Source organism: Emydura macquarii, unplaced genomic scaffold, assembly GCF_026122565.2.
Source record: "Emydura macquarii macquarii isolate MOO-44397 ecotype Brisbane River unplaced genomic scaffold, CSIRO-AGI_Emac_v2 contig_1790, whole genome shotgun sequence".
Taxonomy (NCBI): domain Eukaryota; kingdom Metazoa; phylum Chordata; order Testudines; family Chelidae; genus Emydura; species Emydura macquarii.
Window position 1 is genome coordinate 5,233,788 of NW_027131927.1, and position 134,958 is coordinate 5,368,745.

Genomic DNA, 134,958 nt, shown 5'->3' on the forward strand with positions numbered 1-134,958 from the left:
TGATCCGGCCTTCTGCACACGTACCAGCCAGCCCTCTGGTCCATGAGAAGGTGAGCCGACTCTTCCAGTAGCTGAACAGCAAGTGTGCAGTGCTCCCTGGAGGAAGGGAGGGAAATAACCTTCCTGACCCTACCAGCCAGGAGCAGATGCCCTGATGCCTGAGTGTTGATGATCCCTTGATGTTAACAGGCATGTGCTATTCCGGTCCTGACCTTACCCAGAGAAGGAAGGGTTTTTAAGGCTCTGAGCCCAGCTGCTGGGGGTATTGAGTCCTGATGGGTGGGGTTACTATGACCTGGCGCTGTACCTCTGCCAGGCATTGCAGGGGTTAATGTGACGCTGGGTTCTCTGCGCAGAGAACTAGCAGCCATGCCACCTTGCGCTGGGGGCTGCTGCTGGTTGAAGGAGGTGAGCAGTGCCAGGCTGGGTGAGACGCTGCATACGAGACCTCTAAAGGAAGCTGGGTGGTGCTCAATAGGGCCATCACTAAGGGGTGCTGGAAGTGGGGCAGACGCTCACTAAGGGAGCCTACAGTGCTGACCCCAGCGCCCCTGTGTGGCACTAGGAGGTGCTGTGCTGGTGGGGGTGGGAGTGTGATTCAGAAAGGGGCGCTGGCCCCTTGGAGTCACTGTTCGTTGGGCTGTCCTTAAATCCCTGCACCGCGCCTCACAATGTGATGCAGAATTGGAGTCCGGCTGTTAAACGGCCACGCCCCAGAGACAGCTGCATCGCAGCACAGGGCATGAGATCCCTGTATGAACAACTGCCAAACCACACCCCAGAGGCTGCTGCATCTCCGTGCAGGGTCAGAGGTCCCTGCATAAACAGAAACAGCTGCCACACCCTGCCCCACGGGTGGTTGCTCTGCGCGAAACAATCCGTGTATAAAAGCTTGGGCGATGGGAAGTGCTGGGAGCGACTAACCCTCCCCTCGAAAACCTTGACAGTGTTGAAACCAAACAAACAAGCCGCTCCCTGTTTTCCTGTCTTTACTGCCTGGGCGGAGAGAAGGAAAATCCACCTTAAAGGCACTTGGCCCAGCCAGTCCAAGGTCCTCCTTTTCCCAGGTTGATTGACCGTCCCACCAGTCACTCGAGATCCAATATGGGCTGCTAGGAAAAGTTGGCTCCAGAGTCCAGTTGCCCTGTGCACCCTGCTCCAGTGCGAGAGCCCGGAGAGGCCTGATGCTATGAGAGATGGGCTCCCAGAGCTCCCACCCATCAGCTATCCCCCAGCTGGAGGAGATCCTGCAGGAAACGGGCTGTAAGAGCTGCGCATGGAGGGAGGCAGGTGGGGGGCTGGCTTCTGTAGCCCGAAAGGTGTCAAGTTAAAGAGCAACAGTGGACAGGGGCTGGAGGTTGTGGCTGCATCGTGCCTTGGCGCTGCAGGGACTGTGCCGGGCTAGGCAGGGCAGGCTGGACACCTGCCTTCGGTGTTGTGGCCATCGGGCTGGGCTGGCTGTGTGCAGGGGAAGGGAAGGGCTTTGTGCATGCAGGGGCATGCATGGGAATTTAACGTTGACCGCCCTTTGTGCCCCCCGCCGCCCCAGCAGGAGCGTGCTCTCCCCGTCCTTCCCACCCCCCGGGACTAGAGAAGTTCTGTGTCTCTGACGATTACTGGAGGAGGCCGTGCACCTGTCTGCCAAGGGTTGGGAGTGTCAGGACTCCTGGGTTCTCTCCCCAGTTATAGGAGGACAGAGGGACTTGCTGGTTAGATGGGGGGGCTGGAAAGCAGGACTCTGCTTTTATCCCCAGCTCTGGAAGGGAAGTGAGGCCTGGTGGTTAGAGTGGGGTGGGACTGGGAGTCTGGAGTCATGGGTTCTGTCCCCAGCTCCAAGAGGGGTGTGGTTTAGTGATCACAACCTCTGTTGTGGAGTCAGGCAGGACTGCTGGCTTCCCTGCTTGGCTCTGGCATTGACTAGCTGTACAGCCCCACCGGGGGGAGAGGGGTTTCAGTTTCCCCATCAGACCTGGATTCTCGAGGGGTTGGGGGCGGGGGTTCATTTGCAAGGTGCTCTGATATGGGTTGGGTGGGAGGGGCTGGCGAAGGAGGCAGGGTCACTCCCCAAACTGCATGTGGATTTCCCTGCTGGCCCCGGGTGGGGAGAAGCCGGCCGAGTCTAGGCTCCGAGCTGAGCACTGAAGGGTTAATCGCAGCAGAGCAGAGGGAGCCCAGGGGACTTAGGCATCTTATTCACCACTTGGCTGAGCGCAGACCCCTCTGGCTCCCACCAGGAGAAGCTGTCTCTGCAGCAGGAGGCCCCTGATCCCAGCTCCACACCAGCCAGGGAGGCCCCCTTCCATGGGATGGTTCTCAGTGGGTCAGGGCCCACCCCAGGGGGCTCTGAGTGTGACACAGGATCCGGCTCCGGGTGCATTTCAGAGCCACTGGCAGGGCAGGGCAGGGCAGGGCCCTGTGGCTTAATGGGAGTGAAGCTTTGAACTGGTGTCCCAGCAAGGGGTTGCCAAGGCCCCTCCTCAGGAATCCTGGCCTGGCCCTTTGGGTCCCACTGGATGCGGCTGGGAATCTCCTCTAGGTCGTCGGTACGAATCCTGCTCCGGCTGGAAGGGAGCAAAAGCCGACCCAAGCTGGCCGCTGCTGGCAGCTCCACTTATGACATGAGCTGTGGAGTCTCAGCAGGATGGGCGCCAATGGCACAGCACAGCGGTTGGTGCTAATTGGCAACCTCCGCTGAAAGGCCAAGGATTGAATGGGGCATGGAGAGTGGGGGCCTGCAGGGTGCATTGGCAAGGGGGCACTGAGACACAATAACCCCGGGGCTGGGGTGCTGGAGTGGGAACCAGGACTCCTGGGTTCTGCCATCTGCTCTGGAAGGGGAGTCTAGTGCTTAGAGGCTGGGAGGCCGGACTCCTGGGTTCTTTTCCCAGCTCTGCCACTGACTTGCTGTCTGTGACCTTGGGAGAATCACTTCCCCCTCCTCGTGCTTCAGTTTCCCCATCTGTAAAATGACCCCGACCTTCCTTTGTAAAACCCTTTGAGGTCTCCAGATGAAACCCCCTGGGAAAGCACCAGTCCCCCTGCCCTGTACATGCAGGGGAACAGGTTTCAGTGGGATGCGTCTCCCATGCACTGACACCCCCGTAATGCTGCGATCCCTGAGCAGCCCAGGCCTCTGGCATGAAATGATGTGTTATTCCGATGGGTTTAATCGTCAGTATCCTAAAAATTCAGAGGCAGGGCGGCTCCACCCTGGCCTGCCTCGTCCCCTGCGACAGGACAAACTTCCTTCCTAGCTAACGCTCTCTTGTTCTCTCGTGCCCAGTTTCGCAGGCCACCGTGGTCCGCCTCTATGACCGGTTTCAGGCCCTGGACAAGGAGCAGAAGGGCTCCCTCAGGTAGGGGAAAGCAGCTTTTATCTACATGGGCCATTCTGGCTGCTTTGTTGTTAGCTGGTTATGGCAGCACTTAGGGTCGTCAGTACGTTAATAGGGTTTCATGCATGGGGGCAGGGCACTGGGATGCTACGGTGATGGTGAGGTGAAAGAACCTGTATAGGGCAGAACAGATCAGGCCCCTTACCCTGGGCGCTGCCTAAATACAGGGTCTGGTCTGGGGTTCCAGGTGGAGCGATTATCATGGGTATTACGGTGGTACCTAGCCAGGCGGAGAAGGGGACTGCAGCTGAGGTCAAGGCCCTGTTGCGTCAGGGGCTGCAGACACAGGGGTCAAGAAGCCCCTGTCCCAAGAAGACAGACGAAATGGTGGGAGGGGAAACTGAGGCACGGGGTGGGGCCCAAGATCAGAGCTTGGAATAGATCCCAGGTGTTCTGGCTCCTTTGCCACTGCCTGAGCTTCTGGCCCACGCTGCTTCTCCTCATTCTCCTCTTGCTGTCCACCCCCCACCCCTGCTTTCGCCCAGGCCAATGGCTCTGCTGGACTCTCTCCACTAACAGGGCCTTGCAGCCGTGATGGCAGCTGCCGGGGCAGGCCAGGTTCCAGTGTCATTCTGGAGTAACACCGGGGGCCTGGCTTTGGACTGGGCCGGGGGGTAACCGAGATCAGAATCAGGGCCCGCATCTCTACTCCCAGGGGGCCCATCCCCATTGCGTCAAGGCCCTAAGGGCTCCCAGCTGGGCTTGCTGGCCTGGGGCTGCCTGTCTGCTCTGGTGGCAGGAGCAGGGAGAAGGTTCCTGGGTCTGGCGGCTCTCAGACAGGAGAGGGACCCTTGGCACTGGTGCCTGGGTGCGGTCAGGCCACTGTGCCCAGCTGGCATCAGATTCAAGACAAACCCTGTAGGCTGCATCCAGCAGGGATCCTGGAGTACCCTGGACCATGCCCTGCTGCCACCTTTTCAAAGCCCAGCTGGAGTTAATTGAACACTGCTCTGACCCTGGTTTCCCTCCTCCGGAATGGCTGATATGCTCCACCCCAGAGGTGGCTGCATCTCAACACTGGACAAGGGATCCCTGTATAAACAGCTGCCATGCCTCACTCCAGAGATGGCTGCATCGCAACATAGAATAAGCTGCTATGCCCCCTCCCCCCCAGGGGTGGCTACAAAGGTGAGAGATCCCTATATAAACAGCTCCCACACCCCACCCCAGCAGTGGCTGCATCGCAGCACTGGACAAGGGATCACTGTATAAACAGTTGCCTATGCCCCACCCCAGAGGTGGCTGCCACCGGTCTTGGGACTGGAATGGGGCAGAGGCTCAGAACACATGAGTGAGGCCCCCTCGGGTTGACAGCAAAACCAGCTGGGCCATGCCATGACCTCTGCCCTGTCTCACTCCCTAAAGCAAACATGACCTGCAGGGGATCGGAGAGCTGGCGGTGAACCCCCTGGGGGACCGGATCATCAACGCCTTCTTCAAGGAGGGGTAAGTCTGCTCTGCAAGCATCACCCCCCCAGCCCTAATCAACCGGGGATGCAGGGGGCTTCTGATGGCCTGAGCTCCAGCCTGGCTCTGCAGCGTTGCAGGTGCAGGCTGCAGGGCATATCAGCCACTGCTGGGTGAGCGCCAGAGCTCATAGGCCACGCAGCATCGCAGGGGATGAGGACTGGATGGTGCAGGGTGCTGACCAACGTGGGCGGTGGCATACATGGACCTCCGTCACTTCCTGCTGTATGGTTCCCCATGTGCACAGCCCCTGTGTCCTTCCCCAGAGCTGGCTGCATCTCAGCGCCGGACAAGGGGGTCCCTGTATAAACAGCTGTGGCTCGTCTGGCAGCCTGCACTGTTGTATTGGTTATTAGTCAAGTCTCCCGTCTCCCTCCCCAGGGAAGAGCGCACCGATTTCCGATCCTTCATCCGGGTCCTGGCCCATTTCCGGCCCGTGGAGGAAGGAAAGCCCAAGGAGGCTAGTCACCTGGAGCCCATGAACAGCCGACTCAGCAAGCTGCAGTGTGAGTTGCGAGGCTGGTGGTGGGATGTACAGGGGGGTCTGGGGGGCCTAGGGGGCTGCTCCCCACGCCCCACAGCTGAGACAAGTCACTGGGGCCCCTTGGCGATGGGGATGAGGAGCTAGTTGCTGGGTTGTGGCATTATGGGGCCTGCATGCGAGGGGAAGGTACCACTGGCATGGGGTCAGAGGACATTTGGGGTGGGAGGGTTGTGGAGGGTGCTGGGCATGGAGGGGAACTGGGGGGGTACCCAGGGGCATGTGGAAGGGTGCTAGGGTGGGGGGACATGGGAGCATCTGTGGTGGTGAGGGGTGCAGAGGGAGGTTGAGGCTGATTGTGGGGAATGGGCTGTGGGGGGGGGGGGGTCATTTCCCTGATCTGATCCCAGCGCTGACACCAATCTGGGTTGCAAAGTTGCTTTTCAGCTGTACGACCAGGACAGGGATGGGAAGATCTCCCGGGCGGAGATGCTGCAGGTAATGAGCGTGTGTGTCTGAGCGTGCGAGGGGCCGGGGCGTGTGTGAGAGAGGGGGAGGGGTGGGGGTGAGCATGTGCACGAGAGCGAGCGTGCAAGGCGGCTGTGCAAGGCTGGCACTGCCCCCTCCTCCACCCAAGGGCCCCGAGAGACAGAATCCCCTCCCCTCCCTCAGTGGCAGCCCAAGGGATGGGTGGGCCAAGGGGCGGGGCATCACTGTCTTCTCCCCCCTCCGCCTTTCTTCCCAGGTGTTGCAGCTGATGGTCGGCATCGAGGTGACGGAGGAGCAGCTGGCGTGCATCGTGGAGCGCACCATCCAGGAGGCCGATCTGGACGGCGACGGCGCCATCTCCTTCGCGGAGTTCGCCACGGTTGGGGGGCTGTCAGGGGGGCGGGGTGTGGATCTGTGGGGTGATCATCTAGAAGGGTGCGGGGAGGCATAGTGAAAAGGTCTCTGGCGGGGGAAGGAGGATGTCTTATTAGGTGTATTATGGTAACGCCTGGGGGCCACGACTGAGTGGGGGCCCCCTTGTGCCAGGCGCTGCCCAAGATCAGGGTCCTGGTGCTGCCCACACACGGAGCGAGAGACGGTCCCTGCCCCCGGGAGCTCACAATCTAGAGAGACCAAGGAAGGACCATTGATCCCAATGTACAGGAAGGGAAAGTGAGGCACCGAGAGGCTAACTGATTGGCCCGGTAGCAGAGCTGAGACTTGAACCCCCATCTCTTGAGTCCCAGCCCAGGGCCTTAACCAGGAGACCAGACCCCAGGTGCCCCTGGCGGCTGTCTTGGCAGGGAGGTTGCAGCCCGGGGCTGTCCACGTTTCTGACCTCCTTGTCTCCCTGCAGTCTGTGGAGAGGCTGAACATCGAGCAGAAGATGAGCCTCCGGATGCTGAAATGACCCATCAGGATTGGAGAGTCCCCCCACAGCCATGCACCACTGGGGAGATCCACTCTGGGGGGGGAGGGGAAGGGCTGCGCCCAGTTGGGTTTCAGCTCCGCCCTCTCATCACCAAATGGATCCCACTAGGGAGGGGCTGCATCCAATCACACCTCAGCTCCGCCTTCCGGCCTCAGCATAGTTCCAGATGCAGAAGAGCTACATCCAATCAGATTTCATCTCTGCCTCCTTGTCTTGGGATGGATCCAGTCGGAGAGGGGCTGCATCCAATCAGATTTCATCGCTGCCCCCTTGCCTCAGGACCGATCCAGCCTGACCAGATTTCACCTCTGCCCCTTGTTTTGGGAGGATCCAGATGGAGAGGGGCTGTATCCAATCAGATTTCATTGCTGACAAAAAGCGAATGCTGCTGTGAGAGCAGCTTTCCAGATAACAAGTGCCTGCCCCCAGGAAAGCTAATGCCCCAGTGCTGCTCCTGATACCTGGGGATTCAGATTCTCCCAGATGGCAGGGGACAGTACAGTCTCTGGTAGAGTTATCACAGAGCAGAGACTTGTAACCTATCAACAGCTCCCCCTCACCCCCATTCCTGGGCTTTAAGACCCCTTTGCAGTCCTGCTATTCTGGGCCCTAGCCAGCTCCCAGTGTCCATTAGAGCAGCCCCAGGGATGCTCTAACTCACCCTCTACCCCCTCTCGGCCCAGAGAATAGCCACAGCGCAGTGCGCTCCAATCGATCCTCTAGGCCGGGACCTGGAAGCAGGGCTCTTATACCAGCTGCACAGCAGCCGGTTGGCGGGGACACCCACTGAGCAAGGTGGGGGAAGCATCTCGGGGGGGTGTCGCCATCCCAGAGGGCTCAGTGTGCCTGAGAACCGGCCTCAGCATCTCCTGCCATTGGGGCTGGATTCTCCCTTCGCTTGGATTCAACTCTGTTTGCAATAAAATAAAATAATTGTGAAAAATCTCATCCTTGGTTTCAAAATAATTGTATTTAGTTGTTCAGAGAATTTCCGTCTGGATTTAGGGCTGGGGAGAAGATGCCCACTTCGCTCCCCCCTTTGAGTCCCTGGGGTAGTGCGGCCAGCCAGATGGCTCCCCCAGCCAATCTGTCCTAGCTCTGGAGGGATCCCCCCATGTCCAGCAAAAAGTAGAGGGCCCAGGCCCCATAGTCTCATTTATTCCTTTGCTTCTTCACGGAGGGGTGGCTAAGGGGTTAAGGCACTTGACTATAATTGTGTGGGTTTGAGTTTCCCTCAGTCTCACACTGGAAGCTTCCTCCTCCGCCCCCCCGTTCACCCTGAAGCGAAAGGGTCCCGATCCAAAGACGGTCCGGCCTGAAACTGGCTGCCTGCTCTAGGTCTGGCTATGAAACTGAGGGGCAGACCATGGCGCAGGGGCATGTTAAGAGTTAACTCCCAGCTGGGTGGGGAGAGGGCAGTTCTGCTGCTGCCTCTTGTTTGTCAAGAATACCTGCCCTACTGAGCTGAGACCTGCCATACTCGTCACACCCATGGGGCCATAAAGCACTCATGGGGCACGGGGCTGGGGAAAGGGCTCATCCCACAGCAATGACGTTGATGTCTGATCAGAGTGGGCGGTGGCATGGGGGAAATTTTCCAGGGGTGGATTCTAGCCCAACGGTTCTCTGTTGAGAGCGGATTTCCCTGTGACTGCTTGCGCCCTGCTCCAGCTCTCTGCTGGCCAGCGTCCGTCTGTCTTAGTCGCAGCTGATCTCCCTACACTTCTCCCCACTGCACCCTATAAAATGTCCAGCAGTTATCTCATCACCTCTGCACCCTCCCCCCCTCGCCCAACTCAGTCAATAATAATCAGCCCTAGCAGATCTCAAGGTGCTTTACGAAAGGTGTCGTTACCATTATCCCCCTTTTATAGGTGGGGAAACTGAGGCATGGAGAAGGAGTGACTTGCCTGGAGCCCACTGGTAGAGCTGGGACTAGCACCTACAATTTGTGGTTCCTAGTGTAATGCTCTATCCAGTAGACCACAGTGGTTTAAAGAAAAAGCAGCTACCTTGGCCTCAAGTCTAATGCACCCCAGTGCCAGGTGTTTCCCCAGCATTGCCCTTCCTTTACCTGCCCAGGGGCCTGCAACACAGGCTCCGTGCTGCCAGGCCAGCCTGCCACCTGTGTTTGTGGCAAAGCGTCTTTGGAGGAGGGTGGGGGAGGGAATGGCATCATTGCCTGATTGCTTGGGCCGGAGACTCCAGCCTCACCAAGGAGATGGTGAAATTGGCCCCGCTTGGAACCTCCCTGTGATGTCTGGAAAAAACTTTCCCGGGGGTCAAGTGTATCCTTCTGCCCCTGGCTGTTTCCAGCTGTCCTCTCTTGTCTTACCCTTAGATTGGACGCTCAAAAAGGAACTGCCTTTTTGTCCTGAGTTGGTACAGTGCCTGGCACAATGGGGCCTGCTCCGTGGCTGGGGTGCCTGCGTGGTACTGTAATACACCTAATAGCAATACAAAGGTACAGCGCCAGGTACAACATGGGTCTGGGGTCTTGGGCCATGACTGGGGAGCCTAGGTGCTACCATAATGCATCTAATAGCAAACTGTACAGCACCTGGTACAAGAGGGTTCTGGGGTCCTGGTCCATGACTGGGTTGCCTAGGTGCTACCGTGATGCACCTAATAGCAAGAAAAATGTAGTCCCCTAATAAATAATAGCAGAGCCAGCGGGATCCAGTGTGGGAGGGTTCCAGGATCCTGGCAAGCAGAGTGATGGGGGGGGCGAGAGAAGATACATTTTATTCTATTGAATTGGTGCTTGTGAAAATCTTCTCTTCTTCAACCAGGAATTAAGTCAGGGGAGCCCTGAGGGCTGAGATATTGGGGTGTGGGGCCCTAGGTGATCACCATGGTCCCTTCCGATTTTAATAATCTCCTAATCTCAATCCGGCTGGTGCCTGCTCTGATCCGGTTGGCTGGCTCCTATCGCCCCCATGAGCCCCCCGCGCCTCATCCCAGTAGCGGGCTCCAGCTCCCAGTAAGACCCACTCCAGCCTCTGCAGAGTTAAAAAAACCATAGCCCCCCCGTCTCCTCCCAGATTGGGGTCAGGGCTCAGCCAATCAATCCCCTCCATCCCGTGGTGACGTCTAGCCTCGCCAGCCAGCCAATGGCGCGGCGCTGGGCTTTGCAGCTGGGGGCACCGGCTGGGGAACTTGGGGGGCATCGTTCTTTACACCTCTCCGGACGGGATCGGGGCGCAGCGCCGGAATCGGGGGGTTCCCCCCTTTTGGCCAGGGACTGGCGCTGCCCCTGCTCGGGGGGCGATCGTGATAAAAGGGGGGGACCCCCCCGGCATCCCCTCCCCCACACCCAGGTACCAGCTCATTTGTATTCAGCACTTCCCTGGCGACATGGGGGGTCGCTGAGGACCCCTCCCCCTCTGGGTTTGGGGTGGGGGGTGCTGCAGCCTGGGGGGGGGGGGGAGAGAGGAGAGGATGCTGCAGTCCGGGCCTGGGAGACACCATCTGAGACTGCGTCGAGCGGGTGCCTGGCCCGAGGTGCCTGGTTTTGGGGGGCATCGTGGAGTGGGGGAGGGCAAGGAGGAGGTCTCAGTGTGGGGGGCTGGGGTACAGGCAGCGGACGGGGACAGCACAGGGCGGGGGGCGCCTCCCTAGGCCTGCTGGGAGACTGCAGAGGTGGAATGGGGGGATCTGGTTGTAGCCCCTTGTGCCCCCCCAGAGATGCCCGAAGGCCCAACCTGGCTGCCCAGCCCCTCCCTCCCCCTTGGCTCTCCCATCCCAGGGGGCTGGCCCATGTGGGAAGGGGGTACACTACCCACCCCCCCATCTGGATTAAAGTGGGCAGTTCCTGCCATGAGCCGCTCCCTGTAACTCCCCTGGGCTGCAGCTTGGGAGATAACTAAGGGAATGGGGGGGGAGGGCTGGGAATCAGGACTCCTGGGTTCCATTACTGGCACTGGGAGGGGAATAGGATTGGGGGTGGGGAGACTTTGCAAGGAGTCAGGACTCCTGTGTTCTATTCCCAGCTCTGGGAAGGGAGTGTTGTCTAGTGGTTGGAGCAGGGGTGATAGGCTGGGAGTCAGGACTTCTGGGTTGTTCCCTGGAGGGAGGCTTTTATGGCCAAGACCTGGGACTGGGGTGTGTGTTCTGTTCCAGCTCAGGCACCCCTCGGTCCCTGTGTGACCTTGGGAAGTCCTTTCCCTTCTCTGCATTAGTTTCCCCATCAGTGACATCAGGGTGACAGCCTGAACCCAGAGCGGGTTGCCAGGGGTAATTCCCTGATGTCTGAAGATTCTGGGATAAACGGAGCCAGGGAAGCCCAATGCATTAAAGCAGGGTTGACAGGGGAGCTGGGAGTCAGGACTCCTGGCTTCTAGCCCCAGCTCTGCGAGGGGAGTAGGGTCTAGCAGATTAGAGCAGTGGGGCTGGGAGTCTGGGCTCATGGAATCTATTTCCAGCCCTGGAAGGGGAGCAGGGTCTAGTGGTTAGAGCAGGGGTGGAGCCTGAGAGGCAGGACTCCTAGGTTCCATTCCCAGCTCTGCCACCAATTTGCATGACCTTGGGCAAGTCACTTCCTCTCTCTGGACCTGTTTCCCCATGTGTAAAATGGGGATAATGCCGCCCCATTATCCCTTTTTGGGTGAGTGGCTGCAAACACCCCGCTCCATTAATCCCTCCTGTCGCTCTCCCACACCCCCTGTCACTGGCATTGCAGGATCCAGCAAGAACCTGGGGCTCCTCTGCCCCCCATCACTCTGACCAGGACCCCTGACGCTTTCACGCCGTCATGTCGACCATCAATCCAGAATAGTGAGTATGGGCTGCCAGAAGCAGAGATCACGTGGTTGGAAAGCGGCAGAGGGTGGGGCGTGGCGCATGGGGGGACACTGACTGATTAAGGGGGTTGAGCAATAGAAGTCAGATCCCTGATCGCTGGTTCTAATCCACCCTGGTCAGCTGTGAGCAAAAGGTGGCTGTTGTGTGCAATGAGCTGGGCGGATCTCAGCCTGGTTCCTAGGAGGCAGCTGTTCCCTTTGCACAAGCGACAACTGCAGCTGGCATGGGTTGCCTGCCCTGTGATTCTGGGCCTGGGGCACCAGGAGAGCCCCTGCAGGGGATGGACAAAGATACAAACCAGCCCTGTCCTGCAGCATCGGACTGTCCCCCTGCCCCAGTTCCCCTCCTTGCACCCCTGCAAGATCCTTGGATTCCTCTAGCTCTGAGGGCTGCCTGCCCATATGGTCCACCTCCATTTCCCTGGGTGCTTTAACCAGCCTTAGAAGGGGGTGGGGGTCCATAATGTGTTGGGGGGAGGGGCACGGGCAGTTTGTCCTCAGAGGAGATGCTGTATGCATGGGGGGGCATTAAGCAGATGTTGGGGGGGGGGGGGGGATAATATTGGAGGAGTGTGGAATGTGCCCAGATGTTGCGGGGAGAGGGGTTCATGTGCCCAGCTGTGCTTTTCAGTGTGCTTAGCACAGATCGCTAAGAGAAGGGAACAGGCCCCGTTGGGGGCAGGTGTACGTATGCATATGGGGGTTGGGCTCTGTATTCTCCTGGCAGACGTTCGAGGGGACGGGGGTGGTTGCTGGGGTCCTCAGCATTGCGGTGCCCCGCCAGCTGTGTGAGTGGGGTGATGTCGCCTCCTGTTGGCCACCCCCAGCCACTGCAAGCACCCACCTCTACCCTCTCCCCAACAGTGACTACTTGTTCAAACTCCTGCTGATCGGTGACTCCGGGGTCGGCAAATCCTGCCTTCTGCTGCGCTTCGCTGTGAGTATCAGAGAGCATTATTTATTAGGGGTATTACGGTAGTGCCTAATAGCTCAGGTCACAGCCCAGGCCCCCATTGTGCCAGGCGCAGTACATGTTTATTGCTATTAGATGCATTATGATAGCGCCTAGGTGCCCTGGTCACAGACCAGGCCCCCATTGTGCCAGGTGCTGTACATTATTATTAGGTCTATTATGGTAGGTCCTGGGGCCTGGACCTTGTGCTAAGCATTGTGCAAATGCCTATGGATACTAGGGGGTAAAGGGTCCCCCCCCCCCCCCCCAGACCCAACCTGGGCTAGACACACCTGACCCTAATGGCTCTTCCCCTCTGCATGCTTGAGTAGGGAGAGAAAGCCCAGGGCCCTGCAGAAGGAATTTCTCCCCTGAGCACATCAGGGAGTGGGAGCAAGAATGAGGGGTGAAAATAGAGTCTAGTGAGTTAGAGCCTGGGTGCGGGGGGCTGTGAATCAGGACTCCTGGGTTCTATTTCCACCTCTGGCTGTGGAGTGGGGTCTAGTGTGGAGTGGGGGCTGGGAGTCAGGACTCCTGGGTTCTCTTCTCAGCTCAGTCAGCCTCTTGCTGCGCAGTCTTGAGCGAGTCGCTGCATCGCTCCTTGCCTCAGTTTCCCCATCTGTGACGATAAAAATACTGTGTGGTCTGAACACAGGGGGTTGTTGGGGTCCCGGGCTTGTGCATCTGAATGGGGTAAAGTCACTGTCCTCTCTGGGATGGAATTGGAACTACTCATCTGTGTGTCCTAGCCCCTATGCTGCCGGTAGCTGATGGGGATTCTCCTTTAGCTCATGTGGCTAGGCTTTTGGAGCAAGGGGATTTTGTTACTGTGAAGTTCCCAGGGGCTGTAGGGTGGGCAGCACAGGGACACCATGGTGGCTGTGGGGGTGACGAGCAGGTGCTTGTGATCTGGTTGGGAGAGCACTCAGTCTGGGTTATGCTGCTGGGCTCCCCCTGCCCCATCACTCACTGTCCGTCCCCTCCTCCCCAGGATGACAACTACACAGACAGCTACATCAGCACCATTGGGGTGGACTTCAAGATCCGGACCGTCGAGCTGGAGGGGAAGACGATCAAACTGCAGATCGTGAGTGTGCGGAGCAGAGTCTGTGGCAGTCGGGGTGTCAGGACTCCTGGGTTCCCTTCCCAGCTGTGGGAGGGGAGTAGAGTCTGGTGGGTTGGAGCTGGGGGAGGGCTGTGAGTTGGACTCCTGGGTTTTATGGGCTTTTGGAAGGGCTGTGGGGTCTAGTGGCTAGAGATAGGAGCCTGCGTCCGAGGTTCAATACACTGAATGAACGCAGACCCAGCTGCAGAACTGAGAAGCTCCCCAGCTACCTCCCCTCCACTTCTCTCCCCCACCCCATGAGATTGGGGGGGTTGGATCCAGATTCGGCTGAGGCTGTGACTCACGTTCGATGGCACCTTGCTCTTGCCAGCCCGACCTCGTGACGCTCCCGCCCTCCGGACTGGCTAAAATCTCACGGGATTTCCCCTGTGTTCTCAGGAGATCTCGGCTGCCTCTGACCAGGGGACACAGACCCTTCCCCATTGTGGAGTCTGACCCAGACCTGGAGCTGGATTCGGATCAGGCCCCACCCCAAAGGGAGGGGGTGGATCTGATGTTCTTTTCTGACCCATCTCAACACTCTGAGGAGGAAGGTAGAAATGTTTGGGGTGTCCTGTGGGGAGGCACCTAGGAAGTATACATGGGAATAGCATGAGCGTGTCGGGAAAAAATCAGGACAGGCAAGGCAAAGAACGAGTTACAGCCGGCAAGGAAAGTTAGAGACGACAAGGAGCGATTCTTCAAACGTCAGACAAAAAAGAAAGATCAGGGACGGTGTGGGCCTGCCGCTCGACGGAGAAGGGGAGCTGAGAACGGAAGATTATCGGAAGCAGAGCAGCTCAGTGCCTACTTTACTTCAGTCTTCTCACAAAAAGAAACACGTGGTGATATTTGCAAACTCCTGGATGACAGGAGAGGTCCCCAAAGACGGGAGAAGGGCTAATGCAGCGCTCACCTTTAAAAAGGGGGGGAAAGGAGGAGCCGGGGAACTATAGACCAGTCAGCCTGACTTCGATACCTGGGACCTACCGGAGCAATGTATAAAACATTCACTTTGTGGATACCTGGAGGATGGAGGGATGATCGCTAGCAGCCAGCATGGATTTACCAAGAACTAATCACGCCGAACCAGCTTGATTTCCTTCTTTGACAGGGTAACTGGTTTGGTGGATGGGGGAATGCGGTAACATAACATAACATACCTGGACTTCAGCAAGGCTGTTGACATAAGTAAGCTAGAGAAATGCGGGCTTGGCAGAGCTACCTTTAAATGGACATATGGTTAAACAACCACAAACAAAGAGAAGCTATTAATGGAACAATGTCAGATTGGAGGGAGATCTCGAGTGGGGTTCCACAGGGATCTGTTCTGGGTCGGGTGCATTTAACATGTGTATTAATGACCTGGATGTAGGAATAGAGAGGATGCTGATCAAATTTGCAGATGACACGAAGCTGGGGGGTTGCCAACACTTTGGAGGATAGCGCTAAGATTCAGCGGGATCTTTACAAATTGCAGAACTGGGCTATAGAGAACAAAATGAAATTCAACAAAGACAACTGTACGGTGCTACACTCAGGGAAGAAAAACCAAATGCGCAGATACAGCATGGGGAATAACTGGCTTGGCAGCAGCGCTGCTGAAAAGGATCTGGGAGTTGTGGTGGATCGCAACCTCCACGTGAGCAGCGGGTTGGATTAGATGACTTCCCGAGGCCCCTGCCAACCCTGATCATCGAAGAGTCAGCTAGGAGATGCTGTTGCAAAAAAAGCGAATCCAATTTTAGGTTGCATTAACAGAGGCAGAGCACGCAAGTCGTGGGAGGTGATCGTACTGCTCTACTTGGTGCTGGCTAGGCCTCGGCTGGAGGATTGTGTCCGATTTTGGTCACCGCGGTATAGAAAGGATGTAGAGAAACTGGAAAGGATCCAGTGGCATGAGACAAAGATGCTCAAAGGGACGGAGCACGAGCCATGTGAGCAAAGGAACTGGGTATGTGTCGTTTAGAAAAGAGGAGATTAAGTGGGGGCATGATAGTGGCCTGCAAATACTTGAAAGGCTGCTGTAAAAAAGATGGAGAAAAGTTGTTCTCTCTTGCCCCGGGGCAGGACAAGAGGCAGTGGGTTCAAACTACAGCATGGCAGATTAGACTAAATCTCAGGAAAAACTAATGGCACACACTGCCTCAGGAGGCCATGGAAGCTCCTTCACTGGAGGTTTACAAAAGGAGGCTGGGTAGCCACCTATCTTGGGTGGTTTAGACACAACAACTCCTGCATCTTGGCTAGATTCCATTAGACTAGATGACCCTTGTGGTCTCTTCTAACCTCATGATTCTATGATCTCTTCCGCAGGGGTGCATGATGGGGATCTGAGGTCTGTTTGGGGGGCACAAGAGGGGGCGGGGACGATGGGGTGCATGGCAGGGCATCGAGGATTTGTGGGGGAGGGGATTGGCATCCAGGATACAAGGTAGGGACTCGGGGTATAGGGTAACGGGTCTGGGATCCTTCTTGGGGTGCAAGAGGAGCTAGGGTTTAGTGGGGGGCTGTGTGGGTCCGGGACAGGGGATCTGGGTTCTGTGGAGCCTGAGAGCTGGAATGCAAGCTGGCAGGGCTGGGGCCGTGGGGTTCAGAGTGGGGGGCTGTTTATGGGGCTGTGGGGTACAGGAGATCTAAGCTCAGTTTGTGAGGTGCAGGGTGGGTGTGATCACCTGTTAGAAGTTACATTTCACTAAACTTGAAACCAGCCTGTTGGAGCTGGTTCCCCATTTGCCCCGTCAGGAAGCAAACCGTGGGGCTCAGCCCAGGGGGAAGCCTCCATTTCCCCACCCCCCCAACCCCCAGGGCTCTGTTCAGACTCCCCGCAGCAGAGAGCCTGGCGGAAATGAAACTGACGGAGGTTCCAAACCAGCTGGTGCTGTCAGGCCGGGCAGCAGCAGGTCCCACTCTCGATTCCAAGTCCTGCACCCCAGCAGGTCAGCAGAGGACACTTAGCTCCCCCCCCCACTGGCTGCTGAAAAGCTCCCTCCGTATTAAATGCGCAGCTGGTGCTGACTCTCCAGACTCCTTGCTGATCCACCCCCCTGCCTGTCCCCCTTGCACAGGGCTCGAATCTCACACATGTGCCAGCCCCTCTGTGCCAAGAATGGCCCCCTGAAACTCCCCGTGCGCAGGGGCGCTGCATGGACCCTGATGGGGGTGGGGGGGACCCCTTCACACTGGCTGCCCCTGCCCCACCCAAGATGGGGCCCCTAACAAGCCAGGTGCTGCACAGTCCCCAGATGAGCTCAGGATGTCTCTGCCCCCCCAACTGTCATGCCAGGTGCAAGGTCGGGGGGGTTCCCCCATCGTACCGCGTGCTACACAGACGTGGAATCCCTGCCCCAAAGTCCTTCCAGCCGAAGGAGCCCAAGGAAGGATTGTTATCCCCCGCGGGCAGGGCTGAGGTGCGGGGACACACCTGGAGAGCTAGGGACAGCCCCAGGAATTGAACCCAGGGTCCTGACCCCGCCAGAGGGCACTGCTAAGAGTGATCGCTCCATCTGCGGGTGGCAGGGTCTGCTTGTTTTCACACCCAGCCAAGCGCTTTCAGGGATTTCTCTCCCTTCCCCCCCCAAGTTTAGCTTCCCCACAGCTGCGGCTGTCACAGCCTGGCAGGGACGTGGCTGAAAGCAGAAAGCTGCTGCTTTCCCTGCCTTGGTGGGTGCCAGTTAGTGGCTACAAGGAGCTGGGAGCCAGGATCCTATGTTCTCCACCCGGCACTGGGAGGGAAGTGGGGTCTAGTGGCTAGAGCAGGGGGCTGGAAGCAAGGAGTCGATTTCTGGTTCTGGGGAGGAATGTGGGCTAGAGCTGGGGGCTGGGAGTCAGGACTCCTGGGTTCTATGGTATGAGGGAGCAGAGGACTCAGTCTGGATTCCTGGGTTCTATCCCTGGTTCTTGGAGGGAGTGTGGTGAAAGGGGCTGGGAGCCAGGACTCCTGGGTTCCCTTTCTAGTTGTGGTTTACGTATCTTTCTTTCCCTGCCTTACAGTGGGACACAGCTGGCCAGGAGCGCTTCCGGACTATCACGTCCAGCTACTACAGAGGTGCCCATGGTATCATCATTGTGTATGATGTAACAGACCAGGTGAGTCTGCCCATGGAGCCCTTCCTAAGGGAGACCATTACACTGGGCGTGGACTTGCTGTAGCCCTTGGTTAAAAACAAAAGCAATAAGGTGGCTTATCAGCTTTCTTCATCCTGAAATATTTCACAACCTGTATATAGTCTTGGGGTGGGACGTGGCAGCTGTTCACACAGGGATCGCTCACCCAGCACTGAGATGCAGCCACCTCTGGAGTGGGATGTGGCAGCTGTTTATACGGGAATCATGTCACCCAGCACTGAGATGCGGCCACTTCTGGGGTGGGGGCAGGCAATTCTTTCTACAGGGATCATGTCACCTAGTGCAGAGATAAAGCTACTTCTGCATTGGGATATGGTGGCTGTTTCAACAGCTGTATGGAAACTCTATGCAGCATTTTAAGGTGGGAAGGGAAGACAAATCCAGTATCCCAATGAAAGGGTACAGGAAGGTTTAACAGTATCTGCATGGGGATTTGATTTTTAAACAAACAGCCCCTTCTTTGCCTGCTGTATACAGACCTGACTGCCTTCAGTTGCAGGATTTCTTCAAGGAAGCAGTGCTCTGCGTGCTGTTTAAAACAGCTGACACATTCCACCCTAGAAGCAGCTGCATATGTTTGGTGGGAGAGCTGAGCATTGCGTGCAAATGGCCTTTGCATTCTCTGAGCCCCTCGGTGCTAGCCAGGAGCTCTGTACAAATAACGACACAAACTTTTTAAAGTCGAGAGATAGAAATCAAGTCTCACTGGAAATGTAAGTGAGTCTTCTGGGCTGAATCTCAAGAGCTGTGTAGCCTGGAGTGTCTGTGTCTCTTTAAGAGTGTAGTTGCATCGAGACTGGCTAGCACAGCTGCTTGGGGTGGGGCTAGGGAGCCTTTCCCTCCTGGCTGTGGGTTCAAGTGCTGTTCGGGGGAGTAATGACTGACCCATGTTCTCAGTTAATGGCTGCTCTGGGGCATGCATATGTGATAGAAGCCGGTAGGTCTCAGTCTGGTTTTGATGGGAAGGTGTCCTGCATTTGAGACGCAAACTGCCATGTTCTCCCCCAGCCGTCCAAGGGTAATGGACTTCAGGGCCCCCCCACATGGGGGGGGAAAAAGGGTACACTTTACCGAGGCCCTGGGGGGCCTGGCCCAGTTTGCAAACCCCATTACAGGAGGGGACCTGTGTTAAAAGTTTAAACTGGGCCTGAAAAAATTATGCTTGGGCCCTGATGGACTTATAGACTTTAAGGACAGAAGGGACCATTATGATCATCTAGTCTGACCTCCTGCACAACGCAGGCCACAGAGCCTCCCCCACCCACTCCTGTAACAGACCCCTCACCTATGATTGAGTTACTGACATCCTCAAATCATGGCTTAAAGACTTCAAGGTGCAGAGAATCCACCAGCAAGTGACCCGTGCCCCATGCACAGAGGAAGGCGAAAATCCCCCAGAGCCTCTGCCAATCTGCCCTGGGGCAAAATTCCTTCCTGACCCCAGATATGGCGATCGGCTAAACCAGGGGTGGGGAACCTTTTCCCTGCCAAGGGCCATATTGATATTCCTACCTTCATTCACGGGCCATGTCGCCGATTCCGCCGCCGAATTCCCCCCATCCCAGATATCGGCGGCAGGATCAGAACCGCGCCGCCGCCGACTCCACCCCCTCGCCGCCGAAATGCCGCCGCCGTTTCCGCTTTTTCGGCGGCGCGGTTTTACAGTGTCCGCGGGGTGCCGTGGGCCAGTAACCGCCTCCGAGCTCCCGCCGCCGCCGAAAATGGGCAGATGGCGGCAGGGTTTCGGCGGCAGGGTTTCGGCGGCGCGCACTTCCCGCCCGCCCGCAGGCCGGATCAAATTCTTTCACGGGCCGGATCCGGCCCTTGGGCCGGAGGTTCCCCACCCCTGGGCTAAACCCTGAGCGTGTGGGCAAGACTCGCCAACCAGACACCCGGCAAGAATTTGACTCGAAGGGGACAGTCTGACCCTGGCTAGAGGAAGGCGGATGGGGCTGCCCCTGTCTCCGAGCCTCTCTCATCTCCCATCTCCCGCTCCCCCAGGACTCGTTCAGCAACATGCACCTTTGGCTGGAGGAGATCAGCCGCTACGCCAGCGAGAACGTCAACAAGCTCATTGTGGGTAACAAGAACGATCTGACCTGCAAGAAGGTGGTGGATTACACCACGGCCAAGGTCAGTACCTGGGGGAAGGGGGGGCAGGATAGCCGCACGCTTAAACCCCAGCCCACAAGCACCTGTAGTCTTGGGGGAGGTGGGAAGGGAGGGCTCCAGTGAATCCTGGAGTAAGGTGTGGTCACCTGGCAGGGCGAGGTGGGGACGGAAGAGCCCCATTCTTAGGGCTGTCGGGACGCAGCGGCTGAGCGGGGAACGGTCTTTGCCCTGGTCAGTTACACACAATCCCTGTGGGAACCAGTTTTACTCTCCGCTTTCCCTGCCCTAAAGGACGCAGGGGGGCAGTGTGGCCACTGGCCTGCACCCAGCACCAGGTCGCAGCCTGGGGGGGAGGAGGGATGACACACGACCAGCAGCCGCCTGGCGCTAACTATGGCCTTTTGCATGCCCCTGGGGCAGGAATACGCGGACTCGCTGGAGGTGCCCTTCCTGGAGACCAGCGCCAAGAACGCCACCAACGTGGAGCAGGCCTTTGTCACCATGGCGGCCGAGATCAAGAACCGGGTGGGCAGCGGCCCCACGCACAACGACCACCACAAGCCCAGCCTCCGCATCCAGAGCGCCCCCCTCCGGCAGGGCCGGGCCGACGCGGGGGAGGGTGGCGACGGGGGCGGGGGCTGTTGTTAGGGTGGGGCTTTTCCCCTCTCCCCACCTCCCCGGTGGGGAGCTGCTGTGTGTCCGGACGATGGCTGGGGGGCCAGGACTGCTGGCCGGGGGGGGCCCTTTTCAGCACCTTATTTATTTGCAATAGGCCCTTTCCAGCTCTCCCCATCCCTCTCCAATCGCGTGGGTGCACCCTCCCCCTTCGCTAGCCAAGAGTCACTCCGGCCTGGCTACTAATCTGGGCTCCTGGCTGGCTGAGCTGCTCCAGAATCCATCCTCTCCTCCCCCAGCCATTCCCACCCTGGATTACCCTTCCCGATCCCCACTGCATGGGCCGTGCCGCCAGCCCTGCTCCGCACCCTTCAGGGCTTTTGACCGGCACAAGCTGCTCCAAACCGAGCCAGCCCGGGAAGGAATCCCTGGATGCCGGAGGACGTGCGGTACCTTCCTGCGTGAAGGTGGCTTCCTGCGATCGGCAACGCAGACCAAGGAGCAACGAACTATCCTGTGATGGCCAGGATGAGCAGAAAACGCTGTTCCGTAGCCTGCATCCCCTCTGAACGCAGCCTCCTGGAAGCCTAGCGCTTCAATCGTCAAAGGGCCGCGTCTTGGACCCGGCCCTGGACTTCGTTTCTTCCTGGGGTTGGTGTGAAACAGAACGGTGGGTGTAAAAATGTTTTCCGTTTCACAGCTACAGTGTGGTTGGTCCCCAGACCTGAGAGGGCTGGGGGGTGCGGGAGGCAGGAATATCGCTTAGGGGGCCAGCTTCTGTGGGTGAAAGAAAGTCGACTTTTGAGCTGCACGGAGCTCTTCTGTGGCGGACCTGAAGCCGAGCTCTGCGTGGCTCGAAAGCTTCTCTCTTTCACCGACGGAAGGTGGTTCAATCAACGACATTCCCGCCTCCAATTTGGGCCTCTTCAAATGTCATGGCAGGCATATTCAGGGTGTCTAGAACGCTGCTTGCCAACAACCAGGCCTTCGTGGATTCTTGAATGTCTTGTGGCCCCCAAGGCTGAGTATTGCTGGAAGGGTGGCTTGAAAATTTCAAGCTTAGGTTGGAAGGTGACTCGATCCGGGTCTCGAAGGACTGACAGCAGGAGGTGATTTCCGACCTTGTTAATCCACAGGAAGATCCGTGGCTTGGAAGCTGGACACAGCTGGGAAATGGGGCGTGGGTTTTTAACACAGGTGGACCATTGGAACAGCTCTCAGACGGGCTGGATTCTCCAGCACTGTGTCTCTTCAGCAAGATTGGATGCCTCGTAGAGCCGAGCTAGCTCACCCACCAGGTAGGGGCTGAATGCAGGAATTCTGGTTTGTGATTCTCCGGCCTGGGTTACGCAGGAGGTCAGATGGGATGAGCAGAACGGGCCCTTCAGGACTTATGCAAACTGCGAGGTTTTTGACTAGAAAAACTGGGACCAGGTGAAGAGGGCCACATTTCAATCCCTGGCAGAATTCACCCCCTCCCCTTTGCAAAAATTACCCCTTTGCTCACAATGAATTTTTGAAAAGCTGCAGCCATCCCCTGTGCTTGTCTTTGGGGTTGAGAGTTTGGCAGGACCCCTCCCCGCTGCGCGCTGCTATGGAGGAACGAGCACCTTGGCGCATTAATTGGCTCAAGCGTGTTCGGGGCTGGCCGTCCTTTGTCCTGAAGTGTGGCAGATTTAAGGGGATGCGTGTTTGATGGGGGCAAGCGGTGGAAATGGGGTAATGGACTTGCTGGAAAAATTGCCCTCGGTATTTAATCTTACTGCCTTTGAAATAAAGTTAAGTCTGTAAACACCAGCTTGTCTGCCAGAACTTGATTGTCACCAGCCACTGCGGGCATTAGGTCGTGGGGACCAGGAAAGGCACATGCCATCAGGGCAGAGCACTTTATTCCTACTATTTAACACCTATGATTTTTAGGGCCTGCTGGTGCTCCAGGAATGAAAGGCTCCACCTACAGTTGATTCCTAGCGCTCAGCTAGAGCTTTGCCTCCGTCCAGCTCAAAGCACTTTGCAATGTTGGGGTCAGCAGCATTAGCTCCATTTCACAGAGGGGGAAACTGAGGCACAGAGTTGGGAAGTGACTCACCCAGGGTCCCCCAGCAAGCCCAGGCGTTGTGCTAGGAATAAGGCTCCGGTGTCCAGTGATCTAGTCTAGCCCCTGGGTCCTGCTCCTGCTTGCCTGCATCTCGTTGCCCAGCTAGCGGTCCCAGCCTGGCAGGAGCTGAAAGCAAAATGTTAACAAAGGCCCAGTACCGAGGGGCCAGGCTGTCTCCCAAACTCTGGATCTCAGATTGGCCGGCCGTGAACCGTTAATGTAGCTAGGGCACAGACGGGCTGGGGTCCTGTATTTAGCACGAAGTGTGGGCACTGCAGCTCAGTCCAGCCTTTGTCCAAAGCACCCGATGGGGTGAGGGCCCAAGATCCGCTGCATTAAAGCGGCCTGGCTGCATCTGCGTCAGAGGTTCGGACAGCACCAGTACTTGGGTCGCCTGCCAGGCGCCGGTGTCGCTGGTAATGGCGGCGCAACGGTGCACATGGGGAACGTGTTTTCTGCCTCTGGGGCCAGAGGGGTTGTGAAGAGAGCAGATCTGGTCCCTGGACATCAAGGGACTCAGCCCAGATGCCGCGGTGATGGGCGTCCATGCAACCCCCTTACCCCATGGGGATCGGGTTTGATGCAATGGGGTCAGACCAGGCACACCAAAGGGAGGGGCAGTGTGATGGGGTCAAACCGGGCACGCAGGGGTGGTGAGTGGCACAGTGGAGATCCAGGAGGGAAGTGGAGTCAGGAACAGGGCATAGAAGAAATACGTGGCGTGGCAGGGCCAGAGGAGGAGGCTTGGGCGAGGGCGGAGCGACGCGATGGAGTTGGATAGGGCACGTGGCCCAGGGAGCAGCGCAACGGGGCTGGACAGGGCTGCCCAGGACAGAGCCTCATGGGCCAAAGGTCTGCACCCAGGGGTCTCCGGTGGCTGCTCTGAGTCTACACCACACGAGAGAAAGTGCTGCCAATCCCCCCAGGGCCAGGGTGGTGGTCGTTTTAGGGAGCACCCAGAGCTCCCCCCACACCAGCCAGGACACCTGGGTTCTAGCCCCAGCCCTGGAAGGAGAGTGGGGTCTAGTGGTCAGAGGAGGGAGCTGCTGGGCGTCAGGACTCTTGGGGGTCTACTCCCAGCTTTGCCACTCCCTCCTTAGAGATGAAAGGTCTTTGATGCTCAGCATTATCAGCACAGGCTGGGATCTCCCCCTCCTCTGGCTTTTGGGAGCCGACTGCCAGTGCTGTCCTGCCCTTCGCACACACCTGGGTTCCCGCTCTCTATGCAGACTAGCTGGCTCTGGGAGCGCTGGCTGGGCAGCACCCTGAGTTTTCCCAGAGGCCTGACACACCTCCTCAGGAACTGGCCCGCCGAGGGGACACAGGGCGGCGTCAGCACAGAGCAGGGATCGGTGGAGGAGACAGACACCAGGGACAAGGGGTGTAGAGATATGCTTGTAGAAGATTGTGATTTAGAGATGCTCCCTAGCATGGGACAGTTGTGTGAATTGGGAGATGAGCCCTACATCAGATCTAACATGGCTATTCCCAGCTGCCCTCTTCCTGGGAGGCACACCCCTCTGTGTTATTAAAGTGCTATTCCTTACTCCTTTAATAAACACTCCAGATCATTACATGGTGTCAGGGATGGTGAATGAATTCCGAAACTACACAGATCTGGAGGAAAACTCCTGCGGTCACAACCAAAGCGCAGACAAAGGGGAGTCACAGCGCAGGATGCAGGCACAGACTAGCGCCTCCAACAAGTAAGTGAAAAGCAAAACACACCTAAGAATGGATTTTTTACCATCTCCTTCCAGCCTGCAAATGTCAGGTAATGTTGCAGAGAAGTGGGCAAAGTTTAAGCTGCGATTCCTGTTGTATTTATCTGCCTTTGGGGCATAGGACAAAGATGAAAACTTAAAATCATCTATTTTTGTACATGTTGCTGGGAAGGAAGCACTGGGTGTTTATAATAAGCTTGAATTTGAGGAAGGTGAAAGCAGAAGGTAAACATAATACTGATTAAATTTGAAGAATAGTGCATGCCAAAAAGGAACGTGACTTTTGAGAGGCATCGATTTTTTTACATGCATGCAAAAACCAGATGACACCATAGAGTGATATGTCACAGAATTAAGGCAAGTCAGTAAAACCTGCAACTTTGTGGCTTGACAATGTCTCTGATCACAGACAGACTCATTTGTGGCATTAGTGAGGACGTGTTAAGAGAGAGACTGCTCCAGCAGGGGGAGTTAACCTTGAACAAAGCTCTCCAAGTATGCTGGGCCGTAGAAACAGTAAAAACCCATGTAAAACAGCTGGATTCACCAGAAGGAGTCATCCATGCACTAAGGAAAGCTGAATATGGCCAGAGTGGCTCAAATCACAATGTGGAACCCACCCCTGCTAAAGGGACGACTGAGTCTAGATGGTCATGTGGCAAGTGTGGCTCACGGCATGGCCTCAAACAGTGTCCTGCCTATGGAAAACGTTGTCATAATTGTGGGAAACTTAATCGTTTTGAAAACTGCTGCAGTGCCCAAAGGCAAAAAAGTCAAGTGTGTTTAGTTACTGACAATGGGACTTTTTTATAGATGTGCAGGGATCAAGCAAACCTAATGAGAGGGACTAGATACCGCCTCTGACCGTGAAGGGAACAGGCATTCCACTGACACTGGACACAGGAACGCAGGTTAATATTCTATCTGCATGAGATTATGAGAGCCTGAAAATAAGACCTAAGCTGGGACCAACAAACGTAAAAGTAACTGGTTATTCTGGAACAAATATACCCGTGCAGGGGCAGTGCTTTGCTAGCGTTAACCATAAAAACACCATATACAGGCTCCCTTTTGTTGGTTCTGGACACTTTGTGATCAGTGAGACAGGGTACGCCCGATTTGCAGATCAATAAGGTTTAATGTGCAAGATACAAAGCCTAAAATTAACTACAATATATCATACTCACTAAGCCTAGAGAGCTAAGCAGTCACTCAGAAGGCTGTATTCAGGAACTGCTTTCTTCAGGGGCCCCGCCAGGGAGTCAGTGGATCCTCTGGCCCAACCGGCAGCACCTCCCACGGAATCAGGTGTTGATGGAGCACCCCCCCCCTTTGTCTAAGTGGTGACTACTTATACCCTTCCATAAACAGCCTTCACCTAATTATCTCTCTCATTATCATATGTGCTAATGACCTACACTGGGTTTCCATCCTTAAGTACATTCCATTCTCACCATAATAATTGGGGTCCTTAAAACAACATCTGGTGATAGGAGGGGCGGAGTAAAAGTATGCCCCTTGGCAATAAAACAGTGTACCCCCAGACGTTCAAGGATAACTTGTCCCCATCGCCGTTATCTATGTGCAGCTGCAAGCATCTAGTATCTGTATTTTGTCTTGTTATGTGCCGTGCTGTGCAGAAACTGAGACATCTATAAGGTTATTCAGTCTCTGCCAATGGGACGATGTCATGCTACGGGGGTCAGAATAGCCGAGCAAGCAACTGAAGCCACGCTAGGCCTGTAGGACGGTGGTCAAGCAACTCCAATTGTACTGAGCCTCCAACACCTTTTGTTGTCTTGCCCTGAGAGGTGACACCAATTTTGGGCCTGGCTGCGTGTGAGAAACTCTGTCTGGTAAAAAGGGTGCTCTCACGCCAAGATTATATTGCATCTGGCTATGAGGCACGCTTTAAGGAATAGCAGGACCTGTTCCAGGGACTGGGTTGCTTGCAGGGTGAGCGTACAGTCCAGATAAGCAAGCAGGTCCCTCCATTATTCAGCCGTATAGAAAGGTGCCATTTGCAGTCCGTGATAAACTCAAGGCTGGACATGCAAGGATGGAAGCACTGCACATAATACAAAAAATGGAGGCGCCGACGGCATGGGTGAGCTCCCTAGTCACCGTGGAAAAAGGTACTGGCCAGCTCCGCCTGTGCTTAGACCCCAGAGACCTCAACAAGGCTGTAACAAGAGAACATTGCAAACTACCAACCAGAGACAAGAGTATGGCTCAGTTTGCAAATGCTCAATAGTTCAGTAAATTGGATGCCTCCTCAGGGTCATGGCAGCTAAAATTAACAGAGGCAAGCTCAAAATGATGCACATTTAATACTCCATTCGGAAGATACAGATTTTTACCCTTTAATGATCACTTCTTTAAGGCGTCCCAATGGCTCATCTTTCTCTGTCTCCTCTCTTATTTGTTGCGGTCTCTTGTTAGCTGTGGGATTCGACCTCACAATCATATCTACGTAGGCTTGCACCTCTGTCTCTACTGTCTTCTCGGGCACCCTGGGCACCACTGCACTGGAAAGTGCATCTGTTGTGAACATAAATTTACCAGGCGTGTAGGTCACCGGCAAATTGTACGTTTGCAACTTTATCATCATTCTTTTAGCGGTTTGCTAAATAATGCAATCAGGGGCGGAGACACAGCGAGGGGGTGGAGCCCACTGCCACGATGCACCTAGGACTCTGGACTGGCTTCAACACACCCTGATGTTCACTCCACCCCCCAACTCACCCCGCAACCAGCCAGTGGGACCCCCCCCCCATGCCAGCTGGAAGGACCAAGAGCCCAGCCGTGGGTCAAGCAGCAGAACAGGGGCTGGGGGGACTAGGAGGGGACCTGGGGCTGGGATTAGAGTTGAGGGAGTTTAGGAAGTTCGAGCCAGGTGAGGGAAGCAGAGTTAGCATCAGGGGCAGGGGATTAGCGGAAGAGGCAGGATTAGAGATGGATCAATAGAATAGGGTGAGGGTTTTGGGTAAGGGTTAGGGTTTGGGTAAGGGTTAGAGTTGGGGTTAGGGTTTAGGGTGAGCGTGAGGGTTTAGGGTGAGGGCGAGGGTTAGGCTGAGGTTTAGGGTTAGGTTAAGGGCAAGGACAAGAGTTAGGGTGAGGGAAAGGGTGAGAGCGAGGGCGCGGGATAGGGTGAGAGCGAGGGTGAAGGCGAGGGCGAGGGATAGGGTTAGGCGGGGGTGAGGGTTGGGGGCGAGGGTGCGGGACAGGGAGAGAGTGAGGGTGAGGGAAAGGGTTAGGGTGGAGGCGAGGGTTGGGGCGAGGGCGAGGGTTGGGAGCGAGGATTTGGTTGAGGGCTAAGGCGAGGGCAAAGATTAGAGTAAGGGTGAAGGCGAGGGGAAAATTAGGGTGAGGGCGAAGCCGAGGGCGAGATTTAAGGTGAGGGCAAAGCCGAGAGCGAGACTTCAAGTGAGGGCGAAGGTGAGGGCGAGACTTCAAGTGAGTGTTCATATGCTCCTTTTGAACTCTGAATCAATAGAATAGGGTGAGGGTTTAAGGTTAGGGTTTGGGTTAGGGTTGGGTTTAGGGTGAGCTTGAGGGTTTAGGGTGAGGGCAAGGGCTAGGACTAGGGTGAGGGCGAGGGTTAGGGCGAGGTTTAGGTTAGGTCGAGGGCGAGGACAAGAGTTAGGGCGAGGGATAGGGTTAGGGTGAGGTTTAGGGTTAGGCCAAGGGCGAGGACAAGAGTTACTGTGAGGGCGAGGGATAGGGTTAGGGTGAGAATGAGGGTGAAGGTGAGGGCAAGGGATAGGGTTAGGGCGGGGGTGAGGCTTAGGGAGAGAGCGAGGGTTGGGGCGAGGATTCGGTTGAGGGCGAAGGTGAGGGCGAGAATTAGTTTGTGGGAGAGGGTGAGGTCGAGGATTCTGTTGAGGAAGAAGGTGAGAGCGAAGATTAGGGTGAGGGCGAAGGCGAGGGCGAAGAGTAGAGTAAGGGTGAAGGCGAGGGCAAGGATTCGGGTGAGGGCGAGGGTTAGGGTGAGGGGTTAGGGCTAGGATTAGGGTTTAGGGACAATGAATCGATGATTACTTGGAACTCTGAAGTATCATCTCCTATGTCCTAAGCACATCGGTAACTAGTTATATTAGCAGAAGATAATTGGCCATTTACAACCATTCACAGGTATTTACTACTTAAACTTCAAAGAGCACTACAAACAAAAGTATTCTTACATTCAAAGTTCCATCCAAATGTTCATATGCTTCTTTTGAACTCTTAATCAATAGATTAGGGTGAGGGTTTAGGGGTGGGTAAGGTTTAGGGTTGGGGTTAGGGTTTAGGGTGAGCGTGAGGGTTTAAGGTGAGGGCGAGGGCTAGGATTAGGGTGAGGGTTAGGGCGAGGTTTAGGGTTAGGTCAAGGGCGAGGACAAGAGTTAGGGTGAGGGAAAGGGTGAGGGTTAGGGCGAGGTTTAGGGTTAGGTCGAGGGCGAGGACAAGAGTTAGTGTGAGGGCGAGGGATAGGGTTAGGGTGAGGGTTAGGGCGAGGTTTGGGGCGAGGGCGAGGGTTGGGAGCGAGGATTTGGTTGAGGGCTAAGGCGAGGGCAAAGATTAGAGTAAGGGTGAAGGCGAGGGGAAGATTAGGGTGAGGGCGAAGACAAGGGCGAGATTTAAGGTGGGGGCAAAGCCGAGGGCGAGATTTCAAGTGAGGGCGAAGCCGAGGGTGAGATTTCAAGTGAGGGCGAAGGTGAGGACGAGTTTTCAAGTGAGTGTTCATAGGCTCCTTTTGAACTCTGAATCAATAGAATAGGGTGAGGGCTTAGGGTTAGGGTTTGGGTGAGGGTTAGGGTTGGGTTTAGGGTGAGCTTGAGGGTTTAGGGTGAGGGCAAGGGCTAGGACTATGGTGAGGGCGAGGGTTAGGGTGAGGGTGAGGGGTAGGGTGAGGTTTAGGGTTAGGTCGAGGGCGAGGACAAGAGTTAGGGTGAGGGAAAGGGTGAGGGATAGGGTGAGGGTTAGGGCGAGGTTTAGGGTTAGGTCGAGGGCGGGGGCGAGGAGTGGGGCGAGGGTGCGGGACAGGGTGAGCGCGAGGGTGAGGGAAAGGGTTAGGGTGGGGGCGAGGTTTGGGGCGAGGGCGAGGGCGAGGGTTGGGAGCGAGGATTTGGTTGAGGGCTAAGGCGAGGGCAAAGATTAGAATAAGGGTGAAGGCGAGGGGAAGATTAGGGTGAGGGCGAAGCCGAGGGCGAGATTTAAGGTGAGGGCGAAGCCGAGAGCGAGATTTCAAGTGAGGGTGAAGGTGAGGGCGAGATTTCAAGTGAGGGCGAAGCCGAGGGCGAGCTTTCAAGTGAGGGCGAAGGTGAGGGCGAGATTTCAAGTGAGGGCGAAGGTGAGGGTGAGTTTTCAAGTGAGGGTGAAGGTGAGGGCGAGTTTTCTAGTGAGTGTTCATATGCTCCTTTTGAACTCTGAATCAATAGAATAGGGTGAGGGCTTAGGGTTAGGGTTTGGGTGAGGGTTAGGGTTGGGTTTAGGGTGAGCTTGAGGGTTTAGGGTGAGGGCAAGGGCTAGGACTAGGGTGAGGGCGAGGGTTAGGGTGAGGGTGAGGGTTAGGGCGAGGTTTAGGGTTAGGTCGAGGGCGAGGACAAGAGTTAGGGTGAGGGAAAGGGTGAGGGATAGGGTGAGGGTTAGGGCGAGATTTAGGGTTAAGTCGAGGGCGAGGACAAGAGTTAGGGTGAGGGAAAGGGTGAGGGATAGGGTTAAGGCGAGGGCGCGGGATAGGGTGAGAGCGAGGGTGAAGGCGTGGGCGAGGGATAGGGTTAGGCGGGGGCGAGGAGTGGGGCGAGGGATAGGGTTAGGCGGGGGCGAGGAGTGGGGCGAGGGTGCGGGACAGGGTGAGAGCAAGGGTGAGGGAAAGGGTTAGGGCGGGGGCGAGGTTTGGGGCAAGGGCGAAGGCGAGGGTTGGGAGCGAGGATTTGGTTGAGGGCTAAGGCGAGGGCAAAGATTAGAGTAAGGGTGAAGGGAGGGGAAGATAAGGGTGAGGGCAAAGACGAGGACGAGATTTAAGGTGGGAGCTAAGCCGAGGGTGAGATTTCAAGTGAGGGCGAGGGCGAGATTTCAAGTGAGGGCGAAGGTGAGGGCGAGATTTCAAGTGAGGGCGAAGCCGAGGGCGAGATTTCAAGTGAGGGCGAAGGTGAGGGCGAGATTTCAAGTGAGGGCGAAGCCGAGGGCGAGATTTCAAGTGAGGGTGAAGGTGAGGGCGAGATTTCAAGTGAGGGCGAAGCCGAGGGCGAGATTTCAAGTGAGGGCGAAGGTGAGGACGAGATTTCAAGTGAGGGCGAAGCCGAGGGCGAGATTTCAAGTGAGGGCGAGGGCGAGATTTCAAGTGAGGGCGAGGGCGAGATTTCAAGTGAGGGCGAAGGTGAGGGCGAGATTTCAAGTGAGGGCGAAGGTGAGGGCGAGATTTCAAGTGAGGGCGAAGCCGAGGGCGAGATTTCAAGTGAGGGCGAAGGTGAGGACGAGATTTCAAGTGAGGGCGAAGCCGAGGGCGAGATTTCAAGTGAGGGTGAAGCCGAGGGCGAGATTTCAAGTGAGAGCGAATTTTCAAGTGAGTGTTCATATGCTCCTTTTGAACTCTGAATCAATAGAATAGGATGAGGGTTTAGGGTTAGGGTTTGGGTGAGGGTTAGGGTTGGGTTTAGGGTGAGCTTGAGGGTTTAGGGTGAGGGCAAGGGCTAGGACTAGGGTGAGGGCGAGGGTTAGGGTGAGGGTGAGGGTTAGGGCGAGGTTTAGGGTTAGGTCGAGGGCGAGGACAAGAGTTAGGGTGAGGGAAAGGGTGAGGGATAGGATGAGGGTTAGGGCGAGGTTTAGGGTTAGGTCGAGGGCGAGGACAAGAGTTAGGGTGAGGGAAAGGGTGAGGGATAGGGTTAAGGCGAGGGCGCGGGATAGGGTGAGAGCGAGGGTGAAAGCGAGGGCGAGGGATAAGGTTAGGCGGGGGCGAGGAGTGGGGCGAGGGTGCGGGACAGGGTGAGCGCGAGTGTGAGGGAAAGGGTTAGGGCGGGGGCGAGGTTTGGGGCGAGGGAGAGGGCGAGGGTTGGGAGCGAGGATTTGGTTGAGGGCTAAGGCGAGGGCAAAGATTAGAATAAGGGTGAAGGCGAGGGGAAGATTAGGGTGAGGGCGAAGACGAGGGCGAGATTTAAGGTGAGGGCGAAGCCGAGGGTGAGATTTCAAGTGAGGGCGAAGGTGAGGGCGAGATTTCAAGTGAGGGCGAAGCCGAGGGCGAGATTTCAAGTGAGGGAGAAGGTGAGGGCGAGATTTCAAGTGAGGGCGAAGGTGAGGGCGAGTTTTCAAGTGAGGGCGAAGGTGAGGGCGAGTTTTCTAGTGAGTGTTCATATGCTCCTTTTGAACTCTGAATCAATAGAATAGGGTAAGGGATAGGGTGAGGGTTAGGGTTAAGGCGAGGGCGCGGGATAGGGTGAGAGTGAGGGTGAAGGCAAGGGTGAGGGATAGGGTTAGGGGGGGGCGAGGAGTGGGGCGAGGGTGCGGGACAGGGTGAGAGCGAGGGTGAGGGAAAGGGTTAGGGCGAGGGCGAAGGTTGGGAGCGAGGATTTGGTTGAGGGCTAAGGCGAGGGCAAAGATTAGAGTAAGGGTGAAGGCGAGGGGAAGATTAGGGTGAGGGCGAAGACGAGGGCGAGATTTCAAGTGAGGGCGAAGGCAAGGGCGAGATTTCAAGTGAGGGCGAAGCCGAGGGCGAGCTTTCAAGTGAGGGCGAAGCCGAGGGCGAGATTTCAAGTGAGGGCGAAGCCGAGGGCGAGATTTCAAGTGAGGGCGAAGGTGAGGGCGAGATTTCAAGTGAGGGCGAAGCCGAGGGCGAGCTTTCAAGTGAGGGCGAAGCCGAGGGCGAGATTTCAAGTGAGGGCGAAGGTGAGGGCGAGATTTCAAGTGAGGGCGAAGGTGAGGGCGAGTTTTCAAGTGAGTGTTCATATGCTCCTTTTGAACTCTGAATCAATTGAATAGGGTGAGGGCTTAGGGTTAGGGTTTGGGTGAGGGTTAGGGTTGGGTTTAGGGTGAGCTTGAGGGTTTAGGGTGAGGGCAAGGGCTAGGACTAGGGTGAGGGCGAGTGTTAGGGTGAGGTTTAGGGTTAGGTCGAGGGCGAGGACAAGAGTTAGGGTGAGGGAAAGGGTGAGGGATAGGGTTAAGGCGAGGGCGCGGGATAGGGTGAGAGTGAGGGTGAAGGCGAGGGCGAGGGATAGGGTTAGGTGGGGGCGAGGAGTGGGGGCGAGGGTGCGGGACAGGGTGAGAGTGAGGGTGAGGGAAAGGGTTAGGGCGAGGGCGAAGGTTGGGAGCGAGGATTTGGTTGAGGGCTAAGGCGAGGGGAAGATTAGGGTGAGGGCGAAGACGAGGGCGAGATTTAAGGTGGGGGCGAAGCCGAGGGCGAGCTTTCAAGTGAGGGCAAAGCCGAGGGCGAGATTTCAAGTGAGGGCGAAGGTGAGGGCGAGATTTCAAGTGAGGGCTAAGCCGAGGGCGAGATTTCAAGTGAGGGCGAAGGCGAGGGCGAGATTTCAAGTGAGGGCGAAGGTGAGGGCGAGATTTCAAGTGAGGGCGAAGCCGAGGGCGAGATTTCAAGTGAGGGCGAAGGTGAGGGCGAGATTTCAAGTGAGGGCGAAGGGGAGGGCGAGATTTCAAGTGAGGACGGCCGAGGGCGAGATTTCAAGTGAGGGCGAAGCCGAGGGCGAGTTTTCAAGTGAGGGCGAAGGTGGGGGCGAGTTTTCAAGTGAGTGTTCATAGGCTCCTTTTGAACTCTGAATCAATAGAATAGGGTGAGGGCTTAGGGTTAGGGTTTGGGTGAGGGTTAGGGTTGGGTTTAGGGTGAGCTTGAGGGTTTAGGGTGAGGGCAAGGGCTAGGACTAGGGTGAGGGCGAGGGTTAGGGTGAGGGTGAGGGTTAGGGCGAGGTTTAGGGTTAGGTCGAGGGCGAGGACAAGAGTTAGGGTGAGGGAAAGGGTGAGGGATAGGGTTAAGGCGAGGGCGCGGGATAGGGTGAGAGTGAGGGTGAAGGCGAGGGCGAGGGATAGGGTTAGGTGGGGGCGAGGAGTGGGGCGAGGGTGCGGGACAGGGTGAGAGCGAGGGTGAGGGAAAGGGTTAGGGCGAGGGCGAAGGTTGGGAGCGAGGATTTGGTTGAGGGCTAAGGCGAGGGGAAGATTAGGGTGAGGGCGAAGACGAGGGCGAGATTTAAGGTGGGGGCGAAGCCGAGGGCGAGATTTCAAGTGAGGGCGAAGGCAAGGGCGAGATTTCAAGTGAGGGCGAAGCCGAGGGCTAGATTTCAAGTGAGGGCGAAGCCGAGGGCGAGATTTCAAATGAGGGCGAAGGTGAGGGCGAGATTTCAAGTGAGGGCGAAGCCGAGGGCGAGATTTCAAGTGAGGGCGAAGGTGAGGGCGAGTTTTCAAGTGAGGGCGAAGGTGAGAGCGAGTTTTCAAGTGAGTGTTCATATGCTCCTTTTGAACTCTGAATCAATAGAATAGGGTGAGGGCTTAGGGTTAGGGTGAGGGTTAGGGTTGGGTTTAGGGTGAGCTTGAGGGTTTAGGGTGAGGGCAAGGGCTAGGACTAGGGTGAGGGTTAGGGTTAGGGCGAGGTTTAGGGTTAGGTCGAGGGTGAGGACAAGAGTTAGGGTGAGGGAAAGGGTGAGAGTTAGGGCGAGGTTTAGGGTTAGGTCGAGGGCGAGGACAAGAGTTAGGGTGAGGGAAAGGGTGAGGGATAGGGTTAAGGCGAGGGCACGGGATAGGGTGAGAGTGAGGGTGAGGGAAAGGGTTAGGGCGAGGGCGAAGGTTGGGAGCGAGGATTTGGTTGAGGGCTAAGGCGAGGGCAAAGATTAGAGTAAGGGTGAAGGTGAGGGGAAGATTAGGGTGAGGGCGAAGACGAGGGTGAGATTTAAGGTGAGGGCGAAGCCGAGGGCGAGATTTCAAGTGAGGGCGAAGCCGAGGGCGAGATTTCAAGTGAGGGCGAAGGTGAGGGCGAGTTTTCAAGTGAGGGCGAAGGTGAGGGCGAGTTTTCAAGTGAGTGTTCATATGCTCCTTTTGAACTCTGAATCAATAGAATAGGGTGAGGGCTTAGGGTTAGGGTTTGGGTGAGGGTTAGGGTTGGGTTTAGGGTGAGCTTGAGGGTTTAGGGTGAGGGCAAGGGCTAGGACTAGGGTGAGGGTTAGGGTTAGGGCGAGGTTTAGGGTTAGGTCGAGGGCGAGGACAAGAGTTAGGGTGAGGGAAAGGGTGAGGGATAGGGTTAAGGCGAGGGCGCGGGATAGGGTGAGAGTGAGGGTGAGGGAAAGGGTTAGGGCGAGGGCGAAGGTTGGGAGCGAGGATTTGGTTGAGGGCTAAGGCGAGGGCAAAGATTAGTGTAAGGGTGAAGGTGAGGGGAAGATTAGGGTGAGGGCGAAGACGAGGGTGAGATTTAAGGTGGGGGCGAAGCCGAGGGCAAGATTTCAAGTGAGGGTGAGTTTTCAAGTGAGTGTTCATATGCTCCTTTTGAACTCTGAATCAATAGAATAGGGTGAGGGTTTAGGGTTAGGGTTGGGTTTAGGGTGAGCTTGAGGGTTTAGGGTGAGGGCAAGGGCTAGGACTAGGGTGAGGGCGAGAGTTAGGGCGAGGTTTAGGTTAGGTCGAGGGCGAGGACAAGTGTTACTGTGAGGGCGAGGGATAGGGTTAGGGTGAGGGTTAGGGTGAGGTTTAGGGTTTGGCCAAGGGCGAGGACAAGAGTTAGAGTGAGGGAAAGGGTGGGAGTGAGGGTGAAGGCGAGGGCAAGGGCTAGAGTTAGGGCGGGGGCAAGGGTTGGGGCGAGGGCGCGGGCTAGGGTGAGAGTGAGGGTAGGGTTAGGGTGGGGGCGAATGTTGGGGCGACGGTTTGGGCGAGGATTCGGTTGAGGGCGTAGGCGAGGGCGAAGATTAGGGTGAGGGCGAAGGCGAGGATTAGGGCGAGGGTGAGAGTTAGGGCAAGTGGTTAGGGCTAGGATTAGGGTTTAGGGACAATGAATAGATGATTACTTGGAACTCTGAAGTATCATCTCCTATGTCCTAAGCACATCAGTAACTAGTTATATTAGCAGAAGATAATTGGCCTTTACAACCATTCACAGGTATTTACTACTTAAACTTCAAAGAGCACTACAAACAAAAGTATTCTTACATTCAAAGTTCCAATTAGAAAAGGAGCGGGTGAGGTTAGCACCAGGGGAGGGGTAAAGGAAGACGGGGGGAAATTGGAGAAGGTGGGATTAGTGCTAGAAGCAGATTAGGGAAGGATGTGGGATTAGAGGAAGGTGCAGAGTTAGTGCCGGGGGCAGGGTAAAGGGATGAGGCAGGTTTAGCCCTGGGTCATGGAGGGGGTGAGGGCAATTACAGGAGGCAGGATTAGCACCAGAGGCAGATTAGGGGAGGAGCTGGGATTACATCTGGAGGGGAATTATTCATTTGGATTCGCTCAGTAACACTAGCCCAGCCCGCAGAGGGGGTGTCTGGTGGAGGAACATGAGTCGCCCATGGCGCTCCCGGGAACCTTTCTGGTTCCTTGCGTCTCCAAAGGCTGGCGGACGCAAGAAGCAGTGGGCAGGGTGGGGGGGAGGTCTAGAGAACAGGTGCTGGGAGAGACGTTTGGGGGGGGCCTAGAGCAGCGGTTGGGGTCTGCGGATGCCCGGGGGAGGCTGCAGACTGTGTCTAAGCTTTCCACCGGGGGCCGCATGGCTTTTCAAAGCAGTTTGGGGGTCCACAAATGAAAACAGATTGAAAGCCACAGATCTGGAGACCAGGGTGCTAGAGGCCAGCGTGGGTGTTTGGGGGGATCCAGAGGAGGGTGCTGGGGGCTAGATGCAGGGGGGTTGGGAGGTATTTAGGGGCTAGCGGAGGAGGTTGGGGGAACTGGAGGGGCTGGAAAGGGGCGCTCAGGTGAGTCCTGCGGCCTTTACCCTCTCGCGCTCCAGGCCACTCCACATGCTCCTCAGGGGCTGCCCCATGCCCAACCCCACCCTGGGAACCCCCCCCCCCCGACCAATTAGATAACAAGAAGGAAACTCCCCCCCCCACCGGTTTGGGGGGGCTACAGGGACCCAGAGATACCCCCCCGTGGGTGCAGTGGGGGGCAGTGACCCAGAGAAATCCTCAGGGATGCAGCAGGGAGGAGGGCTATAGAGACACATAGGATCTGGCGGCTCTTTGAACAGCCACTGCTGTGATGAGTTGGTGAGTCTCAGCCTTCCTGCTGTCACCCCCACATCCCAGGTACTCTGCTTGTCTGTGCCAGGGACAAAAATACCAGGCAGATGCCCTCTGGGAAGTGCCCTCCCTTCCCCGCCTCCACCGAGGGAATTTGTTCCCCTTTTAACCACTTTGGGTCCCAGGCACCTAGGTCCCATGTAGCCGGTCCTGTAGCAGGGGCCTTGCTAACAAAATAATCCCATGCACCAGACGCAGTTGATCCTTCTTGAGGACTTTATTCTGGTGATGGAGCCCCTGATTTCCAGCCTTCCCACATGGGCTCTCAGCTGCTGAGCCACGAGACCCTCTCACCCCCCACCAGTCAGGGGCAGGGGTCCCGTGGATTCTTCTGGTTCAGAGGGAAGTAGAAGACGCGTGTCTGGTTTCTGCAGGGCCGGTAGGGGGAGAAATCCTGGGTTCCCTCCTCCAAGCACCCGGCCGAGAAGTTGCTGAAGAGAGAGACCTTGAGCTGCACCAGGACCTGGCGAGCCTGCGGCACAACAAGAGGGAAGAAGGGCAGTGACTTGAGGAGCCAAAATAGCTTTGCCACGTGAAGACCTGCGGAACTCCCTGCTGCAGGAAGGCCAGCTCCTCTCATAGCTTCTGGAGAAGGCCCAGGGCCAGGGGAGCTCAGCTCAGCAAAAACACACGGTCCTACCTAGCCCCACATCCCTATTCTCTGTTAGCCCAAGCCCCTGCTCAGCCCCAGCACCCACAGTCCCCTGGTGCTCGTGCTCAACCCGTGTCCCATTCTCTGTTACCCAGAATCCCCTGGGGCCTGGCCCAATCCCAGCACCTCAGTCTCTGTTTTCCAGAATGCCCCAGGGGCCCCTGCTCATGCCCAGTGTCCCATTGTTTATTACCCAGAATCCTCGGTGACCCTTCCCCTGCCCCACAGCTGTTACCCACAGGCCCCAGGCAAGCCCGAGCGCAAGGCACCCACCTGGCGGTCTGTCACACACTGCAGCTCCTGCTCCTTCCCCATGACGGGCACCAGAGCCTCCCGGAGGGTGTTGAGCTGCAAAGACAGGGAGGGCCGGGTCAGTGAGCAGGTTACTGGAGTGGTGACAGCTGGGGATGAGGGAGGAATTCCCCCTCCACAAACCATCGACCGGAAAATGCCAGGGATGCCGAGGGGCCGGGATGAGCCGAGCCCCTCGCAACAGGGACGGGGCCTTAGGGAGCCAGTGGGGCAGGAACACAGCGGGGGGGGTACCTGGTAGCTGTGATTGCAGGACGGGATGATCCCGGCTCTCTGGAATGCTCTGTGTGAAAGGGAAATGAATTGGGGTCAGCCACAGGGTGTGGAGGGGGTAAAATCACCCCATGATATCAGCAGTGAAGGGCCACCAGAATGCCAGCCTCCGCTGTGAGCCCTGACCCCACCCCACAGAGCATCACCTGGAGAGAGAGAGAGCCCCACTTTCCCATAGGCAGAACCACCCCCGGACAGAGTCCCTACTCACCCCATAAAAACATCCCCCTGAGAGAGAGAGCGCTGAACTGTAGATCACCCCGTTATAGATCCCCCAAAAGAGACCCCAGTACTGTACATGGATCCCCAAGGGAGAGCTGGCCCCTTGTTACAGAGTGTGCCAACCACTGACTGTACAGCCCCCTAAAAGAGAGATCCCCTCACTACCGATCCCCCAACACAGAGATCCTCTCTATAGATCCCCCAACACTGAGAGATCCCCTCACTACTGATCCCCAAGACTGAGAGATCCCCCACAGAGAGATCCCCCCACTAGAGCTCTCCAACACACAGAGATCCCCCAACACTGAGATCCCCTAATTATAGATCCCCACGTGAGAGACCCCCCCAATAGAGTCCCACCTCCCCTATGAGGAGTCCCCGTCCCTCGCCCATAACCCAAAGCCAGTGGGATGGGGAGGGAGGTTGGAAGTGACCCCCGCAGGGGCTAGTCTCCCTTGCTTGCCCACCTTGCTGCCCAGTTCACCCTGTGCCCCTGGTGCCCGGCTCACCCGTCGATGTTGTACATAGTGCGAAGGGCGAGGGCCGCCCCGAAGTACTTGCTGGGGGAGCTCAAGGCCTCCGTGCACCCAGCGCAGGTCCCATGCTTCTGCCACTCTGCTCTCCTGCAGGGGGGAGGGGGGAAAAGGGAGGGGATTCCCCTGAGTCAGTTACCTCCCCACCCCCACCCCCACCCCCCCGCCCCAGCTCCGTGCTGGGAATCCAGGCTGCGGGGCAGGAGGATCTGCCTACCATTCACAAGGAAAACCGGGGTGGCAGGTCATCCCCCCCTGTGGCCTCCCCCTCTCCCCGCTTTCTCCCTGCATCTTGCCCCATTTCCCTCCTGGAGTCCCAGCTCCACTCCAGACACACATCTCCCAGCCTACCCCCGCACGTTGAAACCCTCCCTCACCCCATCACAGCCCTCGCCCCCTCCCCTCTGCTGTCCCAGCCCCGCCCCACCCCTCCCGTGGGCCTGAGAGCCCCCCACACACACACACTCCCCGCCCCGCTCACCAGAATGTGAAGCTGCTGGTGTTGAGGAAGGTGGGCCAGTGCCGGGCCAGCTGCTGGGGCAGTTCCTGGGGTAGGACAGAAGAGCAGGCAGGGCTGAGAGGCCCCTGCCCAGCCCCTACTAGACTCCACTCCCCCCAGAACTAAGGGTGGGACCCAGAAGTCTTGGCTCCCAACCCCATCCTGCTCTAACCACTAGACCCCACTCCCCTCCCAGAGCTGGGCTAGAACCTAGGAGTCCTGGCTGATGAGGACATACTGGACATGGGGCCGGCCAGATGTCACTCACCATCAGGTCAGAGGGGAAGAGGTGCCAGCAGCTGCAGCAGTTCATGATGTTGCTGGGCCTGGGATTAAGGGGCACAGAGTCAGAGAGGCAGGGGAACAACTGCTTTGACCCCCAGGCCTCTCCCCAGCCTTGAGGGGAGTCGCTCACCAGAGCCCATGGATGGTCCAGCTGTCAGCAGACTCCGGGATGATGCAGTCAAACCTCGGCCCTAGAGCCTGCAGCCAAAGGAATTGGGAAATGGTCAGGTCCCAGTTTAGCCCGCCACCCCCCACTGAGCAACTGCCGCCACAATCAGGACTCCTGGGCTCTGGGAACCAAGTGAGGTGCAGTGGTGAGAGTGGGGGGGCTGGGACTTTGGACTCCCAGAGTCTGTCCCTGGCAAGGGAGTGGTCTATAGTGGTTAGAGCAAGGGGACTGGGTTCTGTTCTCGATTGTCCCTGCCTGCCCTGGAAGAATCACACCCCTTACCCATGCCTCATTTTCCTCATCAGTAGCATGCTGAGAACAGCACCTATCCAGCCTGGGCGTGAGGTTTACCAGATGCTGTTATAAACCAAAAAATACCAGAGCCGAGGAGGGCCATGCTGCCCTGCCCTGGCGCACCGCCGGGGACTGTCACCCTCCCATCTGGCCTGCTACCCACACAGATTGTTCAGACCAATCCAACTGAAATAACAATATCCCATCAGGCAGCGAGAGGCGGTGGTGAAGGACTCGATGGTCACCCTCCTCCCAGCCAGGGATTGGACATGCCACAAAACAAGCCAAGGGATCAGAGCAATTGGCCCATCTAATCTAATATCCCCCCGCTTTACGCTAGATCAGCACAATGGGCCCATCTAACCCAGTATCCTGCCCCCCAGCCTCCCTGGTTCGGACCAGTGGGCCTGTCTAGCGCCATGTCCCATGCCCTAGATCAGACCACGGGCCCACCGTGCAAGCACCAACACCAGGTTTAGCTCCCTTGGGATGCTAGTGCCAGACTTTGCATGTGGCTGTTCCACTTGCTCCCTGTAGGTGGCGGCAGCAGCCAGGTCTGGGGGCTGGGGGAGCAGAGGTGCTGTGGGGCAGGAGGAGTCACAGGGGGGAAGGTTCAAGGGTGGGGCGGTGAGGACTCACCACGCAGAACGATCCTGGCCACATCTGGACAAACTTCATGCACTTCCAGCTGCAAAACCTAGAGAGGCAAGGAAGAGCTTTATAGAGACCACGTGGGGGGTGGGGAAGGGGGGATGAGAGGAGAAGGGGGAGTGGAAAGGAAGGATGGCCCAGTGGGTGGGGCTTGGGAGCTCTGAGTTCAATTCCCAGCTCACCACAGACTCCCTGGCCTTGGGCGAGTCACTTAGTTGATCTGTGCCTCAGTTTCCCCATCTGTACAAGGAGGATAATAGCCCAGCCCTGCCTGCCAGGGGGGCTGTGAGATGCTGCCGCGGTGGGGGCTCTACAAGGAGCTAAGACAGACAGAAGTGGAAAATATGGGGCTCGGTTCTGGGTTCCCCCTTTCTGCACTCGGGGCGGGGACAGGATGGGAGGTGGCTTTAAGCCCCCTTTGTGCCCCCATGTTCTTGCCCCTGCCAGAGCTGCCCTAACTCCCACTCTGTCCCCAATGGCCCCTAGAGAACAGGAACAGATCAGGGCCCTCCAGCCACGCCCCAATCTCCCCTGGTGGGCCCTGTGGGGCAGAGAATAGCCACGGCTCAGTGCGTGCCGGCCATGACCCCGATCCACCCCCTACCCTGAGATCAGGGCCCTTTCGCCAGCCAGGGGCTTCCAAGGGGCTGTCCCCAGCTCCTACCTCTGTTTCCTGAGCAGATTTGCTCTCCACATGGTCATCAAGGCAAAGCCGTGCCCCGCCCCCAGGAGGAGTGGGGAGAGACCCTAGCAATGTGCTTGCAGCGCAGGTGGGGTCTCGGCACCATAATCTAGGGGCCAATCCCCCCCAGAATCCCAGTATTAATCCCACTGGGGTGGGGATCCGGGTGCCTATAGTTCCTGCAGTCCCAGTGAGATCTCAGCTGGTCCCAAAGGACAGGAACGGGAGCCCTGGACCCCTCCCTGCCCCCCAGCGCTGCAGCCAGCGGGCACCAGTCCAAAGGATTATTCGCACTGGTGGCACTCACCGGAATCGCTCCTCGTGCTTCTCCCAGAGTATCTCTGCTCCGGCCAGCCACACCAGCCCCAGGATCGTCAGCACGGCCCCCCGCATCATCATCCTGCAAGGCAAGCGCAACCACTGACCCGGGGAACCACGGCTGCCCCTACACTACACAGGCCCATGGCCAGCCAAAGCCCACGGGACGGCACCCATCCTTGGTGGAAGTCACTGCCCGGGGGCGGATTCGGCCGTGCATCTCTGGGTCTGTGTGCAGGCCAGCTGCCACGCACAGCCAGTGCCATGGGCAGGTGCCCTGGGCTGGATCCGCCCCTCGGTTACATGCCCCGTGGGAGTTAGCGGGATGCACTAGGAGGAGGGTGCAGGGTGCTGTATCCTGGAGGGATCCGGGCACGGCAAACCTGGTTCATGAACGCCCTGCTCGGTCCGGTCTGGCCAGCGCTGGAAAGAAAGAGACGCTGGGCTGCCTGGCCGAGGGGTGGAGCCGGCTGCGGAGCCGAAAATGGAAAACCCTCGAGCTGGTTTCACTTCTTCATGCAGCAGAGCGTGGCCCTCGGGCACAGCTGCTGGGGGAGCCTGAGGCCCTCCCCTCAGCCGCGCTGATCAGGAGGTTCGATGGGAGGGTGCTGTGGACTACGTGCGGGGCAGGTTGGGGGGCTGCCCAAAGTGGGATCCGTGGCGAATGGTCCACTTACACCGTACTCAGCAAATGCAGAATAACCACAGCACAGGGTGCCCCCACCACGCCCCCACTCGCCCCCTGTGGGCCCTGTGGGGCAGGGAATAGCCACAGTGCAGTGTGCTCCAGCCACATCCCCGTCTACCCCCTCACCCTCCCGTGTTGTGGGACCAGGAGCTGGGTTCTTCTCCCAGCCCCACACCAGCCGGGGAGTGCCCTTGCATGGGGGCCTCTTGGGGGGGCTATTTCCTGCTCCTATGGGGCCTGAGCATCAGGCCTTTATCCTCCCTTATCTTGGGACCTTTCCTAACCCCCAAGAAGGCTGTGGGGGGAATCCACAGCCCAGAGAGGCGCCCGGGTCTCTTGGCGTCAGCTTGCAATGTCAGCGCAGCTGCTGCCCTCAGTTTGGCAGCGGGACAGGGGCCGGGAGCCAGCCCCTGCTAGGCCGTGTCCTTGTAAAGCAGGGACGGAGGGCGACGGGCGGGCAAAGGGGGGACGGCGAGAAGGAGACGGGTGACAGGAAGAGAGGAGAGCGCAGTCCAGGCCCGGGACGATGCCGGCCCTTCTGGTAACGAACGCCGAGCCCTCGCGCGGGGGCCTGCCTGGGTCGGCGGTGGGGTCACAGGGTCTCACGCGCCCTCAGGCCCCGTCACCTGCCCTTACTAACTGGAAAGAGGCACAAGATCCAGCCCGACCTCCCTGTCCCCACAACGCAAACACCATCTCAGAGCCAACTCCCGACCCAAACGCCGCCAGATCCAACCCCTTGTTGCAATGCAACCCCCCAAACCAGACCCCCCCAGATCCACCCCCCAATCTAAACACCCCCTGGATCCAGATCCCCTCCAGATCCACCCCCCAATCTAAACACCCCCTGGATACAGATCCCCTCCAGATCCACCCCCCAATCTAAACACCCCCCTGGATCCAGCCACCCCAGATCCAAGTACCCCCTCAAATCTAACACCCTCCCAGATCCAGTCACTGCCTCACAATTTAACCCACCCAGATCCAAACACACCTTCAGGTCCAACCCCTGGAACTAAACATTTTCCAGATTCAACCCTCTGCCCTCTTCAGGTGCAGCCTGTGTGAATTCACTCCCCTATACTTTGCCTCCTTCTCTAACCTTTGTTCCCCCCTCTTGCTTTTGGCCTTTGGGGTTTGGTTTGGTTTTTTAAACTCGTCAGTCTGGTGTCTTTAAATAGCTAGGCCCTGCCCCTCCTCTGCTGTGCGGCCATTTCACCCCAGTGCAAACACAGGGGTTTACTCCTGTTTTACACCCAGGGTAAGCAAGATCCCAACCACGCACAGCAAGACTTATTCTGTATCGGGTGTATTACGGCAGCACCTAAAAGCCTCAGCCATGGCCCTGGATCCCATGCCAGAGCTGTACATTTTTATTGCTATTAGGTGTATTACGGTAGTGCCTAGGCATCCCAGTCAGGGATCAGGCCCCCATTGTGCCAGGCGCTGTACAAACAAAGAGCATAGACAGCCCACGGCCCTTACAGTCCATGTATAAGACAAAGACAACAGATGGAGCCAGACAGGGGAAGCCATGGAAAGGCCCAGACTCCAGCTTTGGTCCATTTAGCAGTTTCACCCTACAGAAACCAGATCCTACTGGTTCTGGTTTTCTGATCCATCCCATAATGACTCAGGGAGACCCCCAAAAGAGGAGTCCCCTTCTGCCCCACGTTCCATGCATATACGCTCGCACACTGATTCCCACAAAACGGAAACAATTCTGGTGCCACCGGCTGGTTTGTTCACGCCCGGGAAGAGGCTGGGAGAAGGAACTACAAAAAGCCCCAAAACCGCAGAGCAATGGGAAAAAGTGGGCGAGAAATATGCCCAGCAAGGGACCTGCCTAGCATCTCGCTCCTGTGTCAATGTGTGCTTTGACAGTTAGATTAGGTAGACAGGCGGGTTGGTGTGGTAGATAGAAATAGATGGATGGGCAGACATGCAAGCAGATAAATAGAGGGGCTGCACGGGAGAGGAAGTGTGGCCTGGCCTATGGCTCAAGAGATCTGGGTCCAATTCCCAGCTCTGCTGCAAACTCCCTGTGTGACTTGGGGCGAGTCACCGATTCTCCCTAGGCCTCAGTTTCTCCATCTGTAAAATGGGATAATCATCCTGCCTTTGGCTGTTTAGACTGCGAGCACTTCAAGGCAAGAACTGCCTCTGACTCTGTGTCTGTGCAGCGCCTGGCACAGCGGGGCCCTGATTTCGGTCGGGGTCTGGGCAGCGCCTGGCACAGCGGGGTCCTGATCTCAGTCAAGGCATCTAGTTGCTATGTGTAGAAATAAGAATAATACTGCAGGAGGGTGGCTATAAATGTCCCCTGCCCGGAAGGATACTGAAGCTCTGGAGCCAGGGAACAGAGAAGCTCAGAGGTGAGTGGGGTAGTAGATTCGGGTGTTAAAATTGCCTGGTGTCCGGAAATCCTCCACAGTCCCTGGTGGGCTGCCTACAGGCATCTTTTCCAGGTGGATTAGATCAGCTGCTTTGGGGGCTACGCAGGAGAGTAGAAATAAGGGGGAATAAAGAGGGACAGACCCTAGAGGTGGGGTGGAGGGTGAGGAAGGGCAGAGAGGCCTGTGCATCGGCAGTTTCACTTTCCCAAGGTGACTTTAGATCCAGCCGTGTGGCAGGGGGATTCCTCTTCCCGCTCCCAGCAGTTTCCTTGACCTAGTGGCCAACAGCTCAGCGGCTTTAGACCCAGGCCGAGGCTGCCCTGGGAAAGCTGGACCCATCCCGGGCTCTGCCGCTCCGAAAGTCTCCCAGTAGCCCCTGAAGCACCCCAAGGGCTTGTAACAAACTGAGGGGTTATCGCTGGGCTTCCGGCAGATGCGCAAGTGCCCACGGCAGCCCAGCTTCTGCCGCGTGAGCCAGATCCTGGCCCCCGTTCCACAGCAGTGACCCTGGGTGCAGGGTGCGGTACGTTTCCGCTGGCTGTCTCTCTCGCTGTCCCAGCTTCAGAGCTCTGCACTGGCTAGCCCCAGTTTCACATGTGCTTTCACTACCCACGGGGGGAGGCTGCAAGCAGCTGCTGCTTTCACTCTGCCTGGTCAGGAAACAGAAGCTGCAGTGGACACAGGTGGGCAAAGCCCTGGTGGGGGAGGGGGTGCCATACGGTGGAAGGGTGAGGAGCTCCTGAGCCAGCCTCTGCTATACTACCCAGCCCTGCACCCTCTCTTTATCCGGCCCAACCATGCTAGACTGGCAGGTGGGACTGCCAGCCCCCCTGATCTAACCCACTAGACCCCTCCCGCCAGGGACAGAACCCAGGAGTCCTGACCCCCAGCCTGGGTTTGTGACACTGGGAACTGATTCTTGGGCCTTGTATTGGCATTTACACGGCCCTGCCAGGGTGCGGGAGGATCCCAATACACACATCTTGCCAGGGGGTGAATGATGGCCTTAGAGGCAAGGCCGGGAGGAATCCAGAACCCAGCAGGATAATTCTGATCTTGCCCCCGCCTGCTGTTAATCAGGAGTGACTCCACTGGTGTCAGGGCCGTAGCAGAACCAAGCCCACGGGGCCATCTCCTCCCTGGGACTGATGGGCAGTTCATACCCCAAACTCACCTTGGATTCGGAAGCAGCTTTGGGAACTGTGGCTGGGACCTGGGGAGGGGCAGGGAGCGGGACTGATGTCACTTAATTCTGTAGGTTCCTCATCACCTTTGTCCTCCCCATGGCCATGTCACAGACCTCCCGCTTGGGATCCCTCCGCTCCTTCGCCACCACCACCCGCCGCCAGTTGAGAAACCAAGTCCCCGAACATCAGAAGATCTTTCAGGTGAGACAGACCCCAGCTTGGCTCTTGGGGTTAAGAGACGAGGAGGAGGAGGAGGGAGGGGCCAAGGGACGGAGTAGGGGAGGGGAACTCCTGGGTTCTATTTGCTGCTCTGGGTGGGGAGTGGGGTCTAGTGGGTAGAGCAAGGGGCTGAGAGTCAGGACTCCTGGGCTTTATTCCTAGCTTTGCCATGGATGCAGGATATAGTCTTGTGGGGAGGAGGGTTCAAGTGCCTTCTGCTCTCTGTACCTCAGTTTCCCCACCCATTAAATGGGGATGGTAGCTACATGGGGGTGTTGGCAGAGTTAGTGAGTGGGGATCCTGGAATGAGTGAGGGGGGCGGAGAGGGAGAAACAGAACATTGCCCCCCATGCACATCGCCAGCTGCTTTCTGTGCTCCCCCTCAGAACCTGAGGTCGCTCTACAGCATCCCTGCCTCAGTTTCCCCACTTTTCAGGGCTCTCAATCAAGCTATCAGGACATACTCTTCTCTGGGTCATCAACTCCCCTCCTTGGGGCTAGATCTTTTACCATAACAACATCAGTGCCCCAAATCCAGCTCTTAAATCTCCAGCCCACCCATACTACTCATCTTTCCCACCGGGCCCTGCCAGGCCTGCCCAGTCCCTGCTACCAGCCCAGACTGGGCTGTCTCCCTGGGCATCCCCTTCTGGAGGGGTCCTGCTGCTCTTTAAAGGGAGATCAGCTCTCCTGCATCCAGCTGGCTCTGCTGATGACCCCAGTCCAGGAGTGGGGGCAGGGCTAATGGGGTGGGGCTGGCTGGGGCAGGGCCTCTGGCCTTTAAAGTGGCAGGCCACCCCATAACGCCCCCCCCCCCCCGACCCCAACCAGCTGCTACCCCCATGCTGCCATCTGTGCAGGCAGCCGTGGCCTGTTGAATCACTCCCCTTCTCTGCATAAAGGACACTCTGATGCTCTGAAGTGCAGGGACCATTGCAATTACCGGGGAGCTGCAAAGTGACCCCCCACCACCCCGTTTTCCTTCTCTTCCAAGGCGGATGATGGCCTGCCCGTGCATCTGAAACGGGGCGTTGTGGATACCTGGCTGTATCGATTCACTATGACTACCACTGCCTTTGGTAGGTGCTGCTTCCTGCTCCGGATGCCTGGGTTCTATCCCTGGCTCAGGGAGGGGTGTGGGGTCTAGTGGTTAGAGTGGGGGAGAGGGGCTGGGAGTCAGGACTCCTGGGTTCTATGCACAGCTCTGTCAGAGGAGTAATGTCCAGTGGTTAGAGCAGGGGTAGACGGGGGCTGGGAGTTAGAACTCCTGGGTTCTAGCTGTAGTGCAGGGAGGGGAGTGGGGTCTAGTGGTTAAAACAGGGTGCTAGGAATCAGGACTTGTGGGTTCAATTGTCAGCTGTTTAGTGGAGCAGCAGCAAAGTTCCCTTCCCCTCTCTCTCTCCCAGGCTAGGAGCAGGATTTAAATAAAACATACGCTTGTTAAATAGAAGCCCAGACCGGACTGTATGTTTCAGGCCAGACAGAGAAATGAAACTGATCAAAGCCTATTTGTTAATCCGGGTTGTCATAGTCCTTTTCTTGACCCTTCCCCTTCTGATTTGAGATCAGGCCCCTTGGGGACATGCAGAGCTATTCAGGGGGAAAGATTTGGCTGTGAAAATGTGTGTGTGTGTGTGTGGGGGGGGAGGTTGTAGCATTTCCTAATGGTTAGAGCAGGGGGCCTGGGAATCAGGATTCCTGGGTTTATTCCCAGCTCTGGGAGGAGAGTGGGGTTTGGTGGTTAGAGCAGGGGACTGGGAGCCAGGACTCCTGGGTTCTGAGTCAATCGGGGTGGGGGTCTGGTTTAGGGATGGAGCCTCTCTTTCTATTCTGAGAATTCCACCAGTCTTTTTCTTGCTGTTCCAGCCACCTGCTACTCTGTCTTCTCGCTGATCAAAGCTGCTTTCCCCCAGAAGAAAAAATGAGGTGGCAGCACGGATACCCCGAGAGTACCTGGTTCCCCTCTCCCCCTGCACCACAGGGGCCTGTTTTGGACTTGGAGCAGAGAGCCCTGTAGTTTGGGAAAATCCCAAAACTCAGAAATCAATTTAAAAAAAAATAAATAAATAAAAAAGCACAATTAAAAACTGTGTCAGAGTAAGGACCCCCCTTGGGGTGCAGGGCAGTTCAGTGGGATCCAGTACCATCTTTGCTTCTTTCCAAATACAAATAATAAAGGCACTGGAATGACGCTCAGCAGCTGTTGGGCTGGGCTGGGCTTGATCCAAGACTCAGCGATTCTGATTCCCAGCTCCTCTGACCCTGCACTGCCTTTGCTTCAGGAATAGCCTGTGGCAGAGGGTTCCACAGGTTAACGGGGAAGGCCAGCAGGAGGAACTGAAGCAAGGATGCCCTCATTCCCTGATTTAGCTAGCCTGTTTCCTTGATGAGTTACTGAAGCATTTGCTTTGGTAGATAAAATGTGGGCTAGTGGGTAAAGCACTGTACGCAGGCCCAGCCTTAGCCATAGGCAAAGCAGGCAGTTGCCTAGGGTGGCAAAACGTAAAGGGCAGCTGCTGGGCTGCAGCCGCCAGCGTCCCAGGAAGTGGTGAAACCAACAAGAATGACAGCCCCTGCACTGCTGCAAATACTCACATTTTTCCACTTTGGGGGGGGCACACGTTTTTATTTTGCCTAGGGCCACTGAATATGTAAAGCCTAGGGACAGAGGGATCTGGGTTTGATTCCTGGCTCTGCCACTGACCTGCTCAGTGACCTGGGGTGAGTCACGGCACCACTCTGTGACTCAGTTTCCCCATCTGTAAAATAGGGATAATGATACTGACTTCCTGTGTAAAGCCCTGTATTGGCGCTAGGAATGTTGTTACTTAAGGGCCGGATGGCAGTGAAACAAATAGGATGTCCAGGGGCCAGTTCAATGGGTCTCAGAGATCCAAGTGGTCAGTGGGGGTTGGGAGCCAGGACTCCTGGGTTCTATCTGCTGCCTGGTCCACAGTGCCAGTTAGAGCAGCCTCAGGGCAAACGGAGGAGAGTGACCCAAATGACGACAGGTTTAGAAAACCCGACCCAGGAGGAACAGCTTAAAAAAGGGGACTGGTTTAGTCTAGAGAAGAGAAGGCTGAGGGGGGACCTGAGAACAGTCATCGAATGTTATAAAGAGGATGGTGATCAACTGTTCTCTGCTGTAGGTAGGATGAGATGTGACAGGCTTAATCCGCAGCAAGAGAGATTTAAGGTAGATGTCAGGAACTCTAAGGCGAGCTCAGCAGGGAGGTTGTGGGCTCCCCGTCGCTGGAGGTTTTTAAGAGCAAGTCGGACAAACCCGTGGTCTAGGGCTCCCTGGTCCTGCCGCAGCACAGGGAGGATGGATTAGATGATGTCTGGAAGTCCCTTTCAGCCTGACACTCCTAAGATTCTATGGGGAGGTCACCCCGCTGGAGCCACATACCGGCCGGCGAACTGGACACATGTTTGATTTTATAGTAAAGAAAAAGGCGCTTTGTTTCTTCTTTTTATTATTATTATTATTATTATTATTATTGTTTTGAAAAATCACCTCGCTTACATCACAGATAAAAATAAAAAGGGCCACTCACACAGACGGGGGCATCAGTGTCACAGTGACAGACACATTTGAAAACCACACACACAGAGGGATAGAGCCCAGGGAGTCATCGGCACACACCCCACTCCAGCTCCCCAATCCAGCCATCCCATCAGTACCATTTCCCTTCATTTATTCAATGAAATGTTTGTTTCAGGAATATCCTGTGGTGGGGAGTTCCACAGGTTAACAGGAAAGGATGGAGGGGGAATTGAACCAGAGAAATCTCCAATGTCCCCCTTCTCTGATTTCTCTCTCCTATTATTCCTGTTTCTCTTCATTTAGTTAATAAAATGTGTGCTTTGGGAGTACCCAGAGGTGGGGAGTTCCACGGGTTAATGGGAAAGGATGGAGTGGAGAATTGAACCAGGGGAGTCTCTGGCCTGACTCCTCTCTGATTCAGCTGTCCTGTCAATCCTGTTTTGTGTCATTCCATTACTGAAGCATTTGTGTCCATTGATCCATGGGCTTTTTTCAGAACAGCATAGCCTACCGGCTAACACACTGGAGTAGGACTCAGGAGACCTGCGATCTGTTCCTAGCTCTGCCACTTGCCTGCTGGGTGACTTTGGGCAAGTCCCTTGCCGTCTCTGCGCCTCAGTTTCCCCATCTGTAAAATGGGGATAGTGATACTGACCCCCTTTGTAAAGTGCTTTAAGATCTAGGGATTATTAATAGTTTGTGGTGGGGAGTTCCACAGGTTAACATGCTTCATAAAATCAGAGGCTGCCTGGACCCCAAAGCTGGCTGAGATAATGCAGCAAGAAAATTTCTGCCTCTCTCTCCATCCCCTCCCCTGCCCCCCTTTCTCGCCAGATGGCAGCGTCCTGCCCAATCCTTCATCTGACTGCCCCTTCCCCCTGCACACATTATCTGCCCCTGGGCTTGGAAAACCTATCTCAGCCAGGAGGGGGCAGAGCGCTTCACAAGCAGAGAAAGGGCAGAAGCCTCAAGGGGTGGGGCACGGGTGGGGGGGGGAATGGGGCATGAGGACCCAATCACAAGTGGCAGCGTGGGGGTGATTAGGGTCCCATGGGAAGCAGGGCTGTGGCAGTTTAAAATAGAGCAAAATATCCACACGTCATGCTCCAAAAATTCCCCCACCCTGGGAGAAAGTGCAGATTCCTCCTTCTGAGTCACTGCATCAGGGCACAATGCATAGGGGTCTGCCTTCCCTTCAGCAGGAACGATCACCTGTGTGCCCCCGAGAGGATGTAAAGATACCTTCCCCCCACACCACATGGAGCAGCTGTGCCTGTAGCATAGCATAGCAAACCCCATCTGCACCCACGACCTTCAGCACCCAGGTATGGCCCTTGCCCACTTGAGCTACAGGAGGAGCTCCCTTAGCTAGTAGCAATAGTAAGGCTGTTATCTACTACTTGCAGAGGCAAGGCGTGCACCCTACACCCTGGACAGCGAAGACTCCACCTAACACACAGCGCTGGAGACTCCAGGGCAGGTTGGACAGCAGGGACGGATGGGCGGACAGCTGCAACTGGGAGCCGGGGTGGGAGCAATGAAGCGGGAGAGCACGCGGCGCAGAGGGGTGGCTCAGGCGTTTTTTAGAATCTTCTTGGCCCTGGTGTTCGCATCTTGGATGCGCTCTTCGGTCACGGTCACCTGCGGGGAGAGGAGGCGGCGATGGATCTCAGGCCATGTCCTCTGCCCTGCTCCAGGTAGAAGGGACGGAAGATCTCAGGGGACCATCGCCCCCTGCCAGAAGCTGCAAACCCACCCGTAGTAGCCTAAGCACCCTGCTCCTGAGTGGGGGCCGCCTGGGAGAATTGGGCCTGCTGGTGCAGATCTCTCCCTCGCTAGGCGTCACCAGGCCCAGGGGCTTTCGAACCCAGGACTCTCAGCAATAGCTCATCTTCCTCCCTGGGGTATTTCTAGATAGGAATCAGCTTCCCGCTCAGCCTGCATTTTGCCAGGCTCAGCTCCTTCTGTCTCCTCGCATGAGATCGGCTCACCTCGCCCCTTCTCCTAGCAGCCTTTCTCTGCACCTGTGACGGCTTGACTTCAAGGAGGGACTCGCTCCTTTAACCAGCAGCAGTAGCTGGGCTGTTACCCATGGAGCAGCCTCTAGAGAGGGATGTAGCGCCCGATTCACAAGCACGTGGCACTGAGTTAGCCTGCTCTGCTGGTAGCGGTGATCCAAGACCATCTGGGGCACAACCTCCCCAGGCAGGGGCCTTTCCACCCAAGGCCAGTTCTGAGCCAGCTAATCTCAGCCCATGGCCGAGCAGTGAAATGAGCTGGGGGGTTCTCAGCCTTGCTCTTTAGCGAGGCAAGTGCTGCAAGAACTGTCCCATCTCCAGCCCCTCAGGTCATCAAATGGGCCCTGAAACTCCTTTGTCACCCCTGCAGGCAACCAGGGTCATAGTCAAAGACAGTCTCTAGGGCACTCTCCGGCCTTGTCCATCGGGGAGGGGGCCACGCGGCTCTCACCTTATCCCTGATCTTGTCCACCTGCATGTTCTGGATGTCGATCTCATTGCCCACATCCAGCGCCATGCTCTTCAGATTGCCCAGGATGCTGCCCACCTGCACCAGGTTCTCCTCCATCTCGTCCTCCCGTGCGTCATTCGTTATTCTGGAACATGCCCCACCCCCAGTGATGAGCATCCTGCTGGGACCACCCTAAGCACGAATGGCACCAGCTTCTCTGCCGCCTGTGCTACTGGAGTAGCTCCCTCGGCACTGGGGCGGAAGCAGGCTGTTAGCCTCAGTGCAGCCTGCAGCCACTAGAGGGCGATGTTTAGCCAGCAGTTGCACATCCGTGTGCGTTATTAGACCTTGATCCCAGCTCCCACCACTCACCCTTCCACATTCATGCCCACCCCCGCCCCCCCCAGACCATCTTTCCTGAGCCCCCACATCTGGCAGCATAGTGCCCCCCCCCAGTGGGACATGGAGGCCAGCACCAACTGTGAGGGGAGAGCGCCCCCTACTGAACCCCCCATCGTGCTCCATAGCACAACACTGGGGTATTGGAGCCAGCACTACCTGCAAGCGGGGAGCGCCCCGCCCCGAGCCCCTGACACTTCAGAACCCCCCAGGGCTGTCTTAAGAGGCATGAACCTGAGGGGGGGTCAGATCTTGAAGTACCCCCTCCCCCCGCCCTTGGTTCAAATAATCTAAGGGGTTTGGGGTTTCCTCCCGCCAGGCAGAAGCCCCCCTTCCTGAACCACCCACCCCCATTCCCGTTGGGGTTTCAGCCCAGTGGCAAACCAGCCAACGGGCTCCCAGCCCCAGGGGACCTGGCTGGGTTCAGCCCCCTGTAGGTGCATGGTGGAGGGTCGTGCTCCCCCCCCCCCACCTGTGGACGTAGCCCCCGCTCATGATCATCTGCTCCCTTTCGTCTGCCACCCGGGAGGGCTGCGTGGAAATCACCCCGTCCTCGGTGTTGCCCCAGACCGCCTTGTAGGCCTCACTGGCCTTGATGTTCTTCAGCCTCAACAAAACAAGGGGGGGGGGGGAGAGCTGGTGAGACATAGGCCGGAGGTCTAAGCCCCCCCAGGGCACCCAGATCCCCCCTTCTCCTCTGCTGGGGTCTGATCCCACAGGGCTGCCCGCCCCCAACCCTGACTGGGGTCTGATCCCACAGGGCTGTCCCCCCTTCCCAAACCTGACTGGGCTCTGATCCCAAAGGGCTGGGCCCCCCCCACTGGGTTAACATCCCACCCTGCTCCCCCCAGAGGCATCTTCTTTTCCCTGGACTCCCCTCCCACCCTCTCCCCCACACATGGCCTGGGTCCTGCCCTGTCCTATGGGGGGGGCCTTGCCCCACGCCCCCCCAGGAGCCCAAGATGAAGAGGGGCGGGGAGGCAGCACTGTGGCATGGGGATGGGATGAGCAGGGTGGCCATGATGGGGGGCAGATCACAGAGGGGTCTCCGGTGGGGCTGGGGGGCCTACTTTGCACAGGGGCAGATGCAGAGGCCACAGCACTTGGCCATATCTGTCAGGTTCTTCTCCGCCTCCTTCATGTCCTGGTTGATCTGGTCCAGCCCCTCGTCGATCCGGTCCAGCTGTTCTGGACAGGGGCAGAGGGGGAGGGGTGGGTGAGTACCAGGGTCAGGGGGGCAAATGGGGGGTGGGGGCAGATGAAGCCATAGGACCGAGGGAGTCTGTGGGGCATTGGGGGGCAGATGAAACCATAGAGCTGAAGGAATCTGTGGGGCGTGGGGGGGGCAGATGAGGCTATAGGGCTAGAGGAGTCTGTGGGGGCAGCAGGGGGACAGATGAAGCTATTGAGCTGAGAGAGTCTATGGGGCATGGGGGACAGATGAGGCCATAAGTCTGGGGGAGTCTATGGGGCACGGGGGGGGGCAGATGAATCCATAGGGCTAAGGAAGTGTATGGGGCGTGGGGAGGGGAGATGAAGCCGTAGAGCTGAGGGAGTCTGTGGGGCGCGGGGGACAGATGAGGCCATAGGGCTGGGGGAGTCTATGGAGCATGGGGGGGCAGATGAGGCCATAGGGCTGGGGGAATCTATAGGGCACAGGGGAGGCAGATGAGGCCGTAGGGCTGAGGGAGTCTGTGGGGGGCGGAGAGGTGCTCTTGATGGGGGGCAGTCTCTAGGGTTGGCGTGGATCGAGTCTTCACCTGGGCCTGCCCCTACTTAGGAGGAGTCTCAGGATGCATGAACCTAGGGGTGGGGTGACGGGGGGTGAGGAGCGGGTTCAGGTCTTGAGATTCACCTCCCGGGTACAGATAACCTAAGGGGTTTGGGGTTCATGCCTCCCAGATGAGAATACCAAGGGGAATGGGGAGCCCCTGCCCCCCCACCGAGAATCCAGTGCTGTGAGCTTTCCCACAGCAGTGCCCTGGCCAGTTCCAGCTGGGATGCCAGTCCCCATGGCTGTGAGTTACTGGGGGGGGAAGGGGATATTGGGGCTGGCTCCCACTCTCCCACCCCCAGCCTCTCATGTGCTGAGCCAGCTCTGCTCCTTCCCAAGCGCTGACAACCCCCACACTCATGGGATTTGGGAGCCGCACAGCCAAGGGCTGGGGGTGGGAGCAGAGGGGTCTCAGGAGCCAGGTCCATCAAGGGCCCGGCCGGGATCCGGCAGAATTTGGGGTGTCCAGCCTTCAACTGGAGCTGGTGCTGATCCAGCCAGGTGGGTCTGTGACAGGAGTGATTTGATTGAGGGGGGTCTGGGAGTGCCACCCCCAGGCACACACTGGCTCCGTTCCCGCCCCCCACCTCTTCCTTTTTCTCACCTCCCTGCTCATCCAGCATCACCAAGATTCGGATCCCGGCATCTTTGCTCTGTGTGAGAGAGGCGGTAATGGGGGTGTTAGCAAACCCCGGCCCAGCTGCTGTCTGGCCTTGGAGGAAGCTCCGGGGCGGCAACGCCAACCTCAGAACAGTGTTCTGATGCCAGGGGCTGTGAGCTTCCCCACAGCAGTGTCCAGATAGAGACTCTGGTGCTGTGAGCTTCCCCACAAAAGTGCCCTTCTCATACCTGTCTGGGACCTCTAATCCTGTGAGCTTCCCCACAGCAGAGCCCTGACCAGTTCCAGCTGGGACTCCAGATTCCTAGCCCCATGGGACCGCTGCCTTTGCCATCAGATGCTGCACAGCTTTGTCTTAAAGGGGGTGCCAAGGGTCATCCCCCCGCCCAGGACCCTTGCTCAGCTCTTACCTCTTCCACCATCTGCCGCATCCGTCGGGTGCTCTCCAGAGACTGCAGGGGAGAATAGAGGTTGGGTGCTTGGTAAGCAGAGAGCACGCACCCCCACTGAGCAGCTCAATGCTACATACTCGCTGGGCAACCGAAGTGCAGCCACCTCTGGGGCGCAGCCCTTCAGACGGCCAAGCAAAACCACAGCAGGGCTCCTCTCAGGAAGCGCCTTCCCTGCATGAGTTCTTCTGAAAATGCCCCACAGGATGAAAATAGCTGGGGGAGAGCACGCGGGGTGGGGGGATGCCATGGAGGGGAGGCAGGCCAGCTGACCAGCCTTGGGGTTAGGATGTTGTGCTGGGACTCGGGAGAAGTGGGGTTGATTGCTGTCTCGGCCACCAGCTCCCCAGGAGATCCTGGGTGAGCGAGTTTGCCGCATTTTCCCCACCTGTAAAATATGGATGAAAATTCTTCCCTTGTCTGTTCAGACTGAAAGCTCGCTAGGCCCTTGTTCTGTGTCTGGGCAGTGCCTGGCGTGACGGGCCCTGATCTCAGTCACTGTCTGTCTGGGCTGCGCCCAGCGTGACGGGCCCTGATCTCGGTCCCTGTGTGTCTGGGCAGCGCCTGGCGCAACTGGCCCTGATCTCGGTCCCTGTGTCTGGGCAACGCCTGCCGCAACGGGGCTCTGGTTTCGGCGCGTGCAGCGTCCGGCACAACGGAGCCCAATCCTCACGGTGCGGCTGTTACTGTAATTATCTATCCACAAGGGCTTTGCACTGACAGACGCAGGGAGGCATCTGCTCTGCGATCACTGCATCTGTCCCTCCCAGGCCCCCTGAAATGAGCCTCCCTGCCAGCTTTTGTGTTGCCGTGGGGAAGCCCCAGAAATCTCTTGGCTCTACCCTGCCAGCCCACTCCCCTCTGCCTGCCCTGAGATGGGATGGATTCACCACCTGCTGCGCGGACCTCTTGTTCCGGCTGAAAGGGGAACCACCTTGCAGACACTGCTTCCCAACGGCCTTTCCGAGGCCGCCTCGCTCTCCGCTCCTTGGGATCAAGTTTCCCCGTGACCACCCACCCGATGCAGGCGCTGCCATTTCTCCAGCTGGTGTTTTCACCCGACCAGCAGGATACAGTCACCATCAGGGGCAGGGGCTGGGATTTCCTTCCCGTCCGCCTGGGCCTCGCTCTAGTCCCCGCAAGGGAGTTCCAATCGTGTTGTTCTCTCTGCTCCCCACCCTGGCCTGATCTTTCCCCTGTTCCCCTGGGTGGGAGCGTTTGCCAGTGGGTGGGGCAAGGGGGCTGCAAGTCAGGACTCCTGGGTTCTCTCCCCAGCTCTGGGAGGGGAGTGGGGGTTAGTGGTTAGAACAGGCAGGCTGGAGTCAAGACTCTGCCACTGACTTGTGTTGTGGCTTTGCCCAAGTCACTTCCTGTCTCGGTGCCTCAGTTTTCACAGTGGGGGTATTAGCACGCCTGCCCCAGCGTCTCTGTGCAGACTCACTCTCAGTGGCTGCCAGGGGCCCTGGAATGCTAGCGCCCGCTCCAGCACCCTCGTCCCCGCTCACCTCGTCTGTGATCTGATCCACGCAGCGCTGCATCTCCTGCGACTCAGACCCCGCTGTGCCGTTAGCTGCCATCCTGCCTGCTCCTTGGCGGAGGGCACGTGCCTTCAGGAACACGCAAGGGACGGGCTCTGCTTATGGCCTCTCCAGAATCACCTGCAGGGGGCGACAGAAAGCAGCAGCACTGGTGTTCAGAGCCCTGCAAGCGGCAGACGCAGACTGAGATTTCCAACCCAGCCTAGGGGCCTTAGACACGTCACTCATGGTGGAGGTGTCTAAATCTGTGGGTGCACATCTCTGCCAGGGTATCTAGCCTTGCCTTTACGAATTCTATTGATTGGAGAGTTCAGCACAGTGTCTACAGACAGAAGGGGCCAGCATTTATTTATGGGGGTGGTCCTGGATGGATGGAGCATGCTCAGAAGTGCTGGGGATTGAAAGGAGGGGGTCCATGGAGGGCTGGAGAGGGAGTGCTGGCTGGGAGGGCTGGACGGGGGGAGGGGTCCTGGACAGATGGAGAAAGATCAAGGACCTGAAAAAAAAATCCTTAAGAAGAGAGACTGAAATGACTGGGAGTGTTACCTTAGAGGGGCGTGAGTAAGGGGACGTGATCAACATCTATAACACTGTGCCAGGAGAGAGAAGGGAGACGCTGAAGGGACCCCGTCTCATCACTCAGGAACAGGCGATGGAACTGAAAGGGGGGTTTCAAACTCAACACCAGGCAATGCTTTTGCATACAGACTGTCAGCCTGCGGAACTCACTGCCACTTCACTGAATGCAACTAATATCGCCTCTCAGTGGCCTGCTGTTCCCTGCTCAGTGTGGCCACATACAGGTGGTTGAACCCGCGGCAGCCTTCATTAGACAAGCAGGGACTTTGAGCTCAGACAGGAGAGGCTCACACACTATGATCCAGAAGTCCCAGGTCCCATCCTCGCTGCCGACAGCCGACTCCAAGGCGCAGCAGCACAAGGGCACGAGTCACCAAGAGACTGGACTTTGCACTCCAGATTTCCTGGATCCCATCAGTCCTCGGAGCGTGTTTCACACTTCCCCTGTATTCGTCTTTCATGGTGCCTGATCTGATTTCTGATCCTATCTTTTTCATTCAGTTTCACCCTCTCCCCCATCTAACGCAGACCCCAATACTGCTAGGCCCAAACCCTCGAACCAACAACACTGAAATGGATCAGAAGCCCAGTCCCCTGCCCCCCTCATGGCTAGGTCTGAATCAGCTCCTCATGGAGCCCAGAAACTCAGCTGTTACTTCTCTCCTGCCAATGTAGGGAGAGAGATTTGCTAAGCATCCTCCCCACTCGTACGCCACAACATGCCCCCTTTGCTGGGGAGGGGGGAAACCAGTGATGGCCTATTCATAGCATCCCTCGCTGGGGATGTGGGGGGAGCTGAGCTTGCGCACCTCGCAGCTCACAACAAGAGAACAGCTGCAGTTATCTGCCCCTTAATAACAGCTCTTTGGCTCGCGCCAGCCTCCAGCCCAGGGAGAGGAGGTGGGGAGCAATGACAGGGGTTGTCAGCCTGGGTGCTGTGCCTCCAGACAGGGTTGCTAACTAGGCTCTGAGGCTGGGGCGCGTGAAGCAGAGGCAGCCCCTTTCTGCAAACCGTGGCGTGAGTGTACCAAGAGGGGGCGCTATTCCTTCCCAGACGGTACTGAGCCCAGTGTGGCACTAGGGGGCACTGTGCTGCAGGGAGCAGGGTGGGGGGCTCAGTAGGAGGCGCTCTCCCCTCACAGTCAGTGCCAGCCCCAGTGTGGCACTAGGGGGCGCTGTGATGCCGGTAGCGGGGTGGGGGAGCACAACAGGGACTCCTGGGTTCTGTTCCCCGCTTCAGCAGGGAGTTTAGTCGAATGGTTCGAGCGGGAGGGAATGAGCTGCAGGCCTCCTGGGGGTCAAGTCCCAGCTCTGGGAGGGGAGCGGTGCTTAGCAGTTAGAGCTGCGGGAAGGGGGCGGAAATGGACATGCGACAACTGCATTCTATTCCGGGCTCTGCCCCTGACTTGCTGTCTGACCTTCTGGCAAATCACAGCCTTGTGCCTCCGTTTCCCCATCTGTAAAACGGGGCTCGTATGGCCCTCCTCAGAGGAGGGGCAGGAGAGGCTGAAGTGCTGCAAGATCCTTAGAGTGAAGGGCTGAGAGTATCTGTCTTAGCATTTTATGCCGCTGCCCATCACCGTAGCATCTGGGCTCCTTCCACGTCACAGCAATAGCAACAGCATCGTCTCCAGCCCCGAAGGGAAGGGGGGAACTAGCAGCGCCACAGCCAGGCCTCAGCTTCCGGCTATGACTCAGCCACCTGATGCGCTGTTTGCTCTCCGGGGACATGAGTGGGAACACAAGCCAAGGGTCCCTCGACCGGCTGATTCATAGGAGGTCAGCGGGAAATAGTAATGAGCTCTGGTCTGCGTGCGGCAGGAACGGACGGTCCTGTAGCACAATTAACCCTTGATGACACCCCCCCCACCTCCTTCCCTTCTCTGGATTCCCCCGGATCAGCCCCCAGGACCCCGCTTAGCAGGCAGTGTGGGTTCTGGAAACAGACCTCCCTCGCTCCCCAGGATGCTTCAGGATCTAGCCCTCCATGGCAGCAGGTCCCTCAGCTGGGACCCTCCCCCCCACCTCGTCACTGGTGATGGGGCAGGACTGAGACCCCTCCCCCAAGCTGGCACCTATGTGTCTCTGGAGTTATAAATGGGGTCAACAGGGTCTGGGATCTCAGGTGTAAATTGATAGGGGACCCCAAAGGGGCATTTTTAGGGTGGTTTGTGGCTCAGTTTAGCTCCTGCCACAATTCAAGGAAGTGGCTTCAAATGACAGCCTAATGAGAGGCAGCTAACTTTATGCAAATGCTCTCCCAGCAGGGGGCGCTGTAGGGAGCAGGGCAGGGGCGCTGGCTGGTGAGTGGAGCTCCCGGCTACCCCAGTCCCTGCCTTTCCCAGCAGGAGGCGCTGTGGGGAGCGGGACATAGGCGCTGGCTGTGGGGGGAGCTTATAATTATAGATGAGCAAGTGAGGGGGCTTGGAATCAGTACTCCCAGGAATCCTGGGTTCCACTTCCAGCTCCCCCCTATATTCACTGGGTGACCTTGGGCAAGTCCCACCCTGCACCTCAGTTTCCCCATCTGTAACATGGGGAGTGTAGTACTGACCCAAATCCTGGGCGGCGTTGGTCTTCAGAGTGCTCAGAGCCCCTTGGATGAGCGGCTCCAGAGAAGTACACTGAGCCGCTGTGGTTTTAAATTCCCCTGAGCTGTAATTTCCGCTAAACACATGGTCAGTCGTGCCACAACTCGGTGACCATCATCCAGGGATCTCAGAACGTTTTAGAAAGGTTTCTGAATCTTCTGTGAGAGATCATTATCCCCTTTTTACAGGGAGGGAAACTGAGGCACAGAGGGGGGAGGTCACAGCCAGCCAGTGCCAGTGCCGGGAATAGAACCCAGGAGTCCTGCGTCTCAGTCCCCCCTGCTCTAACTCTCAGGATCCTCTCCCCTCCCAGAGCTGAGGATAAAACTCAGGAGTCCTGGGTCCCAGTCTCATGTTCTAACCAGTAGATCCCATCCCCACCCCCAGAGCTGGAGGTCCTGGCTCCTAGTTCTTCTGCCCTGCTCTAACCACTGGATCCCACTCCCCTCCCAGAGCTGGAGGCAGAACCCAGGAGTCATGACTCCCAGCCCCCACACCTTGCTCTAACCACTAGACTAGACCTTTCTTACTTAGATCTGCAAACTAAGGAAACCACCCTTGTAAACCCCAGAACTGAAATTGAGCTGTGTTGTGTGTCCCCCCGTGCTTTGGCCACACCGCACTGTGAGGCACCTAGGGTCCCCATATGATGTTAGGACCCAGGAGCAGGGCTCAGGACTCCTAGGGTCTAATACCAGCCTGGCCACTGATTCACTGCGTATCCTTGGGCAAGTTACTCCCTCTCTCTGGGTTTCATCTTCCAGCCCCACTGACTGGCTCCCAGCTAGCAACACAAATTCATTTCACACGTAGCCAGATGGAAAGCCGGCTCCTTTGTAGGTCGCCACATTTAACTAGAGCCAAGTGCCTCCCGCATGGTGCTGAGAGCCCCTCCTCCACTCCTGCTGAAACCAGTGAGGCAGAGTGGTGTGTGCTGGGCCCACAGCAGGATTGGGAGCTGGGGAAGTCGGAGTTCCCATCCCAGGCGGTCAGAGCCCCTCGGGAAATGGGATTGCCCTCCCTGCGGGAAATCCCGGCATTTGGTTGTGCCCCAAGAGCTGAACATTTGAAATGGTTCACGGAATAACAAATTCCCAACATGTCATTTCGGAAAGAACTGATAACATTGGAACATGATAGTACAAAATGGAAATATTACATAGATCTATATATTAATTATAATATAATTAATATAATAAATAATGGGATCAGCTCTTTGTTCTGTGTCTGTACAGCACCTGACATAGTGGGGTCCTTGTCCAATCTTGGGGTGTCTAGGTGCTACCATATACACCTAATAGCAATACAAATGTACAGCACCAAGCACAATGGGAGCCTAAGTGCTACCATAATACACATAATAGCAATTCAAATGTTCAGCGCCTGACACAAGGAGGCCTGGTCCATGACTGGGATGCCAAGGTGTTGGCATTTCAGCTAAATAGGATCTATGATCCCCAACGGTTGGGAAGGCTCCAGATGTGACACCTGGACACGTGGTACCTTACTGCAACTGGGCCCGAACCCCATGGTCCCTGGGCAACAGCTCTGCCCATCACCGCCCTGGTGGAGCCCCCCCACTGGTCAGAGCCATGCCAGGCTGGCCCCTCTTTGCTGGAAGACATCGATCTTCCACTGAGCGCAGCTTCTGTACCCACCCGGTCCACTCCCAAATCTAACACCTGCGGCCCTTGGAGGATTGGGCCAAAAGAAATCTGATGAGGTTCAACAAGGACAAGTGATGAGGTCCTGCACTTAGGACAGAAGAATCCCATGCACAGCTACAGACTGGGGACCGACGGGCTAGGCAGCAGTTCTGCAGAAAAGGACCTGGGAGTTACAGTGGACAAGAAGTTGGATATGAGTCAGCAGTGTGCCCTGGTTGCCAAGAAGGCTAATAGCATATTGGATTGCATTAGTAGGAGCAGTGCCAGCAGATCGAGGGAAGTGATTGTTCCCCTCTATTTGGCATTGGTGAGGCTGCATTTGGAGTATTGTGTCCAGTTTTGGGCCCCCCACTACAGGAAGGACGTGGACAAGTTGGAAAGAGTCCAGCGGAGGGCAACAAAAATGATTAGGGGCCTGGAGCACATGACTTATCAGGAGAAGTTGAGTGAACTGGGCTTGTTTAGTCCACAGAAGAGAAGAATGAGGGGGGATTGATAGCAGCCTTCAACTACCTGAAGGGGACTCCAGGGAGGATGGAGCTCGGCTGTTCTCAGTGGTGGCAGATGACAGAACACGGAGCAATGGTCTCACGTTGCAGTGGGGGAGGTCTAGGTTGGATATTAGAAAAAAGCTTTTCCCTAGGCAGGTGGTGAAGCACTGGGATGGATTACTTAGGGAGGTGGTGGAATCTCCATCCTTAGAGGTGTTTAAGGCTTGACAAAGCCCTGGCTGGGATGATTTAGCTGGGGTTGGTCCTGCTTTGAGCAGGGGGTTGGACTAGATACCTCCTGAGCTCCCTTCCAACCCTCATCTTCTATGATTCTAACCCGAGGAGGGGTGAGGAGAAGGGTCTGAAAAGGACCAGCCCAGAGGCAGGGAACATCCCAGGAATGATCCAGATGGGAGCGTGATGTTGGAAGGGGGAGGAGAGGTAAGTGCCCAGGGAAACGCCCCCTCTCCCCCACCCCTCCCCGCCAGCCAGAGACTGCCCCACCCCACAGACTCCCGCCCTGTCTGTCTGGAATCTGTGCTCCACATACTCACGCCACCTTCTTTCTCACTCCCTGGATCCCCGTCTTTAGGGACCCCCCTCTGTCCAGACCCCTTTCCCCACCCCCATCTCCAGACCCCCCAAAGCCTCCTCCAGACCCCTCCTTTAGCCCCCATCTCCCCTTTCTAGACACCCTAATTCTCTCCAGACCAGACCCTCCTTTCTCCATCCTCCTAGTCAGAGCGTCCTCCAAAGACCCTCCACCCCTGCCCAGATCCCCCCCCACTGCCCCATCCCCCGTCCCCTCTACAAACATCCCATCCCCAGGGCCGGAGGATCCCCAGCCCCACCCCCTGGCGCCCCAGAGGAGCGGCTCCCTCCCTCCCCTTTTACCTGTTGCTTGTTCAGTCCCAGGATCCCTGTTCTGCTTTTAGTCGCAACAGCTCAGAACCTCTGCTCCTCCGAAGGGGGGCGGGAGGGCGGGATTTTGGTCCCACCTCTGGGGGGCCCCCATTGGACAGTTGGCCTGATTGGCAGCACAGGGTGCTCGGCCATTGGCTGCCAACAAAAGGGGTCGGGACAGGGTGGGTTAAGAGCCCGAGGCTGGTACCCACCCACCCTGGGGATGCTGTTACCAGGGGCAACCTCCAGCCTCTGACGTTATCTGGGGAGCAGTGAGAATGGAGAGGGTGACTGGGCATGGTAACCTGGGCAACGTGCCCTGCAACTTGGCACAATAGCCTGGGCAACTTGGCAGAGTAAATTGGGCCACTTGGCTTGGTAGCCTGGGCAATGTGCCCCACAATTTGGCATGGTAACCTGGGCAACCGGACTATTTTAGTTACCCGAGTAACCTGGCATGGTAACCTGGCAACTCACCTGGCAGCTTGGTACTGTAACCTGGGCAATTTGGCATGGTAACCTGAACAACCTGGGCTCTTCAGTGACCTGGCATAGTAACATGGGCATCTTTGTAACTGGCCGGGTGGCAGTCTGGACAGGGCTCATGGGCTCACGTAGCAACCTGGCAGTGGCACAGCATCCAGACTCAGTCATGCCCGTTAAATCCCCCAGCCCTTGCCTTGAGGAGGAAAAGGGTCATGGTGTTCAGCTACCAGCTGGCCGACTGCAGCCCCCTGTGATTGAAATGGTCCTTGGCGGAGAGCTGCCTTACTGAGGAAAACCAGCAGGGGGCAGTGGATTCCACCAGGGATGGCCTCTCCCCAACAGCTGCCAGGCTTGGGTTCAAGTTACATGCTGGGCTGGATGGCAGAGGCTGTACGTTAGCTTTGCTCTCCGCCAGGATTCCACTCCAGCCATAGCATGCCAGGGCCTCAGGCTGGGCTATGTACACAGTGTGACGTAGTGAGCTGGGAGCCAGGACTCCTGGCTTCTTCTCCCAGCTCGGGGAGTAGGGTCTAGTGGTTAGTCAGGTGGGCTGGGAGTGGGTCTAGTGGTTAAAGCAGAACTCCTGGGTTCCATGCCCATCTCTCGGAAGGGCGTGTGGGGCCTAGTGATTAGAGCAGAGGGAACTGGGAGTCAGGACTTCTGGGTTCTGCTCCAAGCTCAGGAGTGGGGTCTAGTTGTTAGATCTCAGAGCCAGGGCTCCCTGGTGCTAGCAGCCCAGGGGCTTTTGGCCAGCATTTCGTGGGGTAAGGGGCTGCAGATGAGTCCACAGCAGAGAAGGCAACAGGCTGTGGATACAGTAATCGTAGCTCTCTCCTCCACCAAGCCTTCACTGTCTCGCGGGACTCCTGCTGAACTGCAAACAACCCTGCATGCACTGGGTGTGACCCCAGCAGCCCCACATGCCCCAGCCTGCCAGCTCAGCTGTGCCCAGAGCCCCCAAGAGACCGCCAAAACTGGTTCCTCTGCGCCTGGGTGTGCCCAGGTTACTCAGTTCAGAGATCATTGGGGAGTCTGTTTATGCCTTAAGCCCTGACCTTGCCACAACGGCACCTGCCCCAGAGAGGTGGTGCAGGAGGCGCTGGCAACAGCTCATGGGATCCTCGGTTCAGTTGCTATTGAAGAACAGTTTGAAGTGGGTCGTAGCTTCGCATATATTAGCACCATCATGCGATGTGCAATGCTCTGTGGGCACTAATTCATTCTCACCACTCCTCTGGGAGAGGAATGAGAGTAGGTGCTTTGTGGTAGCTGCCAGGCTGTGTCATAGACCAGGACCCCACTGTGCCAGGTGCTATACATTTGTATTGTTATTAGGTGCATTACGGTAGCACCTAGGCACCCTAGTCATGAACCAGGCCCCCTTTGTGCCAGGAGCTGTACAAACTCAGAACACGAAAGATGGACACTGCCCCAAAGAGCTGACAGCCTGAATAATAAAGAGGATCCCTGTTTTACGGATGGGGAAACTGAGGCACACAGCAAGTGAACAATCGTGTGTTGGAATAGCACCTCACAGCCCAGCACAACCCCTGGCCAAGATCGAGGCTCTACAAAGACCCCTAATGAGAGAGAGTCCCTGTCCCCAGCCTTTGTCAACAGACAGTGGGAGGGGAAACAGAGAGAGAAGTGATTTGAAGCAAGTCACCCAGCAGTGAAACAGCAGAACCAGAAACAGAATCCAAATCTCCTGGTCTTAGTCTGTTGCGCTAGCTGCTAGGCCACGCTGCCTCTGAGGAGAGCCACAGCCCTAACCCTTACTCATAGGGCTACACCGCCTTGTGATGTAGTATCTTCTCCACCATCTCCAGTGAAGAATTTTCCCAGGTGTTTTCCAGCTCTCCCTCGCAGGGAGTCACTCACCCACCACTGAAAATGCAGCCAGCTCTCGGGTGGAAGCTGCAGCCATTCTGCACCAGGAATTCCACACAGCATATCCCGTCCCCAGTTCAGGTGGCGATGCCCAGAAGAGTTTCGCCAATTGGAAGGGCAGAGCCAGGCAGTTGACACAGTGACACATAATTCAGATTGGAGCCCAAGTCAGATCTCACAGTTAACACCAACTTAAATCTGGCACAAGTCCTTTGATATCGAGATCTGGCTTTACCGATGTGGGGGAGAGATCAAAATTGGGCCCATTTCTCTTTTCCATTGACCTTTTGTGGCTAACCATCCAGCTTTTTGAGATGTAGAACCCAAGGACTCACCCCACCCCTGGGCATTAGAGAGGCTCTGGCACTTTCTCCAAGAATTAGATACCCGAGTTAAATCCCAATTTGGATAATTCTGCATCGCTAAAATTTTCCCCCTTGCTATTTAAACTGGATACAGCCTTTAATCCCCTTCAGGGGAAGGATGGCCCAGTGGTTAGGACACTAACCTGGGACTCAGGAAACATGGGTTAAATTCCCTGCTCCTCCGGAGTGAGCTTGGGCAAGTCACTGCAACTCTGTGCCTCAGTTTCCCCATCTGTACAATGGAGAGAGTAGCACTGCCTTACCTCGTGCGGATAAACACATTAAAGAACGTGAGGTGCTCAGATAACGGGGTCCACACAAGGACCACAATAAGGCTGGTTAAGCTGTTGTGTGCTGTTAAAAGCAGTTGCTGCATTCCACTCCAGAGGCTGCTGCATTTCCGGGACTTACACTGCCATGCTTCAGAGGGCGGGGGTGGGCAGACATGAGATATGAAAATAGTGACAGCTCCTAGACAGGGGGTTGGCAGAGAGCATATGATTAATTGGAACGCAGCACAGGGGCGGAGAAGAGACGCATCCAAGCTCTGGTGACATGTTATTATAGAACTTTATTATCATTTCTATTGAGCTTTAGAAAACACGGTAGGCGTCAGTGATACAGACAGCTGGTACGCTCCACGGCAAACCCCCAACAGCTCGGGCATCCCTCCTTCTATCTAAAACGCCAACGGGCAGCCCCTGATTTGCACCTGCACCTGCTAGGGAGCGGTCCTACCTGATGCCCTTGGGGCGGGGGACACTTGAAGCCCCTCAGATGCCTCTGGCTTGGGTGGTCTGTGAGGATCAAACCCAGCACGTCTGGTTCTAAAAAGCAGCAGCAGCAGCAGCCTTACAAATCGCTATACCTGGCCTAGGCACTAGAGGGAGACAGACACAGGTGGGCTACCATGCGTCAAAGCTTTTCCACCTACCGCCACGCCCATTCGGCTGATGCCCACCCACTAAAGGGCATCGAAACTGCATGCAGGGAAGAAACTGGCCTGGTTGACTCCCCTTCAGCTGGTGAAATTCCAGCCAGGGAGGGGGTCGGAATTGGAGCCGATCGGAAATTAAAATCTGCCAGGAGCGTAGGGGGCAAATAACGGCTCCACTGATTATTGCATTTGGCTTTGTTTCCGCACCCCCTCCGGCGCGGGGAGGTCCTTAGTGCACGAAGAGGGATAAATTAAGTGTGGACCACATGGGAGCGGGTAAAATTTCCTCTTTAAAAAGGGAGCAAACACACCTTAAAAACGGAAGCCATTTAACGCCCCATCCCCCACCCACTTTTGCACACACACCACCAGACCAGCCTCCCGCGGCTGGGCAACCCAGAGGAGAGCCTGCTAAGGTGGGGTACAGAGAGCAGGGGACAGCTGGTCTTCCAGGGGAGGACGTAGGGGGACTGGAATTCAAAAAGCAAAGAGAAGGGCGGGTTGCAGCTGGGGTGAAGAGGCCCAGGTCACAGCATGGAGCCCGGAGAGGCCAGGGCGGGCTCCGGCACGTCAGTCCAGGCTGGTGCACAGGCTCTTAGGAGTACATGGTGAGCTGCAGCCACTGTGGGGGAGAGGGGAAAAGGGGTCAGGAGGGAGATCTGGGGAGGGCAATACAAAATACAGAGCGTTCGGGTGTCAGACGGGCTCACAGAACCCAGCAGCTGGAGAGGATTTGCCGTTGTTCTTAAGGGCAGAGGGGGCATTCCCCATGGATCCCAGTGGGGTTGGGTGTGCAGGGCTGGGGAAGGGGCCACTCCATATGAACCCCAATGCCGTGAGCCGTGCATCTCACTCACCTCCTGGATGTTCACCCGGATCTGCCCGCTTCCGTCCTTATCCAGAGACTTGAAGGCACCTGTAGGAGAAGAGATCAGAGGGGAAACGCGGCCTCATGGTTAACACATTGGGCTGGGACTCAGGAGATCTCCATTATCTGGGAGTGACCTGGGGCAAGTCACTTAATCTATTTGAGCCCCAGTGGGCCCCCCCACAGAGGGAGATAATAATCCTGCCTCTCTCTCCCTTCCCCCTTGTCTACCTAGACTGTCAGCTGTCTGTGCAGCACCTGGCACAATGGGAGCTGCCCCAATCTCTATCCCCTGATCCTGGAGATGGAACCCAGGAGTCCCGGCTCCAGGCCCCCACCCCCTGCTTCAACCACTAGACCCCACTCCCCTCCCAGAGCTGGAGATAGAACCCAGGCATCCTGACGTCCATTCCTATGTTCTTACCACTAATAAACCACCCACTCCAAGGCAAGCACCCCCTACCAGACCAATGCCGGTGACCCACTCCCTTGAAGTAACACTCCACAGGTCAAGAATCATGGGGCTACAATGACCTGGTTAGGATTAACCCCTCGATTTCCGGCTGGAGCTCCCAGCCACTGCCAGAAATCCATTGTGCCAGACGCTAAGGTGGAGGGGTCAGGATGAAAGGGTGGCATCATCTTTTTTGGTATTATTATTTGCATTAGCATAATGGGCCAGGTGCTGTACATTTGTATTGCTATTAGGTGTATTACGGTAGCACAAGGCACCCGTCATGGGCCAGGCCCCCATTGTGCCAGGCGCTGTACAAACATGGAGCAAAAGCCAGATGGGCATGGCCCAGCTCACAGTAGAGGCAGGGGTGGGGGGTGAAGGGGAGAGGGGAGCAGAGGATGCCCCCCCCATCCCCAGGACCGACCCGCAGGCCACTTACGAAACATGGCGTCCAGGCGAACCAGGCAGCTGATGAAGTTGTCAAAGTCCATGTTGCCGTTCTCGTCCGAGTACCTGCGCACGATCATCTGGTACAGCTGCTCGTTCAGCCGGAAGCCTGGGGGAGGAAAACGGGGGGGACAGAAAGAGACGGTCACTCCCTGGTGACCTGAGACAGCCCTGAGCCCTCCTGGCCCCCCACCCGCAGCAGCTCCTTACCTGCTGCCTCGAAGGCGCCTGGCAGCTCGCTGCTCCCAATGGTGCCGGATCGGTCTGTGTCGTACTGTTTGTAGATACACTGGGGGGGGACAGGACGACACCTTGGTTATGGGATAGAGAGACCCCCCCACGAACACACAGCTGCAGACTGAGGTTGGGCGGGGAGGAGGACCACAGGCAGAGAGATGGCAGCTACTGGCGAGGGGGGAAGGGATAGAAGCTGAGCGATTCTGCCCCCCTTCACCCGGACGGCAGAGCGGGGGAGGGAAATCAGAAACCACCACCCCACAGCTCATGTGGCACATGGGGGGCAGGAGGGACACGAGAGAGACGACCCCACTAAAATGGCAGCCCCTCCCCAGAATGCTGGATGAGGGAGGGAGGGAGCAGGGGGGTAACGGGGGGAGACATCACAGGTAAAGCAGCCCCTTAACTCTGCCCCCACAAGGAGGGGCATCTTCGATCCCAGCTGCAGACCCCAAGACCCACAGTCACCCCCAACTATGTCTCCCAGCAGGCGGTGGAGCGGCGCTGGGAATTCTGGGTACCCAGAAGGCAACGCAACAGCAAGCCCCCCACCCCCCAATGTAGGGCTGAAACTGACACGTCAATTACAGCCGGGAAGGGTCCTTGGAATCAAATGTTCTGGTAAAGGCGCCTCTCAGACTGGGAGTCCCTGGGGCAGTGCTTCATTTGTGCCAGGGCTTGCCAGGGCTGAGTCCCGGCATCTCTGGGCTGGGCAGTCCCTAGCCCCGGCACCTCTGGGCTGGGCAGTCCCTAGCCCCGGCACCTCTGGGCTTGCTGCATCAGTTATGAAAGTAAAAAAATTGCTTGAGCCCCGGCCCCTCTTTCGTTACAACATAAGCCCTGCGAAAGGCCGCTCGTCCACCCTCCTGTCCCCACCCCGGGGTGGTTATGCAGGATCTCAACCACGAGTGACAGCTCCCCTGCCCCCCATCTCTCTACCTGCCACTTCTTGACGTTTCCCCACAAATACTTGAACTCATCGAAGCCCAGCTTCCCGGTCGCGTCGCTCTGAAACAATCGGTGTCAAGGAACAAAGCCGTCACCCAAAGCCACCTGGGGCCCTCCAAGCTGCAGGGAGGGGGTCTGGCAGCACAGGGGCCTTCAAAGTGGGTGGATGTGGCCCCGAGAATCTCCCCTCTGCAGAGGATCTCCCCAGCCGGCCTGGAGCTGGGTGTACGGGTCCCAGCACAGGAGGTGGATCGTGAGCGTGGACAGAGCGCGCTGCACTGTGACTGTTCTCTGCCCCCCAGGGCCCATAGGGGGCAGATCAGGGGTGTGGCCAGAGCACATTGAGCTGTGGCTATTCTCTGCCCTCTGGGGGCCGAAGTGTGAGTTAGGGCAGCCCTAAGACTGCACTAACTAACACCAGGGACTGGGCAGGGCCCAGGATACAGTGAGAGCAAAGGGAGCTTAATGCCCCGCCCTCCCATCCCTGCCTCTGCACCGGGGGGGAGGGGGACAAGGGAGCTGTGACTCAAGCCCTGGTATCCTTAAGGGCTCAGATGTCAGTGTGGGGAGAGGATACGTCCATGACGGCCACCATGCTACGACAGGTGTCAATCCCAAATCCATCCGTCTTCAGGTCGGGGTCTGGAAGGCAAGAGGGCAACGCTCAGGCAATTCCAGTGTGAATCCGGCAGGGCTGCAGGCCACAGAGCTGGGAGGAACTGCTCCTGCTCTGTGTGGCAAGGACACTGCTGCCTCCGGCGTGGAGTCCCACCTCAGCCATCGCAGGGCCGTGGAGGTACCAGCCAGTCAGCATCGTCCCCTTACACAGAGAGGGAATCCCTGGCCTGCCTTACACAAGGCAGGCGAGGTGATCACGAAAGCCCCTTCTGGCCTTAAAACTGATGAATCTATGAAACTACAGGGGGTTACCGAGGCCCCCGTAGCATCGGGACGAACAGTTACCAAGCGCCATGGGACGGCAGTGCTCTGGGAGGCACGATCCAGCCACTGTTTCGGAAATGAATTAACCGAGCCGGGATTAGATTTAAACAGAACGTGGGGCCCCACTTACGTCTGGTCACCACCTTGTTGAGAATGTTCATCAGCTCCGAGGCGCTCACTTCCATATCCTGCCACAAAGCACAGGGACACAGGGACGTCACACCGGGCTGGAGTAATTCTCGCCCCACCTATGGTGCAACTCAACACACCGGGAGCCACACCAGGCTGCTCTTGGATACCCGTTCCTCCCCCCATAACCCACTAGAATCCCATGCAGCAAAGGATTCTGGGCAGGGATCTCTGACTGGCAGAGGGGCTGCGGATTGGTTGGGGCTGTGGACGTGCTGCACCCCTCCGAATCAGGCCCGAGGTGTCTCAGGTTCGGAGCCCCCCCCCAAAATAGAAATCAGAGGGCCTCGGTGAAAATTTTGGCCCAGGGAGATGCCCTCAGGGCTGGGCCGGGGACCCTGCAGATGGATGCTAAGCCAGAGGATGGCAAAATACTTACATCTCCAGCCAGCTGCGTGAAGAGGCGCCGAAACTGACGGACTTCCTCGCTCTCGTTAGCTTCTACGTTGGAGAAGTGGCTGCGAGGCGGCTGGGAGGGACGGGGGGGAGGGCAGAAAGAAACGGACAGTTACAAAATATAAATAGCCTGGGTGGTTTAAACATATATATGTGTCTCCACTGACTCAAAGGGGTAAGCACTGGGACCCAAGAGCGATTTTAAATCACCAGATTTCTTAGCAAAAAATGAAACGTAACAATCTAAAACTGTGTTTCTCAGCCTTTTTGATACCAGGGACCGGCTTGCTGCCTTCCTAAGCTGTGTGTGAGCCGTGTCAGGGAGCTCTCAGGGACCGGCAGCAGTCCATAGACGGTCATTGAGAAATGCTGATCTAAGACACAGTCCAAGAGGAGGGAGCCTGGTGATACCTGGAAGGAGGGAATCCAGTTCTTGTTTGGATGGACAAGGAAAGCAGGAGACGTTCGCCTCAACGCCAGGAGGGCTTGGATATTTTATAACCAGGTTGGGAAGGGTCTTTAGCAGGAAGTCTTTCACCCAAGAGTTCCTCAAGCATTCGAGTTAAATAGGTCTGGACATTGACAACCCACAAAGGGCCACATACTCAGAGCGTGTAAATCAGTAAGGAGACAGGCTCCCTGCTGGTATAAATGGGTGTCATTCCATTGGTGTCACATCCTCAGCTGGAGTAAATGGGTGTTCCTCCATTGGAGTTAATGGGGCCAGATCCCCAGCTGGGGTAAACCATTGATTTCAAAGCAGCAGTTTACACCACCAGAGGAGGATCTGGCTCAAAGAGACAATCCGAATTAAGAAAAGCCACTTTTCCCTCCCTTTCCAATCGCTAAGGATTTTTTTGCAGGGCCTGATCCAGTTCTCCACTCATCCACAGCATGTCCAGGATAAACAGGGAAAAGAAGACCTGGATTTCTAACATACAAGGGCACAAGCTCCATTGACTTCTTTCTGCAAATCACTTTAAAAAACAAAATGCAGAACACTTAATCATGGCCCCGATCCTGGGCGGACGACTGCACTCATACGTAACCCACCAAAGCCAATGGGGCTCCGTGCCAGAGAACTCTGCCCCTCCTTCCACCTTGCTACAAACTCAGCTTGTCCAGGGCCCATGTTAATATCTGCCATGACTTGTTAGAAGCAGCACAGCCAGGGCTGTAATAGGAGAGCTGTAATCAGGACTTACTGGTGGCTCCGGGTTATACTGAGCTGCTGCTTCGCTGTGACACAGAGGGGGAAAGAAAGAGGAAATAATTATGAAGGGTCCTTTATAAACACACAAGTGCATCAGATAAAATGATTATATATCTGAATATCACAGCACCAGCCAACAGCAGGGTCCCTGATGGGCTGTAGACCCTGACTGAGATCAGGGCCCCACTGTGCCAGGTGCTGCACAGACCCCGACTGAGACAGCACCTGCCCCTAAGAGCTTCCAATCTGCATAGACAAGGGAAGGGTTATTATCCCAGTTTTACAGAGGGGGGAACTGAGGCCCAGAGCAATGCAGTGATTTGTCCAAGATCACACAGGCAGCACAGTGGCGGAGCCTGGAATTGAACCCAGATCCCCTGCGTCCCAATCCAGTTACCAAATATTTAATTTATTTTATATTTTGCAAGTGCTGCAGAAGAGAGATGGCTAAGGCAAAAATGTCCCGGAAGAGAAGATACAAGCTACTGTCAAGTGAAACAATGCATCAGAAAGATGTAACAGGAGCCATCTTTTTGTTCTGTGTCTGTACAGCACCTGGCACAATGGAATCTCCTAGACTCCCCCGTAATACATGTAAGAGCATCTTCCATCCCTAGATCTCAAAGCACCTTTAGAGCACTTTACAAAGGCAAGTCAGTTTCATATTCCCTGCTATACAAATGGGGAAACTGAGGCACAGAGCAACACTTACTCAGGCTTACACAGAGACAGCAGAATTTAGGGCTCCTATCTCCCAGTCCAGTGCCCTAGCCACTAGACCATGCTGCCTCCCATGCACTCACCACATGGCATATTGGTGGGGATACATTACAGAACCACTTTCCAATTCAGAGGTAGATCCCTGTAAAAACAGCAACTGTGTCCGACCCCCAGAAGTGGCTGCATTTCAGTGCTGGGTGAGGGATCCCTGTATGAACAACTGCCACACCCACCCTCAGAGGTGGCTGCATTTCAGCACTGGGTGAGAGATCCCTGAATATATGGTTTGCGCACCATTTGCAAAGCGCTTGGGGATCTTTTGCATGAAAAGCGCTGGGGAAATATCACTGATGACAGACGAGCCTAGAGTCAGGGGAAGAACCGAGGTGGGGACAGAGAAAACGGGGACTCTCCCCTGTGCTTGTCTGGGCACGGGGAGGGTGTTCCTGGGGCCTGTGCCTCTAGCTAGTTCCCCCTATGTGGACAAACCAGTCCGACGGAAAACCAAAGCAAGGTGGAGCTGCCCGGCCATTCCTAACCCCCAGCCCCTCCCCTGTCAATTGGGCAGGGCACTGCATTCAAAACAATACCTCCTAGCCAGGGGAGAGGTCATGGGATTCTGGAGTTCAAGCCAGACCAGTAAGGGGTTGGGTCACTGTTTGCCCTGTAACCCTGGGTACCTTCAATGCCCTGGCTTTGCCCAACCCGCAGGCTGAAATCAGAATCCTTCCGGCCCCAAATGCGCCCCCAAATCGTCCTACTGCGGGACCAGCCCCTCTCTGAGAAAGCGATCAGTACCCTGCCTCGGCAGAGGCTGTCAAAGCTTCCAGTCTGTCAGCTTTCCAAGCAGATGCTTGACTGAACTCACACCGCACTTGGGGATTTATGATGAAAGCCAAGCAAGTGTATTAACAAAAGAACAGGGCTCAAGTGATACCAAGAAACAGGGATAAAGGTAGAGACAATGGCAAGGAAATTAAAGGGGAAACAGGCATCTCAAAGACTCAGACTTGAACCAACAAGATACCATCTTTGTTCAAGATGTTTCTCTCGCCCACAGGCTCCTTCCCAGCCTTTCCTGGCCAGGCTCCATGACAGAGATCAAACCGCTCAGTTCCTTTGTCTCGGCCTGCCAGCAGCCCACCAGCCTGGCTGAACTCCAAAACACCATAGATTCCTCTCACGCCCCAGTGGCGAGGGATCCCAGAAGGGGATGAAGCCTAACTTCAGTACCAGGCAAACTGGTTGACATTATAGTAAAGAACAGAATTATCAGACAAATAGATGAACATGATGTGTTAAGGAAGAATCAACATGTAGAAAGAGAGAAATCATTCCTCACCAATCTACTAGAATTCTTGGACAAGCATGTGGACAAGGGTGATCCAGAGGTTATAGTGTACTTAGATGTTCAGAAAGCCTTTGACAAGGTCCCTCACCAAAGGCTCTTAAGCAAAGGAAGCTGCCATGGGATAAGAGGGAAGGTCCTCTCCTGGATCAATAACTGGTTAAAAGATAGGAAACAAAGGATAGGAATAAATGGTCAGTTTTCAGAATGGAGAGAGGTAAAGAGTGGTGTTCCCCAGGGATCTATACTGGGACAAGTACTGTTCAACATATTCATAAATGATCTGGAAAAAGGGGTAAACAACGAGGGGACAAAATTTGCAGATGATACAAAACTATTCAAGATAGTTAAGTCTAACACAGATTGCAAAGAGTTTCAAAAGGGATCTCACAAAACTGGGTGACTGGGCAACAAAATGGCAGATTAATTCAATGTTGTTAATTAATGCAAAGTAATGCACATTGAAAAACATCATCCCAACAATACATGTAAAATGACGGGTCTAAAAGAAAGAGACCCCACTCAAGAAAGAGACCTTGGAGTCATTGTGGATAGTTCTCTGAAAACATCCACTCAATGAACAGCAGCAATCAAAAAAGCTAGCAATGTTGGGAATCACTAGGAAAGCGATAGATAATAAGACAGAAAATATCGTATTGCCTCTTTAAAAATCCATGGTACACCCACATCTTGAATGCTGCGTGCAGATCTGGTTGCCCCATCTCAAAAAAGATATGTCAGAAATGGAAGAGGTACCAGAAAAGGCAACTAAAATGATTAGGGGTATGGAAAACCTTCCATATGAGGAGAATTAATAAGACTGGGACTTTTCAGTTTTGAGAAGAGATGATTAAGGGAGAATATGGTACAGGTCTATAAAATCTTGACTGATGTGGAGAAAATAAACAAGGATGTGTTATTTACTCCTTCTCATAACACAAGAACTAGGGGTCACCCAATGAAATTAATAGGCAGCAGGTTTAAAACGAACAAAAGGAAATATTTCTTCACCCAATGCACAGTCAACCTGAGGGACTCCTTGCTAGAGGATGTTGTGAAGGCCAAGACAATAAGGGAGTTCTAGAAAAAGAACTAGATAAGTTCATCAGCGGCTATTAGCCAGGATGGGCAGGGATGCAAAACCATGCTCTGAAGTGTCCCTAGTAGGGCCTCTGTTTGCCAGAAGCTGGGAATGGCCGATGGGAATAATCACGCGATGATTGCCTGTTCTGTTCATTCCCTCTGAAACACCTGGTGTTGGCCACTGTCGGAAGACAGGATACTGGGCTACATGGACCATTGGTCTGGCCCGGTCTGGCCGTTCTTATGTTCTTACGGCTGGGAAAAGCAGCCATCGTGATGGTCACAGACGCTGGTGTCAACCAGAGCTGCTGAGTCTCAGCCCTTCTGGATAAAGTCAGGCCCAAGGTCTAGTCCTCCACCTGCTGTCAGTTATGGGCTTCGAATCAGGCTCAAGGCAAACTGCAGCATGACCACGCACGCAACCAAGAAACGGGCCCCTATGCCAAACAACAATATCATCAGGAACGCAGCCAGACTCTTTAGGAGCTGGCTAGGGAGCCTTTCGCCTGCAGGTTCACCAGTTCGAATCTAGCCTGGCTGAAAACTGTTACACTCCGCACCCCCGATGGCTGCTTGGTGACTTCTGCATGTAATGAATTTGGGAGGTCTCAGTCCAGCTCCTAGCAAGATTTCCGGCACATAAGCCGCCACCCCACCTAGCCACTCAGCAGGGTCAGGGCAGGATACAGCAGACTGACCCAGCTGTTAGCCTGTTGGGTGACCATGGGCACATCACCCACTGGGCCTCAGTCTCCCCATCTGTAAAATGGGGATAATGATGTGTAAAAGGTTGTTATAAAGAGGAAAGTGATCGATCGTTCTCCATGTCCACTGAGGGGAGGACAAGAAGGAATTGAGTTAGCTGGCAGGAAGGGAGATTTTGGTGAGATATTAGGACAAACTTTCTAACTCCCAGGGGAGTTCAGCTCTGGAACAGGCTTCCCAGGGAGGTTGTGGGATCCCCATTGTTGGAGGTTGTTAAGAACAGGCTGGATGAACCGCTGTCAGGGCTGGTCTAAGTTTACTTGGCCCTGCCTCAGGGCGGGGGGGGATGGACTAAGTGATTTCTTTGGGACCCTTCCAGTCCAACATTTCAGTGATGCTGCCTCCCTAATACAGATGGAAAATGCTAGATCAGAGCTAAGCATTATCATGATGCAACCCTCCCAAACCGATCCAAGAAAAGAACTCAGGAGTCCAAGTGCCCGGTCCCCGGCTGCCCAGTCTCCAAGGAGGAAAAGAGGCACATTGAAAACTCTGGGCCTCAGTTCCCCCATCTAGAAACTGGGGAAAATGATTAAGGATACGATTTGGTCATGGATTCTGGGACTTTCCGGGGCAGGGCTGGAGTAGCTGTCAGCACCCAGGCTATCACCGAACAGCTGTTCAGCCCAGCCAAGTGGCTGGAGCAGTGGGCTGGAGGAGCTGCAAGTCCCAGCAGTTTTTTCCCCCCTCCCCAGGGTATTTTTAGTAAAAGGGACAGGCTGCAGCTTCCATGAGTTTTTGTTTATTGCCCACAACCTGTCCCTGACTTTTACTAAAAATACCCCTGACAGAATCTTCACCTTCATAATGATCCTTCCTTCTTCTGTCTTAGCTACTTAGATGGCAGAGGCCAGAGGTTGTCTCTTAAAGCATGTCTGGGTAGCACCAAGCCTGATGGATCCCCATCTCAGTCACTCTGTGTCTGGGCAGCACCCAGCACGATGGGGCCCTGATCTGTTACCGTGTGTCTGAGAAGTGCTTAGCCTGACAGGGCCCTGATCTCAGCTACCGCATGCCTGGGCAGAGCTTGGCCTGACGGGCCCTGATCTCGGTCACTGTGTGTCTGGGCAGTGCCCAGCGCGATGGGACCCTGATCTCAGTTGTGGTGCCAAGCACTAGCGCGATGCCAGTAAGAACAATGACAAGGATACGCACTAACCTGATGGCATTGATAACTCCCCCGAGGATGCCCATGGCTCCACCAGCACCTCCCCCACCTCCACTCCTTCCTCCTCCACCACCGCCACTCAGAAATCCTCCGATCACGTTCCCGATGTTCCCTCCGAAGCCACCTCCACCACCACCACCTCCTCCTCCTCCTCCTCCTCCTAGGAAGTTCTTGACGAGGAACATCTGGGCGGTTTTCGCAGGAGGGGATCTGTGAAAAAATGGGCTGGAAAGACAACAGACAACGGGCTGGTCAGTTTCACTCTCCCTCAATCCACTGATTGTTCTGCCTTGGTCCCCACGTGCTCCTCCCCCCCCCCCTTGAGGAGCAGATGTCACTCACAGGAAGGTTTTCAGCTCAGACCCCATTTCCCTTTGCACAGGGGTAACTGGCTGGCAGGCACTGGTGTGCCAAAGCACCCAGCTTCTCTGCCACGCAGGGTATTTGCTCAGTATACCTATTTGCTCAGTATACTCCTGGACAATTTCAGGGCCCAATCCTACAGGGAACTAAGCACCTCTAACTCCTCCTGGTCTCCTGAAGTGCCAGGGGCCCAGCACCTCGCAGGATCTGGATCGGTGTGTTGCCAAAACAGGGACTCAAACTGGAGAGTAACCGCTGGAATCTGGAGCTCTGGGAGGGGAGTGGGGTCTAGTGGTCAGAGCAAATGCGGGTGGGAGGAAGGGAGGGGACTGGGAGCCAGGACTCCTGGGTTCTATCCCCAGCTCTGAAAACACTTCAAAAGTCTCCAACTCTGAGAAAGCCTTTCCACTATCAGGATAACACAGACAATGCCTGCGACCCAGCCAACCCAGCGAACAGAAACACAACAAACAAGAACAAGGTGGAAATTAATAAAAATTAGCAAAACAAACCCCAAATCCCTACACCAGGCAGGATTTCTTCCCCCCAAAATGGAGACATGGCAGAGACTCTATGAAATCCACAAGGGACTTTGCTCGTGCTATTGATTTTCTGTGGAAGAAGCCCTGATACTCTGGTGATGGGCACCAATACAAATGCTGGAGTTCTGAGCTCTGGGAGAGGAGCTCAGTCAGCTCAGGGAGGGCTGATGGGGGGAGGAGGCAGGGTGGATACAAATCTTTCGAAGATTTAATGCCAGTGCTAAAGGAATAGCTGCGCTCAGATGCTGTAAATCAGGGAACACTGGGGCATTGTCTGCAGTGCCTTTATAAGTCCACAAAAAAACAAAAAAAAAGGCGATTTAGCTAAACTGGCCCCAACCCAGCTTCCGACAAAACACAGCAGCTGACTCGCCATGGGCAGTTAGGGGAGAGCAAGCTGGATTCTATCCTAGTTTAGGCAGGAGACGCAGGCTCCAGAATCGCTGTCCCCAGCAAGGACCTAGCTGATTCGCAGGCCCCATGGAGAGCAGGCAGCAAGGACTGTTTAACAACAAACCTGTTGTTAAACAACAAACCAATCCAATTTGACTGGGCCTCGCCAGGGGCTTTGCCAAGAGGGTTTTGGGCTCAGAAAGCACAACATCCCAGGGCCAATCTAGCTCACAGGACAAGTGGGGACAACAGTAAAAGCCGTATGGACTCAGCTACCCACATTTCTCTCCATTTCATGGGGGGAGGGAGGTGAAATGAATCAGGAATCCTGCCTCCCAGCTCTGCCCTGCTCTAACCACTACACTCTACTCCCTTCCCCAAGTTGGGAACAGAACCCAGGGGTCCTGGCGCCCAACTCTCCCCTGCTCTAACCACTAGACACCACTCCCCTGTGAAGAGAACCCAGGAGTCCTGGCTCCCAGTCTCCTGCTCTAATCACCAAACCCTACCGCCTGCCCTCCGCTTCTGAGATCCCTGAACAGAACCCAGGAGCCCCAAAGCCCCAATCTGTCCTCCACACCACACAGCCTCCCTCCCGGGGAGAAGCGAAACGGGCGCCCTGAAGCCGGACCTGCAGCAGCCAGGGCGAGGGCAGGAGAGTCAGGTGCGGGCAACACCTGGAGAAAGGAGTAGCAGATGCTAGATCTGCCAGAGGCATGTGGGCACCAGGCCAGACGCCTGGGGGATGGGGAAGAGAGAGAGACAATGGGGCGTTGGCTCCACTTGAGGCTAGGGTGGGAAGCCAAGCAGGGGGCGGGGAAGGGGAGCAACCCAACACGGGCCGACAAGAAGCCTAGTTAGGCCCAGTGCTGAGCAAACCACTCTCCAGTCAACACCCCATGTGCTGTGGGGTGGCGCTAACGGGGGAGCATGAACAAAGAGAAGAGATCCCCCACCACACATACAGCTCCACATAATTTTGCCTCCTATGGCTGGTCTGGTGGGGGAAGATCCCTGCTGGATTACATGGTCTCTCCCCCCACCACCCTTGCTATTTCCTCTCCAGTCCCTCCTCTAGGTGAGGGGGTGTCTCTCTGATTTTATACCAAAAACACCTGGCTTCTCCTCACACATTACCGGGAGTCGGCCTGGGGAAAGAGATCCCCACTGGGGGAGGAATCCAGTGTAATGGGGAAGGAAGAGATTCCCCGAGATCTCTGTGGGAGAGAGGAATCAGTGTAAACAGGGGGCGGATCCCCAGATGAGAAGAATCCAGTGTAAAGAGATGCTTGTGGAGAGAGGAATCCAGTGTAAAGGGGAAGGAAGAAATTCCCTGAAATCCTAGTAGATGGGAAGAAATACAGTGCAAAGAGGGAAGAGAAGGAAGGATCTCAGTACGAGGGGTGAGGGTGGGGGGTGACCCAGTGTAAAGAGGAGCAAGATGTCCCCATGGGGAGGAATCCAGTGGGGTGGGGAGAAAAGGGGAAGAGAGAATCTAGTCCTGAAAGGAGAGATCCTAGAAGAGCAACCCAAAGAGGGCGGAACTTGGAGGCACAAAGGGATGGCGTGGGAAGGGAGTTTGACTGCCATAGCAGAGGGGAGAATGGCACCAGCGTGGGAGTGGAGGGTAGATTTCAAGGGCTCTCCTCACAGTGGGGCAAGGGGATTACCAGGTTAGGGATTTAGAGATCTTGGGAGGGATGGAGGGAGGGACGCAGTGGGACACTCATCTCCAGGGAAGGGAGAAGGATTGTGTAGGGAAGGAATTTTAGCCCCATGGGCACCCAGTGTGTGATGATCTGAAATCTCCAGGGAAGAAAGATAAGCTGGGGGCGGGGGGATCAGAAAGAGATCCCTGGGGGGAAGGGCAGGGATCCAGTGCAGGCAATTCAAAAGGAAACCCTGGGGGGAGGGAAGGGATCCAGTGTGCACGGGGGATCCGGAGGAGATCTCTGTGGAGAAGGGAGGAGATCTAGTGCCTGAGGGGAATAGAAAGGGATCCCCATGGGGAAAGCAGGGGGATCCGGTGTGCTGGGGGATCAGGAGGGGATCCCTGCAGGGGAGAGAGGGAATCCAGTGTGCATGGGGGATCAGGAGGAGATCTCTGCAGGGAAGGGAGGAAATCTAGTGCCCGAGGGGAACAGAAGGGGATCCCTGTGGGGGAGGGAGGAGATCCGGTGTGCTGGGGGGATCAGAAGGGGATCCCCGTGGGGGAGGAAGGGGATTCAGTTTGCTGGGGGATCGGGAGGTGATCCCTGCAGGGGAAGGAAGGGGATCCGGTGTGCACGGGGGATCAGGAGATCTATGCAGGGAAGGGAGGACATCTAGTGCCCGAGGGGAACCGAAAGGGATCCCTGTGGGGAAAGCAGGGAATCCGGTGTGCTGGGGGATCGGGAGGGGATCCCCGCGGGGAAGGGAGCGGATCTGACGCACATGGTGGGGGAACCGGGGGAGATCCCGGGGGAGGAAGAGGGTCCGATGCACGAGCGGCCCAGAGCCCCAGGGATCTGTGGGAGCGGGGAGGGTTGCGGGGGCCGCCAGGGGAGGGATCCGATGGAGGCCGGGGGGGGGGGCCGGGGACCCGCCCCTACCTATGGGAGGCGATGGGGGGCTCCCAGTCCGGGCTCTTCCTGCAGCGGGCCTGTGTCAGCGGCCGGGCCGAGAGTCGGGACAGGTCACGGAACGGGACTGCGGGGCCCCTCCACCACGCCACGCCCGAGCGAGTCACTGCAGCGGGGCAGCCGAGCCGCCGCCGGGTCCTAGAGCCGCAGCAACAGGCACCGCCTGGCTGGCATCCACCAGGGCCCTAGTGCCACGCTCAGCAGTTAGAGGGAACCCAGGAGTCCTGACTCGCAGCCCTACCCCCAACCACTAGACTTCACCCAGAGCTGGGGAGGGAATCTGACCTGCTCTAACCACTAGACACCACTCCCCTCCCAGACCGGATAACTGCCCACGGACAGCTCTTCCCTTAGCTGCTGTCTGGCTAGGAGCTCGGAGCAAGCCAAAGACTTCCCCAGGAAGGGAACCCTTCTTAGCTGGCAGCCCAGGGGTGATGGTGCGGGTGGGACTCGGGACTTCTGGGTTCTAGTACCAGGCTTTAAAGGAACAGCGGGGCCTCATGGGATGGAGTTCTGGGGATCAGGACACCTGGGTTCTACTCCCAGCTCAGGAAGAGGGTGGGGTCTTGTGCTTAGAGCAGGATGGAGCTGGGAACCAAGGTTACTGGTGCCCAGTTCTCAGCTGGGGGCAGGGAGTGAGGTCTAATGGTTAGTTTATTACTTGGATTAGGGTAGCATTTAGGAACCCCAGTCATGGACAAGGTGCTCTAGAGTGGTGCACATGGGGACAGGACTTGGGCTCAGAATGCTGAAAGCTGATCCACATGCAAGCCAATGAGATTCGTTACGGGCATGCATGGTCGGCCCCCATGGATCAGCCTGCAGGATAGAGGCCTTTGGGAGCACGGGGTGAAGACCCATGAGCCATGGACATGGTCATTCATGGTCAGCGTTTATGTGCCTGGCTGCCTAGCACTGGGGCAGATTCTGATCCTGGAGTGACTCTGGATTGTCCCAGGTGTAAACACAATTGAGAATCCAGCCAGCACCCGGACTCACTCAACACATTGTGGATGCATGGAGCAGATTTAGCTGTACCGTGTTTCTTTAAGGGAGTTGGCTCTCCGCCCCTTGGGCCTTACTCCTCCTCCCCACAGTCCCCCCTCCCCCCTTTGCCCAGCCCCAGATGCTCATCTGCTGGCAGGACCAGCAACTCAACTATGAGGTGGAGTGAAAATTCATTGTGGTTTCCCCAGGAAGGAAGGTTCCTGCTCTGAATCAGCTGCCTGGAATGTAAGCCTGCAGGGTCCCAGTGCACCCCTTCCAGGAAGGGTGAGTCCAGCCTCTGAAAACAAACAAGTGGGATAGGCAAGGAGGAAAGTTGCTTAAAATGGGCTGAGTCCCAGATAGTGTAAATTGATATCACTTATCTACACCATCTGGAAAGTCTGTCCCCATTGCCTTCAATAAAGTTATGTTACTTTGCACCTCTGGGAATTTAGTCCATTGACTCCAGTAGACTGATGCCAGTTTACATCTGCCGGGGATCTGGTTTCAGATGACATGCAAATGACCTGTTCACTCCCGGACCTGGCTATCTGCAATCTTGCATCATATTCATCCTCGATACACAGGGAGGCTATCTCCATCACCCCATGCCCCACACAGTCATTGACACTATGCAAAGTGAGTGGGAAATGCGAGGGAGAGCAGAATGGTGCTAGGTCCAAGGTATTGAGAAACCAGGCCCTACTGAATTTATAGGAAGGGTGCCTTTCCTTTCCCCTGCCCATCTCCATTTGGTGATGTGGAGGGTGAGTCATCAACTGAATCACTGGCTTTCTAGGAGAAAAGCAACATTTTCAAAACCAGCTGGGGCATGAAGAGAAATGAGGCTAACACAGCCCATACTTCCTCAGTCATTCCCACAGTGAATCATGATTTAAAGCTAGTGAAAGGTGTTGGGGGGAGAAGTTGAATCCCAGAGCTGGGGCACCAGCAGGGCAAATTCCCCCTTAGACAGAGCTAGGCCCCGATCCTGCAATTGGATTCCTGCTGCATGTGAGCAAAGGGTCTTGATAATCCCCAGGGCTCAGTCCAGCCAGTGAAAGATAAAATAGTGGTTGCCTTTGATGCGCTTTTAGCAGCGAGAAAGATGCAGAATCTGCTGAGCTAACACAAGTTCCCTGTGTGTCAAAATAATGATGATACCTGGCTCTTAGACACCAGATCTCAAAGTGCTTTGCAAAGGAAGGCAGTAACATTATCCCCATTGTACAGCTGGGGAAACTGAGGCAGAGCCAGGAATGGAGCCCAGGTTGGCCGAGTCTTAGTGCCATGCTCTGTCTGCTAGGCCCAAGAGACAGAATTAGCGAAGGCTCAGGTACCTCCACCGTCAGATGCTGCTTCAGGGTGGTTAATACGGCACCATGCAGCTTGCAGGGGGAGAGGATTAGAAGGAGGTCTGGCGTGTTTCTATTTGGTGCAGGCAGCTTCATTTGCACTTTTCATGGCACAACAGGGCACAGGCTTCCCTCCAGGGTGCCCCCCCTGGCCTGGAGGCAGTGGCTCTAGGGATGAGTCTATTCACAACATGGGGGGGTGGCTCAGCAGGGGGCGCTGCGCCCGGCAGTCAGTACAGGCCCCAGTGCCCGAGGGCAACGCTAGGGGGCGCTGTGCTGCAGGGAGCAGGGGGACCAGCAGGGGAATCTCTCAAGGTGGTGCTCTGCGCCCTGGCCCTTGGGTTGGGAGGGGATCATTTTTCACCCTTCCTTGGAGCTGGTTCTCACCCTCCCAGCCTCTAGTATCACCAGAAAGGGGAGGGGGATGATTTTTTCGCCCCTCCCCGGGGTTGGCACTTCCTCCCCGATCCCTGCTCCGCGGGAGGTGTTTCGCCCCTCCCCGGGGTTGGCACTTTCCCCCTGGCCCCTGCCGGCGCGTCCTGCGAGTCACGTGGTGGCCGGGCCCGGAAGAGGATGGCGGCGGCCGCGCGGTGGGCCGGCGGGGGGACGCGGCTTCTCTCCCTCCTGCTGCTCCTGGCGCTCGGGTCCGGGGCGGCCGGCGGGGCGGGGTCCGAGCCGGGGCGCTGGAGCATTAGCGCCGACAACGTGAGTCGGGGGTTCGCGACAGGGGCGGGGCCTGTCGCGACAGAGACTCCTCCCCCCGCGTGACTGGCGGCTACGTCTCGGGGGGGATCGCCGCCGCCGCTCCCCCTCAGGCGGCCGGGGTGGTCCGATTCCTCTAGGCCCCTATGGACGGGGTGGGGACTTTGATCCCTATATCTAGGGGAGTACGTGGGACGGGGCACCCGGCTCCGGGCCCCTGTGGAATGGGGAGGGGCACCCTGCTCCGGGCCCCTATAGTGGGGATCCCGTGTGGGAGCGGTACCCCTTCAGGTCCTATAGAGGGGATGCCGCCTTATTCCGCCAAAGAATGGGGCAAGGAAGGGGTTTCCAATCTGGGTCCCTATAGAGGGGGAAACCCAGTTGTCTCCGTGGATGGGGGACCATGAGAGAGGGGCAGCCCATTCTAGGCCCTTATGGAAAGGGAGGAGGCAACTCCCTGTCTGCTCCCTATAGGAGGCTCTTTCCTTAGAGGGAGAAGTTACCCTTCTTGTGTGCCCCCCATACAGGGGAACAATGGGGCCACCCTATAAATGGAGGGGGCCCGTCCCTGCTTGTTCACTGTTGGAAGAGAAGGAGGTCACCTATGAGAAAGTAAGACCAGCCAGACTGGGTCAGACCAATGGTCCGTCTAGCCTAGTGTCCAAAGACAGGTGCTTCAAAGGGAATGAGAGGACAGGGCAAGTATTGCATGATCCATCCCGTCCTCCAGTCCCAGCTTCTGGCAGTCAGAGAGGCTAGGGACACGCAACTGCGTTCCTGGCCATCTTGGCTAATGATCAATGATGAACCCATCCTCCTTATCTAATTCCTTTTTGAACTCAGTTATACTTTTGACCTTCACAGCTTCCCTGGCAATGAGTTCCACAGGTTGACTGTGTGTTGTGTGAAGAAATACTTCCTTTTGTTTGTTTCCAACCTGCTGCCTATTCATTTCGTTGTGTGACCCCTGATCCTTGTGTTGTGTGAAGTGTTACCAGATTTGTGTGTCACCTTGGGGGGCGCCCTTTTAGTAGGGATACGTTCCTGGGGGAGGGGAGGATTTTCTGTAATTCTATCAATGTTCTTCGTGTGTCACTTGTGAGTCCACATGGAGCTCTGCTTCTCCCTTCTGCAAGACCTCTGCCAATGGAGCTACCCTGCAGGACCTAGGACCTATGTTTCCCAGGGCTGGATTCCTCCAGCCTCAGAATCAGATGCACACACACAGACTAACAGAGCATATCTGAGTGGACTGGGTCGATCAGCACTCCCAAGATGACCCCTTATATGTCCCTGGACTCAGCAGGCTAGATCGAACAACACTTTCAAGCTGTCACCCGCATGTGCCACAGGCACTGCACTGGAATAGAGTACGTCTGAGCAGGCTGGGTCAAACAGCATGTCCAGGCTGACACCCTCATATGCCCCGGACTCAGCAGGCTGTGTCGAGCAGCACTTTCAATCTGCCACCCTCACATGCCACAGGTTCAGCACATTCCTATTCCCACTTTCACGTTACAATTGTTCTTGGTAGAAACCTCCTTGATGGGCAAACCCCACAGGGATCTGGCTTAGGTAAGAGGAGCGTTGCTGCAGAACAAAATAGGGAAGCCGAGAACACGCAAGAGTAAATAGAGTCTGGTAACCAGCTTGATTATAAAACTTATTTTATTGCCAGGTATATAAAACTTATGATACTAGTACTAATAGCCATACAAGGAGAGACAAACAAACCAGTTACAATATTGCACGGTTTCAACTGGGGAAATCTAGTTCAAATTTGATTACAAAAGGCAGGTTTAGAAAGCTATACCTGGAGCGGGGGAGTGGGGGGAAGGGGGGAGGAGTGGGGTCTCACCACTCAACGCAGCTTGAACCGGTCGAAGGTTCCCGGGAGACAGGCTGTTCAGCTTAGGGTCCAGAGTGCTTGAGACAGGCAGAGCCCCCAACACGATCAGTCAGGAAACGGTGAAGTCCCAGTGGAGCTGATGCAGCATTTGGATCCAGGCATCAGAACAGAATTTGAACTTGGGTAGGGGTTTTTGTAGGGAAGAAACAATGGTTCAAGGGAGAACACTAGGTTTTATGGGTAAACAATGACTCAAGGGAGTATACCAGTATTGTTTTGTTTAGGGTGGATAATAACAATAGGAACTGATCATTCCTGGCTATGGCCAGTGTTCTTTCGAGGGAGCGCACACTGCATTTGGAGGTATTTGTAGGTAAGTAAAGGATTCATTAGTAGAATTGGTCTGATAACTGCTGAGCTGGGAGTGTGCAGATGTGGATCCATTAACATCAGTAGCAGAGATCCCCCATCATGCTCCCCTGCTTCTCTGGTCCCAGAATTCAGTGCGGTCCCTGCCTTGGAATCTCTGTTCTCCATTGTGTGTCCTAAAGGAGATGCCGCCTTGTCCCATCTTTGATGCAAATGAGGCTAGGGGAGTTGCCTTAATCCTGTCACCCTTGTCCAGAGGGGTTTAGGTGTGTCTCCCACTGCCTTTTCATTGTTTTTTGTAAGCCTTTCTTCTGATCAGTTCAGGTTCAAGCAGAGACTGGGGGGCGGGGAGTCCTTCTTGAGTCAGACAGGCTGGGTACTGCGCTCTGGTTCCCCAAGAACACAGACCTGCAGGTAATAGAAGGGGCGAATAACTCTTCCTTATTCACTTTCTCCACACCAGTCATGATTTATCGACCTCTATCTTAGTCATCTCTTTTCAAAGCTGAACAGTCCCAATTTTTTTAATCTTTCCTCGTATGGAAGCTGTTCCATACCCCTAATTATTTTTGTTGCCCTTTTTTGCACCTTTTCCAATTTTAATATCTTTTTTGAGATGGGATGACCAGAGCAGCATGCAGCTTTCAAAGTGTGGGCATGCCATGGATTTGTAAAGAGGCATTATGATATTTTCCATCTTATTAACTTTCCCTTTCCTGATGGTTCCTAACATTGTTAGCTTTTTTGACTGCTATTGCACATTGCACAGATTTTTTCAGAGAACTAGCCACAATGACTCCAAGGTCTCTTTCTTGAGTGAGGTCTCTTTCTTTTAGACCCATCATTTTATATGTATCGTTGGGATGATGTTTTCCAATGTGCATTATTTTGCATTAACAACATTGAATTTCATCTGCCATTTTGTTGCCCAGTTACCCAGTTTTCTGAGATCCTTTTTGTAACTCTTTGCAGTCAGTGTTGACTTAACTATCTTGAGTAGTTTTGTATCATCTGCAAATTTTTCCCCTCACTGTTTACCCCTTTTCCCAAATCATTTATGAATATGTTGAACAGCACTGGTCCCAGTACAGACCCCTGGGGGATACCACTCTACCTCTCTCTCCATTCTGAAAACTGACAGTTTATTCCTGCTCTTTGTTTCCTATATTTTAACCAGTTACTGATACAGGGGAGGACCTTCCCTCTTATCCCGTGACTGCCTACTCTGCCTAAGAGCCTTTGGTGAGAGACATTGTCAAAGGCTTTCTGAAAATCCAAATACAATATATCCACTGTATCACCCTTGTTCATGTGCTTGTTGACCCACGCAAAGAATTCTAATAGATTGGTGAGGCATGATTTCCCTTTACAAAAGCTCTTCCCTAATGTTGCATGTTCATCTGTATATCTGATAATTCTGTTCTTTATTCTAGTTTCAACCAATTTGCCTGGTACTGAAGTTAGGCTCAACGACCTATAATTGCCAGAATCACCTCGGGAGCCTTTTTTGAAAATCAACGTGACATTAATTCCTCTCTAGTCACCTCATGCAGAGGCTGATTTAAGTAATAGGTTATGTTCCACAGTTAGTATTTTTGCAGTTTCATAGTTGAGTTCCTTCAAAACTCTTGGGTGGATACCATCTGGTCCTGGTGACTTATTCCTATTTAATTTATCATTTTGTTCCAAAACCACCCCTGCTGATGCCTCAATCTGGGAAAGTTCCTCAGATTTGTCACCTAGAAAGAATGGTTCAGGTGTGGGAATCTCCCTCACATTCTCTGCAGTGAAGACCAATGCACAGAATTCATTTAGGTTTTCTGTAACAGCTTTGTCTTCCTTGAGTGCTCCTTTAGCATCTCAACCGTCCAGTGGCCACACTGTTGTGTGACAGGCTTCCTGCTTCTGATATACTTACAAAAACTTACAGCAAGATTTTTTTTTTATCTTTTGCAAGTTGCTCTTCAAATTCATTTTTGGCCTGCCTAATTATACCTTCCTTGCCAGAAATAATGTTCCTCTTCCTGGCTTTTTTTTTTAATTTGGGGTGTAAATATAGTTTGAGCCTCTTTAGGGGTGTTTTTAAATAGTTTCCGTGCAGTTTGCAGGTGTTTCACTCTTGTGACTGTTCCTTTTAATTTCTGTGTAACTAACTTTTCTCATTTTTGTGTATATCCCCTTTCTGAAGTTAAATGATACTTTAACTGGGTTTCTTTGGTCTCCCCCACCCCAAGGATGTTAAATTTAACTACATTATAGACACTATTAGTGGTCACTATTACTATGCAGCTCTTGGACCAGATCCTGTGGTCCACTTAGGACTGAATCAAGAATGGCCTCTTCCCTTGTGAGTTCTAGGACTGGCTGCTCCAAGAAGCAGTCGTTAATGGTGTCTAGAAATTTTATCTTTGCGTCCTGCCCTATAGTGATGTACCTATTCAGTATGGGGATAATTGAAATCCCCTGTTACTAGGTTTTCAGTTTTTGCAGTCTCTCTTATTTCCTGGAGCATTTCACAGTCACTGTCACCATCCTGGTCAGGTGGTCGGTAGGATATTCCTACTGCTGTACTCTTATTATTCAAGCATAGAATTTCTATCCACAGAGACACTATGGAGGAATCTATTTATACTATTTATATAAAATCCATATTCTATAGGGGAGGGAAGGTGTCCTATAGAGGAGGTGTTCACCCACAATGTATTCTCCCCCCCCTCCCCCCCCGCCTTAGTGAGGAGTCAGTAATGTTGATGCTGTGCTAAGGCTTCTGATGTTGGCAATGGTGGGAAATTTCCTTAGTGTGGCCTTGGTCCTTGGATTGGAGCGTGTGTACTGAGAGTTTGTGAGTGTGTAAGCAGTCTGCTTTGCAAATCCCTCCCTGGTATGCTGCAGCTTAGTGTCTTGAGACGTCACAATTCCACTGGTTGTCCTAGGTTGCCGTGAAGTCTCCCACGTCAGGTGAGAGTTATTATTGAGCAAGAGTCCCTGGCCTGAAGAACATTCAATCTAAATAGACAAGAGAGGGGGAGAGGGTGGATTTTGGTCCCTAAATTGCCATTTGAGATCTGAGGCCCAGAGAATGACTTCTGTAAGTAAACATACGGCAGAATTGGGAATTGAACACAGACCTCCTGGACTCAGTCTAATACCCCAATCCATCTGGGTTCCTGCTATAAAATACACACAGGAAACAATCTTTCCTTCTTTGTATAACATAAAGAATCCCAGTTTTTTTTCCCTTTTGTCTCCTTTAAGACCCTGAGAGCTGGGAAATCTGGGTTGTATTCCTGACCCTGCTATTGACAAGTTGCTCTCCACCTTAATTTCCCCATCTGTAAAATGGGGAAAGGGATGAAAAAAGATTTTCCTTCCAATGTTGGTTGTGATGCTTAAATCACTGACACCTGTAAGTGGCTTTGAATTCCTTGGATGGAAAAGGGTAGGAAATAACTGAGTTAATATCCTTCATTCAAAATATTCCTCACATCTATCTCTCTGGAGTGACCTGACTGAAATGGCAAATTCGCCAGCTATTTCCTCTGTAGAGCTGCTGAATGTCCCTTACAAAGAGGGCCGTGGATTTGTGTTGACGGGTGAACATCAATATTGTTCTGAATAATCGAAGAACTGAATAAAATCTACCTCAGTCAATATTTACCTTGAGAACTTAATGTTCATCTGGGCATGAGATCAATACTTGCTTGTTGCCCTACGATCAGTAAGTTAATTAATAAGATCTCCTGAGTGGATCAGTGCACAGCCAAAAACCCTAAAAGTCTGGTACTGTTTCTAGGTACCAGGGACAGTGGGGTTTCGGGATTCAGTATAATGATACGATCAATGGGGACGTCTCTCTACACACAACAGCGTCATCTGCGCTTCTCCTGTTATGATGGGAACTTCAGAAATAAAGACTTAGATGAGGCAATGTGTGTGCAGTGGTTAGAGCAGGGTGCCCATGTCCTGTTCCCAGCCCTGGATGGGCGGGTGCTTTGGGGGTTGGCCATCAGGACTCCTGGGGATCTAGTCCTACGGGGGAATAGACCCTATTTAGAATAGCGGGGCTGAGAGCTGGAGCATCTCGGTTCTAGTCCTATAGTGGGGGTGGGACTGGGAACTAGCTATTAGAGCAGGGAGGCTGGGAGTTGGGTCCACCTGAGGTCTATTCACAAAGCAGGGTGGGTGTTGAGCACTCAGCGACAGGACTCCTGGGTCCCCTTCCTAGTTCTGTGTCCGAGAGAGCTCGTAGTTGCTCAAGCAGAGGCATTGGGAGTCAGGACTCCTGGGTTCTCATTGTGATTCTTCCCCTGTGTCTTGGTGTAACACATAGTCTTGTTTGCCTGTCTGTGGATTTGAGCACATCTGCCGCGGAGGTGGGTTGAGGCTCAATTTTCATTCATAAAGTACTTTGAGGTCTTCTGATGACCGTAGCTGAGCATGCTCATGCTTGTCATAACCACATTCCCGCTGTTAAAAACTGTGAGCCTGGTGCTGGTTTGACAGCCCTGATCAACTTCCCTACAAGGGAAACTTCTGCCAGCCCTGCCCTGGAGAGGCCCTCTGTGGGGAGTGAGCCAGGAATTTGGCCTGTGTGGTCATTTGTTCTCCCACCAATAGTACCTAGAGCGTGGCAGGTTTTATTGCTTCTGTTGGCTGAGCTCATTGCATGCACCAAGGGTTCCTTGTTTCCCTTCATCACCCCTGGGGCATCCCTAGGTGCCATCCTCCCACCATCTCTCTATTTTACGGACTCCCCCATGCCCACCCGTCTCCTGTCGCCCCCATGACAGTGTCCTGCGTTCTCCTTCCCCATGTCAGAGGTTCTGTGTACAACCTCAAACAGTCTAATCCCATTTATTTTTACTCACTAGCAGCAGGCTGGATTTGAACTCATGACCTCAGTCCTTGAATCCTCCTGTCTCCCCTCTGCTCAGGGGCTGCTATTACTCTTGCCTTTTATTAGAGGCTCCAGCCAAGACCCCTGTAGTGCTACGTGCTGTACAAACCGCTAGTAAGAGAGTTTAATCTAAATAGACAAGACAGAGGATGGGAAGGGAAACAGATGCAGAAGTGCTGGGAATGGGATCGAGGTCTCTTGAGTACCTGGCCAGTGCTCTAACCACTTCCCTTTCTTGTTGGCTTTTCTGATGACAAGCCAGGGGAATACAACTGCTGCTTCTTAACCCTTCTGCCCTTCCCCAGAAGCAGCTGTGCAAAGCTTTGCACTCCAGGCTATTTCCAAAGCAGTTTGCCCAGAGTGGCTCATTTACAATGAATCACTAATGGACATTTCCAGAATCACTTGCATCAGTTTATTTAGGGGAGGAAAAAAAAAAACCTTCCCCATCTGTTTTCTTAAATTTCTTTCTTCACACAACACACAGTCAACCTGTGGAACTCCTTGCCGGAGGATGTTGTGAAGGCCAAGACTGTAACAGGATTCAAAAAAGAACTAGATAAATTCATGGATGATAGGTCCATCAATGGCTATTAGCCGGATGAGCAGGGATGCAAAACCATGCTCTGAAGTGTCCCTAGTAGGGCCTCTGTTTGCCAGAAGCTGGGAATGGACGACAGGGGCTGGATCATGCAATGATTGCCTGTTCTGTTCATTCCCTCTGATGCAGCTGGTATTGGCCACTGTTTGAAGACAGGATACTGGGCTAGATGGACCATTGGTCTGAGCCAGTCTGGCCGTTCTTATGTTCTTACTTTGTGACTGAAACAATCTTTCCCCCTCCTGCCTTTTCAGAACCGCACCAAGAAGCTGTTTGTGTTCTCCAAGACTATGTTCAATGGATCCTTGATCACTCTCCAGGGTGAGTCACTTTAATGGGGCATCTCTAAACAGTATGATACATTCGGGCCAAAATGTGGAGACCTGGATGGCTAAAGCTGGGCTCCTAAAGCCATATTGGGACTGGATTTTCAAATTCCAAACAGTGTTTGTAAGATGTTTTGGCCATTTTCTAAACATTTTTCCAATGTTTTGCACAAACCTTCATCTAAATTGATATAGTTTCTTGAAAACCATTGGTATTTTTCAATGGGAAACTATTTCGAAGAAGATCTTCCAACCAACTGTGATAAGTGTGTACCTAAGTCTTTTCACATTCAGCCCTTAATTAGGAGCCTAAATAGTTTTAGGCACCCAGGTTTGAAAGCTTAGATCACAGCTTTCCTGAAAGGGAAATACTGAATCTAGAGAACTAGAGATGTCCAATAAGTGGAAGGAACTGTGCTTTATGTAACTCATTGAGTTGGGGCAGCTAAAAATACCACAGTATTTAAAAACACCCTTCAGATCATATCAAAAGACTGGTTTTTTAATATGTTATTTAAGCAGTTACTATGTAAGCGAAAGAAATATATTACATTTAAAACAAACCTAATGTTAAGTGAAGATCAGCACTGGCAGTTACATGTTTCTTAGTGATGTGCTCAAACTATATATATAATCCTGTTCAAAGGATCTAGTGAAAGTATTCCAAAGCATCACAAAACGCATCTTTTTTTTTTTTACTTAAAAACACAACAAAAAACCAATCTCGATTGCAAAAGAATATGAAACATAGGCCCTGAGTTAGCAAGATGCCTATGTAACTGCTTAGCTTTGAGCATGGAAACCGTCCGATTGAAGCTGGTGAGACAAAGGGGTGCAAAATTTGCATATCGGGTCCTCCCAACATCACGAGATTGACTGGCAAGTCATGAGATTTCAAAAAAATAATTAACAAAATCACACCTCACATTTTTATTTTCTAGTGTTAGACCCTTGGTGGGGTGGCGGGTCACGTTTTCCAACTTGTCTTGAGTCTTACTTAGTCACGTGAATCCAGTAGCTGAGGCTTTAAGCACCAGATAGCAGAGTTGGCAACCCTTATGCTACAGACCTTCACGTTAAGCATGTGCTCAAGTACTTCACTGAATCGGGGCTGTAACAGCGACATGGGGGTTTATGTTCTCGATAAACCAAATGCAGCTTTGTTTTGCTTCGTACGTGTTCGTTGGAGAGGAAGCGGGAGAAACCCAAAGGAAAACTGACCAATCTGGCTTGGCCATTGAAACTGAGCAAAGGGCCTGCGCCTGCAGTCCCTGGACCTGCGGTTGTGTATGTGGGCAGTCCCAAAGACACCGTGTGGCTGAGTGCGTAGAGCTCTGGACTTAGACTTGGGAGGTCTGGCCTGGCTCAGCCACTGGCACTGGGTGACCAGATCAAGTCCTGTCCCTTCTGTGCCTCAGTTCCCCTCCCCCCACCCCACCGCCCTTTGCGAAATAATTTGAGATCTACTGATGGGGAGAGCTGGGTATTATTTATTATCCTCCCCCATGGTGCTTGTCTGGATGTTCAGTGTTCCCCAGTGCCTAGACCCCACTGCTGTGGGATCCTAAAAACCCTTCCAAGTTTAGCATCCATCCAATCCTGTCCAGTCCCCCGCTCCCTGCCCCAGTCAGACCATCACATGCTCTGGCAGTGGGGGAAGTTTTGTCTCCATCCTTCTCCTGCCAATGTTGCTGGTGTCCCAGCTTTTCCTGCTGAGGATGCAAGCAGCCTGCGTGCCCCTTGTCGGTTGTGATTCGCTTGCCAGAATCTCGGGTGCCCATTGGCTGGGCGCTGACGGTGCCTCTGCTTTGCAGTGCTGCCCAACATATGCTTCCCAGGGGTGACCCTGAATGTGACCTGGTACCTGCGGAGCTCCCGGTGTCATAACGAAGTCTACATAGACGTAAGCTCCTCCCTGTCCCTTGTGGTCTGGGCCCTGGTTGTGGGGAGGGGCTGGGAGCAGGAGAGGCCTGGGAAAGGTGATAAGTGGGGACAACTGGATGGGGGAGGGATTCTGAGCAGGTTGGTTGTAGGGAGAGCTCTGACATAGAGAGCCCCAGAGGGAGCGTGGTCTAGTGGTTAGAGCAGGGGGGCTGAGAGTCAGAATGCTGGGCTTCTATTCCCAGCTCTAGGAGGGGACCGGGAGTCTTAGGGGTGAGTGCGTAGGACTGTGGGTCAGGATTCCTGGCTTCTATTCCCAGCTGTACCACTGACTCCCTATAAACCTGGGCAAGTTCTTTTCCCTCTCTGTGCCTCAGTTTCTCCCTCTGTGAAATGAGGATGATGCTCACCTTGCTAGGGGACAGTGGGAGCTGGTGTTGTGAGGCATCACTAAGTAAATCGCTTTGGAGCCGTTGGATGGATGATGCCCTGGTACAAAATGTTGTTAAAATCCTTTAGCGTCCGAGAGGAGGGTAGGGATGTGGTACTGGCGTCAGCTCTGAAGCATTTTAGGACTTGTCTCCACGGGGGAAATTCACGATTGCCCATCTGGGAAAGTTAAACCAGATTAAGGCCCTGTGTGGACACTCATTTGGAATAAGTGGCCTTAATTCAGTTGTGCTGAATTGACTTCCAAAGCAAATTCAGCTCAACCGAATTAAGGCCGCTTTTAATTCCAAATGAGTGTTTACATTGAGTTAATCTGGTTTAACTAACCTGGTTTAAATTCACATCGTTTAGTTAATTCACAGTAATGTTCCCTAGTGTCCCCATGTAGACTAAGCCTTGGGGGGACAGAATTGGGGAATGGGGGGGAGAGTGTTGGTCTCTTTCCTCCCCATCTGCTGGGGATATGACCCCTCATTGACATACAATGGCATGGCTATCCCTGGGGTGGGGGGTGATCAGGAAGGAGTCTGCCCCCCACTTCAGATGTTGGCAGGAGCATACTGAGCAGATGATGGGCTGTTGGGATCAGCCCTGGGATCGGTCCTAGTCTCTCCCTGCTCCCCGCCCCTGCAGGAGAAGAAAGCAGAGACATACTTGACAGATTACAGGACCGAGTTGGAGCCGAAGAGCTTCGGCCAGTACATCCTGCACTCGTATAAACCCTTCTACTGCAGTAAAGTGCCAGTCCCCCTCGAGGTGAGTTTCCTCTGTGGTAGGGGGCTAGGAAACCTAGGAAGGGGGGGGGACTAGCACATTGGAAGGGGCTGGGGGAGGGCTAGGCAGAGAATGGAGCTCAGACTGATACATTTCAACAGAGCTCAGTGGGGGGGGGGTCTTATGGCCAGGGGATTCTAGGGAGCCAGGTGGGGGGGTCTTGGAGCCTCTGGGGGTGTCCTGGTGGGGGCCAGTGCAGGGGCGGCCTGTGGCCCAGGGAGTTCTAATGCGGCTGCTAGAAAGAGGAGGGGGCCATGGTAGCCAGGGGCTCTTTGGCACTGGGAGGGAGGCTGGGGAAGTGGTCCCTCTTGTCTGTGGGGTTCCCCGGGGCACCACCTTGCTTTGCACCAGCTGCTCTTGGTGACTCTTCTCTCCCTCCTCCTTTAGCTGAATGTGGAGGCTTTTGAGCATCCCACCCGGCTGGATCACATCCCGGACGTGCAGGTGGGTAACCCCGGGTGTATGGCTCCCCTTTCCCCCCGCAGCCCTGGCTTCAGGCCAGTCACTGAGGCCAGCTGCGGGAGAGGTGCTTCCACTGGGGGGACACGGGCGCTGTCTGGGCCTCCTGCGTGGTGTTGCCTGGTCCTCTGATGTGGGGTGTGTAGGGGATGTCCCCTCCTTCCCTGGCCCTTGGGGTAAGAGCTCTGATCACTCCCCTCTCCTGGCTTGAACCTTTGCTCTGATCTAGGGGCTTGCTGCGCCCTCCTGACTTTGGGTTTGAGCAGTAGGTAACGCCCTGAGCGTGGCCATGTTGTCCGTAATTCGCTCTGTCCTGCAGCTGCGCCGCTGGGATCCTGACAGGTCTCGCAAGCCAAACAAAGCCAGCCCAGGCTGGGGAGCCCAGGTGCTTCAGGAACTGGTGTTTGATTCCTTATTGGGTGGTGACCCCAGAGCAGCCCTCGGGGGTGGTGTGCTGCAGGAAGCAGGATGCGTGACTTGGTGGGGGCGCTCTCCCTTCACAGGCAGTGCTCGCGCTTGGGGGTGCTTTGGTTGGGGGAGCTCAGTAGATGACCCTCTCCCTTCTGAATCAGGGCTGACCCCATGCCCCAGCACAGCACGGTGTCCCTGGGACAATCGTTCCGGTAAGAGACCTTGGCCCCTTGTGCTGATTGTAAATCCAGTCACATTCTCCCCAAGACTCAGTTTGCTAGCTCTGGTACCTGTTACTGGGAATTCCCTTTTGCCCCCCTATGCTTTCCCCACTGGGATTTCAACTGGGCGATTCTTCCTTCCTCGCTGTCTTGAATGCATGAGCTGATGTTCTTTCTGGTTTGCAACGGAATAATATTTTGTTGCTCGTGTTACAAGCAGGACGTGATGTAGGGAGAAAAATCCCTTTGTCCGCTACCTATAATTGTATAATATATACACCAGCCATTCGGTCTGTGTATTTTATTTGCAAGAAGCTGCTTTGAAACAAAGCCTGAACAGTGGCGAGAAGTATGGTTCTGATTTTACTCTCTTAAATGCATCCAGTCAAGTAAAAAGTCAGCAGGGGTTTGTACTTAGAACCAGTTGGAAAATTTCCATCCAAACAATTCTCTATTGGAAAATGCCATTTTGATTAAATTGGAATTTTTTTTTTTGCAGAATCGTATCAGATTCAACAATTCATATCAGGAGGAAAAAATTAGGGTATTGACATTTTCTAGATTTTTCGGTTTCAAAACAAAAGATTAAAACTTTTTAGTTTAGAAAAGTACTTTATTGTATGTATAAAAGGGTTTTAGTCTAAACATTTTGAGTTTATTGAAACAAAATGTTTTGATTGACCCAAAATATTTTTTTTCCAGAATTTTGTTTTTAAAAAAAAATGCCAAATTTTGGCTTTTCGTCCCGATTTGGGATGAATTATTTTTCACGGGACAGACCATCTGTGTTCCAACCAGTGCTCTCTGTGTCTTTTCTTTTTTTTTTTATGAGGGATGAAAGGGCTTGAAGCATATCTTTGAATTAAATAATAATTGTGTGTGTGTTTACCCTAAAAATAGTAGTTACGCCTTAGCTATGCTGGATGTCTCCTTGGAAGACCCAGAGATTTGGACTGAGAACTCTCCTGGCATCTTTAACAAAGAGTTGCTTTCCCAGTTGTTCACTCTGTGTTTGAGTTTAAATGTGTGACCAGCAACAACATTTGAAACGATCTGAATAAACCCATTTTCTTTCTCAGTCAAGTGTTGCAAACCCCTGTCGATCTCCAGTTGTCCAGTCTCTCCCACGAGAAAAACTGGGTTAGAGAAGACCTGGATTTCTAATATAGAAGAAATTTCTGCGGCAGAATAAAAGCACTTTTGGTAGCCTTTATCCATCAGAAAGATGCCGTGAAAGGAGTGCAATGCGCCCCCCCCCCATTTTTTTTTTTATCCATGGAATCTTCTAAAATCCTCCTCCCCTGCCAGAAACACACTCTTGCCTCTCAATTTCTGCGCTCTCTGCAGCAGCAGACCAGGGTCCAGCGGCGCCAGACTGTGGATGCGCAACCTGAGAATGCTGCCAAAGATGGCACGGGGAAGCAGAAGTCATCTGCTGTTGATTTGGCCAGTGCGCCTGGCAAGAGTCCAGAAGGGGCAGGGAAGCCGAACAAGACCCAGAGAGAGAAACTGGGCCCGGGAAAGCCAGATGGAGCCAACAAAGCAAAGGTTGGTGATCACGACAGATGACTTGTTTGCTGTCATGGTTAGGGTTGCTTTCAAGGAGCTGCTTATGTTTGTAGGATTGGATGCATCCAGGGTCAGATAGCCCTCTGATCCCAGCGCTCTTCTGTGCCCCTGCCCTGCAGCCTGGCAAATGCTGCCCTTCTTCAGTATGCTATGCTGCTGCCACCTGGGTAGCATCAGCACTGCTAGTCCTCGGCCAATCCAAAGTTATATGTACAATCTCCGGTCTCCCCCCACCCAGCCCCCCACTCCCTAGGTTTTGTCTCAAACATAGAAATCAACAGTTAGAGAGTAATCCACAGCTTGCGTTTTCTCCCCAGGCTGCAACTAGGGCTCCTCCCTCAGTGCTGCTCAACCCACACCCTAGGTCCTCCTTCCCCCTCTTGCTGTTGCTGGGTGGGTTAACGAGTGCCCCATCTTAGGGAGTGAGAACCCCTGATTGCTTCTGCTGCTCTGCCCCCTCCCCCCTCTGGTGTTGGGGTCGGATGAGGGTGGAAGGATTGCCACGTGGGGCAGAGTGCCTCCTGTGGGTAACCGAGCTGGTCTGTTCTCAGCAGTACGCCATTGCCGAGACCTGGGAGGATGGGCCCTATATGTTCATCCTGAAGATTGAGGAGCAGAACAAGGACCCGAAAGTTGTCCCGAACTTGGAGCTCACAAGTAAGTGCAGCCCAAGCCAGTTTGCTGCAGCATCCCCACTCCGCTTCCGCTGCCTGGGTTCGAATCATGGGGAGCAGGAGTCAGACTTGGTAGCCCTTGAACGGGACAGCTGTGGCAGCGGGAGAGATGGGGGGGGAGGGGTGACTGTCCAAGGGGGAACTGTCCTGGGGAACAAAGCTGGGAGGGGGAGCTGCCCCAGGGAGAGTGGGTGTGGGGGGAGGGTGTGACTGTCCCAGGGACAGTGTGGGGGACCACGAAGGGAAAGGGAAGGGGTGACTTTCCTTGGGACTATGGTGGGGGAGGGTGGCTGTCCGAGGTGAGCAGGGAGGGGGAGCTGCCCCAGGGCGAATAGAGTTGGGCATGGGTAGGAGGGGTGACTGTCTAGGGTCTGTGGGGGCCAGGGGGAAGAGACATGGGGAAAGGGTGTGTGGGAGGGTGGATGGTGTGTGGGGCAGTCTTGGGAAGTGTGGGGGAGAGCTGTCCCAGAGATGGGGGGGAGGAAATGGGGTGGCTGTCCCAAGGGATTTGGTGTTTCAGTGGGAGGCTGTCCCAGGCAGAGCAGCGGGCTGCCCACTGAGCAGGGAGAGGGGTTAGGGGGAATGGGACGGATCCCTGTGGAAGGAGGGGGGCAGAAAATGGGGGGGCAGCTGGTCAAGAGAGAGTAGAAGGAGGTGCACCCAGAGCGGGAGACGAGGGACAGAGGGATGGTGAATGGGGCAGGAGAACAGGTGTTGGGGTGGGGGCGGGCAGGCTCCTTGCCTCTAGCTGCTTCCCAGTGCCCAGCCACGTGTCTCCCTCCCCAGTTGACGTCCGGATGAAGCACCCTCTCTACCAGTACGTCTCGGCCTCCGAGTGGCCTCTCATGGTGGTGAGTGAGCAGGAGCGACTCCTGGCCCGGGGCCAAGGCACAGGGGTGGACACGGTTCGGGGAGCACAGCCGGGGAGTCTCCACAGTTGGGCTACCAGACCCCGAGCGCTGGGGACCCTCTTGGGTTCGGGGTGCAACATGGGAACATTAAGGGGAGATCACAGCCACTCTGGCTGGTCCTCCTGCAGGAGCTTTCCTGGGGCATCTCTTAGCCTCAGGCCAAGGGCTGCTGCGGTGTCTCGCCCCTGGCCATTTCATGGCCTCCTGGTGGGCCTTGCTGTGCATTGTGGGTAACCACCCGACTCTCCCCGACTGAGGACCTTCCCCTGCAGCTGTAGCACCACCTGCTGGGATCCTGGCTGGTCTTGCAAGCTAAGCAGGGTTTCACCAGGTTGGTCCCAGGATGGGAGACGGCGGGGAGGGTCCCAGTGCTGGGTAGCCAGGAGTGCCCTCTTTGGGTCACTTCTGAGCCCAGCATGGTGCTGGGTGCTGCAGAGCGGGGTGGGGTGCTCAGGAGGGGGCTCTCTCCTGTCAGACTCTGTACCAACCCCTATGCCCCATTATGGCACATGGGGGCGCTGTCCTGCAAGGTGGGGGCATTCTCCCATTGCGGGCTCCAGTGCAGCACTAGGGGGCGCTGTCCCCTCAGCATCCAGGCTGATCTCAAGGCTGCAGGGCCGCGTTGGGGGGGGCCCAATAGGGCAGCCGGGAGCAGGGTGGGGGGACTCAGCTCGGGGCATTCTTCACCCATGAGGCCCGGAGCTCTGTGACCAGGCCCGTCCCGGGGCCGCTCAGCTCCGCCCTGCTCCCACCCCGCAGTTCTACATGGTGATGTGCGTGGTCTACGTGTTCTATGGGGTGTTGTGGCTGGTGCTGCTGGCCTGCTACTGGCGGGACATCCTGCGCATCCAGTTCTGGATCGGGGCGGTCATCCTGCTGGGCATGCTGGAGAAGGCCGTCTTCTACGCCGAGTTCCAGAGCATCCAGAGCCAGGGGGTGTCGGGTGAGTCCCCCTGGCCTTGGGCGATCAGCCTGGTCCAGGCTCAGCAGCGTGCACCCTCGGTACGGGGGAGGGGTGACGCAGTAAGGGGCGGAGCATGGGGTTCAGTAGGGGGCACTCGCCCCTCACATTCAGCCCTGGCTCCAGTGCCCCAACGTGGCACCAGGGGGGCGCTGTGCTGCAGGGTGGGTGGGGAGCTCCGGAGGGGGCGCTCGCCCCCCACAGTCAGGCGTAACATGCACCAGCCTGGTTTCAGGGGCGCAGGGTGGGGGGTTCAGTAGGGGACGCCCTCCCTTGTCAGTGCTGACCCCAGGCCTTTGGGCTGCCCCCCGGTTTGCGTGGAGACCACCAGGAGAACCCTGCCGCTGTATAGTCGTTACACTGCACTTTATTTGGTGCTGCCTTGTCCCACTGGGCGTCAATTGCTGGGAAACTCTGCTCCTCTTTAGCTGCTGCTCTTGATCTCCCCTCCTCATATCTCCTCTCTTCTCCCCTCTGCATTCCTTCCCTGCAGAGGCTCCCAGTTCACGCCTCCCCAGGTCCCCTTTCCTGGCCCCCTCCAGCACTCCGCAGTGTAATAAATAGCTAATGATGACACTGAAGAGTCGTCATCAGGCCGTAGCACTGCTCCTGCACTGAGGGGGCCAGGGCTGGTTTTTCCCTCTGACGCTGTTGCCAGATGCCACGAGATCAGTTGCGCTCGGTTCCCGTTTGGAAGCTTCCTTGGCTTCTTGTAACAGAAGCTGAGACGCGGCGCAATCCGCGAGGGTCGTGCCAGCCGTGCGTACAGTCTGTGTGCTGGACCCAAGCTGGGCCCCAGACCTACCCCAGCTCCTCGCAAGGAACAAGCCCCAGTCACCAGCAGGGGGTGGCATGGGACCAGTGTAAGAGAGAACGGGTCTGAAATGGCAGCTGGCTCTGGCTTCCGATCCTGTATCGGATGATCCCCTTTCTTCCCAGTTTGCAGTAGCTAAATTGGTAGGCGGGAAGGTGCGGCTGTGCCAGGCGGGGCTAGACGGGTGGGGGTCTATGCCTGGCAGGGAGGGGTGGGGGAGATGGTTTGTGCCTGGGATGCTGCGCCCCGACCTCCCCGTTCCCCGCCCCGTGGTGATGCTTCATCTCTTTTCTCTCCCGTTCCAGTCCAAGGGGCCGTGATCTTCGCCGAAGTTCTGTGCGCCGTGAAGCGCATGTTGGCTCGAGTGCTGGTCATCATTGCCAGCCTGGGGTACGGCATCGTCAAGTGAGTACTTGAGGCTGGGGGGGCCCAGGGAGATGGGGTGAGGGGCGGTACCGGTGGAAGAGACATAGGAATGGTCTGTGGTGGATCACCCCATGTATCCTGGGTAATGCTGCTTAAATTCCTTCCTGACCCCCACCAATGACCAGCTTAGGCCCTGAAACCTGAGAGCACATCACATCTAACTTGACTGCTAGTGTTTGATAGAAGGGGGTGATCTCTGGCTGGTTGGGGCCGGGGGGTGCGTCTGTGCCCCTTCTTGTCCCCCTGCAATGACCAGCCCATGCCATGAAGCCTAAGAACTCCTCTTCCCCTCCCGGACCCGCAGAAAGAGTAGCGGGTAACGGATTGGTTTGTGGGGCATGCCATGGGAGGGCTGTGTCGGAGAGAAGCGGAAGTGGCTCCATGCGTTACCGTCAGGGGCTGCGGTCGGCACAGACTCTGACCAAGGCCTGCCCCTTGCCCCCAAGGGGCTGATGGTTGGCGATGGGTCAGACTACGTGTGGGGAGGAATGGGTGACTGTTCCAGGCGTTGGGGGGCTGTGTGAGGCTGCAGGGGGGACATCTCAAGGAAGAGGCCGGCCTCTCCTGTCTCCCCCGCCCCACCCGCCCCGTGTGTGGCCCTGACCCTGCTCTCTGTGCTTCTCCACAGGCCGCGGCTGGGCGCCCTGCTGAACCGGGTGGTGGGCGTGGGGCTGATGTACCTGCTCTTCTCCATCATTGAGGGCGTCCTGCGGGTGAAATCGGTAAGTGAGAACTGGGCGGGGCGCACCAGCCACGGGCAGCCTGGAGTCCCGGGCCCAGGGACAGCGAGGGGGGTGCTTAGTTGGAGCCATCGGCTGCCTCGCACAGGGTGGGGGATGGTGCATCTGAACACGGCTATGGTGGCAGCTGATTCTTGGGGTGCCAGGAGCCGGGGGGCTGTAGCAAAGGGGCAGGGGGCATCCTTGGGGCACTACCCTGCTGGGGACAGCGAGTTGCCCACCGGCTCTCTTCGCTGGGCAGGCGTCTCTCCCGGCAGCCCCGCAGGTCCGGCTCCCAGCGGGGTTCACCCCCGCGCTGGGGGCGTCAAGCAAGGAAGCGTGTGGGCAGAGGCTGGCTGGTGGGATTGCAGCCGGGGGGTGGGCGGGGGCAAGGCTAAAATGGGAATTGTCTGGGGAGGGGGCAGGGCTTAGCTGGGGGATTCTGGGGGAAGGGGGTTGGCTGGCTCTGCTCCATGGTCCCTCAGCGTCTGGCTCTTCCGTCCCCCCGCCAGGAGCAGGGCAGCACGGCCACCCTGGTGTGTGAGATGGTGCTGGCCTTTGTCGATTCCTGCATCGTCTGGTGGATATCCTTTACCCTCCACCCCTGGGGCCTTCCTCCGGCCCCACCCCGCAGCAGGCCGCTTGGGGGCGGGGGGCAGCCTGGGGACAGGGGTGACCTCAGTCTGAGCTAATGGGCGCAGTCGCTGGGTGCCTGGAGGGGGGCTAGCCCTCTGGCCTTGCTGGGGTCCGGCCTGGGGGGAATTACCCTGGGGCTCCCTGGCTGGCCTTGGAGCTGGGAGAATCCCCCCCCCAGCCCGTTCTGTACAGGGGGATCCCTGGTTTATCCCAAACTTACCGCACCCAGCTCACCCCCTTGCAAATAAGCCACCGTCTGCCCTAAGAACATGGGTTGGACTGTAGCTGTCTGTGCTGTGCCCCCCCCTGCACCCCTTCCTTAGCCTTGTCTCCTCTCTGTCCCCCGCCCCCTTGATCACCTTTCTCTCTGCTTCTCTTATTCCCCTCCCAGGCTCAGGATGACTTGGTGCTGCTGGCTGCCATCCCTTTGGCTATGCTTGACTCTGCCCTCTGCTGGTGGATATCCTGTGCGTCCGTTGATCTGTCTGAGCACGTCTCCCCTCCCCTCCCCTCGCGTTCTCCGGCCTACTAAGGTCCTCCTCTTTCTGGAGCCCTAACTCCGCCGATGTCCGTGTCCCACTGCTTGTTCCAGCGTGAGATTAAGGAGTGGTCAGAGCGGTGGGGGGCAGGGCTTGGGGGCAGGATTCCTGGGTTTTATCCCCGGCTCTGGGGGGGTGGGCGGGAATGGGGTCTAGCGGTTGGAGCAGGAGGGGGCTGAAAGGCCGGACTCCTGGGTTCTATCCCCAGCTGCATGGTGGGGGGAAGTGGTCAGAACTCCTGGGTTGTATTCGTAGGGTTTGCTGTGTAATATTGGGGGCAACACCTTTCCCACCTGTGCCTCAGTTTCCCTGTCTCTAAAATGGGTTTAATAACCCTACCCCCTTCAGAGCTCTTGGAGTGGAATGGGCTGTAGGAGGCAGAGGCTGCTTTTTAACAACTTCCTGACCCACCGGGGGGAATGTGTGTTGTGTGCTTGATACAGTTAATTCTTTCACCCTGCTTGTGCACTGTGATGTGTCCACCTACCCGACCCCCAGGAGCCTTTGTGCCAGTCCCCACAGGTAGCGGGTGTTACGTTTGTTGTATTGGGAGGGGCCCAGTTCAGACACAATGGCGGGGGGGGGGGGGGCACGTGAGCTGTAGCAAGTTCAAGGAGGCGCAGCTGTGCTTTCCTAGAAGCCCCTCCCCCCCATCCTTCCTGGGGTACCCCGTTTTTTCCCCTTAACGGGCAGCACATCCTCATCAGCCTGGTGCAGACCATGAAACTGTTAAAGCTGCGACGCAACATGGTGAAACTTTCCCTGTACCGCCACTTCACCAACACCCTCATCTTCGCTGTCATCGGTGAGTTGGGGGAAGAGGGATGCCTTGAGAGCTGTGTCCCATCTGCCAGGGGACCAGGACCCCACCGGGCGGAGCTTTGAGGTTCCCGGGATCCCTTCCCCGGCTCTTGGCTGGCTGTGCCCCCAGGCAGGGTGTGCCCGGGTGGGGATGATTGGCGCTTGTGCCTTCCCCGGGCGTGAGGGCTGGGACCCAGTGGGCCCAAGAGGTTGAGGTAGCTCATGCCACTTCCCAGTGGCCTTTTAGGGTCTTTGGCTGACCCCCTGGTGCCCATGGGGAATTGGGGTGCCCTGGGGAGGGGCTTCTGCCCCCAGTGTTGGTGGGCAATGGGGGGGGATGTGCCCGGGGTGGCTCTGGCCCACCCCCGTCTGTGGGGAATGTACCCAAGTGGGCTCTGCCCCTACCCCCAGCTGCCATCAGAAATGATGGTAAAGCTGAACTGGGGTCTGGGGGACCCGCATGACAGCCGTCGCCCTGGTAACAGCCTGTCTTCTCCCCAGCATCCATCGTCTTCATCATCTGGACCACCAAGACCTTCCGGGTCGTCAAGTGCCAGTCGGTGAGTAGCTAGGCGCTGCCGGCCCGCTCTGATCCAAGGGACCCCCACCCTCCGGCATGGCTTGTGGGTGCCACAGGCAGCCGGGCCAGTAGCCAGGACAGCATTGTAGCCTGGTGAGTGAAAGTGCTGCCTGGGGAGGTTGGGTCCTTTGGGGAGGAGATTGTGCCTGGAGCCAGGCCTGGGCTGGCTGGGGAGCTCATGGGGGCTGCTGATCCATGCTGCCGAGTCTAACCACCCTGCCCTGTCAGCTGGTTGGCTGCAACCTTTTGTGGTGCTACCAGCCGGAGATTGTGGGAGCTACTCTTGGGACGCTGAGTCCGACATTGGGGCTGGGATTCAGGACTCCTGGTTCTGCCCTTTGCTCTGGGAAGGAAATGGGGTCTAGTAGTTTGAGATGGGGGGAGACTTCTGGGTTCTATTCCCTGTTCTGCCACTGATTCACTGGCTGCCCTTGGGCAAGTCACTCCCGCTCTGTACCTCAGTTTCCCCCTTGTGCCATAGCTCTCCCACCTCCGATTGGGGACTGTTTGGCTGAACGTCGGGGCACCGTGAGATCCTGTGGGACAACCTGGGGAGGAGAGGGCTGCTCCATGTCTGTCCTGTCCCCCAGCTCACTCCCTTTCCCGCTGCTCCCTCGCCCCTTCCCAGGACTGGCGGGAGCTGTGGATCGACGACGCCTTCTGGAGGTTCCTCTTCTCCATCATCCTGCTGGTGATCATGTTCCTGTGGAGGCCCTCAGCCAACAACCAAAGGTGCCTAGTGTTAGAGATAAGGAACAGGGGGCCCAGAGGCAAATTTGGGTCGACGGCTGCCCTTTATTTACCCGCTCGTTCCTCCTCGACGCCGCGAGTGAGCAACGAGGGGGTTACTTTATAATCCTTTTATCCATAACGGTGTAAATGTATACATTTCCAGCAACTCCCCATAGACCCTTATTTGGTTACATTAACACCAATACAATGACTATTAACAGCTCTAGGATAATACAATTCTACCCGCCCCTGTTGTTTACAGAATTACCTCACAGAGCGCAGGCGCATTACCTTGAAAACTAACATTCTTTAAAATATGCAAGGGAGGGAAAGAAGATCATGCCTCTTCCCACCAAAGGCCTTGCGCAGGAGGGGAGATAGTTATTTTGTTAGCCGCATCCCCTGCACAGATGGCCAGGAAGGGAGGAAAAGAGGAGAGATAACACGACTCTAACTAGAATTTATACCTGTTACCAGAAGCAAGGTTTGCCCGTGCCTTGACCCGTTCCCTGTAGCTTAGGCCTGACCATTTGTCCAGCTTTAAGTCTTTACTCTCCTACACCTGGACCTCCAGGCTACACTCTGCCAGGCACTTGGGACAGGGGTGCTTTGAAGTACCCACCCCAGGTGTCACCTGTAACTCCAGCGGAGATCACCTGGGTGGAGAGGGCAGCGAAAGCGTCTAGGCTGGGGCTGGGCTGAGAGCTGTGCTCGGCTCTTTCAGGGATGGATGTCCTCATCGGATCCAGCCTCAGCTAGAAAGGATGGGATGTGGCAGCAGGGAGGGAGCTGTTTGTGGGGTGCTTGTCGCCAGGGAAGAGTGAGAGGGGTGGCAGCTGTGATGGGAGGGGTCAGTTGTTGGGGGGAGGGGTTTCAAGGTGGTGACTGTGATGGAGGAGTCGAGGGAAGATCTGTTCCCTATTGAGCCTGTTGCTAACCCCTGTGTCCCACCATGGCACTAAGAGAGCCCTTATATGGCCCCCCAACACACACACCTAGATTTACATTCAGAAGGGACCATTGCGATCATCCAGTCTAACCTGTATGCTCCACCCAGCCGTTCCTGCATCCACTCCAGGTCTGGTGGCTAAGCTAGAACCCTGTCTCTGAAAAAGACACCCAGTCACGGGCTGCATCCCCCACCTTCTTCCATGGGGTGATGCCCCTTGAAAAAAACCAAATCCCTGCAACTGGTATGGCCTCCCACTGAGCCCGAGGGGGAGCGAACGCCGCTAACGTACTGAACACCGCAAATACACAAAGCAGTGAAAAAAACATTTCCCTCTCGGATAACTGAAATGTGCCGATCTGCAAAGTACAACAGATGCTCCTTGAGAACCTGTTAGTGTTTGTTTTCAAGCTGTTTACTTCTGTCCTGGCATGTGATGTTGGCAGTTTGTGTTTTAATGGTTATCAAAATTTAACTTTTTGAATCTCAGCATCTGTCATTAAATAATTCTGTCCCCGTCCCTCACATAATTTCCCACAACTGTGAAAATTTAAATAGAGGAAAAGTGGGGGGGGGGGGGGGGGAAGATGCTTTAAAATACATTGCTGTCTGTCGAAATCACAAAAATATAAAAATCAAATTCTACCCAGCCTAGGTATTCAGGAGGCTAGACTAGGTGATCGCAGTGGTCCCTGCTGGTCACGGGTCTGTGCATTTATGAACCACCACGCTCTCTCTGCAGATACGCATTTGTGCCACTGGTGGATGAAGGGAGCGAGGAAGAGGACGAAGAAGAGGAGCATATGGTGAACGAGGCCTTTGGTAATTCTGGTCTAACAGGATTCTTCCCCCAGATCCTGGACTCCAGGGTCTATTGATCAGGGCAGGTTAGGAAGAAGCCGGCCTGAATTCAAGTCAGTTCCTTTGCTCCTCAGCTCGCTCTCTGCTGTCTCAGTGCCCTGGCATGTGTCTGGCATACACGTCCCCCTCTGTTCAGTAGAGTGATGCTAGGCAGGTGGCCTTTCTCTGGTGTGCCTGTCCCTTTAAATTCTCTAGGGCTGGGAAAGTCAGTGCAAATGGGGGGGGAGGGGTCTAAAAATACTCCTTGCTCTAGCGACTGACCAAGTGCGCATCCAACTCAGTCGTTCTCACCATGCCCTGCAGCTGTAGCCAATAATGGGATCCACCCCGTAATGCACCTGATCAATTCAGCCCTGCTTCATGTGGGGTGTGAAAGAGAGGGTGAATGAAGACCTTCCTGACCCCTGCTCCCTGAAGGATGAGCTTGATTTCCCCTGGGTTTAGCAGAGCTCTAAATTATCACAACCATGAAATGATCCAGCCACAGTGTTGGACTGCTGGCACTGCTATCCACATAGCTTCTACCCTGTGTATATATGTGCATAGGGGAATGTATAGGGGTCAAGGTTATTTTTGCCCTGTATAGAAAGAAAAGGCTGTTGGACAGTAATCCAGCTATGTAAACGTGAGGTAGTATAATATACAGTGCTGTGTATGATGGTCAGAGGGGTGGTGGCAGGACTGGGAGTTAGGACTCCTGGTGCTCATTGGGGAGTGGGGTTTAATGGTTGGAACAAGGGAGGCTGGGAGTCAGGGCTACTGGGTTGTTTTCCTGGAGCTGGTTGGGGAGGGGGTCTGGTGGTTGGAACAAGGGAAGATGGCTCTGCCACTGATTTGCTGTGTGATCGTGGGCAAGTCACGTCCCTAGCTGTGACGTAGGGGTAACACCTTACTTGGGAGGGGTTGTGAGGGTAAGTGGCATGTCAAGATCCCTGGGGTCGAAGACACAAGAGTGTGGTGCAGCGGTGGAGTTAGATCAGAGCCCTGTTCGACGGGCAATGGTGGCTTCTAACCAAAACCTCTGTTGCTAGTGGCTCCTTCGTACCCTGCCTGCCAGGGAGGAGAGGAATCACACACAGCAGCAGCTGTGGCTCTGAAATGACTCTGCCGGGCCACTTGAGTGTGAATGAAATGAGAGCGCGCTGGGCAATTGCATCAGGGGGTGGGTGGGTGGGTGTTGGATCCTAGTTGCTCCCTCATTGACCCACTGGTTTCGGGGGGCTGTCTGTTTTTCAGAAGGGATGAAGATGAGGGGTGCGAAAAGTGAAGCCAATGGGATCCTCAAAGGCAGCAGAGTGGTAAGAAATGGGGAAGAGGGGCTGTTGATCTGGCTAGTGGATCCCCAAAGGGACCCAGCACACTTCCAGCATTGGCTTGTGGGGCTCTGAATCGCCCGGGCCCCGAATCAGAGCCCTTTTGGTCCCCAATAGCCCAGACTGAGGATCTTGTGGCTGCAGAGGGGTGAGTCATGGTGAACAACTTCACCAGGATCAGTGCCTCCTTTGAAGATTGAACACTTCTGGCCGGGCTCCTCTTGGATCTGTGAAGCTAAGCAAGGTCGGACCCCGTTAATATGCAGATGGGAGACCCAAAAGACTGGAAGCATTGTCCTTGGTGACACTCAGTAGGGGGCACTCTCCCCTCTGATTCAGTCTAACCCCAATACCCCAGTGTGGCGCTAGGGGGTGCTGTGCTGTGCTGCGCTGCAGGGAGTAGAGTTGGGGGCTGAGTAGGGGACGCTCTCTCCTCTCAGTCAGTTCCCAGGCCCGGTGTGGAGAGGGAGGCGGAATTTGTCGTGCTGCTGCCAGGAGGTGTGATGCAGAGGGTCCAGGCTGCAGTTGCTATTGGAAATGACTTAAGATTTTCTCTTCCTCTCCTAAACGCTTGCACTGTGGGCTGTTAAACAGCCACGGCGCCCTCCCCAGAGGTGGGTGCATGACTCCCCGGTTATAGCCCACCGACTGCTTTGGAATGGAAGGCCCCATGGCCAGGGACTTAGCGCGACACCATTCTAATGCACAAGAGATTGCTTCTCATATTGCAAACCTTGGGCTGATGCGCCCAGTCTGGCGGATGCTACTCCAGACTCCAGCACTGACTGGCTGTTCTCCTCCCCTCCCCCCTTCTTCTCTGCAGGATGAAGATTTGAAATGGGTGGAGGAAAACATCCCGTCGTCTATGGCTGACGTGTAGGTTGAGCGCCATCCCTGAGCTCGCCTTGTCCTCTGGGCTGTCGGCCGAGGCAATCTAAGACCTTATCGCGCGTCCCTCAGGAGCTGCCCCGTGAAAGAGGCAGCCTGGGGTGACGCTGTGTCGAGGAGGACGGTCTGTTCGTAGTCAGGGCCTTTGCTCGCCATCCTGTTATAGCCACACTGGGCGGCTGGCCTGTTGGATCTCCTGCTGAGCAGGTTGTGAGCTGGGCCAGCACCTGGGTGGGAGACTGGCAAGGGAAATGCCCAGAGTATTAGCTCACCTTTGCGGCTGTACTGACCCCAGTGTGGCACTAGGGGGCGCTGAGGTGTGAATACCTGGTTGAGAAATTACCCCCCAAACCCTCTCCCATGCCATGCCCATGCCATGGGATTTGGGATATTTCGCTCCAGCGTCCTGGCTGAATTTCCTCTCGGACCATGTCCAGATTCCCTTGCCCCCCCCCAAGGGGATGAGATTCTTGTCACACCCTCCCTTGGGACCCTCCTGGGCCCTGTGTCTGAGCTTTTTTAAACGGCTGTGGCTGATTCCTCTGTCCATCATCCTGGGCATTAACCTTTCCTTCCTCTCTTCCCTTTTGCAGCGTGCTTCCCCCTTTGCTGGATTCCGACGAGGTAACCCTGGTTTTGCAATTTACAGCCCCAAAGTTTCTCCTCTGCACCCGAAGGTGGCATCACGGTGCCGTCCTGGGCTGGTATCTTGCTAGTCTAGGAGGGTTGGGGTTTGGATGAGAGAGAGACCTCCAAAGAGCAGCCATGTCTACAGGGAGCAAGGCAGTGCGTATCCTCCCCTCGCAGCCAGTGCAGCACTAGGGGGCGCTGTGCTGCTGGGAGCGTGGCTCAGTAGGGGGCGCTCTGTCCTGGCAGTCAGTGCTGACCCCAGTGCAGCACTAGGGGGCGCTGTGCTGCTGGGAGCGTGGCTCAGTAGGGGGCGCTCTGTCCTGGCAGTCAGTGCTGACCCCAGTGCAGCACTAGGGGGCGCTGTGCTACTGGGAGCAGGGTGGGGGGCTCAGTGGGGGGGGTATGCTCCCCACCCAGTCTGTGCTGACCACACTAGTAGGGGGCGCTCTCCCTCAAGTCCTTCCCCCTGCGTGACGTTAGGTGTGCGGTGCCGTCTCAGGGGTGCTGGGAAATGGAGGCGCTGCCCACTTACTATCACTCAGGAGTCCATCAGCCCCTGCACAAGGGCCAGTTTACCCAGCTCCCCATTGGTCTCTCTGCTCCGCCTCCGTGTCCCCTCCCCGTTTTCATCGGGTGCTGTGTTTTCCTTCGCTCCCTGCCATCGTGTAGCGTCATGCTCCGCCCCAGAGGCGGCACTGCGGGCGATCCCGGTGCAGGCCGTTCAGCACTGTCACGCCCCACCCCAGAGGTGGCCGACGCACAAAACTAAGGACGAGTGTCAGCATTGTCATTGGGTTCAGCATTTAGCTTGGAAAAGCAAGGAGTCACCCGAGGCGTGAGGGTGATTGTGTTTCTCCCCGGGGGTCCTAACGAGGGCCTTTTTCTCTGTCCGTCTCCAGGAGATAGTGACCACGAAATTCGAGATGTCCAAGATGAAGTGAGGAAGGAACGTGGACAGTCGCTCTGCGGGTTACACCCTGTTTCCCTCTGTGGCCCATTGGGAAAGGAAAGTCGCTGGTGGTTTTTCTTTTAATATATATATTTGTATATGGTTTAAAGATTATTTTATTATCTTTAAGTTTCTAATACTTGGGCTTTTAACAGCCTGGGGAGCTGTTCCCTGCCTGTGGCCACAGGAGTGGGGAGAGCGCCCCTGCCTGGTGAAGAAAACCAGGCTGCACCTTGGCCAGGGTCTGCTTTGTTCTCGAACTGTATTAAGAATGAAAGGAAACTTGCAGAACTATAGACCGCTCCAGCCTCTGTCCTGCTGGGGAGCGGCATTGCCTGGAGATCTGCAGCTGGTTTTCTAACAGCACCTGCCGGGACGGGGGGAGCGAAGTGGGGTGCGGCGGAGGTTGTGTGTTGTGTGCACTAATGGGGTCCTTGCAGGGTGCCTCTTTCGGGGTGCTGTCTAAAGGCAGCGTGTGTCTGCTGGGGGGTGTCTGCGGAGGGGGCGAGTGGGATGGGGTGCTGTCCTATGGGAAGGGAGCCCTAGAGACTTTGTGTGGGGGACAGGTGTGGAGGGGAAAGTGGGATGCGTGCCGGGTGCAGATGCTTGTGCTGGGTGGACGAGGAATATGGTGGCTGGCAATGATCAATGGGGGGAGAAGAATCTCTGGCCGGCTTATGGCTCTCCGGGCATTGCTCGCCGCCCCCTGCTGCCTCCTGGGACGGTGGCTGGATGTTCCCTGACCCCTTCCCCCAGCATTGCTCCTGCATGGGGGGAGCTGGCATCGGTCTGGACCACAGGACCCCTCGGACTCTTCACCCAGAGCCCCTCCCACCCTGCCGCCACGACGGACACTTCTTCTTTCCACCGCGGGGAGCCCAAGGGAACTCACGTGCTGTGGGCATCCACCACCGGGCGCTGGGGAGGGGACACCGCTGAGCAGCCTGAGGGATCCTGCGCGCTGGCAGCTCTGGATGTGGCGTTCTCCGGGTGGCTGCCATGTGACCTGCCCTCAGTGGGCATCCCAGCGAGGGAAGGAGTGCCAGGACGTGCCCACCCCCCGAGCTGGTGCCCCTTCTCCACCATCGCTCCCAGCTGGCATAGCAGTCACTCCAGGAGACCAAGCCAAGCTCCACTGAGGAGAGAGCTGATCTGGGGCAGGCACCGCTGGACGGGAACAGAGCAGGGTCACGAACTGCTCAGTGCCCTTGGCCAGGGCGAACACGTGCCTGGTGCTTCAGGCTGAGCATCTGTAACAAGCGAGGACCCTGATTCCGGGAGTCACCTGGTCCCCGGCGTCACTGCTGCCTGCCTCTTGCCTGGCTGAGCAGCTGTTGGGTGGCCACTGTGGAAGCAGCTACTCCCTGCGTCGCTCTGACAAGCCAGCGAGCTGGAAAATCAATCGCCTGCTGCGTCTTGCTCCCCGGCAGGAGAGGGGATGTGAGTTGTCGTGTCTGATTCCGCCCCCCGCCCCACCTCCCAGCTCACCCCTGAGCCTACAGGACATTAACATGGCAATGGCGGGTGCCAGGGGGCCATTAAATACTCGGCCATGGAGCCCAACCAAGCCTGGCCTGTCCTAGGGCCCCTGAAGAACTGGGGGCGGCCTGTGAGTCACAGCCAGCCAGGGCCTGCCCCCCCATCTCTGGGCACCACCGAGCTGTCCCCCCACCCAGCTTTCTCTTGCATGTGCATCTCCCCGCTTCCACCTGCAGGCACTGGGCCTGCCCCTCTGAGGGGAATGGTGGAGCTGGGTCCCTCCCTCCCCATTGGGATGGGGTGATTCCTCCATGATCCTGGAATAGCTTCTCCATGTAACCCAACCCCACCAAGCTGTAGCATCCTCGCCCTATCCCCACACCATCTTCCTATAACCCCTAACCCTTCCCTATCGAAATTCAACCTAGATGGGACCTCCCAACCCCCAGCATCCCACATGTCAGCCTGTGCCCTCCCCTTTACAGCCTGACCTACTTTAAGGATTATCAGTCCCGTCCGTCCTCCCGTCCCCTAACACACACACACATTCCCTATCCTTTCCACACCAAGCGTGGCGCGTTCTTCTCCACTTTGCGTTTAGGTGGATTTCTTCTCCCTGGAGGAAGGTTTCTCCCCCTCATCTCATGTGTGGCTGGGAGATTTTCCTTCTCCCACCATCTCTGGCTGACCTGGGAGGGTCGCACACCTGCTGATTTTAACTTTAAATTGTCTGAAATGCTTCACAGGCTGCCACATGGTGGGGTGAATTCTGCCCCCAGGCCTGTCTAATGTGGGAGGGAAAGCTCAGTTCTGTGGGAGCACGGTGTACTGCTTTTGCTTTGGTCGGAGGAGGAATGTGTGTTACATCCACTAATGGTTTAAAAAACAGTCACAATTTGAAACGGTCCGTGTCTGTGTTTAATTTCTGCTCCGCCACTTCCCGCAGGCACGGCCGGGCTCTCCGGGTCTGGCTGAAAGGCCACCAGCACCTCCAAACAGCGCTAGCAGAGCAGGGCCCGGGGGCCAGCGATGGTGTAGACACACTCCTTGCCCCAGCCAAGCGGGGCCCTGCTGTGCCAGGGGTAGGGGACGCAGGCCCTGTCCCCTGAGACCCAGCTTGCTTTGATGGTCAGCTCCCTAGAGCGGGGACTGCATTGGTCCAGTATGTACAGTGCCTAGCGCGGCAGGGTCGCTCGTAGCCCAGCTGCTGGGCACGGAGTTACTAGACAAGGGGAAAGGTTACAGCAGTGGAGCGTGGGGAGGGGGCGGGGGTTAATTGGGGGTGTTTGGGGGAGGGGATGAAGGCAACTGGCTCCAGACAGGCCTCAGCTCTTCACCGTCCTTAGTCCCTGGGCTGCTGCACTACCCCCATCAAGGCTGCAGCTCCCTGGTGCCCGTAGGTCTCTGCCCAGGCTGCGAGTAAGGGGTGGGGGGTGTCCCCTGAAGATGAATGAGACCCACCCCCATCACCACCACCTCTATAGGTGGATCAACTGGTTGGGAGGGTTGCCTTGGGGCAGTCCTCCTACTCCCCCAGCTCCCCCCGAAGCCGGGGGGGGGGGGAGGGTCACCTGGCAACTCAGCCCTCATGCCCAGCCAAACATGCCCTGGCCCAGGGCTCCTCTAGGGGCCCAAGGAGCTAGTGGGGGGGAAGGAGAGTTGGCCTGGGCCCAGATCCCCAAAGGGATTTAGGTGCCTAACTCCCCTGACTGCATCCCCTTCATGGACAGGGTGAGGATCCCAGCCTTGCTTTGCTGCTGTTGGCCAGGCGCCCACTCCAGGCAGGCAAAGGCAGGGCCTGCTTAGCCCCACTCTGTGGGGTGAGGAGACCCCAGCCTTACCCTGCTCTAGTCCCAGCTCTGCCTCCCAGTTATTCTTTAAGCACAGGGGCTGCTCTGCTGCGCACCAGGGCCCAGCCTGTGGGGGTGAGAGGCACCGGCAGAGTCGCAGCCATGAAAGTCACTGGAGAACACAGGAGGAGTTAAACTGTGCCTCCTGGGGGCCCTGATCCATATGCATGCCTAGGCCTCAGTGGCAAGGAGTTCCACCGGCTAATCCTGGCCTCGAGCCAGAGAGCTGGTGTCTCGGTGAGGCCCAGACTGCGGCAGGTGCAGGAAGCTGTTTAATGAACTCTCTCTCGCCGCCTACTGGCTGCAGCCCAGCCTGCATCGCGGGCGTGAGTCCAGCCAGCTGCCTGCACCATGAGTGTTGGCCTCCATTTGTGCGTGGGGGAGGCGCATCAGCTGGGCTGCGCCGGCGGTCGGAATGTGATCAGTTCCGCTACGGCGCTGGGTGAGGAGGGAGGCGCTGAGCTGTAGGGGGCAGGGGGGCAGTGCCAACGAGGGTGCCCCCTGGAGACGCAGTGGGACGAGTGTGCTCCCCATGACCCATGACGGCTGTGATCTCTCCCCCCTCCCCCCCCCCCCCCGTGGTTTCTGTGCTGATCACTAATAGAACAGGGGAGTGTAGCACTAGGAATGCAGCTGGTCAGCAGCAGTGGGTTCTGGTCCCAGCTCTGGGAGGGGTGTGGGGGGGTGTCTAGTGGTTAGAGCAGGGTTGGGCTGGGTGTCAGAACACCTGGGGTCTATGCCTAGCTGGGGCGGGGATGGGCACCTAGCTCAGGGGCCTGGGATGTAGAACGGGAGGGGGTCAAGTCCTCCGCTGCCACTGCCTTCCTGCACGACCTGGGGCAAGTCACATCGCCGCTCCGTGCCTCAGTTTCCCCATTTAATAATACGGACGCCAGCCCATAACCACGGTTCAGTCACATCTCCAAAGGCTGTTGCCTGGCTTGGGAGAACGTGCCGAGGCCCTGCTCCTAGCGGTCGGCCCCTGGCGCCGGCCCTGCTGCATGGACACACCAGAGCTCCTGCGGCAGGAAGGGTTTTATTAGCAGCAATTAGTACAGAGACACTTAACGAGCAGACCCCCCAAAGGCTGAGCAAGGGTGGGGACACGGGGAGGGGGAGTGGAATGGCCTGGCAAAGCCACCGTCCTTCATGCGCAGTGGAGCCCCCCCATGACCTCTGTGCTCCCTTTGCTCCCTGCCCAGCTGGTCACTCGCTGCTTCCGCGCCACCTGCCTGGCCGCGGCGTCGATGGCGGCTGTCACGATCTCAGCCGCTGCGGCATACAGCAGCCGCTTCCCCTGCTCCTCCAGGGCCCCCACGCTGCCCCCAGGGCAGGCCAGCCGCACCCTGGCACTGGGAGGGTATGGAGGAGCCCCCTCGCTTGGCTGGCATGCACCATCTGTGCCAGGTGCCTGGGCCACCCCGCTTCCTCCTGCAGCCTCTGCCTGGTCCATGGCGCCCACCTGGGCGGGAGCTGGTGCCAAGGAGGCCGGTGGCTCAGGCTGATCCTGTTCCCCGTGGCACCAGGCCGAGCCTGCGGGTGGCAGGCTGGCACGACCAAGGGCAGGCTGCTCCAGGGGATACGCCCGCGGCGAGTCGCTGCCACCTGCGGCATCGTGATGCCCAGCGCCCTGCTCTGTCAGTGGAGCCAGGGCGTCGTTCCCAGAGACACCAGCTGGGGGCAGGTTTGGGGCAGGGCTCCCGGCTTTGCGGGCGCGGGAAACTCCAGGAGGGGGCCGGTTCCCGTGTCCATTGGGCTCCCCCTGACTTGGGGTCACACGCGGCTCGGCAGCATCGGTGCTGGGGGCCAGCATCGTGGTCCCCTGCTCTTGCCGCTGCTTGGGGGCGTCCCCTTGCGCACAAGCCACTGGCCTTCCCCCCACAGCCCGGCTGGCTGTGCTGGACCCCCTAGCCCCTGCTCCCTCGTGGTGCCCCCAGCCTGGGTTCCCGGCAGCCATCTCCACAGCAGGGCCGGCCGGCTCCTGCTGACCCCGCTCGCCCTGGCTGGCTAAGCCCGTCACAGGGGCTCTGGCCCCTTCCTGCCCCTGGGCTGGCTCTGCTGCTGCAGCACCCCCTGGTGGCGGGGCAGTTCCCACGTCGGGGGCAGGCTCCTCCACAAGAGACCTCCAGCCTGACCCCAGCTCAGCATCAGTCGCCTCCTCCAGGCTCAGGCTGGGAGCAGACTGTGGGCCTGTCCCTTCCCCTTCCTGGGCTCCCAGCCCCCCGTGCACCACTCCTCCGCCGCCCCTCTTGCCCTTGGGTCCAGCGTTTCCCTCCCTCTCTGCTCCTGACAAGGCCAGGCCGGGGTCGTCGCACCCAGGGGCTGTGAGCTCCCCCAGCCCCCTTTGCGTCTCAGCGTCTCCTCCGTCCCTCTCAGCCCCTCGCGCTGCCTCAGTCGCCAGCCTCTGGCCTCTGCTCGGCCCCACTCCTCTCTTAGTCCGGGCGGCGATCAGGCCTTGGAGAGCCTGCCAGGGCCTGGCACCCCAGGAGTCCCGTGGTCTGGCGCCCCCCGGGGCTGGCGTTGCCCCCAGGCCTCTCCTGCCTGGGCTCGGGGAGTCAGCCCTTTGCCGCCATCTCAGGGGGGCCTCACCAAGGGGCGCCACACCTCCGCTGAGGGTGGCGATGGGCCTGTGTCCAGCGCCCTCGCCATGGCAGGGTGGCACCTTCCTCCCCGGGGACGCTGCCTTGAAGCAGAGCAGCTTCCTAAGCAGGGAGGAGCCCGTGCTCCCCGGCACCGAGTCCCGCCCGGAGCCCAGGGCAGCGGCCCGGCTCGCTGGGGGCCTCACAGCCGGGATGGGATGCTCGTGGTTGGTTTCCATGCTGCGGCAGCTCTGGGTGGCACCGGGCTCCCAGCTCAATGCCCCCTTCCCCTGCCGCAGCAGCCGGATCCTCCGCCTCGGGAAGACGCTTTCCGAAGGGCGCGGGGGGGCTGTGCCAACGTGCTCCGACAGGAGCCCTGATCCCGGAGCTGAGGGGACACGGGTGACGCTACCTCCTTCGCTGCCTAGGCCAGGCTGGGACGTCACTCCTCCGTCCCAGCTCGCTGCATCCATTTCAGCCCCCTCACGTCGCCAACGGCAACAGCAGGAAGGATGCCGCCTCAGTGCCAGCGTTTGCCTGAGGACGCGAGTGCAGATTCCCCGTGAGACAGGCGTCAAACCCAGCGAAGGTGAATGGCTCTTCCCCCGCCGCGCCAGCTTGCCACACGGGCCAAATGGAGCCTGGCCTCCCAGCCGCGCAGCGTCCTTCCCTGGCTGAAGGCCACCGGGGACTGCCTCTTCTGGGTGAGCGGCTAGGCCGTGGCAGGGGGCGCTGAGCTGCCCTTGATGGGGTGAATCCCACAGCGTCTGGGGAAACCAGAAACTGAGTAAGCTGGACTAGCGGCACTTAGCCCTGAGTAGATTCATAGATCCCAAGGCCAGACGGACCCACTGCCATCATCTAGCCTGATTCCCCCTCGCCCACGCCCAGGGAACGATCCCAGAGCAATTCCTGGCTGAGCTACGGTGAATCTTTTAGAAAAACAGCCAGGCTTGATTTAACCACGTCTCCCCTTTACCTGTCCCTGGGCACAAGGCCCTGTCCCTGCTAGACAGACTTGGAAACTGGCGCAGAGAGACACCGTAAGCCAAGCTGTGAAATAGTGACAGAGCTGGATATAGAACCCAGGAGTCCGGGCCTATCCCCCCTCCATCCTTCATCCCCACTCTAACCACTAGACCCCGTCTGCTTCCAAAGTCAAGGAGGGAACCCAGGAGTCCTGGCTCCCAGCCCCCCCGCTAACCACTAGACCCCCCCACATCTCTGCCAAAGCTAGACATATTTCCCACTGCTACCAGCTCCTGCTCTCAGCTGGGAAGCAGCAACCCAAGGGGCCATGCAGATCTTACCATCCAAGTGATCCCTGCATCAGCCAGGCCCTGGCACAGTCGTCAGGCTGAGTGCACGGTGCCAGACGCCCATGCCCCACCGCGCTCACCCCAATTACACCAAGCTGGGGGCCCGACTCAGAGACGTCCCTGTGACACTGGCTGGCTTCGGGGGGTGGGGGGAACCCTTTATAATGTTAGTGATAGCGATAGTGCAAAATTACAACAAATCTTGCAAAATAGGCCATGTAGGTATCCTTAGAGCAGTTCAGCTTAACTGAACTTGCTACGCTCAGCTGTACGCCTGTATCAGCTCTGTATTGTAAGCGATGAATGTGCGCGATATTGTCGTATCTAAAACGTGTGCTGTGCTACTGGGTGACTGACAACCCCAGGAAGCTTAGCACCAGCACTGGCCAGCCTGCTGGAGGGCCAGTCAAGGGCCATGACCTTGCAATACAATAAGCCGAGGGAGAAAAGCCAGGCCTACACCTCATGAGGCATCAGAGATTGAGGAGACACATGTAGGAACATGGCTAGATGGTCTCTGAGGCTTTTCCATGCCATGCTGCGTTTGGGACAGAGGGAGTACAAGCCTCATGGCAAAAAAGGGTATAAAGCTGCACCAGCGCCATCTTCTGGTCTTTGTCATTCGGTGCTGGGGCTGGTTTTCAATATCTTCATTAATGATCTGGAGGATGGGATAGATTGCACCCTCAGCAAGTTTGCAGATGACACTGAGCTGGGGGAGTGGTAGATTGGAAGGCAGGGATAAGATACAGAGTGACCTAGACAAATTGGAGGATTGGGCCAAAAGAAATCTGATGAGGTTCAACAAGGAGAAGTGCAGAGTCCTGCACTTAGGACAGAAGAATCCCATGCACAACTACAGGCTGGGGACCGACGGGCTAGGCAGCAGTTCTGCAGAAAAGGACCTGGGGGTTACAGTGGATAAGAAGCTGGATATGAGTCAAGAGTGTGTCCTTATTGCCAAGAAGGCTAATAGCATATTGGGCTGCATTAGTAGGAGCATTGCCAGCAGATCGAGGGAAGTGATTGTTCCCCTCTATTCGGCATTGGTGAGGCCTCATTTGGAGTATTGTGTCCAGTTTTGGGCCCCCAACTACAGGAAGGATGTGGACAAATTGGAAAGAGTCCAGCGGAGGGCAACACAAATGATTAGGGGGCTGGAGCACATGGGTTATCAGGAGAGGTTGAGTGAACTGGGCTTGTTTAGTCTGCAGAAGAGAAGAATGAGGGGGGATTTGATAGCAGTCTTTAACTACCTGAAAGGGGGTTCCAGGGAGGATGGAGCTCGGCTGTTCTCAATGGTGGCAGATGACAGAACAAGGAGCAATGATCTCAAGTTGCAGTGTGGAAGGTCTAGGTTGGATATTAGGAAAAACTTTTTCACCAGGAGGGTGGTGAAGCACTGGAATGGGTTACCTAGGGAGGTGGCGGAATCTCCATCTTTAGAGGTTTTTAGGTGCGGGTTGACAAAGCCCTGGCTGGGATGATTTAGCTGAGGTTAATCCTGCTTTGAGCAGGGGGTTGAACTACATACCTCCTAAGGTCCCTTCCAACCCTCATCTTCTATTATTCTATTCCTGCTTCCTACCGCTGAATCAAATGCTCTACAGCTGAAGCTGTGAACCAAAGGACTGAGACCCATCCAGGTACTGGATGTACAACTGAGGGACTATATAAGCCTGCCAACTCCAAGTCTGCTAAGAATCTGATGTATGGACTTTAGAGTCATTTGTATGTATCTGATTGCTTTGATCATTTAACATCTCCCACCATGTTTGTTTCTTTCCTTTTATAATAAACCTTGTTTTAGTTACTGAAGGATGGGCTGGCAGCGTGGGATTTTGTGTGAGAACCAAACCTCTACTGATCTAGTAACGTGGCTGGCCCTTTGGGGATGAGAACATTTTATATGATGAGCAAGCAGAGTTTTAAATCATTCGCACTTTACTGGACCCAGCTGCTGATTTGGAGCCAGAGACTGAAGTGCAATAAAGGGGGCTGTGCATTTTTGGGGGGCTTCTTGATAAGCAGCGGGAAGGATCAGGAGCACTGTTTGTGAATGGGAGAATCTGCTCGCCTTCTGCCGCTTGCTATGACCTTGGCATTTTCAGGTTTCCCTGGCACGGACAGGTCACGATCCCGTCTGCCTCCTGCAGAGGGAACCAGCCGGCTGGGGCTGCCCTGGCAAGGGAAAGTGCCCCTGAGCGCCAGGCACATTCAGTGATTTTGCTCCTGCAAGAGGACTGCTTATCTCCTCCACCCCACCCAGGGCATGAGCCACTGCTGAACCAACCCTAGCGATAGAACCCAGGAGTCCTAATGCTCAGCCGCCAAACACTAGACCCTGCTCCCTTCCCAGAACCAGGGACAGAACCCAGGAGTCCTAGTTTCCAGCCTCTGCTCTAACCAGTAGCCCCCACTCCCCTCCCAGAGCTGGGGATAGAACCCAGGAGGCCTGGCTTCCAACACCCCCACCCCCACTGTCCTCCCAGTTCCTTAGCCTCCCCCCGACACACACACACACCCACACACCTGCACCCCCCAGCTCTGCAGTCCCCATAAATCACTGAGCCACCACCTGAGTGCAAAGGCAGCCCCCCCCACCCCCAGGCACTGGAGAGCCCCCACAACCCACCTACGGCTGTCCAGGGCCCCCGGGCGGGGAGCAGGGCCAGCCCGGACTGGCCCATGGGGGGTGACACAGCTGGGGATGCCGACCCGCCTCCATTCAGTTCCAGCTCTTCCCCTGATCCAAACAGGATTGTCCCAGCCTGGAGATCTACAAACCGCCCCCCCCCCACCGGACACCCCCACACTTGCCCCAGCCCAGGACTGCAGGGCCCACGCTCAGTCCGGTCCAGTCTGGTCCAGCAGCTGCTGCCTGGCCGCGGGGCTCCTGGCTCCTGCGCTTCGCTCTGGTTCTGCAACCACCCCCACCCCCCCGCCTTTGCCAAGGCACAGCTCACCCCAATCGTTCCCATGGCAACCAGTCTGTGGCAAAGGGGGGCTGCAGATGTGGGGGAGGCAGGGCTACCTGGCAAGGGCTGGGCAGATGCTCCCAGCCTGCGCCCAGGCCAGGGGTGGGGAGGGTGTGGGGGAGTGCTAGCAGTGCTTGGGGCAGTGGCTAGAGCTGGGGAGACGGGAGGGCTGGGAGTCCGGACCCCTGGGCTCTACGGGCTAATAGAGCAGAGGATTCAGAGCCAGGACTTCTGGAATCACTCCCTGGCTCGGGGAGGGGAGCAGGGTCCAGTGGTTAGAGGGGGGGGGGGCTGGAAGCCAGGATGCCTGGGTTTAATCCCTGGCTCTGGGAGGGGAGTGAGGTCTAGTGGTTAGAGCTTGAGGGTGGGGGGGCTTCCTGGGGTGTAACCTCAGCTCTTGGGGGAGGGGGGCAGGGTTTGGAACAGGGCAGATTGGGATTCTAGTCTAACCCTTAGACTCCCCCTCCCAGTGCTCAGAATAGAGGCCAGCTCTCCCCACCCAAAACACACAACCATTAGCCCCCCTCTTCCCACCCGGATCTGGGACTAGAACCCAGGCGTCCTGCCGCTTAGCCCCACCTCACCCCATAGTGAGTCGCCTGGAGGGTGATATCCATCCAGAAACTGAGAAAGGACTAACTCAGGAGAACAAAACTGTAGCCTCACTGCCCTGCCTCCCTTGTCCCTCTGCAACCACACAGGGGGAGGATATGACACCCCCCCTTTATTTCAGCCAAAGACCCTGCTCCAGGTTTTACTGTCACTCTTCGCCATCCATGCTGGGAACTCCAAACTCAGTGAATTAAACTGCTTGGCCTCGCTTAGGTCAACCTTATCACCTCCCTGCCCCCCCCCCCCCACACACACACACACACACCTTACAGATGGGGAAACCGAGGCACCATTTGCCCCAGGCCACCTGGCAAATCAGTGGCAGAATCAGGAAAGGAACCCAGGCATCCTGCTTCCCAGCACCCACCCCTGCCTCCTCTCCTACGACCATGATGAGGAGAAGCTGCCGGAGATCCTTAGCGAGGGGCACCAGCCCCCTCTTTAGAGTCTCTTGCCCACTGCATTGCTAGGACCTCCTGGCCCCTGGCTTCATCCCTGTGACAGCAGTGCAGGGTTAAACGCACCCCACCACTGCCAGCACCAGGCATTGCAACCGCTGGTCCCAGTGCTGGGTTAAGCTGGCCCTGCACGCAGCCCATAAAGGAGGCAACAAGGGCCTGGGCCCAGCCACGGCGCACAGCGCCCCAGTCCCCACCTTCCCCTGGGGAGAGCTAATGAAACCCACAGAACCCAAGATTTTCCCCTGGCACCCGCCTGGCTCCCGTGCAGGAAAGGACCTGCTGTGTCACAGGGCAGTGGAAGGACTCCCCCTGGTGGGCAGTGATGGACTAACCAGGCCCCAGGGGAGGTTTGTTCCTGACCCGGCTCAGTGAGAGGCTGGCTTGTGCCCTGCAGCAGGAGGGTTTGGTTCCCGTGTGTGGATTTTTCTTGTGGAGGCTCTTGTTATCTCTGTAAACGTCTGATCAGCCCGGCTCACGGGGGACAGGCCCATCCAGGCACACAGTACAGGGTAAAGGGGCCTTAAACAGGGTGGAAAGGACCCCCTCAGAATCCCCTCTGTGCGGGGCGCCTACCTGGCCAGTGTGGAGGGCTGTGCTTGCTGCCACCCACCGGACGTGGCATGGTGCGGACCACACTGTGCTGTGGCTACGCTCTGCCCCACAGGAGGCAGACGGGGGGGCAGGGCATGAGCTAGACACCAGGGGCAGGCTGGGTCCAGCACAGCAAGAGCCCCACAGCCAGGCAAGGAGAACCTGCACCAACCGCGGGAAGCACAAGTACTTCCCAGAGGCACCAGGCCCCTGGTTTTCAAGCCCTAACACTGCTCCTGTGTTAATAGCACCCCTGGCCCTCCCCAGCCTCAGGCTGCCAGGACTATGTGGCATCCATCTACCCAGGGACTCACACAGCCCCCAGCACTGGCGGAGCTGAGCACCTCACAGTCTCTAATGCATTTAGCCTCACAACGCTCCTGTGAGGCAGGGCAGGCTATTATCCCCATGGTACAGAGGGGAAACTGAGGCACAGAGCAGCTATATGACTCACCCCACATAACACTGTCTGCACCCTAACCCCCGGCAGCTGCATCTGTCCCTATGGAAGGATAGGGGACCCCTAAAGGCATGGGACATGGGCATACTTTGTCAGCTTGTTGTGGCTTTTGTGTTCTGTGTCTGTACCTTGTCTGGCACCATGGGACCCTGGTCCATGGCTGTAGAGCCCTACTGGTACCTGTGGAACATGGTGTGACTAGCGTGGAAGCAATTACCATATCAACTCATCCTCATGCATGGATCCAACGGCACCAGGTCCTATGCCCACCTACAGGCCTGCAACGGTACCAGTTACAACGCCATCCCCAGTGGCGTAGCTAGGAATGGAAATTTAGTTGGGCCCCAACGTCCAGCGGACAGGCAACGACCAAAGGTCTGAGGTCCCAGCAAGCCATTTCTATGGCATATGAATAAATTCACTTCAACAAATTTACTTAAACTTGGCATTCAGACAGGCTCAGCTTGGGGTGGGCCTGGGTGCTAACTGGGTGAACCCTGGCCCAGCCGTGATTACAGACTTGCCCCTCCATAGTCCTGCACGGTTCCAGTGGTACCAGTTACTAGACCCATCTGCAGGGCTGCAGCAGCACCGGTTCCAAGTCCCTGGGGGACTCAGGTGGTACCCAGACCATCCTGCCCCGGTGCCTTGTGGGAGTTGTAGTTTGGGTCTTGCATGTCCCCATTCTCTTTTAAGGGCCAGGTCCCTGGCCAGACTACATTTCCCATGAGGCATCATGGTCTTGCCTCTTGGGGAGAGGTGTTGATGCATCATGGGAGCCCCACTGCTGCAGCGCATGAGGGGAGATGTAGTCTGGCTGAGGAGCCCAGCCCCCAGTAAAGCATAGGACTGAGAATCACCCAAACTACAACTCCCATGAGGCACTTGGGCAGCATTTCTGAACTGAAATATTTTGCTGTTTGGGTGTTCAGCTTTTCCATGAAAAATCAAAATGCTCCCCAAGCAGCAGCCACTTTTCACAGGAAATTTCAGAGACTCCCACCCCAAAAGGGCCCACTGGGATCACCTAGTATGGCTTCCTGTACAGCACAGACCAGAGACTCCCCCAAATAATGGCCAGAGCAGATCTCTTAGAAGAATATCTAATCTTGATACAAAAATTGTCAGTGATGGAGAATCCACCACGACCCTGGGTAAGGTGCTCCAATAATAAATCACTCTCACTGTTAAAAATGTATGCCTTATGTCCAGGCTGAATATGTCGAGCGTCAACTTCTGGCCATTGCATCACCTAGATTGGAGAATCCACCTTTTCTTTTTCTCTGCTACATTGAAGAGGCCGTGATTAAATATTTGTTCCCATGTAGGTATTGATAGATGGGGATCAAGTCACCCCTTAACCTTCTCTTTGGTAAGCTAAATAGATTGAGTCTATCACTGTACAGCATGTTTTCTAATTCTTTAACGACATCTCCCAGGAGGCACCAGGGTAGCATTTCTGAATCGAAATATTTTGTATTTTGAGTGCTCTGATTCAGAACGAAAAATCAAAATTTTCCACAAGCAGCCGCCGCTTCTCACGGGACATTTCCTTGTGTCCAATCCCGATTTGTGGTAAAGAGCAGCTTCGATGAAGAATTTTCCAAGCAGCCCCATTCCCTGGCATACTGTGGACCTGCCTGGATGGAGGAGGGGCTGGGTGGGCAAAGCAAGGAGAACGAAGACAAGGACTCCTTGACCAGTGCGGTGGGGGAACCGCCTGACCTCTTGTGGTCCCTTCCAGCCCTAAGCTTCTGTGACTGTGTGGGGCAGCTCTGTGGGTCTCTAGCGGTGCTGATGAGCTTCTTGCAATGGCGATTGCAACATTCCCCACTCCATGGAAGGATCAAAAGTGCTTCCTTTGTGGGAAAATTCCTTGCATAACTGGGCACAATGGGAGGTTGGTACCTTCCTCTGAAGCAGGTGGCCATTGATGGAGAGAGGTGACGAGGCTAGATGGCCTCTTCCAAAGGTCTCCTTTCTTGGCAGCTCAGGGTGGGAGACGTGGGGACCTTTGTCAGCACGGAGATGGTGTCTCCATCATGCCAGGCCGACGACCCCTGCTAGGAACGCATGGCAGCTCCTCTGCCCAAAGGAAAATCCACCCCAGGGTGGCAATGAATGGTGGAAAGGAACCACCCCCGTGGAGCTGCTCCCAGCGCTGGGGAAACCACGGGCTCTCATTGGCATTGTCCCACCGTGGCTAAGTTGGAGGTGGCCCATTGACGTACTTCAGCATGAAGTGGGTGGACAGGGCGTAGCCATTGGCTTTGGAGCAGGGAGTTTCGGCCAGAGACAGAAGAATGATGCTGGCCAGGAATAGCACAAGCAGCCCAGCCGCAGAAAGCAACAGCTTCTTCCCTCCAGACAGGAGCCTGGGGCCCGACCGAGGTTGACCTAAGAAAGCCGAGGGCTGCGACTTGGGGCTGGGGACCGAGAGAAGCCAGGATTACAGTTGGCCACGAGGGGGAAACAGAATGAGTCACAGAAGAGGCCCATTACAGCTCAACCCCCCTCCCTGGCAGCCCCAGGGAAAAGGGGAGCACGGACTGTGGAACTCCCAGCCACTGGACACCTGAGTGGGCTCCCACGGGACTCACTGCTCCCAGCGTCTCTACACACTGCTCTGTCCCCTGGCCCGAGAGCGGCTGCCCCCTCCTGAGGGGCGAACGCCAAAGCAAGGTGAGCCTGGAGGTGGTTTCAGGCAGAATTGGTCTGAGTCTTACCAGTGTGTATGGAGAACTTCGCTCCAGGGGGTGGGTTTGGGAGAGGGGCAGGGTGGGCTGGGGCTGGGAAAGACGTGTGGCTAGTTAGGACACGGGGTGCCAGAAAGGCAGGGCCGGGTTTATGGCTAGCTAGCCGGGAGGTCCACACCCAGAGCCTCCTTACGGCAGCAACCGTCTCAGCCACACATGTCCAGGCCAATCGATCGGGCTCCTCAGCCACAGCCGGGGGCTTCTCCCCCCTCGAGCTCCTGGCCACTGCATCCAGACTGCTCCAGAAACCCCTTGGCCACGCCTGCCCTTGCTCTCTTTAACCCTTCGCAGGTGGGCAAGAACCCGAGGGGTGGTGACTCGGGACAGATGGCTCGGAGGCACTGGTGCACCCCCAGGAAAGGGGTCCGGGGGAGGGGAGGCGGGTTGGCTGGGAGCCTGTATCCAGAGGGCAGGCTGGGAGGTGGGGAGATGCCAAGCCTGGGGGTCAGTCGGGGGAGAGATGGAGTGGGGGAGGACAGGGCAAATCTTTCCGACCCCTCGCTGCCCTTATCCCAGCCTGGTTAGAAGCAGCAGCCCTACCCCTTCTCCGTGAGGATGGCCACTTCCTCAGAGCCGGGACCGGCCTGGTTCCTCTCTCCGGGCTGCAAGAGGAAGCACGGGGAGGGGGGGCAGTTAGCCAGTGCACCACGTAACCCATCTACCACTCAAGCTCCAGGCTCCACATAGCCAATGAATCATAGGTACCAGCCCACCGGGGGAGGAGGTGGGGAGCCTTCTTCCTTAACTCATGGGGGAAGGCAACTTTGTACAGAGACGTGCTGCCTAGTGGTTAGAGCGGGGGAGCAGGAATCAGGACTCCTGGGTACTACCCCAGCTCCGGGAAGGGGAGTTACATCGAGGCCCACACTTGGCTCCCTCGTAGCTGGGCAGGCCTAGTTCTTTCTAATGATCTCCTCTCCTAGGAGTGGCCCCGCATGTCCCTGCTTAACTTGGGGAAGCTGAAGGGGACACTCCAGCCGGCTTGCACTGCCTGCCGGTTACTGCCGTGCCAGGGCTGGAAACTGGGGCTGGCAAGGCCGGCTGCGTCAACCCTGCCGTATGGGGGGAGGGCAAACTGGGGGGTGGCCCCATTGCACCGAGCCCTGTGGAGGGGGGTGATAGAAAGGGTTAGGTTCAAGACCAGACGGGGGGACCCCCCAGCCCAAATCCCACGTGCACCAGCTCCCCCTAGGCTGCCCGTCCCTGGGAGGCTGCAATCCCTGACATGGGAGAAGCCGTGAGGCTGACCCCTGGACCACCTGGGTCCCACTGATCAGTGGAAAGGAGGGAGGCTGCATGGAGTTTGGGGACAGGAGAGATCTAAGCTCTGCAGGCACCGGGGATGTGAGGGTTCAGGTAGGTTGAGGTGCCTGGCCCAAGACCCCCTCAATCCCCCCTCCCTCCAGGATGCAGCATTGCTCACCTGCGTCACATCCAGCTTGTCCTGCTGCACGCAGGCCTGGCCCAGCCAGCTCTCGATCCGTTCCGGGTCAAAGCCCACCAGCTCTGTTTGGCGGCAGGCCCCATCCCTCAATGCCAGGCTCTGTGGGTGCCGGCTGCCCCGCAGAGGAGCATTCCCTAAAGGGAGAGACGGTGCGGGCATGACTGCCAGGGGCACAGCTACAAGAGAGGTGCCAGCCCAGGGGAAGGGAGGATGACCCCGTTATTAGGGCACCAACCTGGGACACGGCAGGGCTGGCTTCAAATCCTTGCTTTGCTACAGGCTCCTTGGGCAAATCACATAGCCGCTCCGTGCCTCAGTTTCCCTTCTGTGCAACGGGGATAACAGCCTGACAGGAGGGTTGCGAGGAGTACACTCCAGATGGTGAGGCATTCGGATAAGTAATGGGGGGCAGTCATGGATGGCTCAGAGGAGTTAATAATGGGGGGGCTACAGAGCCGATGGAATGGCCTATGCAGCCCTTTGCCTTTGGGTTTGATACCGTCCCATCTCAGTAAGTGCTACCAGCTGATGGCTGGTGGTAGCCTCCCTCATGTGAAATGAGTTTATCAGGTCTCAGTCCAGTTCCTGGGAAGTCAAAGTGTCCCTGCCACAACTGCACCCACCCCAGCAGAAAGGCCAAGAACTCAAGGGGCCCCGGAGACCGAGCTCATCCCTAGAAGAGGTCTCTTTCCAGGGCAGCAGCTGAGAAATAGATCTCTGGGGCTGGCTGCACAGGGAACCTCTCACCAGTCCTGAGCCTGGATGTTTTATGCAGCAGAAACCCGTCCCACAGTGAAATGCACTGAGACCTCACAACTCACTTCATGCCAGACACAGCACAGCCATAGCATCGGGGCTGCCAGCAACCAAAGGCCAGATTCAAGCCTATAAATGATCAAAGCCCTGGTCTGGTGCACCAAGTACCTTTCACTGTAGGCACCTCAGCATGCAGGAGAGATCTGATAGCAGGAGACTCTTTAATATGGGCAAAGGGAGGCAGAGCGAGATCAAGCTGCAGGGGGTGGAACCGGATAAATTCAGAATTAACCATTGGAGCAGCCCACAGGTCATCGCTCTGCATTGAGATCAGACGCTGTAGCTCAACCACCAGATATGGGCTGGATGCACAGAATGGTCCTTTCTGGCCATCGAATCTGAGACTCACCCGGCTCCATCCAGTCTATCTCCAGCTGGACTGGGAGAGTCTGATCAGGGGGATTAGGATTGGATTAGAGCTGGGAGAAGTGTTTCAGTCGAAACTATTTTCGGTGAAAAATGCAAATTCGGCACCACCCAAACGTTTTGCAAATCCGTGAGGGTTTTGCCAACTTGTTTGTGTCACAATCACCAAACCACCACAGGGCCCCAGCAACAAACGCAAAACTCTGGAAAAGCCAAAATGTTTTCTAAACAAAAGCGTCTCATTTCTTTCATCCGGAACGACTTTGGGTTTCGAAAAGACCTTCAATCCCACTTTTAAAAAAAACCAATTTCAACAATGCTCAAAAACAAAACATTTCCTCCAACCAGACACAGAATTTTTTTCCGCATTTCTATTCCCCAAAAATTCTGATTTCAGTTCGACCTGAGACACGGGTTTTTTCCATAGATTCAGAGATTGCGAGGCCTAAAGGGCCGATTGCCATTATCTAGTCTGCGTAACCTGGACCAAAGCACTGCCCTGAATTAATTCCTCTTTGAATTAGATTTTTTGTTATTTACATAGTTTTAGAACATAAGAAGGGCCACACCAGGTCAGACCAATGGTCCATCTCGCCCAGCGTCCTGTCTTCTGCCAGACGCTTCAGAGGCAATGACCAGAACTGAGCAATTATTGAGTGATCCGTCCTCAGTCATCCAGTTCCAGCATCTTTTCTTACAACCAGTAGCCCCTCTTTAGCTAATGTGAGCTACCTCAAAGGGACTTTCTTGGTAGTGGAAAGGTAGGGGGCAGCTGGACTGGACGGTGACAAGCCAGGAACCAAATCACTTACCAGAACTGTCTCTGGCAATTTCCACCTTCCTTTTGGTTGCCAGGGAGAGACAGAGTCCATCCTGGGAGCCCAGCCATGTCCATGTCTCAGCCGGAAAGGGAATGGCCTGTTGATGATAGCTATACTCAGCTCAGCTCTCCCAGCTTCTCCAAGCACTTGCCAAATCCTCCTCAATCAACCCTGACAGCTCCTCCCTGCGAGACAGGGTGAGTCTTATCCTTGTGTTATGGAGGGACTGTGCAGGAGGGACACAGCCCCAGATCACACAGTGAATCAGGGAAAGAGGACCCAGGAATCCCAACTCTCCCCCTTCCCCTACACTAGTCTCTAAACTCCTTCCCCTCCCAGAGCTGGGAACAGAACCCGGGAGTCCTGACTCCCAGCCGCTGCTCTAACCACTAGACCCTGTTCCCTCTTACAAATACAAGTGTAAATCGCCTTCTCTGTGGTTGCCAGTGAAGCACGGCATTAGCAGCAGGGATCATGTTAGCAGACGGATGCTCCCCCTGCTACTGATTGGGCCATGGCTGGTTTAGGGCTAGACAGAGGCTGCAGCGGCTTTGCGGAGAAGGTGCTAGGCTGGGACTCAGCAAACCTGGGTTCAAGTCCCAGCTGTGCGTGACCCTGTGCCCAATTGTCTCATCTCTCAGGGCCTGTTTCCCCATCTCTCAGACACAGATAACCACACTCTGCCTGTCAGCTCTTGGGGGCAGGAATGGTCTCCCAGCATTCATCAGTGTGCCACCCTGATGTGGGTTCCTGTGTCCGGGCAGTGCCCGGCCTGATGGGGCCCCAGTCTCAGTTATGACGGGGGGGGGGGGGGGGGCAGAATTTCACCCTGGGGGCAGCCTATGTAAAGCAGAGCACAGTGAAATGGAGAGCAGGAGAACGTGACAGGGATGGATCCTACGTGGAGAGGGAGAAAACACAAGCCCAGGGGCTGAGAATCGGTCCTGGGAAGTAATCAGGCCTATGGGCCACCAGAGAGGTGCCAGCACTGGGGGGGACCAAGGGCCACTGTCCCCCCCACTTTTGAAAACCTGAACTTGGCAGGGAGCACAACCCACCCCCACCGGCCCCTGACCGGAGCTGGGTGGCGTGATGGAGGGGTATCTGGGCCAAACATGAGCATGTGCTGCCACGACCTAGCACTGCCCCATTCCCCCCACTTCTCCTGTCCTTCCCTCACCCCAGGACTTTGCTCCCTGATGGGGTTAGGCTGCTCACACCCGGGTCCCCGGAAGCCCCAGCTCAGCGTTTCATAGGGTTTACAGTCAGCTCCTCCGGAGTGAGCTGCAGGGCACAGGCCATTCCATGTCACCCCATGACCCCTGGAGCAAGCCCAGCCCTTGGGGGGCACTACCGCAGCTACCTACATCCGGGTCAGCGCCTCTCCCACGTCGGGATGAGCGGCTGGTGGCTGTGCCCTGCTGGCGGCTGTGCCTCCGGCTCGGTTCCTCCCACTGGCACATCCCTGGAGAGAGGAAACGGCGGCTGGTGGATCTGCCCTATGAAAGGATCCCGCGCGTCCCCCACGGGCTGCTGCAGCAATGTCCGGCTGGCCCAGCTGCAGCTTCCGGGGCTGCCCCTTTAAGGCATGGCAGGGGGGTCTGCCCACCCCCAACCATCTCCAGGACCAGGAGCTGCTGCCCTTCCAGTTCTGCCCCAGCTGGCATGGGAAGGAGGTGGCAGCTGGGTCACTGTTGGGGGTGGGGCCTGTCCCTTTCAGGGGGACCCACCTCTGCCATGGGGGGGGGGGGGAAGGAATCTTTATGGAGCAAGGTGCTGTCCAGTGGTTAGAGCAGGGGAGCGTGGGGCAGTCAGGATTCCTGGGTTCTATCCCCAACTCCATTATGGCGGTGGGAGGTCTAGTGGTTAGAGCAGGGGCTGGGCACCAGGACTCCTGGGTTCTATCCCCAGCTCTGGGAGGGCAGTGGTGTCTAGTGGTTAGAGCAGAAGAGAGCTGGGAGTCAGGACTCCTGAGTTCTATTCCCAGCTCAGGGAGGGGAGTGAGGAGCCATCTCCTGCCCAACATCTAGGGCAGCTTTGGGGGCTTTGCCCCTTTAAGGTCTCCTCTCATCACTGCCTGCAGGACCCGAATTCGTGGCAGCCAGGGTGCCGACCCACGGCAGCCTGTACCTGTGATGGCGCTGCAGTAAGACGAGTCCTCTTCGTCATGAGACGTGGACCCGCCCACATCCACCGAGGGGTCCCACTCCAGGTCCAGGCTGTCTCCGCAGGCAGCCCCAAACCGATGGAGGTGGTGGCAACAGACAGCCTTGTGCGGAGTGGACTGGGAGAGCCAAGCAGCAGGAGGGGGCCCCCCGGCTTCTCCCTCGACCTCAGGCTCCAGGGATACATCCGTGAAGCAGTCAGACTCCACATCTGTCTCTCGGTCAGACAGCCACTCGTCCTCGAAGACCTGGGGGGCGGGCGAGCAGAGAGGGTCAGCAGGAAAGACAGCAGTTCCCTTGGCCTTCCCATCTCCAGCCCCTTCAGTAGCCTGTAACTAACCCTCCTGCAATGGATTCTGCAGGGGGCAACTCCAATACTCCTACCACCTGAGCTACAGGAGAATCCCCAGTCATTGCTAGCAGTACTGGGGCTATGACACACATTCAAGCCATTTATATTCTACCAGCAGAGGGCAGTGAAGCGCAAACCAACTTGTAAAATACAATATCTTGCCTTACAAGCCCTAAATGCTTTGGAAACTGATACCCAGGGATCACCTCCTCCAGCTCTGTGATACAGCTGCAGTTGTTTATCCAGAGATCCCTCCCTCAGTGCTGAGATACAGTCGCCTCTGGGATGGGGCACAGCAGCTGTTTATACAGAGCTGCAGCCACCTCTGGGGCAGAACACACAGCAGCCATTTAGCAGCTGCAGAGCAATGTTGCACAACAGTCTGGGAGCAGAAGTGGAGAATGCTGTGGCCAGCTGAAATGGCAGGGGGAACTTAGCAAGGTAAAAATGCAACAGTTCACACAGAAATTTGGCCACGATCCAGGCATTTCATAGCCCAAATCTTGCAAAAAAATAAAGCACCACAACGAGCACGCGGAGCCTAGGTCTCTCCCTCCACCAGCACAACAAATGCAACCTCTGCCACCAAGCCTGGGCCTTGGGGAAGTGCTGACGGCGAGAGCCTGCCTGACTGGGCTCCCCCTGCCGCCCTCGGCTCCTTGCAGCACGGCAACTGGAGTCAGCTTACACTGGAGTGAGCCCCATCTGTGCCCCCATCCCCCTTCCTGCAGCACAGCATCCTCTACTGCCACCCTGGGACGCTAGGGTCAGCCCTGAATGTGCGAGGAGAGCCCCCCTGCTGTGCTCCCACCCCTCTTTACTGAACAGTGCCCCCTAGTGCCAACGTGGGGAATTGCAGTCAGCGCTACCTGAGAAGGGAGAACTGCCCCATAGGGATTTTCCTGGTAAGCCTCCCACCCCCTAGTCTGGCCAGCTGGGGCGAGGGGCTGGGATTGCAGCATGAAGTCGGCCAGGCTCCCGCTCTGAAAGTTTAGCCACCAGGCCCGTGGAACAGGCTCCATCCCACACGTACCAGCCTCTTGCTGACCAGCCGGCGGCGGAAGCGGGACACCCTCCAGAAGACCTCCTGGCAGTAGCAGCTCAGCTCCTGCAGCTCCTCCTCCAGGACCTCCGCGTCCTGTGGTTCGCTCCGCTGGATCAACTGCTCGCCGCACACCAGCAGCCAGTCGAGCTGCTCCGTGTTGGATTGCACGGCCTCCTGGAACTCCTAGGACAGGAAGGGGGGCATTGGCCAAGTCCATGGGGCTGGACCCTCACTGTTCCATGCAAACCACCCCAGGAATCTTACCTTGCCCATAAAACCCCTGACAGCACAGCTCCCCCTAGTGCTGCACTGAGAGGGGAGCACGCCCCCTGCTGAGCCTCCTGCCCTGTTCCCTGCAGCACAGCGCCCCCTAGTGCCGCAGTCTCCACGCAGCCCCAGAGAGAAGGGCAAGACCTAATGAATCCACCCATCCCAACGCCAGTGGGGTGTGGTCGCCCCTCCGGTTCCCAGCCCTGCTGAGCTTGCCAGAACAGAGCAGCTTCCCGCCCAAGGTCACAGGGCGGCAGCAGCTCAGCAGCCACTGGGTTTATTACGTGCTGTGCAGCAGCCCAGGGACAGGTGCAATTGCTAAATGGAAGCAATAAACTAATCTCGGTATCGATCTGGTGTCCCCACAGACGCTGGCTGGTTTGAGCAAGCCGAGGTCTGGCAATGCGGATCAACACCTGTTCCCTCCTCCCGCTAGTGCACAGAGCTGGAGGCGGGGAGGGATCTGGGTGACCAATCAACCCTCGGATATTTTCATATTGCTCAGTGCCTTCAACTGAAGGACAAAGTCCACACAGACCTAGCCAGAGGAGTGGGTGGAGTACGGCCTGCTGACTGAGATCCCTGGGCTGGGACTCAGGAGATGTGGCCTGCTGGGTGACCTGGGGCAAGTCACGCCCCTGCTCTGTGCCTCAGTTTCCCCATCTGTAAAAAGGGGAGAACAATACCACCTCCTTTGGGAAGCGCTGTGAGATCTGCCGAGGCAAGAACTAGGGATCCTCCCTATTATCTCTTGTTTGGAAGAAAAGGAGTGCAAGTTTTCTGCTGGCCTGAGGCCCAGCAAACTCATCTCACACAGGCCAGCAAACTGACTGCCCAGAGGAAACACTCACCAACTTTCAACCTCTATTGACCAAGGCCAGATGGGAACTAGTGACTTGAAGGTGAAAGGGTCCAAAGCTCAGCCCCAAGCCCCAGCTCCCGAGGGCCCAGGAAGGTGTTTTGTACAGGGAGCCTGCAGCAATTCATCTCTGCACAGCTGATTGCAGCAAATATTTCAGTTTCCTCTTCAAACCATTCGCCTCATTCCTCACAGACTTTTAATGTTTATTATCATGGGCAGGG

The 134,958-nt window shown here is 56.1% G+C and overlaps 9 protein-coding genes across 15 annotated transcripts in view; 4 read left to right on the plus strand and 5 right to left on the minus strand.

The window, feature by feature from the left end:
- Positions 1-1,084: 1,084 nt before the first annotated feature.
- Positions 1,085-7,976, plus strand: LOC137159111 (calcineurin B homologous protein 2-like). Of its 2 annotated transcripts, none has more exons than XM_067557310.1 (7): positions 1,085-1,263; positions 3,284-3,356; positions 4,761-4,841; positions 5,244-5,368; positions 5,780-5,841; positions 6,089-6,211; positions 6,689-7,976. In XM_067557310.1, exons 1-7 carry the CDS (start codon positions 1,197-1,199, stop codon positions 6,740-6,742), a joined length of 585 nt encoding a protein of 194 aa, XP_067413411.1. In that variant the 5' UTR covers positions 1,085-1,196; the 3' UTR covers positions 6,743-7,976. The 2 variants fall into 2 exon arrangements, with proteins under 2 accessions (XP_067413411.1, XP_067413412.1); XM_067557311.1 differs by having other exon boundaries at positions 6,089-6,201.
- A 1,917-nt stretch (positions 7,977-9,893) lies between these two features.
- On the plus strand, positions 9,894-22,342 carry LOC137158840 (ras-related protein Rab-1A-like). The gene is made up of 7 exons (XM_067556766.1): positions 9,894-10,083; positions 11,445-11,539; positions 12,430-12,502; positions 13,509-13,604; positions 17,616-17,711; positions 19,752-19,883; positions 20,283-22,342. The coding sequence occupies exons 2-7, from the start codon at positions 11,517-11,519 to the stop codon at positions 20,508-20,510; spliced, it is 648 nt and encodes a 215-aa protein (XP_067412867.1). The 5' UTR covers positions 9,894-10,083; positions 11,445-11,516; the 3' UTR covers positions 20,511-22,342.
- Positions 22,343-36,691: 14,349 nt separating this feature from the next.
- Positions 36,692-41,820, minus strand: LOC137159112 (ribonuclease Oy-like). Of its 2 annotated transcripts, XM_067557312.1 has the most exons (10): positions 41,767-41,820; positions 41,373-41,465; positions 40,372-40,429; positions 39,400-39,467; positions 39,253-39,310; positions 38,967-39,031; positions 38,462-38,575; positions 37,692-37,740; positions 37,419-37,493; positions 36,692-36,965 (listed from the first exon to the last, which is right to left on the minus strand). In XM_067557312.1, the coding sequence occupies exons 2-10, from the start codon at positions 41,462-41,464 to the stop codon at positions 36,798-36,800; spliced, it is 747 nt and encodes a 248-aa protein (XP_067413413.1). In that variant the 5' UTR covers position 41,465; positions 41,767-41,820; the 3' UTR covers positions 36,692-36,797. The 2 variants fall into 2 exon arrangements, with proteins under 2 accessions (XP_067413413.1, XP_067413414.1); XM_067557313.1 differs by lacking the exon at positions 38,967-39,031.
- A 650-nt stretch (positions 41,821-42,470) lies between these two features.
- COX7A1 (cytochrome c oxidase subunit 7A1) lies at positions 42,471-48,049 on the plus strand. Of its 2 annotated transcripts, none has more exons than XM_067556770.1 (4): positions 42,471-42,612; positions 45,766-45,855; positions 46,868-46,952; positions 47,740-47,996. In XM_067556770.1, exons 1-4 carry the CDS (start codon positions 42,598-42,600, stop codon positions 47,796-47,798), a joined length of 249 nt encoding a protein of 82 aa, XP_067412871.1. In that variant the 5' UTR covers positions 42,471-42,597; the 3' UTR covers positions 47,799-47,996. The 2 variants fall into 2 exon arrangements, with proteins under 2 accessions (XP_067412871.1, XP_067412872.1); XM_067556771.1 differs by having other exon boundaries at positions 42,519-42,612; positions 45,726-45,855; positions 47,740-48,049.
- Positions 48,050-49,922: 1,873 nt separating this feature from the next.
- LOC137158841 (synaptosomal-associated protein 25-like) lies at positions 49,923-62,955 on the minus strand. 2 transcript variants are annotated; one of them, XM_067556767.1, is made up of 8 exons: positions 62,891-62,955; positions 56,636-56,788; positions 55,092-55,133; positions 54,667-54,715; positions 53,359-53,476; positions 52,761-52,895; positions 51,890-52,034; positions 49,923-51,061 (listed from the first exon to the last, which is right to left on the minus strand). In XM_067556767.1, the coding sequence occupies exons 2-8, from the start codon at positions 56,705-56,707 to the stop codon at positions 50,993-50,995; spliced, it is 630 nt and encodes a 209-aa protein (XP_067412868.1). In that variant the 5' UTR covers positions 56,708-56,788; positions 62,891-62,955; the 3' UTR covers positions 49,923-50,992. The 2 variants fall into 2 exon arrangements, with proteins under 2 accessions (XP_067412868.1, XP_067412869.1); XM_067556768.1 differs by lacking the exon at positions 52,761-52,895.
- A 3,236-nt stretch (positions 62,956-66,191) lies between these two features.
- On the minus strand, positions 66,192-81,385 carry CAPNS1 (calpain small subunit 1). Its single transcript, XM_067556772.1, has 11 exons — positions 81,248-81,385; positions 77,350-77,583; positions 72,267-72,300; positions 71,045-71,134; positions 70,607-70,664; positions 70,112-70,176; positions 69,526-69,594; positions 68,560-68,638; positions 68,342-68,458; positions 67,435-67,493; positions 66,192-67,199 (listed from the first exon to the last, which is right to left on the minus strand). The coding sequence occupies exons 2-11, from the start codon at positions 77,541-77,543 to the stop codon at positions 67,173-67,175; spliced, it is 792 nt and encodes a 263-aa protein (XP_067412873.1). The 5' UTR covers positions 77,544-77,583; positions 81,248-81,385; the 3' UTR covers positions 66,192-67,172.
- Positions 81,386-84,190: 2,805 nt separating this feature from the next.
- LOC137158844 (transmembrane protein 87A-like) lies at positions 84,191-111,614 on the plus strand. 3 transcript variants are annotated; one of them, XM_067556773.1, is made up of 20 exons: positions 84,191-84,324; positions 92,292-92,358; positions 94,178-94,266; positions 95,328-95,450; positions 95,856-95,912; positions 97,907-98,107; positions 98,680-98,785; positions 99,589-99,653; positions 100,473-100,656; positions 101,794-101,893; positions 102,543-102,636; positions 103,146-103,217; positions 104,505-104,613; positions 105,111-105,169; positions 105,818-105,921; positions 107,613-107,692; positions 108,968-109,029; positions 109,868-109,920; positions 110,526-110,556; positions 111,462-111,614. In XM_067556773.1, exons 1-20 carry the CDS (start codon positions 84,193-84,195, stop codon positions 111,501-111,503), a joined length of 1,830 nt encoding a protein of 609 aa, XP_067412874.1. In that variant the 5' UTR covers positions 84,191-84,192; the 3' UTR covers positions 111,504-111,614. The 3 variants fall into 3 exon arrangements, with proteins under 3 accessions (XP_067412874.1, XP_067412875.1, XP_067412876.1); XM_067556774.1 differs by lacking the exon at positions 103,146-103,217 and adding an exon at positions 103,661-103,729; XM_067556775.1 differs by having other exon boundaries at positions 98,683-98,785.
- A 4,255-nt stretch (positions 111,615-115,869) lies between these two features.
- LOC137159113 (collagen alpha-2(I) chain-like) lies at positions 115,870-121,453 on the minus strand. Its single transcript, XM_067557315.1, has 2 exons — positions 121,374-121,453; positions 115,870-118,186 (listed from the first exon to the last, which is right to left on the minus strand). Exon 2 carries the CDS (start codon positions 117,890-117,892, stop codon positions 115,988-115,990), a length of 1,905 nt encoding a protein of 634 aa, XP_067413416.1. The 5' UTR covers positions 117,893-118,186; positions 121,374-121,453; the 3' UTR covers positions 115,870-115,987.
- Positions 121,454-124,872: 3,419 nt separating this feature from the next.
- SYNE4 (spectrin repeat containing nuclear envelope family member 4) overlaps positions 124,873-134,958 on the minus strand; it is a 14,800-nt gene continuing 4,714 nt past the window's right edge. The window contains exons 5-11 of the mRNA XM_067557254.1: positions 133,594-133,788; positions 132,174-132,456; positions 131,411-131,508; positions 130,035-130,140; positions 128,020-128,174; positions 127,137-127,198; positions 124,873-126,266 (exon numbers count right to left, since the gene is read on the minus strand). Coding sequence (XP_067413355.1) covers positions 126,044-126,266; positions 127,137-127,198; positions 128,020-128,174; positions 130,035-130,140; positions 131,411-131,508; positions 132,174-132,456; positions 133,594-133,788 — 1,122 coding nt within the window. The 3' untranslated portion in view covers positions 124,873-126,043. The remainder of the gene's footprint in view (positions 126,267-127,136; positions 127,199-128,019; positions 128,175-130,034; positions 130,141-131,410; positions 131,509-132,173; positions 132,457-133,593; positions 133,789-134,958) is intronic.

What these genes read in the sequence shown, in the direction of transcription:
- LOC137159111 (XM_067557310.1), top strand. Translation starts at nt 1,197, where the DNA reads ATGGGCTCCCAGAGCTCCCACCCATCAGCTATCCCCCAGCTGGAGGAG. An exon ending in CCCGGGCGGAGATGCTGCAG is followed by an intron (nt 5,842 to 6,088) that starts GTAATGAGCGTG and finishes CTTTCTTCCCAG; the next exon opens with GTGTTGCAGCTGATGGTCGG. An exon ending in CCTTCGCGGAGTTCGCCACG is followed by an intron (nt 6,212 to 6,688) that starts GTTGGGGGGCTG and finishes GTCTCCCTGCAG; the next exon opens with TCTGTGGAGAGGCTGAACAT.
- LOC137159113 (XM_067557315.1), bottom strand. Translation starts at nt 117,892, where the DNA reads ATGGATGCAGCGAGCTGGGACGGAGGAGTGACGTCCCAGCCTGGCCTA.
- LOC137158844 (XM_067556773.1), top strand. Translation starts at nt 84,193, where the DNA reads ATGGCGGCGGCCGCGCGGTGGGCCGGCGGGGGGACGCGGCTTCTCTCC. An exon ending in ATGGAGCCAACAAAGCAAAG is followed by an intron (nt 98,108 to 98,679) that starts GTTGGTGATCAC and finishes GTCTGTTCTCAG; the next exon opens with CAGTACGCCATTGCCGAGAC. An exon ending in CCAGAGCCAGGGGGTGTCGG is followed by an intron (nt 100,657 to 101,793) that starts GTGAGTCCCCCT and finishes CTCCCGTTCCAG; the next exon opens with TCCAAGGGGCCGTGATCTTC.
- LOC137159112 (XM_067557312.1), bottom strand. Translation starts at nt 41,464, where the DNA reads ATGATGATGCGGGGGGCCGTGCTGACGATCCTGGGGCTGGTGTGGCTG. An exon ending in GGCCAGGATCGTTCTGCGTG is followed by an intron (nt 39,468 to 40,371) that starts GTGAGTCCTCAC and finishes CTTTGGCTGCAG; the next exon opens with GCTCTAGGGCCGAGGTTTGA. An exon ending in TCTTCCCCTCTGACCTGATG is followed by an intron (nt 39,032 to 39,252) that starts GTGAGTGACATC and finishes GTCCTACCCCAG; the next exon opens with GAACTGCCCCAGCAGCTGGC.
- COX7A1 (XM_067556770.1), top strand. An exon ending in AACATCAGAAGATCTTTCAG is followed by an intron (nt 45,856 to 46,867) that starts GTGAGACAGACC and finishes TTCTCTTCCAAG; the next exon opens with GCGGATGATGGCCTGCCCGT. An exon ending in TATGACTACCACTGCCTTTG is followed by an intron (nt 46,953 to 47,739) that starts GTAGGTGCTGCT and finishes TTGCTGTTCCAG; the next exon opens with CCACCTGCTACTCTGTCTTC.
- LOC137158841 (XM_067556767.1), bottom strand. Translation starts at nt 56,707, where the DNA reads ATGGCAGCTAACGGCACAGCGGGGTCTGAGTCGCAGGAGATGCAGCGC. An exon ending in TGCATCTGCCCCTGTGCAAA is followed by an intron (nt 52,896 to 53,358) that starts GTAGGCCCCCCA and finishes TGTTTTGTTGAG; the next exon opens with GCTGAAGAACATCAAGGCCA. An exon ending in AGCGGGGGCTACGTCCACAG is followed by an intron (nt 52,035 to 52,760) that starts GTGGGGGGGGGG and finishes GGCATGTTCCAG; the next exon opens with AATAACGAATGACGCACGGG.
- LOC137158840 (XM_067556766.1), top strand. Translation starts at nt 11,517, where the DNA reads ATGTCGACCATCAATCCAGAATA. An exon ending in GCCTTCTGCTGCGCTTCGCT is followed by an intron (nt 12,503 to 13,508) that starts GTGAGTATCAGA and finishes CCTCCTCCCCAG; the next exon opens with GATGACAACTACACAGACAG. An exon ending in AGACGATCAAACTGCAGATC is followed by an intron (nt 13,605 to 17,615) that starts GTGAGTGTGCGG and finishes CCTGCCTTACAG; the next exon opens with TGGGACACAGCTGGCCAGGA.
- CAPNS1 (XM_067556772.1), bottom strand. Translation starts at nt 77,543, where the DNA reads ATGTTCCTCGTCAAGAACTTCCTAGGAGGAGGAGGAGGAGGAGGAGGT. An exon ending in CAACAAGGTGGTGACCAGAC is followed by an intron (nt 70,177 to 70,606) that starts GTAAGTGGGGCC and finishes CTTGCCTTCCAG; the next exon opens with ACCCCGACCTGAAGACGGAT. An exon ending in GCATGGTGGCCGTCATGGAC is followed by an intron (nt 69,595 to 70,111) that starts GTATCCTCTCCC and finishes CGATTGTTTCAG; the next exon opens with AGCGACGCGACCGGGAAGCT.